General features: G+C 37.6%; 1 long non-coding RNA gene across 13 annotated transcripts; it reads right to left on the reverse strand.

Moving 5' to 3' along the window:
* Positions 1-14,717: 14,717 nt before the first annotated feature.
* On the reverse strand, positions 14,718-76,408 carry LOC129124010 (uncharacterized). Of its 13 annotated transcripts, XR_013183238.1 has the most exons (7): positions 75,994-76,400; positions 46,213-46,317; positions 40,356-40,472; positions 28,754-28,877; positions 16,487-19,127; positions 15,754-15,827; positions 14,718-15,671 (listed from the first exon to the last, which is right to left on the reverse strand). It is a non-coding gene; the product is annotated as an uncharacterized LOC129124010 (long non-coding RNA). The 13 variants fall into 13 exon arrangements; XR_013183230.1 differs by having other exon boundaries at positions 14,718-18,135; positions 18,224-19,127; positions 75,994-76,408; XR_013183236.1 differs by having other exon boundaries at positions 14,718-16,578; positions 18,025-19,127; positions 75,994-76,408.
* Positions 76,409-144,179: the final 67,771 nt, after the last annotated feature.

The raw sequence follows: 144,179 nt of genomic DNA on the forward strand, positions 1-144,179 counted from the left end.
CCTCTTTCCCTGACAACCTCACACCCCTGAAAAGTGAACTGTAAGCTACATTAACCAAGATGGACATTCCAGTCTGGGCTTCTGAAGCCAGTCCATGCTCTCTTCTGTCTTCTGCTGTGCTGATTTAGTTGTTCTGTGCTCATATGTACTATCATTTGGCAATTTCATATCAAATGTATTCAGATAGAATGTTGAATTGGGTATTACACATAAGGAAAAACCCTTTTTCAGAAACAATGATGAAAAGTATTACTAATCTCATTTCCATTTCCGAATTTAGGGTAAAAGGTAACAGCTCTGGAATGGGGTGGGTTTTTTTCCTTTGTAGTGGAGAGCAAGCATCTCATGTCACCAGGTTTCTAGTGCCTGAGCAGTTACCTGGAAGAAAACAAATACTGGATCCTTGGAGCTAAAATAATGGATTTAATTTATCCAGTTTTCCTTGATTGTTTTATTACTACTTGGAATGGTCAAAGGTGACCAAGTCATGTATTCAGTTTTCACTCCTAAAACACTGGAAATCAAAGCTCAGACAGTAACTGAACAAACCAATAGCAAGTTTTCTGTGTTTCACACAGACAGTTGAAATTACACTCCAAAATATTTTTTAATTTGCCTCAATATTTTATTTCATTCTGTATCTAACACAGCAACCCAAGTTGCCTGCAGATATCATCAAGAGGCATGTTTCTATATTGCTTCTTGTGCAAGATAAAAGCTTAGCTCACTCTCATAAGGACCAACTTTTTAAAATTAGCAAACATAGGAAACAAATTCATTTTGAGCAAGGTGCAAGTGAATAAAAATGCTTCTCTGTATCACTTAGTGCCATGCAGCCTCCCCTTAACCTTGGCACATACAGTATAGTTAAAAGATGCTATGTTTTTTGATCAGGCTACTCAGATTTTATGTAGATTCCCTCAGGAAGGAAGAGACTTGCTCCTCAAAATGCCTCGAAATTTTCAGGAAGGAGAGTTGTAATTAGTGAGGAGTGTGATTGAGTGCCATCATTTATAGTGATATCTTCACCTTTCCTGCACATTTTACTTGGACTCTATTATGATTAAATACATTTTTGTGTGTAGAACAAATACCCATAGATTCTGGCAATGCCTCAGTCTGAAGGAAAGTTGGAGCAGTGCAGGAAATGCTTTCTGTGTGGACACTGTCTCCTTTTGCTCGTGTTCCTGTGCTTGTATGTAAAGTTTATAAATCAAACAGACACCTATTTCCCTTTCCTCAGTTGTAGTCCTTGGGTCCCATGAAACAGCTTGTAGAATATAACATTTGGTTTTTCTAAATGGGGAAAGCAGCAGTTGAGCTTACAGGAGTGCAAGGTGTGTAGAGGAAGCAAGAAAGTGCCTCGGGTCTGTCTGAATTTTGCAGCAGGTCCCTGATGTGATGGTTTGTCCCCATCAAACTTTCTCTTCAGTGGTGTGCACAGAAGATGAGCATGGATTCTGTGCCCAGCCTATCAGTTTGGTGTGTGACCTCTGACAACAGCTAATAAAGTCCTAACAAATTTAAAGATGGTCTTTGCAATATAAACACTGCTTAGCAAAAAGCTTTACAATCCTCCAGTTATATACATGCATCAGAGCACAGATGTTAAATAAAGCCAGACCTTTACAGTTCAGTGATTGAATTAATGCATTTGAAAGGAGGAGAGGGGAAATGGTTTCAGGACAAACCAAACCAGATGGAAGAAGGTGGAGCTTAGCTTTCCTATCAGTTTTTTTGGGTGAACTCAAATACATAGTCTGAAGTTAATGTATTAGAGAATAACTTTATATTTTTTAATCTGTATTAAAAGAGAGATTTTTAGATTAACATGTTCAATATATTTCCTTGAAAATACTGAATGAAATTAATCTGAGATCCCAATTTTCCCCCCGTTTTGATTCATTGATGATGCAGTTTAGAAATCACAAAAGGCTTGTTCTATTTTATGGTTAATCCATTATTTTATTGAGAGGGGAAAGGACAGGGGGACAGGGAAGTCCAGTTACACAAAATGTTTGGACTTTATTGCATGTTTAAGTGCTGTTAAAGATTCTTCAAGACAGAGGATCTGAGGGAAGAATGATTTCTAAACCAGAGTTGCACTGAATGTCAGGTCTGTCCATATAAAGCAATACAAAAAATGAACCTGTCACACAGCCTTTTAAAATTTTTCTCCAATGTCTCATTTTTGGGTGTTGAGTTTTTTGGCTCAATATTATTTTAAAAAATTTATTGAGATACCAAATTACTGTCTCTTTCCTACATTGTGTACAGTAGTACTAGATTTGGAAGCATTAATTTTTTATTTCAAATAGAATTTTTTATGAGAAAAGAGCTGCTAAATCTTTCAGATCAGCAGAAATACCCACTGTAATTCTAATTTTGGAGTCTTGGTTATATGATAAAGGCAATATTCACACATACAAGTTGAGGGAGCTATTTTGATCCCAGTCATAAAAAAACCCCTGCACAGACTACTGCTATATCTGAGTGTTTACCCAGAGCATGACGTGTGTGGACAGTTGGAAAGGTTAGTGCCGTGGTTATGTACCGAGTTTTGTACATGGCACTGCAAACAGGGATGTAAAAAACCTACACAGATTGTTTCTAATAGTGGTGAATACTGTGGTTTTGGCTCAACACATTTATGCCTTTCTAGATGAAAGTAGAACATAAGTTTGCTAGAAGCCAGAAGATTTTTTTTATGAACTCTAACAGTCTGGGAAAAAAAGAAGTTGGCTCAAAGAAAAGAGAACTGAGATGAAAAAAATTAACTCCCGGAAAACAGTTTTTGCTGCTTTTAAGAAAATCACAAATGCCTTTATTGTTCTTTTGTTTCTATGTTTTTGCTAAGTTTTGAGGCAGAAAGCAAAAGCAGTCTGACTATGGCTGTCTTAGGACAAAGCAACTTCAAAGCAGTACTTCAGGAGGATGAAAGAATTTAGCCAGGTACTGCTGTGAGTTGCTGTCTAAGGCCTCCTGGATGAGGCCCGTGCTGTTGTGCATATAAAAGCATCACACAGTGAAGAGTTCCTGCAGCATAAGTATAACTTGTGAACGTTTCTTAAAACAGAAGAAATGAGAAATCTTGATTAACCGAAGTGGAGAACAAAAATTGACTATTTGTTTTGATATGGCTGTGCAGGCAACTGCCTGGTGTGACATGGGATCAGCAGCTCTGCATGGACATGGCTGTCTGAGCATGTTGGCAGGAATAGGATGTTCATTCTCAAAAACTCCACCCAGAGACAAAACATTTCAATAAATAAATAGAGCAATGAGAAGTTTAAGGCTTTTTATCCTGGTCTGGCTACAAAAGAACTAACACTGATTTGCCAGAATTCACAATGCATTTCTCAGACATTATTTTCCTTCAAAACAGCCAATTCCTTCAAATTTGACAAGTACCCACAAGGAGGGGAAGAAAACCTGGTAGCTGTAAAAGCAAAATGTATTGCCATTTTTGATCCTTCTAACTCTCAGTTCCTATTGCAATACTAGAAGTAGGAAAGCTTATTTTGAGAGTAAGCTATCAAAGATTCCATGTGCTACATCACTGATGTCTTATCCAGGGAGCAGGGGGAGCAGGACAGGTGCCTCTGGCTCTGTGGAAGGGAATAAGGCCAGTGACATGCCAGGTACTGCCAGTCTCTGGTCTATCTAAACCTACCTTTGAGTGGACTCCAGTCCAGAGTCACAGCAAGGCAATGGGCCCAGGTTGCTAGCTTAAAAGATGAGGGTCTGGAAAAGATGGGTGCCTGGGTTGGAAGGGCTTTTGCTGCAGGGGTAAGCCCAGCTGGCTGTCATTCTGCCATCTTTGTCTAAACCAAGGGGATTAGTGATTGCAAAGGTCTGTTAGCAAACATGGATGTGAGCAGGAAGAGTTCCAACAGCTGCATGCCAGTTGCTGGTGTCCCTCCATGATCCTTTTTCTGAGACATGTATTGGCCTGTTTTCCCCATTCCTGCAAAATAACTCACCTCCTTTTGTTGAATTATATTTTTAATCTATGCTGAGACACCATCTGATGTTTCTGTAGTCTCTCTTATATTTTTTTTCCAAGTTTTTGTTTCACACAACCATTCTAAACCTTTTTTCACTGGAATCTGTCTATGAAGTGCTCTTTTCTCACCTATCAGTGCTACAATTCCTTCATCCTCCTCCCATTTCTACCTGACCTAATCCATGCACATCATGCACCTGTGCCATCGGTGTCCACAGTGCCTGAGCCACTTGAGCATATCCCTGCTGTCCCAAAGCACAGCTGCCTAGGGACCAGCAATGATGCCTGCAGGCTTGACCATGGCACATGTCACTTGTTCCATTCCACTACTGGTCTGCAGTGAGAAAGGGGACATGTACTGTTGTCTACAAGTCTTTCTTCAGTTCTGATATACTTCTGCTCAAGGAGGTTTTCTTTTCTACTGCCAAGTGTCCCGGTGCTGACAGTGTCAATCATATGTGAAACTTTCTAATCTCTCTGCAAACTTTTTCCTGAAAAAATGCCTGAAAGATGTGGTTCCAAGGAAAGATTGAAAAGCTTAGTTGGAGGACTGATGATGCCTGGAAAGAGGAAAAATCTTTTGCAACTTTAAGAAGTGGGACCAGGGTAAGGGGAGTCACATCATTGTTTGTCTGTTGGCTGAAGTTAAATTCCTTGGATTAATATTGGAATAAATGGTCCAACTTTTAAAAATCTCAAGGGATATGAGGAGAATGAGTTGTGTTGAGGATTTGTAAGGACCAGACTGTAAAATTTCCAGTGCAATGGGATAATAGGTCTTGAGAAAAGAGAAGCAATAATGTAGCCTTGCACTAGTAAGGTTCAAGGCAGTTGTCAGTTATTTGCCCTCCAAATAAAAAGCTATTGAGTGGGGTATGAAAGCTTCTGTTCCAAGTCAGGACTATTCAACAAGTTCTCTGAGAACCTGATGTTGTATTTGAGTCTCTTGGCCAGCTTTAGAAATAAGGATAAAATTGGGAAAAGGGAGCTGCAAGTATGTTGGGGAAACATATGTCCCTTCCCCCATCTTTCGTGGACTAATCTTTGGGACAGTCCTATGCAATTAAACATCAGAAATTTGGTACTGCTCCCTTGTGTCATTTTACATTATCAAAATGCTTATATCTTTATATGGGCCCATGAAGATCTAGTAAATGTAATTGTCCCAAACTAATATTGTTTTCATGGTACTTTTTTCTCTTCTTATAAGAAAAATCCTAAGAAATAGTGAGGTGATGTAATGGTTAAAGAGATAGCGTAAGAATTGATACTAGTGCTTGTCCCAATAGGAGAACATTTCACATCTGTTATTTATGATGTGAAGCACCACTGGGGACAGCTTCAGTAACTATGTACATAGTAATACCTTTAATTAGACTAACAGAATAAATATTGCACACAGGATTTAGGGATTTCATAAAAGCTCTACCCCTGATGGAGAGGAAATTGGTGCAACTGGAGAATGATAGCTGTAACCTGGAAAGATCACTATCTCCTAACTTCTTGTGCAGCAAGATTCTTGCAGCACTTTTGGGTAAACTTAAGGTTCCTCTATGACCTTTCAGACAAAACCTGCCTGTGAACTTGGAAAGCTTCAGACTAAAATTTACTTGTCAGTCAAATGACAAATGTCAGATGACCTTCTGCTATTACTATGCTTATATTTAAGATTTTAAAAGATTTAAGATTTTAAAAAACCTCTCCAAATCTCTTAGAAGTACTACAGAGATTAGGTTATTAGAGCAGAAAAATATCTTTACCTGAGACTATGCTGCCTCTCTTCTGGGCTGCACTGCCTGAGGTATAGAGCTGAGGCTTGGGGTATGAGGCTTTGAAGTTAAAGCATAACAGGCTCTTTGTTTTCTCTGTTTTCCTTGCCATAAAGAGCACATAACTGCAGTGACAGAGTGCGGTGAATAGGGGCTTTACATGGCTGCCCAGTGCAACACCTGCTGGCAGCTGAGTGTGACACCCCTGCAAACCTCTACCTGTGGCACAGGAAGGGACACAGAAACCCCTTGTTCGGCCTCGTGTTTTATAATAGTCAGAAATATACATGTGCTGGGTTGCATTTTCCTCCTTGAAGCCAGTTTTTCCATGTGTTTCAGCCAACACAAGACCTGCAAAGAGAAAGAATAATTTTCCAGTTCAGGACTTTGGAAGTAACTATGGCAATGCTACAGTGGAATTGTGTCATCTTCAGCTTGTGGGGCTGCTTTCAATGTTCATAGTGGTCTGCAGGCATAAGTGGACAGGGTGTTTTAATAATCTGTGGCTGTGGATTGTGTCTTGTAGCTTGTGTCTATCTTGAAATAAAAAGCCAATAGTTCAGTCTCCAGATTAAAAAAAAGACTGGATTGTAAAATTAGAACTTTTTGCACAGGTGTGACAAATGAATACTTTCATATGAATGCCTATTAGGGGCAAGGGAACTGAGGTAACAAAAAGTGAATTGCACCTTGTGGATGCAGAATGTCTGCTCAAATAATGGAATAGCAGTAGCCTCTGCTATTGTGGAGAAATAAGTGAAAACACATGAATTACCAGACTGGCTTCAACTTGTGTTCTTATCATTTGCATGCCTTGGTCCATTAACGTTACTGCTTATCTTCTTACAGTACCTCTCTAAATTACTCTGTGGGTTTGGTTGTTTTAGTTTGGTGTGTTGTTGGTTTTTCAGTTGTTTTTTTTTTTAAAGGTCTGTTTGTCCCTTGAAGAATTCTAGGATCTGCTCTTACAAAGTACATGTCTTATAGCCCCTGCCAGATCATCTTCTGACTTATTAAATGTTAATTTCCAAATGCAAGGTTTGAAAAAATGGCAAAGCGATGTATTTTTTACAAATAGATGCCTCTGAGCTATGTTTGATACAAAGTAGTTTTTTAACATTCCAATTTTATGTCAAGAGTTAATAATTTATCTAGAAAAATTCCACATAAAGTGAAAATTAGTGCCCGTATTTTGCTGTTTAAAGTTTTATCTGAAACAGCACTTGTGGCTATTGCCTGAGATGCAGGCTACAACCTTATTAAAAGCTGAGCATCTACTGCAATATTTCATTCTCTATTTAGCTTTATTAGTAGTTGAGAGCTTTCTTGGTGGGAAATGTTTTGTTAACCATAAGAAAAAATTCTAGACACGTATAAATAAAACTTGGTGATGAAAAGTAGGTCAGTCCTTCAGTATGGCTCTTAGCTACATCTTAAAGATTTTTCTCTGCAGTGATTTGCTGATCCAGTTATTCTTAATATCATAATCCTTAAATTTATAATCCTCAGTGATAGTTAATGATTGCTAACATGCATAATTTTCCACATGCAGTGTCATCAGTGGCAGTGATACATTTGGTCACGTGTTTATAAGTGGCTGTCTGTTTCAGAATCTGGTTATTTAAAGTGTATCTAATTTAATTACCAAACAGTGAATACACTGACTGCAAAAGTCACTGACCTAGAATGTTGCCTCTAAGCTTTTGAGCATGGCTGATAGTGGAATGATGTAAAATGACATGAAAGCTGAAGACATAATTGCTCATTGTGAATCTTTTTTTTCAGTAGCTAACATTATTCCAAAGATGAAAAGTGACAGTTATATATTTTTGGCAATGTTTCCCTGTAGGAAAGGAACAGGCAACCTACTTATTTTTTCTACTGTTAGGGCTGACTCAAAATTATATTCATAAGAAGTTTATTTACTGACATTTTAGACTGAATTTTTGAGCAGTCTGTACCCAAGTACTAATTTAGGGCTCTTATAGTCTAGGTACGCAGTCATGAAAAATGAGCTGTTGGAGGTTTAGCCACAGAATATCACAAGATTACTTCAAGGAGAAAATGCTGTGTTTGGGGAGTTTTTAAGAAAATAAAACCCAAAAAACAATGAAGCATTCAAAATTCAGATGTTCTTTCTGAATATCTGGCTCTACAAAACTTAAAAATGCCATCTGGTGACAGCTTTACCTTCTCTCAGATTCCATCAGACTGAGTGTGTGTTGTTCCCATTGCTTGCAAATTTACACTTGTAGCTGATGGGAATTGTACATATGTGAAAGCTTGGAAAGCAGTTACTGAGCAGCCTTATTTCCAAAAGAGCTGATAAAATGTAGCAGCCAACAGTCTTAAAGTGAACACAGAGCCTGAGCTCACATTGCAGTGTTGTGTGCAGGCTCTGTGCTCGCTTTAACAATGGCTCTTACAGCTTCTGATGATGATCAAGGTACATCAGCTGTAGGCAGCTCAGGAACCCACCAATGGCTGGGTGCCATGCAGAGATATGGAGCTCTTTGCTCAGCAAGTGAGAGTTCTTCTCTCTGCCTTACAGCTGCAAGTCCTCCTCTTAGAGGAGATAGTGGTGCCAGCACCTGTGACCTCAACTGCAGGAAGCTGCTAATGTGATCTTACTGATCTGGGATCCAAGTCAAAATTTATTTGTAGACCTTATATATATATAAACACTTGTTATATATTACACTTTATTTGTGGTAGAAAGAAGGCAAAATAATCTGTTTTGAGAATTTCAAATAGTCATTAAAACATGGTCTATTATTTGTAGGCACTTTGATTAAATCAGTTTTTAGTTTCAGTTCATCAAAGGATAGTATATCCTCCTGGCAAATCTGTCATGAGTATACTGAGCTAATCTGATGGTGCCCTCACAGAAAATGAATGAGGTAGAAAGATTTCTGTTTTGGGAAAATATAACTCTGGTGCTCACCTAAGTAGAGAGGAGCCTCTAGTGCTAGATGCTAAGATGGGAAAGGCACACTCCTAAGTTCAAGCAACAAACCCTTCTGCACAGGCATGCATGTCTCAGACTTGGATTACTCCTCAGCAATGCTCCTGAATAATTAGCTATAGACACAGCAATGCCTTAGAATCTCAATGCAAGGTTTAAAGCAGAAATCCTGTTCCCATATAGATAGGCATCTGTGTAAGGAGGAAGGAAACATAATGTTTTGTTTGGTTTTGGTTTGGTTTATTTTTCTCCTGCAAGAATGAAGTGTTTTAAGTGCTTGTCTGCATCCACAAAAGGACAAAAGGCATTGATGGGATGGGTGATGTAGCAATGGAGAGATGAAAGAAGAGGAGGTTTTTTTGTTTGGTTGGTTTTGTTTTTAGAATTCACTCTTAACAGTCAGATTGTGGTATTCAATTTGAGCAGACCTGTGGTTTGGTTATCTCACTCTTGATACATGTCAGCTAGTTCCAGAAGGCACTTGCAGTCAGCACTTAGCAGCATTTGTACATGTACCTGCATTGCCTAAATTGTGCAGAACATAAATCATGTCTGGTGAAGGCTGATACACATTTGAAGTCCATATGTAGCTCTAGGCCAGAGAGGGATGCCAAAAAGCACCCAAAATAAAGAACCTCCTGGGTATTGTGACAGGAGGTATTTTAAAAGATGTGATAATGTTTTACTTGGATTTTTTTTTCTCAAATGTAACCAATGAGTGGCTTACTTTGCTAGTTCTGTGTCAAAATAATGGGAAATGATGGAAGTGCACAATGTGAGGGGAGAGAGAGGAAACAGGCTGCCATTGCTTCAAATATATACACTTGTGCTGTGGGAGCCATCGCCAGCCAAAAATAAGCTGTGAGCTCTTTCCCACCCACATAGCTCGAGCTTTGTGAAGCTGAGGAGACTGTCATGTGGTGGCAAAGGCCAGATTATCATAATGTGGGTGAGATGTTTCTGCCCAAAAATACTCTCCTGCCTGTTGTGTTCTGAAGCTCCTTATTTGTACCTGCAAAGCAGTAATCTGCACCAATGGAGTAGTGAAGTGTCCAAGTGCTGTTTGTGTGGGGCACCCACAGTTTGTCTGTGGGCAGAAATGCTCTCTCTGGAGGTGGAAACGTGTGTTTTTTCAAGTACATGTTATTTTGTTTCTTCTCTTCCTCCTCCCCCAGGAGTGACATCTACCTCTGCGTTTCTTCCCTTAGTGTAGGATGTGTGGGACCATACTTCTTTTACAGTTCTCTTGTGTGTTGGCTTACCAAATCCTCAGCTTGTACAAACTGGCATAATTTCACTGAAACTGTTGACTCCAAAACCAGCAGAGAATCTGAATTCATTAGGTAGCAGACCATGATCCACATGAACTTCTGGAACAATCTCCTGCGATTGTTTTGGGGATGTACAGAGGCATTCCTGGGGAGTCTACAAAGATTTCTTTTAAGATTTGCTGTAGGCCACAGCTGGCTGCTGTCTATAAAGTCATGTCTTTTTTTCTCCTGCTGTCTCCTACAGCTATATCCTGAATGTCTCTCCAAGTTCCTTTAGTTTTGTTATCCCTCTAGCAGTTTGTGGCCTCCCTGAAGTGTGTTCACTGTCCCTGTCTGTGGGAGAGTCTCATTTCATCATGTCTGTCAGTCTGGTAACTAGCAGCATATTGATACTGAGAGAACTGGATGGCATTTAAATGTAAATCTATTGTCATGAACTGAGGCTTACCACGGCTCATTATTTTGATGCAAGCAGAGTAATTAGTGTGGGGTATACTCTATGATAATTAGGAATGTTTTACACATCAGATGGTGATGTTGACTTTTGAGGGCAACCACCTGGACTCAACTCTCGCTAGCTAAAACAAATATTTTTGTATTTCTTTTTGTTTCGGTGTTTCAAAATGCCTGTGGTAAAATACTTTAACTGTTTAATCCCTAAATAATAGATCCATGCAATCAATTAGCTGAATAGTATGATGAGCTGGACAAGCTGCTGGTACCCAGAGGTGACACTGTAGCTGAGATATGCAGTTTACGTGTACTGTCATTTCTCTGGAGTGCAATGAAACTTCCACTATCTTGAAAGCCAGGCACATGTTGCTTTCCAGCTCTCCCTCCTCTTTACCTGACCTGACATTTGAACCTTCTAAACACTGCTATCATAGATTTGTGCTGTCTGGTCCATTTTTCACATTTTTTTCATCATAAAGAGTAGTGTGACATTCCTAGTGGAAAAAAAAAAGGATTAAAAAGACACTCACAAGAAACCCCACCAAACAAAACACAACCCAGAAATTTATATCATCAGGTCTCATTATAATCTCTTTGTGAACTTGTTAGATTAAAGCAGATTTGTTAAAACAAAAAATTTTAGGGCTATGTTGGAAGCAGCTGTATTTCATGAAGTAGAATCAGGAAAGATAAAAATATGTAATGTGGACTGTCTGCAGAACTGGGGGGATTATTGCTGATTTAGGTTGAAATACAGACAGTTTCTGTTCTAACTCCTGGCTTGTGTAGATTAGTTTCTGTACCTGAAGCTTTCCCTAAATTTCTGGTGTTAGTTCATATCCAAATCGAGGAGGAGGAGGGTATTTTCATTTCTAGTGGCAATGCAAAGCAGGCTCATAAGATGTAGAAGCTGGGCATTTCTGTCAGTTTTCATAAGAATTGTATTTGAAAGCTGTGCAATTTGAAGATTTACCCCATTTCCTCCTCAGATCAATAATTGCTAAACTCAAACATAAACCTTCTGTTAAGTGTATTTGTCAGAATATTTGTATCCAGTGTGTGATTACTGGTTGTTATGAAGTGAAGGCTCTACCACAGCCATGGAAATACTGAGCTTGTAAATACCCTTTAGGTGCAGACAGCAGGAACATTTAATCATTATGCTTCTGCTGCCTCCTTTTCAGTTTGTACTCCTAAAATAATGTGGGAGAAAAGCAGTACAATGGAAAGTTTAATTTTTAAAAATTAAATCATGATATGCTTCTGCTTGTATTCTAAATTCATCCCCACTTCTATGTGTTACCATGTAATTTCTGACACTAATTTTCAAAATATTAGTGATTTAGGAAGGGTGGGGGGGAAGTAGGAGCTATATTATGGAAAAGAAAACCCTCTTAAATTCAAAAAATTGGAAGTGGTGCATTTCAAGGGGATAAAATAATCTATTTTAAACTAGGAAAGAACTTGTGGACACTGTATCTATGGAATAATGTCACATAAATTTAAAAGTGTTAACTGTGTGGTGCCGTTACAAATGCTTTTTTTGGCTGAAAAGGATCAGTGATTTCTTGTAAAATAAAGAGACATCAGACTATTTCAGCTAGCCCTGGCTGGGCTCTTTGGAATGTGGTCTAAGTTTCTGGCACTTGCACTTAAGGAGGATGTATGGGAAGAAAAAAAACTAAAGTTCAAACAAAATAATACAAACCTAAATAAAAGAGAAGGCAAGATGTAAAAATTATTCTGTAATGCTTGAAAAAATAATTGGTTACCATTGTAACTCTGCCAAGGAACAAAGATATACGTTAATAGGGAAAATAAAGGTGGTTGGCAAGAAAACCAGGTATTTACATGAGGTAAAAGTCAGGATTGCAGGGGCATTCTTGTTTTTTTTTTTTTTAATTTTCCCAGAAAGACATGGCTGGAGTCTAAAATTGTCTAGATACTGCTTCTATTCAACTATAAATGACTTCTATATTTAACTCTTTAACTTACTGTGTCACTTCACCATCTGTAAAGCAAGAGATGTTAATGCGGTGGTGTCAGCTGTGCCAAAAAGCAAGTCTATCATATTCATCCTGCCATGGTCCTGAATATCTATTTCTACCATAGAAACTCTTTGACTTGTGGTTTTAGAGGTACAACCAAGTGTGTTTCTGTACTTGCTGAGCAGAATTTATAGAATTGATACAGAAGCTGTTGGGTTGGATGTTTTAAATCATCTTATGCCAGAAGCCAGGGAGAAAAAAAGAACTTAGAGGTAATTAAAAATCCCAGCAACTCCAAACCTCATAACAAGCCCTTAGTACCACCTCTGCTGTACTCAAGCACAGTGTTGGGCACGCTGGGGAGCAGCAGCTGATCTCTCATGGATGGGAAGTGCATTCCCTCTCCTCTTCCTCCACTGCGGTAAAAGCAGTGCTCCTATTATGTCAAGGTCCATTGCATTTACTGCAACTTTGATATGCTTGACCTAAAAATATTGCTGTGAGTGAATTATTTACAATGACAATGAGGAGCAATTTTCTAGAATGTTTCTGTGGCCTGTGGGCATTGTACTGAGTACATATGTATGTTATTAACAAAACCCATGAAAATTACCGTGAAACCTTTCCACAGTATATCACAGTTATCATTGCCAAGTTGGGATTGTTCTGTGGCTTTACAGCATAAGGAAACACATGTGCAAGCCAGCATTTCTTGTGGGGAGTGGAAAAATGGAATTGTTTTCCAGTGAATATTAAGTAACTAGTCTGTAGATGTTGATTTCAGGTTGTATGAAGTACTACATATCTGTGCACTAAGGAGACGTTTTTCCATTTCTGTATGAAAACATGGTGTAACTAAAATCACTGATAAATTCCCATGCTAGGCACCATTAAAAAGTCATTCTTCTCTTCAGAAACCTGTAAAAACTTGCAGTCAAGGTGGAAATATTTTATATTTGCAATGAGACTGGACTATCTGTGCCTAGGTCAATGCTGGCTGAGGTTTCTGCATCCTGACTTAGTAGGATGTGAATAGCTCTTCTTCCATTAGTAAGTATATGGAATAAAATGATGCCTGAAATCAGGAGAGATGTGTATTTTGAGGGAAAGTACTGCCTTAAAAAAGGATGTAACGTTCTTTTTCTTGCAGTGGAGTCTGTCCCTCCTCAATGCTAATCATTCAGGCATTATCAGTTAGCAGAGAAAACATATATACAGAAGCCACTCATGTTCCAGGACATTAGCTCTTCCCAGTGTTGAGAAATTCCAGATTCTTCTCTTTCGAGAAGTATTATTTCTGTTAAAGGCACATAACACATCTGTAACAAGCATTAATAAGTGTTTTGCAAAATGAAGAGCTGGTTTTTAAGTTTCAGTAAAGAACTTTGTTTCATAGCAAAAACATACTAGCTATAACTTAATTTGAAATTTTCTCTTACTAGACAGAATGTATACCTCTGAGTCTTCCTTTTAATATGATCTTTATCTCCCTGCAATATGTAAGTCTGTAGTAATTCAAATTCCCATTTTTGTAGAAATGGGTAAACATAAAGATACAGGCTTATCTCTGAACAGCGTTGCTGAGAAATCATTTATCCAAAGCAGCTCTTCCTTTTAATACTTTACTCTTCTGTCTCTGACCAGGATATTCAGTGAGCAACAGAGCATGTGGGTTCTTCTCCAGTAAATATTAGAATGAAAAAAGATAATCTTCCCAAACACCACTTTTAAATAATGTCCAAATAATTTCAGGATTGATATTGCTGGTGAGGTTATGTTTTTTGAGTCTATAAATGTTAGTTTCACAGGTGACAGAGGACTGATCTCTTTCATGATTGAACTGCTAAATGCATTCCTACCATTTAATTAGACTGATAACTGTTCCAGGAGTGGCTATAGATGTATTGTCCCATGATAGCCTTGACACTTTTCTGCTGTTCAGTTCCTACCCAGAGAAACACGGATAAACCAAGCAAGCTTAGTACACAGACTAAAGTGACTAATGTGCTGAGGAAACTTTGTAAATAATCAGACTAAAGTACTGTTTATAAACATTCCCATAATGAGAAGAATGATATGAGTGATATGATGATATGCTGTGAGTTTTCCTGATTTTGTAAGCAATTCCTGCTGCACAGTATTTGAGTTGCACTGAGTCTAAAGGTAGAACTTACCTTGGATGATTGTGTGAAGTGAGAAATGTAGACTGGTCCTTTTGTGTGTCTGATCAGGTTAATAAAGGGTTACAAAGAAATAAGAACACAATTGTGAGCTTATTTACGCTTTATTTTCTTATTGCAAAACTCAGAGTGTGACATAGGTACTCAGTTTACAGCAACTTTAAAATTTAACTGCTTTTCCATTATTATTTCTGGATATACATTTCTTTGTCATTTTGCAGATCTCTAAAAATAGCAAATGCAATAGTATTTATGTTCTTAAAGTCAGTTTAATGTAAAATTAATTAATATTTTTTGATGTAACATTTTTATCCATAACTCTTAAATCCCATTTGTTCCCAGTTGTATTTGTCATGACAAGTATAGAATAAACTTTTGAACTCTTCAACAATGCTTAATTAAATGACAATTAAATATTCTTTTCTCTTATGTCAGAATCCTTAGGAGTGGATATACAGAGCTTCCTATCCTGTTATTTTTTTCTGCACACATACTAAATAAGAATTTTCACATTTTCAATGGTACTGAATCCTGTGAGGACAATACTCCAGAAAAAGGCAGCAAGTTTTTTTTTCTAGTCAGCTAAGTTAAACACATTCAAAACCAAGCAAGCAAAAAGTGGATACCCCCAACTATTTTTCTGATCAGAAAACTGTAGCTTATAACAAGTGTTTGCTTCTCACTATTGCCTTCAGAGCTGCTGCTCCTCTCAACAGCAACTGTACAATGTGGGGCCACAGTTGCATTCATTGTTCAGTGAGCTTGTCCACATAGTTAAACCCACCGACAGCAATGAATGTTGATTGTGACCTTTTTGTAAAGCTTGGCAGGGTGAGGGAGAAACATCATAAGATGGTTAGGTTGCTATCTTCGGTGTTAAGGCCTGAAAGCATGAAGTAAGGAGGAGGATGGTTAGCTGGAGGGTACAATCAACGGTCGATGGTTTTCACTTTAATTCCAAACTCACCGACAGCGTTGAATGTTCACTGAAGCAACCACTACAACAGAACTCCATTGACTTGACTGCATCCTCAAATGTCTGAAAGTAGGGGGGGAAAATCAAAATTCACACAGTGATTTTAATTATACAGATGATGCAACTTGAATCATTTTTCTCTTACCAACACCAACACCCTTCTCTGCAGATCATGTTTCAGTCTTTCTGCAAGGAGCTGGCAGTTTTCCAGACTTCTTTCTATGAAAGGAAAATATGTTTCTCTTATTCAGGCTTTAAAAATAAAGGTTAGAGATTCAGGCACGAGTGGATTAATGTTGTCTGTTATTTCACAAGACTGAACTTCACAGTAAAACAAAACATGAGATCCCATAAATGAACAGAGCTGGCTGAGAGTTTTACAAATTAGTGTTGCCAATTAGAGATTGCTCAATTGAACAAAATTTCTTCTATTGACATGGTTCAATTGGATTAAAACTTGTTGAGGATTGATAAAAATAAATTTTCTTTAAAGAAGGCTTAATTTTTCAAAAAATATCTCAGAGACAGAAGGCCTTTTTTTCCTTACAAATTTTCACACATGCAGAACCTGTTGTGATAGTTTTCAGGAGGAAAAAAGGCGACTGTATATCAAGGCTTGACCTGTATTTATTGTATTTTTTTTTTTGTGTCAGCATGTTGTACGCATTCAGCTGATCATCACACAGTAAAGTCTTTATTCTTAAAAATTTCCACAGTAACACAGCACTTTTTCCTAACCTTCTGAGCTTTCCAACTCAATTGTCCTAATTATTAATAAAAATAAATAATACTTAAAAATTAAGGTTGTAGGTTTTGTGTTGCAGAAGAATTTTAGAGGCCAGATAAGAAGACAAAACATGGTAATCCAGAAATTTTACCTTATTTTCATTTGTGAGCAGAGTTCTTATGCAGGTGTTCTTGAAGCTCAACTTGTCAGATTTCTTTTCTGCTAGGTCCACTCCTAACTGTGCTGAAATTCCATGACAGATTCATTGACTTACATGAATTGTTGTTTGTTTACCTTATCCTTTGGATAACGATGCCCTCTACTCTCTCCCTCTCCCATCCGTTGTTATTTATAAGGCTTTATAAATGTTTGGGTTTTGTCTGTGTTTGTGTTAAGGGAACCCACACTAAAGGACTGGAGTTGATCAGTGTGCTGCCCCAGCCTATTTTCTAAACAAGCACTATGACAAGGACTTGGTCCTAACTGTTTCTTTCAACTAATTGTTCTGTGTGTGGAGGTATTTATTGCATTAGTTGACTCAACTGCATTTTCCATCTAATACAACTAAAAGAAAAAGTCATTAATATAGCCTGCTGGAGAACTAGACCAGAACAGAATCAACTATTTTGGTGGATTAGATGTGTTTTATGAAGGCCACTTTGATTATGAATATAGCTAAATCAAATACATTTTAATGAAATGTAGCAGCCCACCTTCCTTTCCCAATACAGCAGCACAGGATATTTGCTGCCAATATTTAGCTGTGATTATTTTTATTTCTCCATTTGTAGTGAAATTTCCAAGGTTTAATTCCATGAATGTTAGGAGAAGACCTCTGCACACTGGCATGAGTGATGAGAGAATAAGGCTCTCCAACTCAGTCTTACATGCATCTGTTCAACTTTGTTCTAGCCAAATGAATTAACTTTATGATTAAGGGTTGCTCATATTTAAGATCTACCCTATTATAAGCTTGTTTTCTGTTCTCCATTTCTTTCAGTACTCATTCCTGTGCCCTTATTCCCTGCTTCCATCTGTCACTTCATATTTCAGTATGGGGGCTTGCCTGGTTGATATCTGGCAATTAGGATGGGGTGCAGGGGAAGGAGAGGAGCTGTGTAGAGCTTGTGGCTGGGTGGATTGCATCTTGGAAGGAATTACTTTCACAGGTTGTTATTAATGCCTCCCCACCCCCCATAATGGAAATCCTCAGTATTTCCTTGGTCACCTAGCCTGTGAAATGGGCTGAAACTCCTAAGCACAAAAGGTATTTCTGGGTTCCAGCCCTGATTCCTGATGTGTGCAGGTTATGCAGGGTAAATATGCTTTCATCTTCTTTCATCTGGTTTTCATTTTTTTAAAATCCCTTATTGGGCTTAGCTAGCTGTTACAAATGCCAGCTTTATTTTAAATTTTATTTCAGATCTGCAGGCTTATGTGAACATTCAGATTGGATGTATTTTTTTTTTATTTAAGGTTAGTAGGTCATAAATAAACCAAAGCACTTTCCTTGCTTTGAGCAATAGGGTCATGATGTACATGAAATATCGCTTTAAAAAAACTGCAACCTAACGTGAATTGACAGAGGTACATGAGGAAGTAGTTCATCGTGTCGCTGCAAAGGCCATGGGGATTTGGACTGCAAGAGCTGCCTGTCTTAGGAATAGATTAGATATCTTGTCTGATGACCTGTACTTAATTTAAGTGACTGCCTTTGCAAGTCCTTCCAGAGGGCAACTGTGTGAAGTAGAGCATCTCATCTTCAGTCTTCAGTCCTTTTCCTCCTCTTGATGGCCTGACCTAAATTGAAGATATGGTTGTTGTGCTTGCACAAATAGACAATTATTTCAATACTATGTGAGCTGCATCTTCAGTTGTAATTAATTACCTTTCCCATTTTGACCTTGCTACGTGGAATCAAAAGACCAACATTCCAGCTTCATTGTAGTGGTTAATGCTGGGAAGCTGTTATACAATGCACTCATGTTAACAACTGCCTTATGTAAAACAGAGGCAAAAGCTCCCTCTCCCTGTTTGGAAAAGCTGTCAAGTACTACTCTGCCCTGCTTATTGCCCCACCTTTTCCTTTCTTCCTCCTCTCTTGCCCACACAAATGAGATGAGATATGGAAGATGTCAGCCAGATCGCAGTCTGGCTTGCAGGCCGCTTCAAACAGCTGCCTTAGAACTGTTACCACTCTTACTGCTGGTGCAGCAGGGAGATGGCTTAGGAACAAATGCTTAGGTGAATACACAGAACTCAGCCTTGAGGCTCTTCTAGCTTTAGGTACTTTTTCTAATGGTGCATTAAAACAATCTATGTGTACTGCTTAAAAGGCTGTGTTAGCAAATGTTAGCAAATTTATGAGGTAGATAGTTCATGTGGGTTACAGCATCATTTTTCTTTTGCTGACATGGATTTGTTTGTTAGTGGAAGGTGGAGTTAAAACTTTCTGAAGCCAAATATTCGTTTGTATAAAAGGAAGACAACGGAACAGTGTTCATACTGATACTGCAAAGTTATCTCATGGATGCAGTTGTTGGCTACTTCCACCTCCCACTAGCCCTTTCCCACAGTCTGTCAACAGATTTCCAGTTAAACACTTGGGGACAGGAAGAAATGCAATGTGTAGATGTGTTTTTTTAATTGTCTTGCAAAAGTGAATTCCAGTAGCAGCATCTAAAAATGGCAGAGGCACACTTGGGATCAGATTCTCAGCTAGAGTAAACTGAGAAAGCTCCATTGACGTCAGTGGCATCTGGGTTTACACCAGCTGACACCTGGATACTCATCTGGAAAAAAGTGAATTAGAATGATCAGTTATTGGTTCTTATATTTTCAATTTTTTGTGTTGTGTTTGTCATTTTTATTAAACCTTTCTAAAATGACAAATTTTCATGTTGTATTGACATTTTACTTTCAATAAATCAGCAGTAATACTAAATCTCAGTAAGTATTGACACTGCTGTGCTTCCACTGAAAGGAATTAAATCCAGTTGACTGTAGTTATTAGAAATTCAATTTGTTCTTAGATGACTTTGAGTTATATGCTGAAAGCAAAGAATCTGTGCAGCTATCAAGAGGACAAAATGAAAAGTATTTGTTTCTTCTGTGATCTAAAAATCTGCAAGAACAGAATCAAGTAACAATCACTGTAATCTAAGACTCTGTGTTCTACAGACACTAACTGCAGTCGTTTCTGCAGTGTGTTGGAGTGTAGCATCAGCTCCTAATGCAGTAAATCTAAGGCTAGTGTTTTTCAAGAAACCCAACCACACAATCACCATGTTTTCATGTTGCCTTAGACCCATGGAAACATCTCTGTTAACCTCTGTTGGAAAAAAAAGTTTGAGGGAGTATTTCACCATTTACTGGAGTACAGCCATCTCAGGGGAAGAGGAGCAGCTGCATAACATCTTGAAGCACTAGTGCATGCCAGCCTGAGACAGGAGCAAAAAATTGTGATTGCCATGTTTAAATTCTCCATTCTACAAGGCTGCTTTTTTTGTACATTCCTGGTTCTTGCTCATAGAATAAGAGGGTGGAAAAACAGAAAACACCTCGAGGTGAAATATTTTCCACAAAACTGGTTTTTAAACTAAATCAAACTTGTTTGACATGCACAGCCATCACAGAGTCATCTGAAGTTCACTGTCTTATCAGTGTTCTGATGGCCCAGAAACTGTGACCTCTCCAAACATGCTGTTTTGTATGTTTGTAGACTTTGACTAAGTTTTTGAGTAAGTTTGCTGTCCAAAAATTGACTGTGCTCTTGAAATGAAACCCATCAGCTAATATTACATGTTTACAACACAGGCTATGAGGTGGGATACTGATTAGCCAAGCTAATTTAGGAACAGAACAAATGTGAGAAGCAGCAGTGATATTAGTTCAATCAGATATTTGATTGCGCTTCCAGAAATAATTTAATTGCAGAGCTCAAAACTATGTGCTATGCCCATTAGAGTTCTACCTGATTGGTATTTTGTTAAATCTTGATACTAAAGAAACTTCCAAGCCCATATTTAATGTGAAAGTACACACAGTAATATTGGCTTTTTGCTTACTATTTAGATTTATTACATCTCAATCAATATAAATTGTTACTCTTACTTAACAAATCATAGTTACACTCATGTTCTAAACAGACTTTTGTGTCTGCCCATTTGAGCCCAACTGCAATTTATTACTGCATGTTGTTAGTCCTGTTTGACATTGTAAGCACTTTTCCAGCATTCAGGATTCAGGCCCTGGCTCCATGAGATTTGCTTTTTATTTAAAGCCAAGAAATTGGTAAATAAATTCTAATACTGCCTGCAACTTCCCAATCTTATGGATCACAATTCTCTACTCTTGGTTACTGGAACACATTACTATTTATGGAAGATATGCACATATTTCAGTGTCCATAAATCATATGCAAACATCTGTTCTTTAGATCAGTAGATGGAGTATGGTAACTGATTCTTACATTAATAGCCATGAAGTAATGCTCACCTATTGATGCTATACTTAAACTTTAATGTTTTAGCAAATATTTCAGTAATTCAATTTTTCAGACAATATTAATCAAAACAGTAGCAATTGCAAGCATAGTCTGGCATAGAGTTCTGTGTAGCCTGTACCTGAAAAATGCCAAGTGAAAGTTGTAAGATAGAGGGTAAATATTCACAGCAACATGATCAACCTGGCTAAAACACAAATGGTTCTGTTAGTAATTCTCTCTGCACTCACTGCTGCCTTTGAAGAGAATTTCTTTCCTTCCTTCCCTCCCCCTTTTCCTGTGATGGCTTTAAATAGGCACCCTTTTCTTATTTGATGAATCTGGACTGTGTGTAGTGGTCTACATTGTTGTCTTGGTAGTATGATCTATTTCCCACGTGACCCTGCAGGCAAGGCTCTAAGGCCAATAACTGTGAAGCTGTGCTCTGAAAACATATGGTGTGTGTGGAAACCAGGGCTGTGTATGAGGCAAAATGTAAGAGGTGGGAAAGACAATATTGTAGGATAGGATGGGCACAGGATGGAAAGGCAGAGGATAAGAGTTTTCTTATTCTGTCTTCAATCTCAGTGTTAGGGTTTTTGGATCAAGCGATTTCAGTTGTGAAGAGAAGAATCTTCAGCATCTATCCTGTTTAGCATTTATGTCAAGCCTTTATTTGGCTGTCATATATACTGTGGATACATTGGTTGTTTTTCAGCATCTCCTTTGTGTTTGTATTCTTTTTCAGGAGCAGAGACTTGATACTTTGAGACTAGCGATATAAATGTCAGCATAGTTGAATTTTCATAGGAAGAACATATGCATAAAAATGGAGAGCAAAAACATTCTATATTTTTAAAAGTTGAGTCCTACTGTAGTCAGCCATAGGACACGAGACTGTAGTTCTTTTTCTGCAGAAAATGGACTTGCTTTTAAGTTACCTACTAATCTTGGTATAAAACCTCCTAAACTGCTTCAGAATGAATTCAGAACCCCCTTTTAGGATTTCTGGAGTACTTCAGTACCATTTGCATGTTGTCTTTTATGTTCTTCACAGTGAATATGTTAAATAGATAGATACAGAAAAACATGCTTGTGGGCTTTCAAAACCTTTTGTTTAACTTTTGCTCCTGATTTTTTTAATAATTTTCTACTATTTTCTATAAAAGATGCTGTGAGTGTAGGTTTGCTTAAGAGATCCTCCACGTGTCCATCTCGCTGCCGGCGCAGAGTGCGATAGCAATTGGCTTTAATATCCCATCCCCCTCTTCAATCTGTGTTGCCATAGGAATGGTCTGTGAGAATTACCAAATTCAAATAATTATAGTCCTGCTGCACAAAGTTTCTTTTGATCAAGAGCAAGTCATTTGAACCCTGATGTTTAGTGGGTAATACTTACAGCCTCATAAAAGTGTAGTGATGGCTGATATCTCATAGTGCTTTGAACATGTGAAGTGCTATATAAACAATATAGGGCTATTGCACACAACTCAAGCTATTAGCATTTGAGGCACAGTGCCCCAGGCCCTTGGAGGGGAAGTCACGTCTTCACTGGAAAAGAGGCACCTTTTTGAGTTTTGTCTGCTTCCAGATTAGGTATCAGGAGCTCTCAAGGTAGTGTAGAGATATGAAAGGCTTGTTTTTTCAAAAACTGTGTCTACTACTCTGCACTGGATTCTAACAATTAGAACTGTGATTCTAAAAATGTGTGGATGGTAAATCATTGCCTGGTTGCATTATTTCCTTTGCTGTAATTGTATTTTGACATTTCTGCATTTTTTTCCTTTGTGAAAATTCTGTATGCTAATCTATTTCTTACTAGCATCCTCGGTATTCTTCATGTATCATTTGAAACAGATGAGAAATTATGCTTCATCTTTGTTCCCAAAAGCATCACCTTACTTTACAGAATTTAGAGCACAAATGCAGTTTGAGAATGTGTAGAACACTCCATGGGTGTTGGTGTGTACATGTTGGTGAAGCCTTGTTCTTAAGGTAGCAATTCAAGTTAAGAAAATAGGCCAGGGGCATTTGCTACACAGCTGATATTAGAGCCTGTTAGAGCTGAAGGTACTGCTCAGATGGGAACAGTTTTCCCAGGATTAATGGAATTGCCTGATTTGCTTTGTTTTGACTCTTTTCCACATTTTGCACACTCTGATAAACAAGGGCTTCTGCTTAGGACCCACAAGAGGCACCTCTCCTTGCAATCACTACAACACAAACTCTGGGGCAGTAAAAAGGCTCATGACTATCTTCAGGGAGAAGAGGAAATTCCTTGAAGTCTTTTTATGCCAGTCATTGCTCCAGTTTAAAAACAAAGCAATTCTTGGTCCAGAGTTGGCAAAATGTTCTTTTTGCTTTTTGATGGCGTAACTTCTTTTCACCAGTAGAGACTATTCTAAAGGATTGCATTTTTCTGTTTGCTTGTTGTGTGGCTTTTTTAATGTCTCAGGCTAAGCTCTTAGGCATGTTAAATGATGTAAACAAGTTTTGGATTTTTGTTACTGTTATCTAGGAGCAGCCATTCAAAACAAATATGCTATTGACTCAACTCTAAAAAGCTCTGAACACAGAATAAGCTCAGACTTTGAAGGACTGGGCACACAGTTTAAATATTTAGCATAGCAAAACCCATTGCAGTACAATTACTTGTACAGGATCCAATGATTTACAGCACAAATGTGAAGCATAATCCCATGTATTCAGGGAGCAAATGCCTAGTCAGTTTACTGGTGGCTCTTTTGTCAAGACCGACACACACAAACGCAAAATACCTTTTACTGCTCTGACAGAGGCTTTTTAAAGTAATACATATTCTTCTAAAGAAATAAATAGATACAAATTACAGAACTGTTTTAAGGCCTTATCTTTATTATTGAAAAATGGCATAGCCTTTAATGGTTTGTAATCTGCCTGTGTTTTTGTGGCTTTCTCAACATCCTCCTCCTTGTCCTTGTTGAGCTCATCTACCCTTTGAAAAGCTTTTTGCTCCAGTGACCACTTTAAACTTTCTGTTGACAAAATAAAGCTGGACTCCTAATTTATTTTTCCAACAGAAGGTGTGAGTTGAAAGTGGTCATTGGCCCAAAAACCTATCGTGAAGACAGAGTTGATTTTAGTGGGAAGGGGGAGTGATGTCTGGTTTCCTTTTCTCTGTCCTTCAATTCCCACCTCCCAGAGTCCCAACCTCACAGCAGCAAGGTTTCCCTTTTTTGCAGCCTTTTGCTACAGCAAGGAAAGGTAGGCCAGGAAATTGTATTTGAGTCCTCATCTCAAATTGGTTTGTGAATCCAAATTCTGTCTTTTAAAACTGTGGGAAGACTGACTGGGAGATTGGCCATGAAGTAAATGAGTGAATGGGATAAGGAAAAGCCTGTACAGCCAACTAAGTTAAGACATTAAACAATTCTCTTTGCTTCATGTGCACTTGTGTAGCTTAAAAATACATGCAAGCATACCTGCAGATAGAATAATGTGAAAAAAGAAAGGGAAATATCTCTTTGTTTTGGAGATTTAAACAGATCAGTACATCTGTAGCACCCAGAAGCCTCAAACATTATCAAAATGCATTTTTCAGCCACAGGGTCTTGCTTTTCTGCAGTACCCAACACATTTAAATACAAATTCTGAAATGAATTAGTAGGTTCAGGAGTAAGTGGATGGCAATTTACACAGTCAGGACTTAGTGTAAAAGTCTCAAGAGATCCCCTATCACCATGGTGGTAACCACTCCTAATCACAAATCATGATCTGAACAATCATAGGTGATACTGGCTATTCTGAGGAGTTTTGTTTCTGCATCAATACCTCCCTGGATTTATAAACCATTCTTGTGTCAGTGCCTGCCTCTTTTCTTGCTAAAGGTAATCAGGGAGCTTGAGGCTCACAGATTACATTTTCTGTGCTGTTCAAAGGTGTTCTATTTGTATTTTTATTTAGAAATATCTGGATGAAATTCCATTTGGAGGGAAGTTCTATCCCTTAAGCCCTATACTCTGAACACCTAAAGCAGAGACATTGTGCTGGCTCTTAGCAGATAGGGTGAATTTCATTCTTACTGAATACGACCCAGGTGCTAAAAAGCTATAGCTGAAAGTGCTGGGTTAAAAGCACAAGTCAGCTAGGTGCATAAATATTACATGGCTGTATCTTTAATGGGTTCCTGTCATAGACTTGCTTTTGTTTAAAGATTTCCATAACCCTGCTGATTTATTGCATCTTTTCTAGAAGTATGCTGTTAGCAGGAAACTCAGTTGAAGTACTTTCAATCATGTTGGAGGATCATTATACTTTCACTTGAATAACTAATTAGTTGCAAGAAATTAACCACTGCTGTTTAGCACAAAAACACTTTCAAGAAGGGCTTTCATTTTTGTTGTGGAAAATGACCTCAGGCACTTGAGGAGGTGGGGCAGAAAGAAGAAATAATGATCCTGCTGTCTTTTAATATAACTTTTGTTTTCAATTCCACCCAATAACTAGCAGGCAGCATAGCTGTCTGAATAAGGAACTGCACTTGGACTTTGGATAAATGTGTTCTGATCTTTCTGATCCCGTGGATCTGGCAGCTGAGCTCAACCTATTGACTGAGACCGGTTTAAGGTTCTAAAAGCTGTCACTGAAGGCTTGGGAGATGGAGTACAAGACTGAGGAGGAAATAAATTAGTGAATAGGATGGAAGGAAGAATAGAATATAGGCAAAGAAAGGTACAACTAGTCTCATGTTTCTGAAACTTAATTTTCTTATTGTGAAATGTAGATTATAAATTTTTTTTCTTGGCACAGGAAGGTCCCTGTCTTGAGGTCAGTATTGTTGTCATGTGGTGTTCACAGCACTCCTAATCTAATGTCAAACACAATGAGGTGAGGAAGGGGAACAAACAGCTCAAATACTTAGTGATTCACTGTACTTCTGTGGTAAAAACTGGGAGGAATTTGAAGACAAATGATTTCTGAGATCTAGATTCTTCTCTAACAAAATTCATTTAACAAGCCAATAAAAGTAGCAGGTCCTAGACACTTTTATGTCTATAACTACAATTTTGCCTGTTATGGGAGAAATATATATATAAAATTGATCTTAATTTATCAAATAAAAGCATGATAGGATGCACTTAGAAATCAGTTACCTTCTTTCAGTCTTCTCCTCTGTCTAGTAGGGGAATTCTTCAGATATTTGATAAAAACAAGAAATATTGGCCAATAAGGTGAGGACAAGGGTGAAAGGGGGAGTTTATTGGTATTTTTTGCTCTCCTTCCTTTTCTCTAAGCACACTTGCAAGATTAGAAAGTTGTCTTTGATATGTGTATCTGAGATGTGATATGAAAATGCTGGGAATTATTCAGTGCCAAAAGGGAGTGGGCTGCTCATGACAAACTCCACCTGAATATAAAATATAAAGGTTCCTGTAATGCTTTTAGCACTTTAACTGTCTCCTCTGTTCTTTGCATTCTTTTCCATCTTGAAGCAGCTATTTTGGGTATTTTAATGTCAGGATTAAAATCTCATTCATCTCTTTATGATTGTATTGAATTACCTGCTTAATGTGCCTTCTGAAAATATTTACATAAATGTAGTACATTCTGGTGGCTATGGGTTTTGTTTTTGTTTTGTTTTGGGGTTTTTTGTGTGGTGGGGGTTTTTTTGGTTTGTTTTTTTTTTTTTGACTAAATTTGCAACCTTTTGGTGCATGAGAATGCAGGAGTCAGAGGTTTGCATATGTGCATATCAGGAAATCTAACTTTTTGCTTTCTAGAGAATTCCCTACCAGGCTTTTTAAAACAATACATTACTCTGAAATGGCATGCAGAGAATTTCAAAAGGACCAAGGGATTTAAAAATTCTCCTTCCCTGACGCTCAGGGGAATTGCTTCTTGATAATCCCAGTGCTTTTCTTCTGTGCATCACTGAAGATTGAAATCTGAGTGTAGGAATGTCACAGAAATCTGTTCAATTCCTTGCAGTTGGTCTCTCAGGTGAACAGAATGCAATAGCCCAAGAGACTTCAGTTCTAGACATGGTGAGAGTGTGGTGCAAACACCAAAGCTTGTGGGTTCAATCCCCTATGGGTTGTTCACTCAAGTGGGACTTGCTGATCCTTATGAGTCCCTTCCCATCCAGAATATTCTGAGATATAAAAACTCATTCTTTGTAGTAATCACAGTTGAGTAACATAGAACTCAATATAAGCCCATTAAGAGACATCCAAGTCAGATGTTAATGACAGATGTCTCAATTTCCCTTTCCCCTCTATGAGCATGTTCTCTGCTTTCCTCTCGTTATCTCATTTTGCTTTGCTTGCTCTTTCATTTTGATCTGTTACTGTTCAATGAGTATAAAATGTCTTCAAATAACGGGTGCTGACTTTGAGGGTAGTTTCAAATTTTGGTTCAGACTTCTGCCTGTGGTTCTCATTGGGCGCATTTGAGTTCTTAGATCTAAATCTTTTGAGTTCTTAGATCTAAAATTCCTTTCCACTTGGATACTCTTATTCATGCCATACCAAATACTTTTTAATCTTCAGTCATCCCATGTCCCCATCTCATGAAAAATATATGGTCCTTCTTAATCTTGTATAACCAAAAGTATTGGAAAATGTGGAATCTAAAAACCCAGCATATCTAGGGAGAAGAAAACATAAGACTCTTCTTAGAATAAAAAACCTTTGAAATACATTAAAACACATAGGCAGCTATGCCTGTCTTGCATTTACACTTCAGTTATTCAATGATACCACAAAATCAGAGCTGATCATGAATGAATTGACAGCAGAATAGCTCTAGACCTCTTTACTGAGAAACTGCCTTGAATACATTACAACCCTGAGGGAGAGAAATATTACTTTAAGTGGATTATAGGAAAAAGCATGTAACTATGTTCCATTTTTTCTGTCTAGGAGGCTCCTCTGTGTTACTTGTGTGTAAATGTAGCTAATTTTCTATTTTCAGTGGCTGTGGTCACATGCAGTTGAAAAGACGAAGTGAGAAAGTGGGTTGGGCTTGTAATGCATTTGAGAATCCTTGCTTTTATTGGGCCTATGCCAAGTAAACCAAATGTGTAGGGATTAGCTCCTAAAGGACATTGCAGGTGATTTCAGGCAAATGGAAAGAAAGTTACACTGTGGGAATTGGAGAAAAGTTCTGAATTGGAGAGACTGTGCTCGCTGGTCTGGTATAGTCCAAAAAGATTTTTTTTTTCTTTTTCCTCCTTTTTCTCTGCATTTCCTCCTCTACTGAGGATATAAGCCAACCTTATTTGTCTTCCTTTCTAGTTTACCAAAGTGTGAGTCTGTAAACATGTCCTCATGCTGACAAGTAAATGTTTTTCTGCAAAATTTTACAGAGCGCAAGCATCCAAAGGCTGTATATCTCATCAGTTAATGAATTATGATGTTCAGCACAAAACATGTCTGCTTTTCTCAAATGGTCAGCAGTTCTCCATGCAGAGCTGGTGGTGGGGGATTGAAGTTTTCAGCATTCAGAACCCCTTAAGTGCAGGGAATGATTATAAATACACTGTCTTATAGTTACAAATAATCACTGGAATTTTGCAGTTCCTGAGTGGAATTAGGAATAGTTCCACTGGTCAAAACAAATCTGTTCTTTTCAGATTGTACCATATCTCATGAAAATGAGCAATTAATAGTCTTGCTTGCATTATGGCTTCTTTTTGTCTAATACGTTTATATATATTATGGATATTTGGCAGAGTTGCATAGTCAGAAGCTGAATGATGAACAGAGTCTGCATTCTCTTGGCTTTGGTATTCTGCCCAGGATTTTTACCTCACAATCTGTATTTGGAGGTGAAAAAAAAAAAAAGTAGATCTTAAGCCCCAAAACTACTTTATTTCTTATTCTTTCTTGTGCTGTCTTGAGTATTTGGATAGCACTAGTATCAATTATTCAATCTGTGTCTTTGAAAAGCACCTACCAGGCTGCCAGATTCCTGTTGCAGAGAAGCTAGATGGTGCCAGAAATCAGTCACTCTGCTAAATATTGCTGCTGGCTCCACTCCCCGTCTCTCAGAGTCGGTAGAAGTCTAATCTACTGTTCTCCTGTGAAAAGATGGCAGGATGTAAAAATGCCATGTGAAGTTGCTGTTATGTAACAAATGTTTTGCCATCCTGCATGGTTGAGGAGTTAAACTGGTCTCTGGTCTTAAAGTGTGGGTATCTTCTGTTACATGGAATGCTTTTATGTTCAGCTGATGTGGTATTTGTCATTTAGTTCTTCACTTGCCAGACCTTTAGCTCTGTGAATTTAGAAATTCCGCTGTTTTATAGAACTGGTTTGCTTGCAGTCAAGCCTAAGCAAGGCAGATATCACACTGCCTTGCACACACACAGAACACCACCCAGCAAGAGTTCCTATAAAGCAGTTCAGCTACCCCCAGAATTCAACACCCAGATGATGCTTATGCATGGTTGCCATGCTGAAAATTAAAATGGTGTAATATTAAAATTATCTTGTAAAAAGGAATGCTGATGGCAAATGTGCAAACAAATTTGTTCATAATTTGTATCTTTGCGGCATTTCCAGTTTTTATAGAATCCAGGGACCTTTCTAAAAATGCTAAGAGCCATTTGCTTGTATAAGAAGAAATAAAATTAATTTTTCAATCACACTTAAGATATGCAGATAGTTTTTAGTAGGCATTTAAAACAATCATAACAAAATTAGCCTACTGTAAGACTGATCAAGCTGCTGTATTTCTGTTAAATGTGCTCCACGGCTGGGTCAGGTGCTTAATTAGCATGCAGTACCAAAATAAAATATCTGAATGCTTAAAACAGCCCATTCAATGCTTGTCTCACCATGGAGGAGCCCAAAGCCACTGGCCACAAAGATATCAAAGATATCTGTCACACTCCTTCTCTGTTGGTTGGGCCAGGCTGGAGCTGAGCCCCCTCTGCAGAGGTGCCCCACTGGCCTCACTTCAGCATGTCCAGCACAGCAGGCTGACACTGTGTGCAGCTCCCTTCCCCTCTGCTTTCTGCTCCTCTGAGCAGGCATCAGAGCAAATCCTAAACATGAGGGAAAACGGTGTCTCCATTACCAGGTGTGGTGTATTCTCTATTGCCAAGTCAGTGTTTGAATTGCTCTTTGCTTCTTGAGGAGACATTTGTGAGCACCCCTCAATCACAGTATCTTGTTATAGCTGGGGGTGTGTTTAGGTTTGAAGTCCAAGGTCTGTGCCCTGGGTGGGTATGTGATTTCTTCAGAGAGAGGCAGTACAAGTGCCTGCTCCTTTGTCAGTTGGCAGAGAAGTGTTTTCAGGGCCAAATTCCAGGAGAGAATTTCTGGCCATATTGTTATAAGGCCAGCAAAAGTTTAAAGGCTGCAGTTCTGGGCCTGTGGCTCTATTAGTCCCCCAAATAGTTTAGGAGGATTTTGTTCAACCTGCTGGCTTCTGAGAGTGTTTTTCTGTGTGCAGTTCTTTAGGCAGCTCTATGTATCCCCTAGATATAAATCTCAGTGGATATTTTGGGTATGGATGCTTGGAAGAAAACTGCGGTGTTTAGCTGATCTGTGGGTTCAGACCTTTGGTTGCTCTATTTCCAGGACTCTTCCCCTTTGCCTTCTAATTAGGAAATGTCTGCAATGACTGTGGGTTGGCACCCCTTGTCCTTAACTAGGAAGCTAATGTATTCTTTGCTGGGTGTTGTGCTTTCCTCATAGGTCTGAGTTGATATTGCTCCTTCTGCTGAAATGACAGCTCCTGGGTGAGGTGTGACACTGCACAGCCAAGAAATCTGCATGCAAGGATGTGTTTGCTCCAGCTCCATGGTTTTCCAGGAAGAGGTTCAGCAGGTAAACCAGAGCCCCAAAATCTGTTTCCATTATCAAAAAGCTTAGCTTTAACTGCTAATTCTGGAAATATAAAGGCATGAGCCCAGTATTTATGCATATGACTTTGATAGCTGAAAATGTTAGCAAATGAATTTGAGGGTCTGAAAGGAGTTTTAGAATTCAAATTAACTTTTTGCTAAATCTTACACTGAAAGTTAAACCTGAGAATATAAACGAAAATAATATTTATATGTAGCAAACTGTAGGGTTTATTAATCTGTCAACAAGACAGACAAAACCAGAAGGCTTGTTGAATCTTATAAGTTCTTTTATAGAGATAGAATGTTGGAAAACAGCTCTGAGAGAAATTTCTTGTTTAAAGATTATTAATATGGGGAATTACTGGTGGGAGCAACTTGTAAACTTTAAGACAGTTTTTCTCCTTTTAGAGCCTTTATTTTGGATGCTATAATTTACCTTCAGTGTAAGAGAGTTTTAGCCTTTCCTATCTGCAAAGCTGAACCTTAAAAAGTGCACTTTTCTTCTCTCTGTGTATGTCAACTTGAGTTGGCCTAATTAAAGGAGCACTTTGCTTTTCAGGTGGGGATTTCTTAAGGTATTTTCCTTGTAAATTGACTTTGAAAGACGTGAACTGAGTTTTGAGCTTCCTTACTCATGTTTGACTGCTTTATTACTGAAAACTTTATGCTGATTTTTGTTTATAGTTCAGAAGATTAGGTAATTGAAATTAATTTCGTTACTCTTCACTAGATGCCTTTTGGGCATACTTGGAAAAACTACTTGTACAAATGTGCTATAGTATGAATCTTGCTGACTTTCATTTGATTTTGCATTTGTTACTTTGAGACAAGGAGAACAAAGGTTGCTTATGTAAAATGAGAGCACAGAAACATGGCAAACATGCCTATTCTTGTGAGAGGTGTGGTGTGTAATAGCTTATGATGAGGTGCTTATATGAGGTAATAACTTATGCAGAGTTATTATGACTAAAAAGATGCTGCCTAATACACAGGTCTTGTGGAACTACTGCATCTACTGCTTCTGATTGTATTTTCCCCCTTTCCTTTCCTGCTTCTCCCACCACTGCACCACCATTCTGCATTTTCCCTTCTTGGGGGAAGGAGTTTGTAGGGGAAAACTGGGGCTGCCAACAGAAGTGTGCTTCCAGCTGGACTCTGAAGATAAAACTCAAAAATATGTTGCAGAAATGCCCTGGAAAAAGGGAAATAATAGCCTTGGGAGCTCTCTCTGTTGTGAACTGTGGCAGCTGGGCAATTGCATTGCAAGGGGTTATGTGTCTGTGGCTTATGACTAGTTGGTAATTATAAACTGAAGATAATTCAGTGCACTATTCATATAATTTTTTTGTTAAAATTTTCATGGATGTTCACTCGTGATTCTATTTAGGTTTGGCATTTTCATCATACTACATTTACATAGTTTCCTGCTTTTCTTATATTTGGGAAAATTTATAATCAGAAAGATTTTCCTATATTAGGTATTTTTTCAGGACCAGAATGCAAGTATAGATGTTTCTGTGGGTTTGGAAAGTCTTTTTTCTTTTGGAGTTGGATTTGGTTTCTTTACTCTTCAGGTATTCTCTCCATATTTCTTCAACTCAAACATAGGCACTTAATAATGAAAGCTGATAATGTTTCATCTGCCAGGTATGTGATTGAAAATGTTTGTCCAACCTGCAGCTTAAAAAGAGATGTCTGGATGAACAGCAAAACAGAATTATGCGAATTCACGTTCCCTCCAGAAGATATCTAATAATCTGATTAAAAAAGTAATTAATTATTGAACTGATATGCAAACTCTTTCTACTGTAGTAGCTTAAATTTTACTCAAATTTAATCGATTTTCATATCATTAAATCTATAACAGTATTTAAAAATCATAGGTATGGTAGGCCTGCTGCAGGTTTCTCTACAACCCTGTGGATTTGAGTGGTGGTGAGCAGTGAAAAGTGTGGACAGGAGGAACAGTTTCTACCTCCTTGTGTCCCCATCGGTCCCATCACATGTCCCTGAACATAGGTGGTTACTCCTTGACTCTGCAAGGAAATGATTAAACATGTGCAGCTGGATTTTTGTCTGTAGCAATTAAGCATTCCAGACAGTCAGGCTATCATTGTATGCAAGTTGGAATTAGAAGACGTGGTTGAAAGAGTTTATCTGGAGAAACCAGGGAAATGGCTGAAAAATTTGTAACTCATGAATACACAGAAATATTTTATCAGGAAATTCAAGTTGGTCACCAGGAACATGACTGAATGGTCTGAATAAAAGAGGGTCTTTGAAACACAGTATAATAGATTTCTCTGATGGTCAAGAGTGGAAAAGGATTTTTACAGTGTCAAATATTTTTGTTTGTTTGTTGGACTTCACAGAGCAAAAACTTTCTATGTAGTTTAGAGGAAAACAAAAGTATTTGTATTGCTTTTTGTAAAGGCTTATTTGTATCAGCATGCCACCAATAATATCTGCTAGAAAATATACTGACCTAAATATTTAATTTTGTGTTTTTCTATACAAGCATTGAAGAACACATGCATTGGAAATTTAATACACCCATTTCTTTGTGATACATCCTAAATGTTATAATAAAATGGTGTTTCCCTTCAATTTAAAAGGAAAAAGATATGAAAACATATAACAACGTGTAAAATGGAATGCATTCAACCATTAATATCCCTGAAAAGCTTGGAAACATATAGTCTAACATGGAGCTTGTGATTTGTAAGAGGGAATGCAGAGGGTACTGTTCATTTTCACTTTGGTTTGTGTTCAAATGCAGTCTCCTTCCTATTATCAGTGAATTTCCTGTTGCCTCATCAATAGGACATATCAGTAAGTTTAAAAATGGACCTGATATCCCAATTTGGAGCACGGGGCAGAGTAAAAGGTATTCTAATTTTCCCAAGTTCCTTCATTCTATACCTGAAACACAGGTTACAGCCAGCTGATTTTGAGTAGGAATGAAATGTTTGCCAGGCAATACCACATCTTTTGAAAAGATGTCTGAAGAGAATATCTGGTATTTTAACCCTTATTTAAAGGTCAGAGATCATGTTTACTGAATCAACTAAAGGAGGCAAGCTCTATGCAGAAGACCTCCAGTTTTTGAGAATTCAAACTATGTATCTTTTAATAGGTTCTTTTGGGGGGATTGATACATTCAAAACATAATATAAACAGTGAGCTGTTCCAGGGCTACCTCTGGGCTAAAAAGTACGTCTTCAAAGCAGGTTTGAAAAGGGCCTGATGTTACTTCACTTTCCTCTCAGTGAAGTTAAATGGAAATGTCTGTGCTGAGTTTAGGAAAGGATGATTACCTCTGTGCAAGGAGGATTTTCTGTGTGAATTGTCAGAACAAACCATCAGTACTTGGAATGAATCTCGTCTAGGCTGACTTCACCAACTCCTTAAGAGCCTTTGAGGTAGTTGTAGTGAATGACATGAATTGAAAAGAAATCATATATAATTGGGGCATTGATAAGTATGGTCAGATTCAAAAACTGAAAGTATCTGCAAAGGATCATCCATATCAAGATTTGGTGATCGTGCCAAGTCACCTAATACACCATTATCTAATGATCTGTGTAATTGAGTGCATTTAGCAGAAGTTACCATGGGTAGTATCTGACATACCACAGCTGTTTCTTTTCACAAAGGAGAACGCATGTCACGAAGAATACTTAAATGTTACAGCTAAAATGTATATTTCTTTCAATTCAGTCATTGGCTAATATAAGGTCCTATGTACATTTTTTATCACATAAATATATAAAATCTTCCCTTGTATTATTACTGACATGTGAGGGGAAGCTGGTGTCCTCTGTCTTGCTGATACTTCACATTTGGACAAGTCACCCAGCACAGGGTAAGGCCAGGTTTTCCTCAGGTTTGAGTAGCACACTGGACTAGTGAGGGACTGAGGTCCCTTCAAACCTCACTTATGTCCAGAGTGTCTCTGTATCTGAATGATTCTGAGCTTTCTGTTCTAAAGGTCAGGAATAGCAAATATATCCTTTTGATTATTGACACTTGAAAAAAAACACAAACATTTGGGATCTTCCTGTATATGCTTGAATTTCTCCAATGCCTACAGTGGGGTGGCCTTTTGCTGTTGTTTGACTGAAAAATGATGAGTGAAAAACTGGGTGGAATTTTGTTATGCTTCCATAGTCCTCTGTCCAATGCCAAATCATTGTAACTTGGGATGATATTGAAAATGGAGTGTAGGAGGAGACAAATCACATCACATTGAGGGGGGAAACAAAGAAATAAAGAAGCTACATTGCTAAGATATTAAAAGTTTTCTCATTTAGAAAAAAGTAAAATAATTTCAAGATTTTGAAAGAAAGTTGTAGGCTGCTTTGTCTTCCCTTGCTCAGCAGAAACAATTGTAAAAGTTTAGTTGACCTGTTAAACATATTCAATCGCCCTAGATGTTCTTGGCAAGTTTAGAACATGCACAAAAGTTTTCATGAATTCCTGATATTTATCTTTTCTGAATTGAGACTATGCCTTTAATGAGCAAAAATCAATGCTGGTTTGCATATGACATTAAAAATAAGCCAATACAGAATAAAATTAGCTGGCTAACTTAGTATTGTGCATTTTTTTCTTAATGTGAATACTTTGAGAATCTGAGTGCTTGAAATGATGAATTACGCACGCAGAAAGTAGGAAATAATGGAATCTTGAAGATTGTTCCATATATAAATATTTAATCTTAATGTAGATGGCTACAATGGGCTTATAGCCCATTTGAGGGCTACAAGCAGCAGGCCAGCTTATAGGTGCAGATGTCTCCCCACACACCCCTCAGGAGTTTTGTGACCTTGAAATAGCTTGCTTGAAGCTTTTGAGATTGAAAAAAGTTTTAAATGCTGGCTAAAATTCTGGATTTGGTACCCAGCTCTTCAGTAACTTGCTATGACCAGTTTAGCTTTTTATTAGTATAAGTTAGAAAAAGAAGTGTTTCAGATTTAGTCATGCAATTGTTTAGAAATGTCAATATATTTTCTTTTAAGGTTCTGTCAAAGAATAAGTTGTTATTTAATCAATATTTGTCATTGTGAATAACTGTATGTAAAGGTCAATACATACAGTATTTTGCTTCTGGGAAACAGTATTTCAGCAAATATGAAATACTTCACTGGAAGTAAATACAAAAAATACCTAATACTCAAAATAACCCAAAAGAAATGAGAAAATCCCTCCTGATATAGTTTAGAAATTAGTTTGCTTTGAAGCATATTATTTCTGACTCCCTAGCCATATCCTGTATTTTTAAATTCTCCATGATTTTTTTTAATCTGCCTCTGTACTATTTGTACTTCTAAAAATTTCATTGCTGTAAACAGGAGACTTGGATATGTGATGAATGAAGTGTTGCAGCTGCCTGAGTAAGAAATTTTTGTGGAGCTAAAGATAGACTTGTCTCTTGTATCTATCCTTTTGCAGAGAAAGAGGGTGATTGAAGAGAAGTAGAGTATATGAAAGCACAGCTAAAACACAGACACACTGACATTATAATGCAGTGTCTCATCGGGTGATGTGGTGTTTTGACTACATGGCTGCAGCAGGTCTATAATTTAAATGCCATTAATGGCACACAAAACAATAGTGTGGAGACAGGAATACTGTAAAATCTCTGGGTCTGTACTTAAAATGCAGATGAAATAACCCTTTGAACTTGTAATGCCAAATGTTGTCCAAAGTTACCATTCTTCCATGAGGAAAGCAGTTTGTTTTTGTGGTGTTTTATGTCTTCTTCTCCTAGCACAGACATTTTCTGTTTAGATTGCTTGGCTTATGTCACTGCAAAAATCCCAGGCAAAGGGGGGCTGGTTCTATTTTGCCTCACTCATGTCCTGTTCACACATTCGGTACAGAATTCACCATTGTCAATAGTCGTGACTGTGTTTTCTTTGTGCTCGTTGTCTTTTGAATATGCTTCTTTATCCTTTTCCTAAAGTCACACACAGCACTAGTTTCACCAGAAGCTCTTGGTGCTCAGCTGTAACAGAGTTACACATAGTCCTGTGACTGAACCCTGGCTATAATATCTCATTTGTTTCCACTTGGCTTTTGTAATGTTTTCTACCACTTAAACTTCTTGTCCTTTCGCTTGCTCTCTTTTTTCCTTTTTCTTTCATGCCCCCATTTAAAATTATATCTGACTTAGTTTTTCTTATTGAATTTAACTGTGTGTAAGCACATGTTTCTGTACCCTCACAGATGTCAAACATTTAATGCACCTTGGTGTAATGTTTGCTCTAATTATTTGCCAAATTGGAGTGAGTCTTTCCAGAAACAGTTCCTGATCTTTGAAAACCTTGCAAAATGTATACAATATCTTAATTGTGAAGCTTTTTTCAGAGCATATTTCAAAGGAGGAGAAGAAATGCTGTGTAAGTAAAACTTGTTTAAAGTGCTCCACCACTTCTAACAGGAGACTGTTACAATAGTTGCATTATTTCTTTATCCTGATCAAATGTCTTTGTAAAATCTCACTGAGGCTTTTTCCCCCTTTTAAACTGGTTCACTGTGTGTAGGTCTGGTACTATACCATGTAAATACTTAGCTGCTTCTAATTTTGGCTAAGTGGATGAACTCTTGTCAAAATATTCATGCAGTGTTAACAAAACTTAAAGCCAATTTATACTCCATGAACTAAAACAAAATATTTAAAGTTGTTAAAGGCATAGGTATGGAGTTTCAGCAAAGTGGTTTCTCTTTATAGTACAAGTCTCAAATTTGAATGTGGGTAGTTAGGTATGCCTTTCTTTTCTCACTTAAAAACAAATAATACATAATATTCAAAGCATATGGAGTAGACATGGATCTACTTAATACTGAAGGTAAATAGAATTGAAGAAGAATAATTAATTCTTATTAATTTTGTATTAATTTAGCAACTTTGCATCTTAGCAGAAGTAATTTATTGGGCATTTTCTTTATCTAGTGTGTCTCAAGTGTATAGAAACAGGGTCTTTCAAGTCTGTGATCATCAAAATGGCTTTCTACAAAACCTATGCATTCAGAGAACAACTCAGGTTCTTCCAAAATATTCATGTGCAATATGTGCAAAGAAGGTATCTTATGAATGTTTTGATCTCGGAAGGAATCTTGATCAGAACAGTCAATAAAATACAAAATGGTATGATTGGCCAACTGAAAGCAAATGTCTTTGTTTATTTCTTTCTCAGTGTAGTGGGTTCAGTGCTGGCCCAGCCTGCTTGGTTTTTCCCTTAACCAAAAACCAAGTCACTTCAAACCACTACACTCAATAATATTAATAAATAAAGATTTTATGTAGGCCACTATTCCTGGCTACTGAGATCAGTACTTTTCAATTTTGTCTGAAGTGAAGCTAATAATTTGTCTTGCACTTTTTGGCACAAACTCTGAGGAGTAACATGAAACCAAACCAGAACCTGAGAGAAGTGACAGATAACATTTACCCAAACTTGGTTTTAGTTAGATCAGAGTATGAGTTAGTGAAATAACTCTCCTTAGTGGCAGGTTTGGTAAAATCAGTCTTAGTTATCACACTGTTTTCCTACTTACGAAATAATTTCTGAAATGAAAGGGAACTATTCACACTCAATGGGATTTAAATATAGAGTGAATCTGCACAATTTCTCCGTGTCAGAAAAACACACTATGCACTTTGACAAATTTTCCCTTATACCTTGTACACAAGTAATTTCTTCAATACCAGGATGGTTGTTAGTTTTCTGTGATCAGCCCCAAGTATATTTTATAACCTGAGCACAGTTCATTTCCTGATGTAGCAGTGCAGTCCCAGCTGCCCTCACAAGAACAGAATTCCAGATGTTCCTGTTTTTGCTCTATGGAGCAGTGCTGTAATTGTTGGACAGCAAGGATACAATTTGGCTCTCTGATAATGCTGTATCTGTAGAAATAATTTCACTGTGGCTGTAGGAATGTGTGTATACATTAGGAAGGAAATTCTATTATGGATTTCAGTCTTTAAATGCATTCATATGGCCCAGGTGATGGCAAGAACCACTTGGATTTGAGAATATAATTATGACATTTTAAGTGTCATGTAAGGAAGGAATTAGCCATTATCTAAAGCAGCGTACATGGTAAAACAGCCAGTGATTTGAACCTGTCATTCATTCAATAATTCACATTGGAAAAGGCATGTGAGATCATTGTGTCCAACAGCAAACCTACCACTGCCAGGTCTATACTTAAGTCTTGTCCCAGAGCACCATGTGTGCGTGTCTTTTAAGTACCTCCAGGGATGGTGACTTCATCACTTCTCTGGGAACCCTTTTCCAATGCTTGACAGGCTTTTTGGTGGAGAATTTTTTCCTAATATCAAATCTAAATGGCCCCTGGTGCAACTTGAGGCCATTTTCTCTTATCCTATCACTCGTTACTTGGGGAAAAAGGACACTTGATACTCAGATATGCTCTGCTGCAGCCTCCTGTAAGGTACTTATAGAGAGTGATAAATTCTCCCCTGAGCCTCCAGACTTCATAACCCCAGTTTCCTCAGTTTCTCCTGAATGAGCTTGGGCTCTAGACCCTTCAGTTTAATCGTGTGAGTTCTTGCTCTAGTCATGATTACAGTTTGTATCTATCTAAGAGTTTCTGGATGTTCAGCTTTCGTATTTCTCCTGCTGTTTCATGGAGCTGTTTTTATAGGACACTAAATGCTTAATAAAGCTTGGAGTCAGTAAAAACAAAGCATGTGAGAACACCTTTAGTTGTGGTTGTTCCCATAGTTTTGGTATTATTTCAGAATATGTCCTTCTATGGTCAAATGTGCATCTATTCAAATTTCTTGAATGTATTCATGACTGGGTTGGGGGCTGGTCCCAGGTTCCTTCCATACTTAATAGCTCCATTAAATACTGTGAATATTCTGGTTGTGGATTATTCCATTTTAAATCATCTCTACAGATGATTTAAATGCCTTAGTGATCAGTTGGTTAGGGCAGAAATCCTGTCATGTACCAACTATACTTGTGACAGAAAAGATCAAATGTGAATTTTTTTCTGTTCTGAAACTCTCTGTGGCCATTTCTATTTTCCAAATTGGCTTAGGCTGAAAGTGACTTTTTTTAGCAAAATTTAGCAAGACAGATTCTTGATTTCATGTGATGATACTGATGTTTTATTGTAATAGAAATTTGTAATCAAGATTATAGAAACTGTTAACAGTATGCAGGTCTGCCTTCAGGATAAGAAAAATGGTGATGATTCCTGGAATCCTACTTTGTGGGAGAAAGATTGGAGGGGCTAACAACATGAGCTTAGGAGTGTGGAGAAAAGGATCTTCTCTCCCTTCTGGGCATGTAGAGTTGAACATTCAGTTTGCTTTGTGGTCTAGGTTTATTACTAAACTCTTGAGCAGGCCTGGAGGCATTTCCTAAATGAGACTGCAGCTACACGGCTTTTAAACTCAATTAGCCCTCTCTCCTGTGCTCTGCATGCCCTGCCAGTTCTAATGGACTCGGCTCTGTGAGAAAGGGAAGGTGAGGGGGTCTGCAGAACCAGCCCCCTTCTTCCCCCAGACTGGGGGGAATTCCCACATCTTATTGTGGCCCTTGGACAGCAGCAATTTAAAGGCTCTCCAGAATATTCAAATGTTAATTTTGCCTAATGAGGAAGGCTGGGGAAAAAATGGGTAGTCATTCAACAGCAAAGAAATAAGTTAGCTTCTACTACCTGATGTGAGACTCCTTCAGGGTGGAAGGAACACCAAACTGGGCTGGACTTTGTCATATCAACAGAATAGGTTGGCCCAGTGTCTTTCTTCCACAGTGATCTTCTGAGTCTTGTGGTCTGCAAAATGCAAACATGAGAGAAAGCAATCCTATCACAACTAATGGCAAAAGAAATGTCTTGAGAAAATTGCTATTTCCAGGAATACAGATTAGAGTGTATTAAATAGAGGGGTAGAAATTATATATTACCATTTTAAAAAGTAACAAAAATAAAGACAAAACACCTAATGACTACCTTATGGAAAATCCCATTTGTTAGTCTACAGGCACAAGAAAATACTTGACCTGTTTTGAGCAGCAGTGTTTTTATAACATGCTTTTGTTGGATAGAAATCTTTTTTTTCCTTCTCTGTTTGATCTAAAAGTCCAACTGTGTTAATTTAAAAAATTAATGTAATGCATTAAGCTTGTAATATGATTAAAAGTATTACCAGAACTTTATAGAAGTTTTTTTTGTTTTTCTAATTCTGTTAGTTTTTCCCTGCAATTGCAGTTCTATGCAAAACTGTAACTACATCTGGTTGAAAACTGAATATTATTTTTTTTCCTCTGTGGGGAAAATGCAGGAGGTTTTGATGAAATACATATTTTAATGGAAATTTTTCTGGGAAGGCCTTTTGTGTGAGAAAAGGAAAAAAAGCCCCCTTGCTGCCCTAGAAGGGTTGATGGCCTGGTGTTTTGGTGTGCATCCAGAATGTCAGAGCTCTGTTGTCTTTGGAGAAGGGCTTGGAAACCTGGGTTTCTGATATTTTCTGTGCAAGTCTTGATGATCAGATTATCTGTCTGGAAAGTGATCATGCTGCCTAAGTTTTCTCCTCCTCTTTCTTTTACGATAAGCTCCTTTTCCCAAAAGAAAATTAAAATAACTTAGACATACTTCCCTTTAGTCTAATAATAAAATTGCAAAAATCTTTTTATCACTCTGAGAAAGGAATATTATTTTCTGATCAGTCTTAACAGTAATGCATAGATCCATTGTTCATGTTGTCCAGGAATGAGAAAAGTATAATAAGGATATAGTTTGCTCTCAGTAATGAAATTGAAGCAACTGTGTGTAAGGAGGATGCTGTGGCTGAAGAGCTCTGGAGCCATGGAAAATTCTTGTGTTGATTCTACTGAGTATTGCAAAGAAACACCTTGCTGTCTGTGCACTTGTAGGTGTACTTATTTTACTTTTTGTGGAAAACTAGAGCTAATGTTTAAAATGTGAGAGCTTCTTTAAAAAATTCAAAACCAAACAGAAGTAAACAAGTTTGAGGGGGAAAAAAACCCTCTTCATAAAGCCACAGTGACTCTCTTTGGAAGATGTGTCTGATGTGTCTGTGTCAGTCTGATGTGTCTAGATCTCTTTTCCATTCATACAGAAACATGAAAAAAATCTTAGCTGCTCTGACTTACATCATCTCTTTTGAAGTACAAATGCTAATTGAAATCAGTCAAATATCTGTCTAAAAGCATGTGTGCTAAGATACTCCAGATTGTTTTTTTAATGTACTTGAATACTGATAGATCTGATTTTCTCTAAAGCTTCTATCAGTGGGGGAAGAAAGGTGATCCTTGGATCATGCTCCCTTGATCCTCGCTTTCATTACTTCATGTTTTAATGTTTACCACTTAAATGTGGTTTTGAATGTGCTTCTGAATCACTATTTTGCAAAAAGAAGCAGACACTGCAGTCCATCTCCAGCTGATTTCCCACCTTGCCTAAAGATTGGTGCTTTTCTCCATTATTCTTTAGAAAAGATATTTTAAAATTAGCTTCTGCTTTCCAGATAAGCTGCTCTTCACTTTTAATTCAAGGGAACAAGAGGTAACCATTGGTGTATGTTTGATCTCTTTGAAATATTTCAGTCTGCGATGTCGTTCGTTCAGATGTTTGTTGGATGGACTTGAAAGTATGCTTTGGTTGCTGTTTAGAAAAATCTAGTGCCCTGTAGGTGCAATACATAATAAAAAGAAGTAATGCTCAAGACCTATTGTGTGTGGATTGCTGCAAACTGCTTTTTCCCTTACTGCTTTTAGCTTGCTGACCTGCAGAAAAGGTTGTCTCCATGTTTTCTTCCTGTTATTGATGTGAAATTCTTCATTTCAAGTACTTTTTCATTTTGCTTTGACCTGTTTTTATAGTTTTTAGTGCTGCCTGTTTAACATGTGTGCAGCAAACTGCTGCACTACTGAGTTCCTGCAGATGTTGGGAGCCAGTATGGCTTTTATAACTGCCTCTATAATGTTCAGTCATGGAAGCCTTGATTTAGGAAGAAGAGACCCAGTTCAATCGTAGATGTCTTAAAATGTCCTGACCTATACCTGGAAAAAACAGTATGGCATTTTCTTGTCTGTGTGCTGAGCTGTCTGGGATAGTTTACTTTTGTGGCTTTAAACGCGTTAGGTAAAGTTTGGAGTCATCCAGTAATTGCATGTTCCAAGTTCCTTTTTGCATCTACAGCAATCCTGTTAATGTTACCTCTTTAAAATTCTTTGTTAGTAAATATTATCAGATAAAAGGTTTTTGTACTCTGTATTTCTGCTCTGAAAAAGTCCATGAAATGAATGCAGTCTTACCAGGTAAGTGACTTCTGAGTTTAGGTTTACTGGGGGTTTTAGCAGGTTGTTAACAACTACAGTTATGGCATTTTTAACCTTCTGATTTGGGGGGAATTTTGTTTATCAGATCACCTCTGTTTTCCTGATTACCCTGTGTATAAACCTGCCCTAAAAGAGAGCCATCTCTGGCTAAATTTTGTTTATTATGAGTTCAAAAACCTGGAAATCTGAAAATTATTTTAGCAAGAGCCGTCCACTGTTGAAACAGTGGCCAGGACAGTACTATTTTTCATCTGTATTTTGATATATTAATTTCATTTATTTAACAAATGATAGTTTTCATTATTTTCAGGACAAATTTCAGAAAGACAAACCTTAAACAAAGCCATATCAGTGCATTTTTCTGAGAGCAAAGTCAGACATCAGGACTGTGTCACAGCCTGTGTGCTTGTGCCTGCAGGGGGGAGTTAAACTGTGGGGGGGTAACCACACATGAGTGTGCTAGGCAATGTTTGCAGGACATAACATCTTTCTTTGTATGTTTCAGCTGGGTTTTATCTCCCTCCTCTGGAAAAAAGTGTTTTCTGTGATGTACCCTAGACCTTTCTCATTACTCCCATCTCTACCATCATATCCTACGTATAAATGCAAGATTTTTCTTTCTTTTTATGGCAGTTTCTAAATAATGCTGCCAAGTTTGTCAAGTCATATATTGTTTGTCAAGTAACCAACATTGTACACAGCAGTTTTTTAGGAAGGGGGATAGAGAGGGAGATTAAATCAGCACTACTTGTCAAGAGTTGCATTGAGGTGTTTTCCAGGGGAAAGAATTTTACAGTAAAGCCAGGACCCATTGGTCCTATTCTCTGTGCTGGTTCACAGATTGTTTTTGCCCCTTCCTTAAGTCCCACCAAAAATCTTGGCTGCAGGCACCTCCAGTTTGGGGTGGGGAGGAGATTAAAATAGAAAGATTTAGTATTCACTCTTTAAAGCTGATATTCTAGCTCTTTTCCTTGCTAAGGTAGAATGAAACCATAAACTACTGGTAAATGTCAACTAACCGCTAGACTTGAAAGAACCAGCAGCTGCTTTCTGCTTATGAAGCAGAGAAACTGTGTGGGAGGAGATGTAAAGAACCTCCTCAAATACCCACTATAACAGAGGGGCGGGGGAGAGACTGTACTGAATATGGGGTTTAACCTTTAGAATTCTTCTTCTGTTTTCTCATGCTCTTAGACTTGTATGAAAATGCAAAATGGCAATTGATTTGTTTCAGGTAAAAGCATCAGACAAAGGCCCCATGCCACCTAAAACTAATTGCTGATAAAAAATGGAGTGCTCAGCCTGCCTGTATCAATTTTGTGTCTGTTAAAGATTTATGGTATGAATCTCATAAACAGTTTTCAAATGTATTTAATGAATAATTGTTTGCAAAGGGCTTGAGTGTGCTTTAAATCAGATGTAACGTTTCAATGTAGCAATATTATTAACAGCATCATTAGTGTAGTACTGAGATGGCAACACTTAAAAATTCATCCACCACACATCTGAAATGATGAGTTTGTCTTGAATACAAATAAACATAGAGGAAATAGATTGGGAGGTATTCATTCATGATGTATAAAATGAGATCAAAAATAGCCACAGGTTTATGTTAATATAAATTGAGACAAATTCTAGCTTAGCAACACTGACCTAAAAGCTGTCTAAACAAAGCAACTAATGTTTATTCTGCTTCTAAAAGGAAGTCATATCTGCTGTTGAGAAAAGAAAAAGGGTTGTTCTGGGATGGTTTTTGGGGTCTTTAAGTAACTTATTTATAGATCCTTCACCACTTTCTGATATGGAAAAAATATGCATAGCCTCATTAGCTCATGGCAAAAACTATTTTTAGCCCTTTTAAGACTATTTGTGAAAACAGACCAGAAAATGTAGAAAGAAAAAAGGTTGGATTGTTAGGGGGTTTTTCCCCTGAAAATAGTCAATTACAAGACATTTATTAAATGTATCTGGAAAGTGTGGTGGCAACCTGGCTTTTCTAAATGGAGACCTTTCTGTAGCTAAATGCTGACTGTACTGGGCAGATGAAACAGCTCTCAAGGAATGATCAATATTGTTCAGTATGAGAAGACTTTTTTTTCATATGAGAGTTGTTCGTATAAAAACAAAGAATAGAACTTCAACTCTGTTATTTCACCTGCTCTTCTGTTAAACATGTCCATTTCTGTTTGCTGACTACTCCCACTATGGAGCACTTGTCCACAGTCCTGGGAATTACTACTAACTCCCTAAGATGGGGGTGGGAAACTAGAACTGGTGAACAAGGGCTGGAAGGGTACCAGCTGGAGGATATTTGTGACAGATCAGAATAACAGGAAGAGAGTAAAAAAGAAATGGTCAGCACTTTTGGCTTTTTAAAAGTGGGGTGCAAATGACTTGCTGTTATGTTTTTGCAATGTCTTGTTTCCAGACTGCTGGCTTAGTCAGCCAAATCTTTAATTTGCCCAGTTTATAACAGCTGCTTTGGCTGCTACCACAGAAAGAGAAATTATAATTTCCAAGCCTTCATTTCATCCCTCTTACCTATAATCCTCAAGTTCCAATCTGTCTGACCACTTGACTAGGCTTTTTAATTAACAGATCTTCTTGGGGGCCCTTAAATGTGTTTTGCATATACAGGAGCACTAAACAGACTTGGAAACTCTTGATGAGATGAAAAACATCCTGCTGGGAATATAAAATGGCACATAATGCCTAGAATAATGATTTCCATAATTGAAATTTTCATGTGCTGTATTAAAAGGCATCATTTACCTGGGGTCCTGTTCTTTTGAAAAGAAAATGGTTTAGTTTCAAGAACTTCTCTGTTTAACTCTATCTCTTCAAGGTTCTCTTTATTCCTCAGAAGAAGGCTTATGGGCTCAGCAAAAAAGGCACAAAGCTGAGGATGAAAACTAGCATTTGAATATTTTTGTGCAGTCAGTGATTCAGATGTACTTACTTGATTTGCTCAAATGAGGCAGGTGGTGTTGTTCTGTAATGATCTTTACTTTGTACCTGAGACCACTGATCATTTTGGCTGAGGTGGCGCATTGTTAATGACGTGTTAATAAACAGCATAATTTGGGAAGACAGGCTCCTCGATGGAAGGTAATAGCCCTCCCTGCTGCCAGTATCTTAATGTAATCGAAGAAAACATCTTGTTTTAATAATTTACTAATTGAATGGCACAGCAACTTGGGTCTGGGATGTACCTTGGAGACCCGATCACGTGTTTCATCAACTTCTGGGGAACCGACACAGATGATGCTGGTCAAATTGCCCTCAGCTCTCTTCATTGCTGCTCTGTGGTGATTTGTCTAGAAGGTAAAGAAATAAAGAATTTTGTTTGATACCTCAGGATATGTCCAATAGATCAGCCAATAATTGATCTTGACATTCCCCTAGGAAAAATTGCTAGTGTCACTGTAAAGGTCTTAGTGGTTTTGTAGAATCTATACTTTTTCTTCAGATAAAATAAGTTTTACTTCAAGCCAGCTCTAAGTGCAATTAGATTATTCAGAATATTGAGACGTGACACAATACTGTCATTAGTCCTTATATTTTCAATAGTTTAAGCATCCTAAAAAGTTACATCAGTGGTGTTTTTTCCATGCTGTTTGGACTTGCTGTTCATGTAGGATCATATGATACAATAAAAAATTGCCAGAAAATGAGCTCCAAGATTATTTTGCAGTACTACAGATAAGTGTTGGCAAGATCAGTTTCTGAAAAATCAAATACTAGACCTGTGTATGTTGGTTTTTATCTCTTACAGAAAATTAATCCTGCTTAACTACTGAAATGCAGGTCTAGGTAACAGTCTGATCTTTACTGCTAACATGCATCAATCCTAACGAAACCGGCACCACTCCTGCAGTTTTTTAGTAGCTCTGAATATTATTCCAATCTCAGCCTGTGGTATTCAAAAGCACATGAGGAACTACATAAATGCTTCCCCCGTCACTGAAGTGCAGTAGGTTAGGTGATGGGATTCTCAAAGCCTTCTAAATTCTTGGCATTCAGGAAAGAAAATGCCAGGGCTCAAGTAACAAATATCTGAGTTGCTTCTCAAAGCCACTTTATTAAATTGGACTCTTTTAAACAGGTTTAGTACTGAGTACAGTATATTAGATCTAAAAATATTTTTTTTCAAATCTATACTTTTTAGTGGTCTAATGGTTACTTTTTGAAGAACTTGTGGCCTTGCAAAATACTGTAATTACATAGCATGTTCTCAAAAAACCTGGTGTCTAGTATTAACCATCTTGTGGTTTCATGGAAGACATTTTGAGAATTTCGGATCCATCTTGTTCAGCTACGCCTCCTCTATTATGGTTAATGGGGGGACATGCACATTTGAATTCTTTGAATAGCTTTAAAAAGTCTCACATTTTTTATTTGTCTATTTTATAGGACATGAAAAAGCCCCATCACCCCTCAGGGCATTAAAGCACAGTGCTTTAATTACACAATGCCCATTAATGCTAATAAATTTCATGCTAAGGACCTATGCTGTACCAGTGCCAAGGAAAACATAAGTCTCCTTCCTTTTCAAGCCCAGTGCCACACACTGCCTGGACGTGAGGCCATTAAAATGAGCTCTGTGGCAGCGACAGACATTAGACACAGATGCAAGATTTCATGTTGACTTTCAGCAGCTTCTATAGGTTGAAATAATGTTAACATTTGTTTTTCAAGTCATCTTTAAAAGTATTTAGATAGGAATAGTGTTAGGTGAGTGACAGAACATGTGTGAAATCAAGCGATAATATTTTTCACTGCTGCGCTCTTTCTATAATCTGAGTTTTCTTTGTGAAGATTACTTTGTAATGATACTCTGAAGAATGAGTTTACCAGCTGTATAAGATAAAGCATGTTTGTAGCTGTTTGTAAATCTTATTTCATTCTCTGCTGTTTCTGTTACCTAAGTCATTAACTGCAGTCCTTTTTTTTTTTTTCATATAGCTCTTCTCTCAGCATTTCTAGAATCTGACCTCAGAACTAAATCTCTTTTTATCTTGGAATATTCCTGGAAATCAGGCAGTCATATTATTCTTGATTTATGTGTACAAGGACAGCAGTTCTACTTTCAGGGTGGATGGGGTAGAAGAAGAGTTTGGGATTCAGTTTGTGAAAATTTGAAGTGAGGGGAAAGTGGCAGTAGGTGTATCTGACTTGGAGATGCAGACTTATTTTTCATCTCTGCAGTAAGACAACATCTAGGATCTCTCTGTAGTAACAAAATGAAAATGGTGGTTTGGTCTGGTTGAGAACGGAGACTAAATGGACACAGCTATGCATTTAGGAGGGGCTGAGTGATGGTTGGATGGTAAAATGCATTAAAAAACCCCAAAATAATTTAGATACTAACTGGCTATGAAGTGTTAGAATATGCCTAGACTTACCAAGTGAGAGGATAGTGGGATCAACCAAAGGAATGTAAAGAAATTTTATGAAAAAAAAAGTGGATTTGTAACTAAAATGGGCAGTGTTCAAGTTTTCTGATGTTCCTGGTACTTCACCTCAGGTATAATGTGGAGAATAGGGCTGGGTTTTGGTTTGAGTTTTTTTTAATAAATAGTTCTGGACTATCCCCAATCCTTTTGTAACAATCAGTGTTGATATTCTGAAGGGGCTTCATTAGTTAGTCAAAGGATTACCAGCCCTTTCTTTCTTAAGTCTTTTGGCAGAGCAGTCTTCACGAGCAGACAGAAGGGGAAGAGAGGCAGCACCTGGGTTCAGACTCAGAAATGTGCCACATCCTCATGGGCTGAAGGAAGGGCAACATGAGGGTGAACCCAGCAGAGAGCTGAGCTCTCTGCCCATGACTCTTCCTGCAAGGCAAAGGGCCCTTGAGGGGCTTTTTAGAGTGCTCTCAGCAGTTGTTTATCCTCAGTCACAAACCTGTCGATTCAGGGCATTATTCACATTTCTAGAATGTTTATTATATATCATTTTCTATGTTCTGTTTATACTGCATTAATGTTCTGCTGCAAGACTTCGGAAGACTTTGGCTGAATTTGAGTGCCTCTGTAGAAGCAGCCTCCCATAAGCCAAAGTATATTACAAATGGAGAGTTTGTAAGAAGGCTACATGATGATGAGCACTAATTATCAGAGCTGGGACCATTTTGAAAACCTTTCTGATGACTAAAAACTCCAATTTACACTTCTACTTCCTAAACTGCCCATCTGGTGGGAGGTTGTGTTATTTTTAACACTAGCCTCTTTTGCCACTGAGTCCTGAAGGACTGGAATCACATTTTAAATAATATTTAATCTTATATGCTGTTGTGAATGTCCTTTCTTATTTTTAAATTAGTGACAATCTTGAGTTGTCCCGAATCTTCCTCACCATAAATTGGACTTTCCCCCAATTTTGACTAGTTTCAAGAAGAAATCCTATTGTTGCTTTTTCTCCTGCTCTGCTTGACTGCATTCACCTCGCTCTCCTGCTCAGAGGCAGACCTGTTCCAGCTCAGTGAGGAATGCCACTCATGAAAGTAGTAAACTTGTTATGAAAAGCTCGAAAACTTGGATGTGCCTACGTGCCAGGCTTTTAAACTCATTACATCTTTATTAACAACACCCTGGGTGAAGCATCTTTTAGTAGTAAACATAGTTGAACAGATTTGAGCTAAAAAGCTGGATTTACTTTGTTTTGGTTGTGTACTACAGCATTATCAGATCATTTAGAGCAACAGCGGTGAACTCTTACTTTGAATTGTGTTAAACTGAAGGTTCTCCATGACTGAAAATGTTTTTTCTGACTTGATGGGAGCTTTTCCTCTCCTACCCCCTGTAGCACTTAGCAGTTTAAAAAGAGCCGTGCCTCAAATAGCATTTGTTGAGCTTACTCAATAAGCATATATAATTTCCCTTTTTCTTGAAACATTCATTCCTGCTCTGCTTTTGAGATTACATGTGTGCCAGTGTGCTATTCTTCTCCCTAGCAGTTTCTACATGAAATCTACTTTCCCTGAAAAAATGGAATCTTTGTGTCTTTGTCTCCTCACTAGCTTTCAGGCATGTTTTGGCAGGGGCTCTGACTGTCGAGGCACTGGAGAGGAGGGGCCTTGCACTCATTTGTCAGCTTTTCTTGCATCTGTAATTTTTGCCCACTCAGCAGTAGTGGAGGGGCTTAAAAAAGGGGGGAGAACTTGCAGTTGTTGAAAGTCAAACTCCTGAAATAATTGCCAGACTGTAACAGTTTGGGAAAGAGGTGTGTGTGAGAGAACAACAAATACTTTGGCTAAAACCAGCTTTAGCTTTAAGGTTTTAGCAGCTCTCCATTTCATGTAATTGCATGCCTTTTCCCCATAGATCTTTACAGGCAATGGTACTGTGTTTTTATAGATTTGCTCATTATGAGTTGATAAACTGGCTTTTCTTAATGATGATGAAAATAATTTTGCTGGTGTTCAAGACTTGGTTATTTCTGACCAACCAACAGTTTAATTTAAAATGCTTAAGTCTTCTCCAACTTCTGTCCTAATCCTTTCCTGCAATCTTCCTTCACAAGCTGGGTGCTTTCATCTCCTCATGTAATGTAACTGAACAGAAATTAGTTAATTTTTTATTATTAGAAGACAGATCCCTTCATAGTAAGGAAAGCATTTTTCCTCTTCAGCTTTTTATGGAATATTAAAGTTGATCTCTCCTCCTCGTTTCAGTAGGCTATTTAAGCTCAGGGCTCATACTGTGAGCTGTTAATTAATCAGTGTGACAGATGAAGAAAGTATCCAACTATGAAAGGAAACCTTACTTCAGTGACTAACAATAAGGATGTGAGCCCGAGTGATTTAAAGGATTTTTTTTTGTGAACGTGTGATAAGGAGCCTTAAGCTGTTTGAGGTAACGATGGGGGTTTTTTTGCTCAGATTGTGTCACTGCACAAACATTAAAGGGCTCATCAATATTTTGTCTTGAAAAGTCCAGACAGGAGTTAAAAGAGCCTCTCCTACAGTTTGAAGAGATCCTGTTTCCCATAATTAATAACAGGAAGCAAGTAAATAAGGCTTTACTGACAAATGAAACAGCAACATGTACCCAGAAACATTAGCTCCTGGCTGAGAAATGTAACTGGGGTCTGTTGGTTTTAGTGTACAGGAACAGATCACTCTGGAGGCACAGTAGAGCTTTGCTCATGTCTAATTCAGTTATGTGATAGCAGACTGAAGTCAAAAAGTAATGATATGCATTGTAATTATTGAGAGTGATTTGTGACCTTTGTTTACATCCGTGTTACAGTCCAAGAACTTTTCCTCTGTCATTATTTGAAATTCTTTGAACTCAAAAGGAGATTTTCATGTTTATGTAAAAGCTACCAGAAGGCATTTCAGACATTTCCTGGAACAAACTGTATATATGTATTTTAGGAAGATAAGAAATGAAAGGAAACTGAGGAAAAGCTTTCCATTTTCTTCCTTTTTGAAGACTGCATTTTCCCTTCAAATGTACCTTTTCAGAAAGTAGTTGGAAACCCTTCTCTCCCCCTCCCAATTCCTCTCGTTAAAATCAGTTAAACAACAAAAGGGGAGTTAGACCCTCATTTCTTCTGTAGGAGTGTAAAACCAGAGCAGTGCTATTTATCTGACTGAGCTGTTAAGTACATTTCAGTAACTCCACATTGCACAGACAAAAATTCAGCCTTGCCCTTGCCTGCCATACTTCTGATTTCTTTGGTTTTTTGGGTTACCCTGGAGGGGGAGGTTGGAGGTGCAGGAAAAGGAGGAGGTTTCTGTCTGTGTGGCTGGGGGATTGGTTGTTTTCCTAGGGAGCAGCAGTGACTGAATGCAATATTCAGAAGTACTGGGAAGCACACTTAACTCTGTGTTTGTGCTGGACCTTAAGTCTGGGCTTGTTGAATTATGGGTTCATCGTCTGGCACGCTGACTATATGATACAACTGTGTAATACAGACTGTTTGTCATCTTGTCTGACCTTGAAAAGAGAAGAAAAGTGAATTTGTTTCACTGATTCTTAGATACACTGGACAGTAAATTCCTGCTTTAGCTATTTCATTTCCCCCTGTAGGTGAGCTGTTGGGCTTTCAGCTAAAAATGACAAGATAGGACAAAATAAGCTTGTTTGTAGAGCTGATGTTTTTTCCTTTTCTGTATATTTTAGAGGATTAACAGCCGTTGCTCCACAGAAGCATGGTGATGAATACTAAATAGTCCACCATAAGGCATTTTGGAAGGAATTCAGTAAATTCAAAGACACCCCAACATTGTATCCCGTAACTTTTTCCACTGACTGTAGCTTGTACTATGAAAACAACAGACTATATCCCAAAAGAGGACCATGCTGTTTACAATACCTTGTCAGGTTAAAATGTTTCCTGGCAGTTATTCTTTTTTTTATTGACTGATTAAGTGAGATATTTGAGCACGTGCATGTAACCTTAAGCATAGACTTCTCCCATTTTCCTCAATGAGTTTCTATATTTTCACAGTTCATAATTGGACTTCTGTTATCTTCTAAATGCCTTTCCCTCCCCTGCTAAGTACTGAGTTCTGTCCCTTTGAATCATGCATGCCAATATCTAGCTAGACTTACAGCTTTTAAATGAGACAACCTGTGGAATGTGGTGCTACTTGACACAAGTGCTTGGCTTCTTACTGAAAATAAATAGCTCAGATGTCCCTTCAAATGCCTATTGTAACAGGGAAAAGTCGAGACAACTGTTGAAGGTGCACTTTCAGGTACCTATAAGGTATTTTATCAAGTTTTATCCCTAGCTCAGAGCTGTAATAACTCATGAGCGCCCAATGAAATTTATTATGGAAATGGCATTTTCTTTGCCATGAAAAAGTTACCCTACACAGCAAAGCTGTGAATAAAATTGCATTACTTTTTCATTTATTTTGGACGTTTGAAAATCATGTGTCTAGATCTATTATGTGCAGCATATAGGATTAGAAATTTTTCTAATTAAAAAGAAAACAATATACAAGTCTCTTTAATACCAAACGAGTATCTTCAATGTCATGTCCCAGAAAATACTCTTATATTGAGCCTGATCTTTGTATTCAGTTTTTGATGCGGTTTTGCATAAAAAGGGTGGAAATTTCCATGTTTAGGGCGCTTCCTTTAGAAAGAAAGGTGATCCATCAGTGAACAGTTTGAATTCTTTGAATTGTCAGATTATGTATTACCAGTGCTGTGTGCACTGGTACATGTAGGTTGTTTAAATGCATATTTCAGAGAGATTAATGACTATAATAAATACTAGACCAATGTAGGGTAAGATTCCTGATATAGCCTCAGTTTAATCTAAAAGGTGCTGATATGAAAAGCTACAGTTCTAATAGGATTAGGTATTGGTAGCAACATTTTGTTATCTTTAGTCTTATAGTACATAATTTCAACTGGAACTCTTGATAACTAGCAGTTTCCAGGTTATTATCTAGATTTCCTGTTTACTTTATGTGGTATTGTAAGGATCCTCTTGTGCCCTTTTCCAAAAGAATGAAGACTCTCTTTAATAGGGCATTATCTAAACCATACTCAAAGTTGCCAGGTTCAAAGTAACTGCAAGTACCCTGATTATACCTCACTTTTTAATACAATAATTTTTTGTCCTCTAGGATTTTTAATTACTTTTAGCATACTTTCTGTTGTGTGTGTGCTTGTAATTGGACCTGGTTCATCCATTCTTCATATTTCCTACTTTAAAGGTAAAGATTTATTTCTGATTCAGCAGAAGGCTCCTTATAAGAAACCTAACTAGAAGATAGTACAGGAAAATGAATTTTCGTTCAACTTCAAATGTAAAAGTTTTTAATTACATTCCATACCATTATTTAAATATGTTAAGAATATATTTTTATGGTGCTTCATATTTACTGTAGGAAGTCTTTGAAAATCCCTTTAAATCATAGAAGTTGGGAAGCTCTGTTTATTTCTTTTGAGCAATAGACTTACTTTGGCATGCAATTTAAAGAAGAGATTCCTATTCATCCTCCTTTTAAATTAAATAATGATTGTATGGGTGAAAATGCTGTAAATTACTGTGAAGGTGTTAAAGTAGAAGCGAGCAGATGGATTAAGGCTTAAAGAATTTGCCCCAAAGTTCCTTTCAGCATGCCTGCTATTGGCTGCCTCTTGGTAAGTTTGGCCTACTGTGTGCAAAAGCTCTCCAGGCTGTCAGGGAGCAGAACAGAAGTGAGATAGAAAAACTGTTCTGAACTGCCATCAGGTAATAAAATCCATGGGTAGCCAATAGGATATGTGAGTTCAGGCATTCAATTTTCAGAGGTTTTCACTTTAGAGATCAATTAAAAAAGAGATTTAGGCTTTCAGTTTCTTCTTTTTAAAACAAGGAACAGAAGATACCTGCTAACATTAGAAAACACCTTTGAAAGGGGCAGACAGTTACTGCTGCATTATTTCAGTGATGCTGTACAGTGAGAGGCCTCCTGGCTCTCCCAAGTCTGTCTTTGATGCATCCTACAAGGGGTTCAGAGGGAGAGGAAATGCCCTGAGAATCTTCACTGTGCTCTCACTATTGTGACATCAGTATTGAGATTCCAATACTTCACCTGCAGATTCTGGAAGTTAAAACTTTTGCTTTGCAGAACAGCAACTGCAAAAAAAAATCCTTTAATGCTCTCTTTAACCATTAGAAACTCAAATGCACCACTGTTATCAGAGGAAGAAATAGTAGAGTTGCATCTTTTTTTGGCAGCAGAGAAGTAAGGGAATACCTGCAGCTATTATTTCTTGATGTCCTAGTTTAAGTTCAGACTCACTAAATCAATGTGCCTCATATTCTCACTCCTTTCAACACAGCTACCTGTATTTTTTGAAAAACTAGGAGATAGAAATATGAGAGGATGAAACAGGTTTTTTATTTGTTTACCTAAATGTTCTTGTGAAGGATTTTTTAGCTATCATGAACTGCACCTTTCCAGAAGCATAATTTCTCCCAGGTGACCTAAATATAATGTGACCAGTTAAATAAATGTATTTTTGGGTTTTTTATAGTGAAGTATACAGGGATGTAGAACAAAAGAGAGTGATACTTTCCACTTCCACTGCCTTTCCCCTGAAAGGAGGTAATTTTCTATTATCATAAAGAACAAGTACTATTCTCTTTTTTAAGTATCCAGTGCTTTTTCTTTTTTACTTTTTTAAAGTTCTCATTTTTTACTAGACTGTATTATTGACATAGGTGTAGTAGAAGCCTTCATTTATGGTGCAGGAAGGGAGTTCTGTTAAACAACTTTTACCCTTTTTTTTTTTTTTTGCCAGGCTCTGTAAAGTAGTTCCTCTTTGAAGTCATTATAGGAAGAGGGACAGAGATGGCAAACTTGTTTCAAAGGTATATAATATGCCAAATAATATTCTGGTGTATGCAGTAAGTCTTGTTTTTTTGAAGTAGTATGTCATACAATCCTTCATTTTACTAATTAAATGAGCATCTATAGACATTTACATTTAAATGCTTCTTGCCTTCAAGTTAGGGCAGGTTGTACTTGTCAAAGCTTCTTCTCCATCTTGTTTCACTTTCAGAGTTTCAATCTCCTCCTCACCTGCAGTGAGGCCGTGGCTGGGACACTCTGGGGGTGGTTCTGGCTGGCTGAAACAATTTGGCCTTTTTTTTGTTCCTCACCACAAGCTGCACTGGCAAAGGCAGCAAGAGCAGCGCGTGGCCTGGGCAGTGCTGCTGCTGTGCAGATACTACAGCCTGGCCAGTGGTGTTGGCTCATTGAAGAGGTTTCAACAGTACATTTTAATTCTTTTCAGCTAGGGGGAAAACTTTTAGATTGCTCTCTATCCAGCAAAAACATTTTGCCTCATGATGCTGAGTTCTGACATTGCAGAGGAGTGCCTTGACTCTGCATTTTGAATGCTTCTAGACAAAATTTCTCTCTGCAAAGACAAGGCATAGCTGGTAAACTGAGACCTCCTTTGTGTTCCTTTTGTTACTCTTTTTGATTGACTGTTAAAACTATTTTCCCTCTTAATCTCTAAACGATGCAGAATTGCATATTAATTTCTTTAAAAATGAAGTGTTACACAGATCCTTCTGCCTTAAAATGTGTGGAGAACCTTTTGTAAGAATTCATGTAAGGAAAAAATTGACAGCCTAAAGTAACAGGATGATTTGAAGTATATAAAGCAGTGTGCATTAAGGTTTTAGTGGTGTTTGGCTTTGTTTTTTGGAGAGGTTTTTGTGGGGATTATTGTTGTTTTTAATCTGGAGATCTCTAACCTTGATGACACTCCATTGAAAAAAATTTTAGTCATCCTCCACCTTCTAATCCCAAGCATGCTGCCATGTACTTGTCTTCCACTTGATAAAGGAAGATACATATTTATTAAATATTTGTGTGTCTCTCTTTTAATCATATAAACCTTTCTAATTGAATGGTATTGTGTCTTTGTAAAGAAATAACTACATCTTTTGTTGGATAGTATTTTTTTTTATGATACTGCAATAAACAAACCAGCATTTTAACTTGGGAGGCAACTTCCTGGTGTTAGAAACCAACAAAAGCAAGTCCAGCACATGATTCACAATGAGAAATTTCTCTTAAGGGATTTGCCCTAAATTTGATGGTAGCTCTAAGTACTTTAAGGTTTTGAATTTTATTTTTTAATTATTCTGCAACTCAAACAGACAAATCTTTACAGACCCTCTGAAACATTCCCCCCTCCTTTTAAAAATTTCTTTTAAAGTGTATACCTTGCCCTCTTCATAGCTTTAAAATAGAAGATGAAGGCTGTGGTAAAAAGCTCTTCTGCTGAATTCCTGTGGAACATGCAGTTTTCTCCATGAGAAGTCCTCTGTAATCAGTACCAAATACCACACTAGTATGGCTTGGAAAATGGAAGCCTGCGGGAACTTTGATAAAGGCTGAAGATGTTTCTCAGAAAGAGAAGCATCTCTTTAACATTCTCATCTAGAATACCATGATGAAGGTTTTGAAGGCCCAGCAGAAGGGTGTCAGGGACCCTCTGTCAGATGCACATTTGCTTAGATGTGGTCATAAAGGAAAGGAAAGGTCTTTATCTTCTCTGGCTTGTTGCAGATATCTCCTATTTCGTGATGGTGGTATCTTCTGGCAGCAGAATTATTTTTAAAACAGAGCTGAATCTCATTTATTTTCCTCTTCCCCCTCAAACTGTACTAATCAAAGTCCAAAAGCCATCCTTGCCCTCCCCTGAATAAATTTGCATAACTCATAGCAATTGCAATACTCTATTAAAACACCTGAAAAGTAGCTTTGGATCTGGGATTGTGATGAATATACTTTATCTGGGGGACTGATCTTAGGGCATTGTTATGTTTTATTAGGTGGTTTTACTCGATATTTAATTGGAAAAGTTGGGATAAGTAGATGCACTTGTCCAAAACTGCCTGAAAACTTTTTATTAGAAATTATTTAGGTTGGTACTGTTGCACATAAGATTGCTTGCAGATTTCCTCACAAATTTTGTATTTAGTTCTATCTTGAGCTGTTAATTATGCCAAACAACTTTGAGGTACTTCTGGCCCACTACATTAAGCACTAAATAACTTAGTGGGAGGCCACGTTGTTGTGCTTGTTTGAGGGTAAGATAAAGCAGGATTACTCAGTATGTTGAATGCATGTGACCACTGAATGCTAGGTTGCTAATTTATACCAAGTCCTTCACATAAAGAAATGAATCACTGTATACCATTCATTGCTATTTTTTTTTAACTGGGAAACTGATAAATATTTCATGACCACAGGTAAGCAGAAAACTCACTTTTTCCAGCCCACAAAACTTTGAGTTCAAAACTAGTCCTGTTCTACTTTGAATTTCAGTGAAATTTAGGAAGAATGAAGAGATCTGTCTCAAATAGTGAATTTACTGCTAAATGTGAAACAGCTATTTTGGAGTCAGTGTGTCTGTTTTTTGACTATAAATTCCCTTCTAATCCCTGGAAATGTTTTCTGAAGGAGTTTTCTTTTAAAATGGTACCACTCCACATGAAGTTTAACTTTATGAATCACCATCCTCCAGCTTGACAGAAAAGCCGATATTCAAAGACTGCAGTACTTGTGAATAAGGAGTCAAACATGAAGTGAAATCTTCTTACGTTTTTGGTGAAAAGTGGCACTTGATCCTTGAGGCAAAGAAATTCACTTCAACCTACATGACACATCACATTGCGAGCAAGTGCACTGGCAGGGCTATAAGATGAAATGCCATTTTCTGTTAAGTTAAAAGTAGGACACGTTTTTTCCATTTCTGAGAGTTCTATCACTTCATATAGTTGCTTTTGGAAATGAAAAATGGCAACAGCCCTGTACTGGAGTGGCCTATGAATTACAGAAAAGCAGCTTATGCTGAGTAGTGTGGCACAAGAAGATGCCAGGCATTTCATGGGGAGAAAATGCAGCACAGTCATGTGGAGATTACAGAGCCCACAAAATTTAGTTATGCTAACTCTCTTTTCCTTAAATCAAGATGAGAATGAATAAAATATAATTAGTTATGTTTTTTAGCAGGCTTATAGATGTTCAGTTTATTTGCAGAACACGTGCAGTAAGTACAGAGAGCAAAGAGATAATATGGGGGATTTTAGGTTTGTTAACTTCAGTATCCTGATCTAAATTACTGCTGTTTGAGGGTGATATATAACACTGTGTATCATATACCATACAGAACTACCTGGATTTCTCTGTTACTCTCTAGCAGTGTCCAAAAGATGGTCTGCTTTGGTTTACAGTAGGATGAATAAAGGGAATAATCCTAACACAGCTTCTCACAGCTTGGGAATCAGGGAATAAACAAAGAGGAGTTTCTCATATTACATCATTCTGAATCTGGAACAGGAGCCCAGATGAACCTGGGTGTCCTGCTGGCTTCACCAGTAGCTTGGTTTTCCCTTAAGGAAGCTTATAAAAATGTTTCAATCTGCACTAATAGGTTTTGTTTAATTGTCATTCTGGCATTTATGTAGGAGTTGTGTTCTATGTATGGAGAAAAGAAACTATAAGACCATAAAGGTGATGGAATGAATGAAGAGAATTTTATTCTTTGCACCATAGTTTGATAAATTGCCTTGTTTTAAGATTTTTGTTGTTGTTTTAACAGCTTTGATGCAATTTTATTTTCAAGAGTTTGAATCAGTGGCAAAAGAATGACAAAGACTTAAAAACAAGAAATAAACTGCAGTGAGGACTGTAACCCTATCTCACAAAAGCTTTTGCTTATAATAATAAAGACTGGAGTTGTAATTAGCTTTTTTGGAGTGTTTTTCACTCCAGCTGCATTAGACAATACTCTGACTTGTAGTTAATACATACGGACATATCTACTTATTTTCCTTTGCATTGCAGCATGTGTACTTCCCTAATTGGCAGCTTGCCATTTATATGTGGAAAACAAGATTGAGTTAACAAGAGGGAGAGAGAGAGTGAGATATCAAATATCTGCAGTGCACAAATTTCTGAGCTAGATTACTGAAAGGAGAGGAAATTTAAATTGGAATTTAGTTATTTGGATCACAGTGCACTTAGATCTTCTGTAAGGCTAAACATGAGTAACAAATAATCAAACTCAGATCATAGAACTCAGACTGCCACTGTGAGATTTCACTTTAGGAGCACTCATCACTTTCATTTAATGTGGAATCTAAGTGATATCCCAAAATAAAGGGTAGATTCAATAAACCCACTCGAGTTTTCACTTAATACTGAAACTTAGGTCAAACTGCTAAGATACTGTTCTCCCCTAAAGGAGGATGGGACTGTGAAGGCATTTTGCTTTAGTTTTTGGAGTTAAACATCATAGGTAGGGACAAAATGATGGAATACAATGATCTAGGAAATAAATGCTCCTTATGCCATACAAGAACTAAAAATTAGCATTAATATCCCACACATTTTTGTAAATTAGAGAATTGATGTAACAACAAGAGCTCTATCAGGTATTGTATCACTGCCATTTTAAATGGATGTACTGCTAATCTAATTGAGGATCACTTGGCACCAATTTCATATGATCTAGCTAGGCCAGCACAGTCTATCTTGAAGTAAAGCATTAAAATCAATTTTATCTCCCTGGGAAAGTCTTGCTATGTCTTCAAATTTCTCTTGCTATGTCTTAAGTGAAATTGATCTTGAGTAGAACCAGCTGTAATTCTGGATCCTGTCTGAGAAGTCAAACTTTCCACTAGTACAAAATACTTACATAGAACCAACAAGTTTTAATGAACTTCCTAAATTCTAGAAGACAGAATTTTAGTTCTTTATAAGCATGGATCTTACGTGTTTTAAGACATTCACAGCTTAAGGGCACAGAACTAAAATAAATTTTTAAAATGCTTTCAGAAAGACTTGATTTAGGACTTTGGTTTCCTTAAATTCCTTTTGTCAGCATCCCTTTTTCTCTTCAGTGTTTGACAAGTGCGTGCAGTAATTCAGGTGTTGCAGATGGATTACAAACTGAAAAGTATTGTGTGTTTTGTGCCTGCCAACCTAAGGAACTGAATGAATAGGTTTTGAGTATTCAAAAGCAATGCCTTTCTAGACAGAGTACTTGAATTAGACAAACAGACTCTGAAGACTTTCTGACACAGGCTGTCTGCTATAGCTTGCATAAATCTGTGCTGAATGAATACTCAACCAGAATTACTTGAAAAGAGTCGATAGAAGTACTGCCAAATGACACAAACAATTCTCTTAGTTCTGTAAAACTGAGGTGGTCACCAGTGAACATTGTCACTACTGTATTAAGGATTTAGTTATTAGAGGTGATAGAACAGTGGAACACAGGTAAAATCACCAAAGTTTGCCATCTCTATTCCAATCTTGCATTTTATAGCTCTCATCCTGAATTTAGGGAATTCAGTAGCTTCCCTGATGCAATCAGCTAGCAGTGACTCTGTTCAATGCATATAATCCACTGTCTTAACAGTCTGTATGATCTCCACAGATTTTAAAAGAATTTACAACTAATGGAGCTAGCCTTCAACCCAGCTTTGCTGAGAGCTTATCCAGTTTGTCACACAGGAATTCATTCAATTCCATAAATTGAGCACATCTTCTCTTTCTTTGCCCTTTCTGTTTATTAAATATAGTAGTCCCTATCCTCTAGGCAGGTTTTGTCAGCTGAAATGCCACAGGTAAAACAGGTAAAGAAATTTTCCAGACAACACAAAGTGATTGTTTAAGCACCAACTGTACCCTCTTAAATACTTTTGATTTAGGTGTTTCTGTGAAAATCCTGATGTCTTGTGACCCGCACATCTAACTAACTTCAACTTTTAGATTAGATCCACACATCTAATCTAACTTTTGAGCTGGCTGGTAAAATGGTGATACTAAATAAGACATACGTATCAACAGAGTTTGGAAAAAGTTGGGTGGTGTAATTGCCTTTATCAATCTTCACAGAATGGTCTTCTCTCATCAGCACATCTATAATGTCTTGTTACACAACTCTAACTCTGAACTCACAGTCTTGAGGATAAACTAGTCACTTTTCATGATCCAGTTCCAGACATATAAAGCATGTTTGCCCTGCTTCATTCCACTAAAAAGATGTTTTCCTCCACAAAATCTATATTTTCCTCATCTTCTCACCCTTGCAGGTAAAACCAGTCACTTTCCCAAGTGCTCTAATGAAGCAGTATCATTTTATTAGGTGGCTTAAAGGACAGCTAGGAAATATTTAAATATCTGCTTACACTTGTTTATATAATTCTCTTTTAGTCTGAAATAAGTTTTTATTAAGTTTTCATAATAAGCCACTTATTGAACATTTGTTCCTACTAGGCATCCTTTAAGAAATACAAAAAAATGTATTAGGATCAGTGTTACAGACACTGAGTCAATTATCCTTATGAAAAAATAACGTGAAAGAACTGTTTGTATAAGAAACGTTATTAAATGAAAATTGGATTTAATTCAAGAGTATTTAGAGAAATGAGATGTTCTTTCAGTATCGCTGAGATAAAGTAGTGCTGGTCTGTTGAGGAAAGCACTTAGACTTAAAGCACTTTGTTTTGGAGACTTTTTTGGATTTTGCTAATGTCAGTGAAAGGTAGAGTTACCAGCTCTGGGAGGCAAAAGTGCCCAACCTCCCATTTGCCTCAGCAAACTTCTGCTTTTGTTTTCAATCAATCTGGAAGTAATTTGAGTATGAAAATACTGAGTATTCTCATGAAAAATCTGTTTTTATGCTGTTTTTAAGTGTCATGTTTAGGAAAAGCTAGGTATTCTGGTAGGTAACAACAGGAATGGCACTATATGAGGGAGACATTGTCTCCTTGTCTTTCTTAGAGCGGGATAAAATGTGAGACTTCTGAGGCTGTGGGAAATGACTTTTGCATACATGAAATGTTTTGACTTTTAACTAAAAGATTGAGTTCTACAGTGCCACCATCTTTTAAAGATTAAATCCACATGGCACTATATGGAATACAATATCCATTGTTCATAGTTCTTGAATGACTTGGAATCATGTGTTAACATGATGAAACCAGATGGGATGTTCAAACATTAAACTCCATTCAGTGGTAGCCAGATGTCTTTCCAGGAGAATGGGGGAGGGATCCTCCAAATAGAAATTTCAGAAAAGATAGCAACTGTCAAATTTTGAGCAATTTATTCAAGTGATAAATGTGTGTTATATTTGTGATTCAGTAATTGCTTATCTTTTCTTAGGAAAGTTTGATCTCTCCTCTTTGCTCCTGTCTTCAGATAAGGATGCATCACCTGATCCATAATGTTTATTCTCCCCTGGCCCTGCTTTCCCCCTTAAATGAGGAAATAAAATAACTTGGCAAGTAAGCTGGGAGATACAGCATTTGCTTTTGTGGCTTAGCTAACATCTTACAAACAAAAAATTTGGAAAAAAAGAGAGCAGCAGAGAAAAAAGTTGGTAAGTCAAAAGCAAACTGCAGAATGTAGTACTAAATTTTAAAAAAGTTCATCAAATGGTTAGGAGCCACTCAAGAGAGTTTGTGTCTCTAGATTAGATTAACAAATGTTTCTATTTATGAGCCAGCTATATCTGCAGCTAGATTTGCAGAAAATTCATGGATATCTCCTTGTGTCTTAAAAACAAACCAAAACAAAACCTCTTCAGTTGTGCTACCTTTGACCCTTAGAAAAATTCCACTACAGTGAGCTTGCAGGCGTGTGGAGAGACTGTAAATATGTTTAGACAGGTGGTACAGTCTGAGGCCTTCTTTAAGGAAATGGAAAACAATACAGAAGTTCTTCATTTGGAAATATTCTTGTATAATGAAGCATGCCCAGTGTCTTTCAGTGCAGAATGCCTTTTCCAGTGAATCTCACTGCTTGTCATGAAATAAAGTACAAGTTTTCAAACAGAACAATTGAGAAGCAGTCTCCCCCACGTTTTTCTTTAATGCTATCTTAACATCACTTATTTTACATTTGTGCAGTAAAAGAAATGACAGCCAATTTAAGTTTCTAAATTTAAAGCTACTGGATGACAAATCTTTGGCAAGGAGGGGTGCACGATTCCAGTCTTTGTTATGCTTGCTGCCTCCTGTTGTAGAGAGCTAAGGAAAAAAAAGAGCAGGAAGCTCATTAAGATCTTGTAGCCAAAGGCCACAAACCCCTCTCCCATAAAAGTCTCAAATTTTCTTGACTGTCTCCTCTTCCTTTGCAACATCCAAAACACGCAGTGAATCCTGAGGGCAACCAGCAGGAAATCATTGCTGTCTGTTCTGTGTAAATCCCAAAGAAGGAAAGAAAAGGACAGGATATAGCCACTACATGGTGAGTTACTCATCAGAGAAACATTGGAGGAGGACAGAGGAGAGACCTTTTCTCAATACAATAAAAAGTTGGGATTCAGCCAAGTCCCACTGGTCCTTTCAATGGCCTTGATGTTCTCACAACCTGTGCAGGCAAGGCATCATTCTCCTTTCTCCAGGAGTGTGTTGGGAACACAATGGAGCGCTACCCCACTGCAGCCTGCTGGGATGAGGCTAGAGGTGATTCTTCTGCTGGCTGCTACAAAGCTACAAGTGTGTTGCCATCTCCTCAGAGAAAAAAATGCAGTTGTGCATCTAAAAAGTAGATTCATGAACCTGATACATGTTCACTGCTGGTCCCTGTTGCCTTTGAACTATTTCTTAAAGTTCAGGATTTTTTCCTGTGGTATAAATTTAAACCGGTATCTCAGCAAAAACCATCTTGATTCCTCCTCGAAAAGGACAGGAACTTCATCAGCTTTTTAAGTAACTTAGGTTTCACTTCCTTCATTAGCAGGACGATAGATTTTTATTTTTTTTCCATGGAAAAGACCTTAAGTTACCCCAAATTTAATACTGAGCCTGAAAAACTCAGCTAGAATACGAATATGGAAAGAATAGTCCTGATGAATGATTTGCTAAATGAAGTTGTGTAAAATTTATTCCCTGAATATAAGTACAAAACTGGCATACGATAGTGGTTAGAGGGATATTTTCTCCTCTTTAGAAAAAAATCAAAAAACAACCAACCAAAAAAAAATCCATGTGTTTTGTGGATTTGACTATAAAATAAAGCAGTAGAACTTGATAATTATAATACAACTAAAAAATAAGTTTGCCAGTGAGATGAGGAAAGAGGAAGCTTGGCCTTACAAACAAAATGTCAGATGAATCCCACAGATTGAAATACCAATATCCTAAAGTCGACTTAGCGAAATTTCATGAGACTGCTGCTTGCTTTACTGTACTATTTTGTGTTTTGAGGAAATAACAAAAACTAATCAGATTGCAACCCAGTTTTTTGAGGTTTCCATAATAATGAAAACGTAGATTTGAAATCCTGATCTTTCCTGTGTCAGTTTTGTGAAAGTATTTCTGTATCTTCAAACTGCTCCATTAAAAGGCACTATTTTACTTGCATTTATGCTTTCAAGTAAAATTTTTAAAACTCTCATCATATGTAGAGTAACATTGTATATTTATGTAACTAGTTCCAATTTTTATATCTTCACATTTTGCTGTTTGCAGAGGAGTACAGCAATTCAGGGCAGAGTTGTTTAGAGAAGCAGATTGGATGGGGGTAGAAGAGATGGGTAAGAAGCTGCTAATCAGCAAATGGATTTCACAAGAGGAATCTGTCTCTAGTTTTAGAATTTTGTGAACTGATGCTTTGAAGCAAACCTGAGCTCTGGTCCTGACATGAAGAGAATCTGGAAAGAAGGATGATTCTCTTCCTTGTCTCTGATATATGAGGAAATCATTTACTTGAAGAAAACTGGAGGATTTTTTAAGTATTATGCAAGACTGAACTATTACATAAGAATTACAGAAGGAGACACCTGGTTGTTTGGCGGTTTTTTGTTATGGCTTTTTTCAACTGACATGAAAAAAAATTACAATGGAGCACAATTCAGAGATGTTTTGCTTTAATTTCCTTTCTTCAGGTAAAATGTGTAGTGAAGGCACTAGGAATGATTGTAAGTTAGAGGATGAGGGAAACGTCTTCACAGGAAAAAGAAGATTCAGTGGGCAATGTTTTGTATTTCAGGTGCACGTATTGCACGTAGGAGAGACTGATAATTCATAAGAGTAAGTGAACTGAAGCACAAGAATAGTATCCTATTTCTGCCATGCTACCTTTTTTTTGGCAGATTTAGTTTTCTATCTGACAATTGTAACAAATCAGTTTAGAATTTACGGACAATAAGACTGAGTCTCTTCTGAAAGCCATGATTTTGATGTTCCAAAATAGCAGAAAATGAATTTATATTTTTGGTAATGTAGCTTTTATTTACTTAAATTAGAATCTTGATTCATTTCAGTTTTATTCATTTTTATACTTGTAAACCATCGTAATGTCAGTTATTTGCAAATATTGCAAAACCTTCATCTTAGGTTGTAGTCCTGAAAAAAAAAATTGAAAATAGCTCCCTGAAGCAAGATAAATGAAACCACTTTTCCAGACAGAGGATTCTGATGTTCTGGGAGTGAAGGACCCAAATGGCTGCTTGCACTGATATACAGCAGACTCAAAAGTGATGATCTTGACAAGATAGTAGGTGAAAACTGTGAGAATTTACTTCATTCTGTTTATTTCAAGTCCAACTCTTCAGTGCTCGGTATTTTCTTTACAGAAACAATGTCTGTTTTCAGTCTGCAGAAGTAGTTGAATTCTCAGCTGTGCAAAAAATACAATTATGACAAGTACACTTGACCTTCAGTGAAATTAAGGAGAGTACCACCTGCACTAAATATGTCTTGTAAACAGTGTTGGGAGCAAAGGGATACAGTCTGACTAGAAATCAAATCCAGTTACATGGCTTGCTGCAGTAATAACTTTTCAGGTTTTTAAAGTTTTGACTTCTAGTTGTACCTACTCTTAAACAAGGAGTGCTGATGAGTTGTTAGCAGCTGCACTGTGAACAGGAGCACTCTTTGTGCTGAGATAGATAAAGCTGCCCAGCTCTAGAAATAGTCTGTCATTCAATAAACAACCTTCCCTACACACACCCCCCCTCATTATTCCCTTGTAGTTGCAGTGTTAGAAATTAAACTGAAAAACATAAGAACACTGTTTCAGGACACACTTCCAGAATATTTTGACCCCTTGACCTGCGCCTGCTCCTGGAATAAACTACTATATTAAGATCCATATTTTGTTTTAAAGAAAATTCTCCCCCAAAATCAGACCCTGTCAAATTATCTAGGTAATAAAGATGGCCTAAGCTAATTTTTATTTAGCAATGTCATAGGAAAACACTGAAATAGTCTTTTAGAGAGGTTCAGTGTCCTGTAACCAGTACAGCTGCTCAGTGTATCTGAAAGGTAATGCAGTAAAATAAATGTTTTAGTCTAGATGCAAACACATCTCTGTCATAGCAATTCCCTAAATATAAACCCTCACCTGAGCTCTTTTTTATGTGACTCTCACCTTGAAGTAATGCTGTGCATAGAAGAGGTGTTATCCTGGGTTATTCTGGCTAGACCAGTAGGGTTTTCCATAAAGCCTACCTGCTGCTATTCACCTCTTTTTAACCAGTCCTTTTCCTCCTTTCTTTTCCCTCAATGTAATGAACATTTGTCAGCATGGCTCAGTGAGGAAGCAATGTGTGGAAGTCAGTCAGCTATTTAAAAGTTTGAAATTTATAAATCATAATTTTTAATTTTTGGGGGCATAGTTAGCTGGTGTGGATCACAAAGTGCAGGAGCCACGACTGGACAGTCTTGGATTTGCAGTAAACTTTATGCCACTGGAGAAGGGTGAATTTTAGTACCTGGTATTACACATTTAGTACCTGGTAAGCAACACAATATCTCTAGTAGTCTTGAAGATGATGGTACCCAGATTACACTTTCTCCTCAGAAAAGTTAAATTGTAGACCTCAAAAATCTTAGCAGCTATCTACTAAACATAAAGCCTAGAGAAATAATTATGCATGTATTTTTATGTTAGCTTCATTACTGAAAACTGTGGCATTTATAGATTTATAGTACTCTTGATTTTTAAAGTAAAAACTAAAATTGTACAGACCTTATGTAGTTTAGCTCTTTTTATCATTAGTTTCTAAAACTGTTGTTTTTCTTTAAAATTTATATCACTCCAAATCTAATTAATAACTCTACAAGAAATCAATTTTTTTTCCTGAGGAAAATGAGCTGTATTGCCTTTACTATTTTGTAGCAATGGGTTTTGTTTTTGCCTTCCATTTCCATAGCAAAGAGAATTAATTTAAGAGAGATCAATAGCATTGCCAGCATATGTTGCACACTCCTGGTATAATTCACAGTGCTGGCGAGCATGAGATGAGTTTATATTTAATTTTTTATCTTTTTGTAGAGAATTATGTAAATCAAATACCCTTACAAAGAAGCTTTTGTTTTTATTAATTTAATGCAATAATACTAATAAGGGGAAATGTGTAAAACAAATCATTGTGTGTACTTAGGATAAAAAATGCGCTAACTCTTGGTATTGGGTGGGCGTAATGAATGTGTAAAGTGCTCTGTGCACTTTGCAGCGTGTGAAACCTGCAAAAACTTCCAATAATGTTAAAGCACTTGCAAAAATGTTGCACCTGGAGCAGGGAGGAGTGAAGAGGGCAAAGGTCAGCATTAGGCATTAAGATACTGACTAAACAGACTTTACACTCGGTGAAAAGTCCAGACAACCCCTGCAGTGTCATCTTACAACTCTGGTTTTCTTCTTTTCAGGACATAGTAATCCATAAATACACTCAAGTCACCAGCAGCTTAGCTCTTCCCCCGCTTCTCCCCCTTTTTAACTCTCCTTTCATTTATAATTCTTACATAAAGATCTGAATTTTTAACCCTTTCCAAGGCTTTTAATCAACCTTGGGAACTGCTTTTCTTCACTGTTGTCATTTGCTAGACTTATCTTTTTAAATCCTTTTCTTTGCAAATTTTTCTCTTAGAAAAATGGTTTCAAATAAGCTGAAAAAAATAATGCTTGAAAATAGTAGTACAAATTCAGTGTATGGATAAGACATTCTGGGAAATTATCAGAATTTTACTTCTAAAAAAAGGCAGTTATTAAACTCTGTAAATTCCTTAAAAGCAGTCTTTGTTTCTGAAGCTTATTAACCAGACGCTCTATGTAAAATATCTCATGGGATGTGGTGTAAATTTTTTTCTGCAACTGCTTCTGAGCTTATTTGTTTGGATAGATGAAACTAGTTTCAGCTGGGATGCTGCAAGAGAAGAATCATCTTGTTTGCCATTGTTGTTTTTTTCAATCAAACAAACAGAGAAAACCTCATCAATTTCCTAAACTGGAAAAATGCAGAGGTAAAACAAAGAGGTGTTTGTACTTTTATTATACAATTAAGTCTTTCAGTTTTGCATCTATTACACTTAGCAGATGAAAGCATGAGACCAAACTGATTTTAATCATTTTATCTGATCCCATTATCCACATCCCATGGCTTAAGAGACTGGATAGACTTCTAATATAGTCTGGAGCCTCAACAGTAAAAATAGGCTGGTGAAATACAGCCCATCAGTTGCATGTAACCGTGCACATTTTGCTCACTTCCTCTCCTTGTTCTGAGCACTACACGAGGCTGGACTTCCACACAGGATATTTTCCTCTCACCCTCTTTTCACTTCCCTACCCTTTCTGTAAACCTGCTGAGATGTTCAGCAGCTCTGTCACATTGTCTTTTTCATTAATTTTTGCATCTTGTGAGCAGCACTGGTGCAAGATAGCTGAAAGTCTGAGTGCTCCTTTCATACCATATATGAATATTGATTAGTAACAACATTAATAAGAAAATGTTTCATGGTTTTTTTGTTTTGCACAGAGATCCCTCATATTTCCCTGGGGAGAGAAAGCAAAGTTTTAGTTCCATGTGTGTGACATGGTCATTACTCAGTCACAAAATGGTGGCCTCAAAAGGTCTCCTGTCAAGTCTCTTGGCCAGTGCAGGCTCACTGATTCCTGTTCCTGTGCAGTGATTTTTAGGGCTGCTGATGAAGAGCTTCTAGCTTGGTCTGTTCAGTGGTGGGACTCAAAGCACCATCGATAGAAACAGAAAAGTGAACGTGGCAGCACAGTTTAACAGGGGCAGAACCCAGCAGAGGTGTTGACTTTTCAGGGCAGTGTGCTCTGTAGAAATTTCAGGCCTGTTTCAGCACGATGCTTTGAGCACATGCTGAGCTTCGAGGCGGTTCTCTAGGTGGCCTTCAGGCTTTGTAAGTAAGAACACGCTCGATGCCATTCCAGGGTCAGCTCCTTGGTGCAGAACACCAGGGGCAGGATGTGTCTGGGGCCAAGGACTGAACCCTGGCCATGCAGTGCAGCATTTCACCTGCTCTGTCTCACTGGCACCTTGGGGCAGTTTGTTAAATAAGCCATTACTGGAGCTTTTTAGTGGTAGGCCTTGCATGAGTGTTGAATCTAGAGCATCCTTACAAATGGAGCAGTATCTTCCATTTATCCTATATTCTGATATTTTGTTGCAAGTTAGTAAAAAATAAGAAATGAAAGTTCAAGCACATGAAGAACTTTTACGAAATTAAGCTAGAACTGAATGACATTGATCTCTTGAGAAAGAGGCTTTGTATCTTGTCTTTTTGTATCTTTCTTGTAGAAATACCACACCAAAACCAGTCTCACTTAATTACGAAAACAAAAAACCATTGTTCAGTCTAGTATTTTTTTGTTGTTTTCAAGCATCTGAGGTCTCTCCTGAATCCTTTTCTGTGGTATCTCATTGCTGACCTTGTAATTATAATCACACATTCAAAACTTAAATTCTGATAATGTGACATAGATGAGAAGCCAGGCAGTTAAATGACTTGCCCAGGGCTATGAAACATCTTGCTGGAGAGCTGAAATCAGACCTTTTACCATGTCTGCCTGGCCAGACCCAAGGTCTGTGCTTTGTTTTATGTTCTCAGGCATGTTTCTTCATGCAAATGTTATTTGGACTGCATGCTTGACAAATAGCAAAGGCCATGCTGCCCACTGAATTTTCTCCTGAGTTGTTTTTCACCTTAAGTTTAAAAATTATATGGGTTTTAGTGAAACTGTTCTTTTCTTCAGATTATTCAGTGAAGCCATTTTCATAACTCTTTTTCAGAACTTATATTCTACAGGTGTTGTTTATTGATTTAAGCTTATAGTGACAATATGAAACTACCAACCATTCAAGCATAATGTTAAACTAAACTGTGACTAGAGTGAATTTGTATAAAATAGTACAGCCATAAGTCTGTTGCTACTTAGTTTAACCAACCAAAGTTGCTCAATATTGCTCTCAATTAGTCTTTTTCCCCACCCCCTTTTCTTCTGAAGGATTCCTTTTACCTGCTTACCTTATCCATGGGCCACGTAAACACATAGGTAGGACTTTGTGCATCCTTTGCATACTCTACTTGTTAAATCTCAAATACTGTTATAGTGCTCCACACACATCTCACTAAATGCAAATAAAATAGTAGGTAAGGCTGCAATGATGTCCTCTGGGTGTGTATTTCTGTAGGTAATGTTTGTGTGTGATACACACAGTTTTTACAGTCTGTACCTCACATGTAGATCACACAGACACAATTGAGGCTGATCACAACCAATGTGTTGGTCAGCAGGTGGTTGTGGGACGTGTGTGGGTAAAATCTATGTAGGTAAATTTGAAATATTTGAAGGTTACAGATGTTTTAAGGGTCAATATTTTGGACAGTGGAAATATACATTTTTCAGACTCTTCTAAAATGTGCTTTTCAAAAAATTCTTAAAGTGCCATATCCTTCAAATCTTCCTTTATTAGGAAAGGTAAAGCAGTTCATGCTTTAATTCACCCACACCTTTCAGTCTTTCTGGTCATTCTTTCCTTGAGTTTGTTTTGGGAGGTTTGTTTCCAGTTTTATAGGGTTTTGTTTTGTTTTAATATTTGGCCATTAAATGATGTCTAGTACTTGCTTGGCTGGTGTCAGACATACATCTTCCTTGTTACATGCATTTCTAAAAGAGGAACTCACTATGAATTTTGCCTGAATGTTAAAAGATTTGCTGCTGTACAAATAATATAAATGAAATATACTTAATTATTTTAGCTCATACTAGAAAAGATTCAGGACAAAGGAGAGATTGATGCAGTGTGCCTTACAATGGTCCCACTGATTTCTCTACTGGCCTTTCCTCTGCACATGGTCAATTAGAATTGAAAATCCTGTGCTGATTTCATTCGCTGGAATTTTTAAGCAGGTCAGGAAGAAAGATGTTATTGAAAGGAAAAGTCTCATCTAAATAAGAAAAGAACACGTGGCCATCTGGTCTAACTGTACCATGCTGAAAGTAGTTTTGACTTTGCTCTAGTTTGAGCTTTGCAACAGTTTGCTAAAATATCAAACAGAAATATGTATACATTAAAACAGTCTGTGTTTTTTATCTACAAAAATGCAATGTGCAGTTCTCTTCCTCTCTGTAATGCATGAGCTCCTTTGACCCTGTTACCTTATTGAAACTGTCTATGTTTCTGGTAGGTTCTCAAGTTACCTCAGCTCTGTAGAGGTATAAGTGAAACACCAATCTTTTGCAAGTTTTGGATGCAATTCTCAGCACTTTATTCCTAGGACTAAAAGTCACACCTCTGCTAGAACTAGGAAAGGCTCAAACAAGCCAATGCAACAGGAAGCATGGGGGGAAGAGGGGAGAGGACAGTTTAAGAAAGGAAATCACTTGAAAAAAAGGAAAGAACTTGAAGTTTGAGTGAGTAGCACCGTGGAATTTGCACAACCAAATGTAGGCCACAGGCTAAGAGACAAGCTGTAATTCATATCAAATTTTTAAGGAATGGAGTCATAAATATGCATGAGATCCCATGATTGCATTATTTCAGCATCAACTTAAGTTAAAGTTAAAAAATTTAAAGATGACACTAAAAAAAAAGAGAGTTCAGCAATTTTCACACAAGGTAAATAAATTCTTGTTGTAAAAAACTAAAACACACAGCTCCAAATTTCAGGTATGTGGATAACAACAGGAGAAGATAATTCTATTTTTAAAGCAACACTGGCCCAGGTATCTCCTCCCTACTCTAGGCAGAGCTTTTGTACCCAGCACTCACAAAACCCAAGAGACCTTACTGGGAGAAAGGGAGAGTGTTGAACTAAACATCCAGGCAAGGACCCTGTATTCATATTCTCCAGCTTAATGCTTATCTATTATGTGATTAGACATTACTTCTACACTGACAAACAATGCATAAATTGCCAGTTGAAACACCCTTCTAAGACAAGATAGTGTGTAAATCACTTCTGAAGTTTAGAGAAATTGATTTGCATAGGATTTCAGCCTTTAGGAAAGGATAAAAATATGATTGCCTTGTCATAACCTTAAGAAAATGAAAGTGAGCACTTCATAATTTAGCTGCAGACATTATTTCAAAACACATTTTTTGAAACAAGTGACAAATTTTGTTTTAAAACACAATATGCCAGGAAAAGTAGAAGGGAAATTATCACCTTAATATTACTGAACATGTCTACATATAATTCACAAATGTATACTCCTCATGTATGACCATTGTGTAGAGTTTGCTTGTATATTTCATATAAGCAGTGTAAATTGTTCCTTTAGAAAAGCATTTAATCCCTTATTTACAAAAAAATAAAATGCAGGAATACAAATTTGACCACAGCTCTTGATTAATTCACTTAATTTTCCTGACATCTCTATTCAGGAATTTTTACTATGCAGTGGATATTGCTGCCACTACATGCAATCTTTTGTTTGCATGTCTCCACTGCTATTTGGAAAGGAAGTTTTTTTAAGATAAAATTTATGGGATACTTATGCTGGGTTCCTTTTCTCATCGTGTTTCTAAGCAATATTAGAGGGAAAAAAAAGCTAAAAAATTTCTTATATTTCCATTAGGATACCTGTTAGAGTGATTAAAATATAGTTTAAGCATTTCCAGGGAGTAAATTAACAACATTGTACATGTGTGCATGTGGTTGTGTGTTTTAAAATGTATTTTCTTTTAGGTCTTTTTCATACAAAGTTCACATTGAAAAGCAAATATTATTCATCATGTTTATCACACCATAATTCATATCACAAGACAATGAAATTCCAAAGAATTTAGAAAATAGGTCGATCTGCACAGCATACGTTTAAAAATTAAATAGAATACAGACTTTGAATCTGCCTTTCCCCTGTATGTCTCTGCTAACCCCACCCATAGCCACACCAAATGGAGAGTAACTATTTTGGGGAGTGCTGCATTCCCCAGCCCAACTTTGTGGCACGGTGGCCCTGGGCCACTCGGCGTTTCCCTGGGCTGGGGCAGCAGGAAGGCCAGGGCTTGCAGGGCCAGCTCCGTCCCTGCCACGCTCCCCTTCTTCGCTTTGAAGGCAACCTCTTCACAAAGCGTTTTGCTACTGCCTCATTTAAAACTATCATAAAACTGTCTCAGAGCTCCTGCTAATCTCTTTAAACACAAGTATTTTGTAAGATTTCTGCTTGATGGGCATTCAGGAGCGGGTATCTGTACAGTAGCTACTTGCCTTTATGTAATATATCATATGCACATACAAAATCATTACACATATTTGAGCTACACAGCAATTATGTAAGTGATGCATGAACTTAACATAAAATACTGCATTGACTGTAAACCCAGAGTAGAAATCACAGTAAAACGGGAAACACTGGATGTCCCTAGTTACACTGTGTTGGAAAGTGTGTGTGCCTGTGCATATGTTTTGTGCAATAATGTGTATATATGTTTACAAAGTTTCTTATTTTGTATTTTTTTTTTTTTTTGCAAATCACAACAAAGTTGAAACTGAGCCTGGCCGACATAAGGAGGGAAGGCTTGTGTTTGTCTTTAATCTTTCCTGCAGCACGGTTCAGACTTCTGTCTGATCTGCACATAGCAGAGCAAGGGGCTTGCCGTGCATTGCGTGCAGGCTCCTTGATTGTGGAAGGGAGGAAAAAAAAAAAAAAAATCTGGCTGGAATCCAGACAGGCGAGCGCAGTGCTCTGTTGATCATTGTGTCTAGCCTTCAGGTGTCTCAGCTCACAGTGGGCGGCGGTTGGGGGAGGGGGAGATAACAGGAGGGCAGACAAAGAATATAACACTGTATTTACCAAAAAAAAAAAAAAAAAAAAAAAAAAATTCATATGTGGGAGATTCACGTCAAATCCTTTTTTTAAAAAATGCTTCTTTTAACGTTCCTTTCCCTGCAGTGGGAGCAAGCAAACATCTGTCCAGGAAGATTTATTTAAGCCATAATTAGTAGCGTCTGGAGTCTTTCAACAATTTCTCCTTATTGCACTTAATTTTATTTTTTTTTAAAAGAAGTCTGCTCATCTTTCACTTAGAAACTGTTTTCACTTCATGCATTATTAGAGATCCAGCCCAGCCAGGACCGAGTCAGATTTCTATTGTCTTTGCTTTTTCCCTTCTGATCGTAGTTTTCAGAATCTAACTTTTGGTAGGGAAGGGGGGTGGGAAGGATCGTGCAGGCAGGGGGGAAAGACCTTTTTAAAGGTCTTAGAAGCATGTGGGGGGAAGAAAAAGAGCAAAAATACAAATCAGTGCTGTTTATTATACGGTTATTCGTTTGGGTTGAATTTCTTTTCCGAGGAAGAAGAAGAAAAAAAGCGCTGCTTTGTCTGTTGCTTCTGTTTGAGAACTCTCATAAATCTTGCCCAGAAAGCAACTTGGGCTTAAGGAGATCTGGCCAGTAAAGCTCTGGGAAACAATTTCAATGTCTCCTGCTATGGATATTCTCTTCTTTCTGCCCCCTTCGTCCCCGCTCCCCCTCCACCCCGACCTTCTGACGTTATACCGTAAAGAGACCCACACCCTTTCCCACCCCATCAGGAATCTGAGTGAATGCAAACTGCAATCTAGAGGTAAAGTTGCTTATCAAAAAGCCTCTCCTCGTGCTGAGTGAGCCCAGATATTGCACACTAGTTGTGTGTTTTCAGTCCAGCCATAACCCTTTCCTAACACTCCCCCCGATGCCTTGCTTCTCCCCCTCCCCCCGTGGAAGGGGTGGGATGGGAACCTTGCTCGACTTCATTGTTCCAAATGTAAGAGCTATTTGCCCCAAAGTGTCTTCGCTGTCTTTCATAGCTAATTATAATAACTGTCAGATGTCTGCAAAGTCTGGGCTGCCCTTGCTGGCGGAGTTAAAGTTTGCCTTTATGTTTTCCCCTTGGGGACAGATCAGGCCTGATTAGACACAGAGTACAAATAAAAGTGAACAACATACGTGTGTAGGGCTTTTTGTCTTTGTTTTTCTTTATGAACAAAGCAGCACGCTGGCTATGTCAGGAAGCAGTGTGTCATGCAGCGTGCATGCAGGCACTGCCCTGGAGGATAACTCGCTTTTGCCTTTTTTTTTTTTTCCCCTCTTTCTTTTATTGAAGCATGCAAGAAATATTTCTGAATTTGAATAACACTTTACATACTTGTTCATCTTATAAGAAAAGTAATCCCTGATTTAGGGCACGTAGCATTTTCACATTTTTAAGAGATTTGCTTTTCTGGGTGAAAATAAAAATAAATAGAGCCTGTACTCACAGTTTTGTTGTGCTGTGCAGGTCGCTGTCTCCTTCTGCAGCGACAAGGAGGGTTGGAGAATGTCAAGGGTGCAGAATCCCAGATAATTCAGGAGAAATGTACAAATGAGCTTCCTGAAGTCGCCTGGAAGTCAGCTACTTGTGCTCAGACATCCCATTGCTGCTCTGCACGCTATACTATCTGCAGTTCTGAATTGAACTAAATACTGCCCATGTGAAAGACAGGGGAAACACAGTCATGTGGGACACACAAATCCACTCTATTGGCTCTGAAGGCACAACTTCAGCATTCTTGCATTTCCACCATTGGTTAACAGTTCGAGCTGAAAGAGTCTAGGTCCTCCTAGTGAGTCCGTTTTCCCTTTATGTTGGAAGAATGACTGTAGGATTTTACAGTGACAGGATTAGTTAAGAAAGGGACTGAAGTCATCCCTTTGACTGAAGCTGGTGGGTGGGGATTGGAAGCTGTGCTTTTCTCAAGTCGACGTTTTTCCTTTTTCTGCCTGCATTCTCAGCGTCAGGAAATGCTTGCAGTTAACTTGGGCAGCAGAGAGAAACTGAAGTGACTTTTTTGGGTTCGGGGTTAGGGACCTGGTTTTTAGAGTAACACAGAGTTACAGATAGTACAATGATTTTCATGGGAATAACTAATCTGGTTTACTAACTGGTTATTTTTCCCTTTTCAGATTTTTTTTTTTAAGCTCAGAAAGGGCTATATCAATATTGTTTATCCTGAACTTTTGCATCACATAAGCCAGATAAATGAATCCAGCAGTTTGAAAGCCTAGACTGGTAATTTGACAACAGAAGAAAGATTTTACAGAACTATTGGATCTCTGGGAAATATTATGATATGGTAATAGTAATATTTTGAAAGAAGCAACAAATTCCAGAAAAACTGTAATTGCTGATATTTGAGACTAATGAAGATATAAAGACTAAGTAGGAGGGAAGAAGATTGACTATTCCCTATTTTGGTATTCTGTCATTTGTCTAATTTAGTTATGCCAGCATGAGCAGTAATTCGAAATGGTATTCAGTCATGTGTGACATAGTTCTCCAATTAACCCTTATTAAAAGGACCTTTCCCAAATCCCATATGCATGTTTTCCTAAAACTACAGAAAACAGAGGTATGACAGATTTACAGGGATTGTGTCCATCTTCCTCTCTGGGCAGAGATTTATTTCCTCCCTCATGTTTCCAGTGCTATGTCGAGTGTAGTTCTAAACACACCCAGCGTGTGACTCCTGTTGGTGGACTGTTGAACTTGGGGCCCAATTTAGCAGTTGAAGTGCTTAAATATGCTTGGAAATTTCCCAGAATAATTAATCTGGAATAGTAAATTCATTATATGTCTGTGGTGTATGCGAGGCCAAGCCCAGACTGCTCTGCTGGCAATCATTGTGTGTGTGAGATCCTATTTAGCAGCTTATGCCTGGCCCTGGCTGTCAGGGCATCTTTTTGCTTCTTCCAGTCAGGCTTGTTCAGTCCACCTTAACCCAATGCTTCTCCCTCCGCAGAGTTCACCCTCTTAAGCTATTTATAGACTTTTATCATCACCTCACTGACCACCCTTGTCATCACGTAGCTGAACACCATATTCCAGGTGTAGCTGTGTAAGATATGGGAACATTCCTCCATATCCTGTGACCTGGTATGGCTGCAGCAAATCAATATGTGTTTGCTTGATATGCGAGCAGGAAAAATGCATCTCTTAAAAATAAACTGATACACCTGACAAACAGAATTTTAAAGAAGATGAAGACAGTAAATATTCTACTCTGAGTTAAGAAGGCCTTGTAAAGACCTTCTTTGCTTCCAAGTGCTAAGAAGATGCAGGGGTTTTTTTTCAGCAGGCTCACTTATAAATACTGTTTAGTAACAATATATAAAAGGTGGTTTGGTGGGCGTTGTTGTTTGGCTTTTTAATCTTCATGAAGAAAGATAGTTGTCTGGTTTGGATAAAATAAGGCTACAGCAGTAGCATCAAAACTTTCTTTCCACCCTTCAAAAATGTTTTCAGCTCTACTAGGCTTTCCACATCTGGACTCCAGAACACTGAGGGAAGAGAACTGAAAACCCTGGGAGACATTTTCTTTTTTTCACTGTGCTGGTGGTCTTCATAATTTTGGTTGCTTTTTTTTTGTTGTTGTTTAATTCAATTAAAGAGGGAAGAAATACTAATAAAAGAAAAATTACTCTAGAGAGCAGTAAACTCTTTGGTTTTAAGACCAATACATGGTCTTGTCTGAAATACATCTTTTTCATGAATGTCAGTTTCTGATTTTAAAATGCTGAAAAGCTCTTTATGGAGAGGGAATAAACATCTGGGTTCATTTATTATTGTTTAGCTTTTTCCTCAAATAACTCAAGAGTGGATTTCAGGAAAATCTAGGGACTCTGGAGCAGTGATTATTTACCTGCATTTCTTGAACCATGAATGAGAGACCTAGATGATAGAAGCAGACATTTTTGTGACTCACAGTATTTTGGAGACCAGAATAATACTTTGCATCATTGTTGCTTCTAGAGAGAGAAGTGCATCTTTATATGTATTTGTGCATCTAAATGGACATTTTTTTCTCCCTGTCATGTCCATTGAAAAGAAAACAAAGATTTAGGCTACATCATATTCACTCTCCTTGAATAACAAACTGCTTCTTTTGCTGCTATTGTTGGTAAAGATGAATTCATAATTGTAATAGTCAAAGAATAAGAGCATCATTAAATTATCACTGTGTGGAAAATAACGTTGCTTTGCTGGTTCTGTCACTGTGATAAAGTTTAACACATGAGATAAGATGCTGCATAAACTGGGCTGTCAGAGTCTGGAGATCCTACTGCTCTGTGACCCTCTGTTACTCCATCCTTGAACACCACAGGTCTCTGTTTCTGGGTTTGGGTTAGGGTTTTGTGGTTTTGCAGCTTTTCCCCCCTGTCTAGCAAAGATTGAGGGACTCTTAACTCCTGTCTAATAGACATCCTGTTCCTAAGAATTTTTACACTTCCCTAGCCAGGAACACTAGGAAAGAAAAGACATGACTGAAGTTAAAAATTATAGTTACCAAAGGAGCATTTTCAATATTTGGAAGCATTGGAGAGCAGATGGTTGGTGTGAGGGCGAGGAAAAGTAGGATGGCCTTGAACATCTTGTACAGGGTGCATTCACAAATAACTTTTAAAAACAGCTATTGGTTTTTTTTAATGTGGAAATATAAGCTCAGTGTCTACTTGGGAGGAGGAGCAGATTTGCCCCTTGGCTTCTTCTTAGATGCAGTCCTATTATGTGTATGATGCAGATTTCATGTTGCCCAGCATTTTTAAGCCTTTCCAATTTTTTTCGGCAGAAAGTAATTGAACTTCATAGATTGTGTATTTGCTTACAACTTTGCCAGAGAGTTTTTGCTGTTCTATACACCTTTGCTTTTTATAATTCAGCAGTAGGTGGTATTTGCTAAAGTTTCAAGCTTATATTAGTCACTGCTTGTAAAATCCCTTGAGATTGGTAGTGCAGGAGCAAAGAAGAAATCAGACAAAAAAATATCTCAGGAGATACTGGAGAAGCCAGGAAAAGGCAGAGAAGAAGAAAAAGTAATTGAAAATCTTTGAGAGCAAGTGGATGAAGGACAACCAAAAACCATTTCATGGAGAGAAATTACCAGAGCCCAGAAACATGCACATGCAGTATGTGCACATATTCTAAAATGGTTCTGTACACAAGTTCAGAACAACCCAAAGCTAACACGAGGAGTTTTTCAAATGTGTCTGGTACAAAAGGGTTGTGAGCAAAGGTTTGTTCTCATCTCCTGCACCAGGAGGGGTGAAAACAGCTGAAATGTTGTCTGAGCAAATAAACTTTGCTGTATATGACCTAGTTGAGCAGGCTGCAATATCTACCATTGCCACAAAAAAAAGAGTTTAGCTGTTAATATTGTAATGGATTTTGTGAGGCTTTGAGGGGGGGGTGGGGGTGGGGGTGTATGTTTTGCTTTTGTTTTTTCCAACTGAGTCTTATTCCTTGGTCTCCTCTATTTCTGTTGGAGAAGTGAATGAAACCACATGAGATTCTGGGAAGATTTTTCAACAGTCAGAGAGGAAGTTGGTATTCCCCCACTAGTGAAAGTCAGAATGACTTACTCCTCTTTCATCTGCAGGTCTTCCGCCTGCTTAGGCACAGCTTTTGGTGGGTAGCTTAGATAATATGGCTGTAATTTAACCACTATAAAAAAGTGATCTTGATATCTTGATCTATGCACTGGAATTCATGCATATGTTGAGCTTGTAGTTGTTGTGCATTTATAAACCTGATTTTGGTTACAGGACTGTTAGAGAGGAATTCAGATCTCATTCAGGTGAACTTAATACAATAGGAAAAAAGCCAGAATTATTAACTAATTGATCCTAAAATTTTTACTAATTTATTCAAGTGAAAATTAAAATAATGTGGTTAGAATTGTATTTGTAAAAGTAAAATTCTAGATAAAACGAAATGTTATTTAAACAGTAGGTTAGTGACTGCAGTATACCTTAGATCAAATTGAGTGACATGAGTCTTTTAAAGCTTGCCTACAAATGGGCTCACCGTAGAATGAAGCTATCCAGAAAGACTTGATCAATAAAGCTATAACCATCCATGCTTTTGGTCACGTAAACCTTAAAATGAAAGTTTAGGCAAGCAGTTTCTGTATCATATCTGTGTATTCCAGAAAGTCTGGTCTTTTCTTTTGAATAATGCTTTTTTTCTTTCCTGGGTAATTTCCTTACTTTTCAAAAATTCTTCCATTTCTATCCCTTTTCTTTAATCATTTGTTCTCTTACATCCTTTCAGAATAAACAATTTATTTTCCCTAAAAGATACTTGGCTGATACTCAGCTGGCTCAGTTTTTATCCTAAAAAATGAAGGCTTTATAAGGACAGTCAGACTTGGTGACCATAACAGGAATTTTTCCCACAGACTACTCTTACAAGTTTATGTAGCTTTTTCTGGTTTCAGATCCAAGTTGTTTCATCCCTAATTAACCCACAGTAATATATCTACATATATATTTTATAAATTATTTGTCAAACTGTCCTTTCCTTATAGTTGTCTGTAACTGGCACTTTGTATTTTAATTTTCTTGTAAAGTAACATTGGTTTCAAAATCTAGAATTTATCATATTATGTGCAATCCAGTATTTGGTGAAGAATGATAGTATTTAGCAGTTCATGTTTCAAATGTAGAAGTCTTTTCATTGAAAAAATCCTACATGGTCCAATTTTGAATATTTTTTATTGAATCTATTATTCCCTGGGATAAATCATCTCTCTCTTCACAGAGAAAATAGATGAATGTTTAAGTATTTCAAACTATATGAATTCACTAAATTAAATAATGTATTCCCTGCACTGTCCCACCCCTAGAGCACTAGCTGCACAGTACTGCAGTGTTCTAGGTGAGATTAAAGCATCACTAGGACACAAGCCTATAGCAGTTGCAACATCTTTTTCAGTAAAAATATATTAAAGCAAAATATATATTCCCAATTTTTCAAAGTAATATAGTGTTTGTGGACCAGTATAATAAATCTTGGAGATTTTTCTTCTTCTTTGTCAATAATTTTGATGTAATGAGATTTCCCATTTTTAATTTGTAGCTCTTGCCTGGTATCTCAGCCTACAGATTTAGATAGTAGATAATTTTCCCCATTTCTGTTCCAGTTTTGGGTGGTCTTAAACCAGGACAGTTTCAAAAGGATTTGTTTCTTTAAACCATCTGCCTTCCACATTTTACTCCTTAATGAAATAATTTATTTTGTTGTTTGTTTAAAGATGTTAATACTGCATAAAAGCAACAACGATACCATAATTTTCCTTACAAGAAGCCAGACCTGTTACTTTAAGGAAGTGCATTTTTCCTCTGGTAGCTTATGAAAATTTAAATTAAAAGGATTTAATAATTTAAGCAGCATAGTTTAGTGACTGAGTGTTGAAGAACAGAGGAGTTTGAGATTGCTGGCAAAACACAAGGCATTTCAGAGAATATAGTTCAGTACTGCCTTCAGGCACTGATCCTTACGAGGTGCATGCAGGGTACAGATGCTTTCAGAAATAGATTATTGTATAGTTGAACAGAACTGCTACTCCAGGAATGACATTTTATCTTAAATTATATATTTGGTATTGATTAATGAATTTCTTATACTCTACAGAGCAAAGAATTCATTTTACCAGGAGGGTTTTGATCTCGGTTAATGAACAAGGTGTTGACAGAGGGGACGAAAGTGGCAGGGCAGAGGGAGCAAGACAATGCAAACTGCACTTGTTCAAATATTTCCAGTTGCAAAAGTATGTTTGCATATTTGTCTGATGCTTGTAGGGGAATAAAATTCTACCCTGAGCCCTTCTGCATGTCATCCTACTTAAAATAATCTCTATTATGTTTTTTACCCTTTTTTTTTTAATAGAGCCATCATGATGATATCTAAATATCCTACTACTCTGTCCCTCGCTCTGTATCATTTGTTCCTTCCCATTGTTTAATTATGGACCTCATTTATGGTATTATCACAGTGTAAACTGGAGGTTTCTTGCTTGAGGGACCTTGACTGAGATCCTGACCTTAGTGAAATCAAGGAGAAGAGTGGGTTTCAGTGTCTTAAGTGGCACCAGGATTTCACCCTGACTTTATTCAGGACACCTCTGGACAAAGGGAACAAGTAAGAATGAAGTGCTTGAGTATTAAGCCAATTATCTCTTCTAATTGGAACATGTATAGGGAACTCTTAAACTGAAGAAAGGGTGAAATCTGCTGAATAAATTATTCCCAGTAACTAGTGCACCCAGCTCTAGTCCTGACAGAGATAAAGCTGCAGTGGCATCAAAGTGTCTGCTCTTAGAGGGTGTTGCTCTGACACAGATGTCAAATGACAAATCAACATGAGGGGAGCACATGAGTCTTATTCCCTGCCTTGCTCAGCTGGAGAGATTACAAAGGGGGTGGTCAAATAAGCTCCAACAATGCTCTTATAACCTCCTTTAGCTGTAAAAGATAAATAAAACTGACCAGGAGGTGACTTCTGTAATTCCTTAAATCTGCTTTGCAGATACTACAAAGTGGAGACTGCAAATAGCTTGGGACCATTTTCCACAGCATGGAGGGAGGCAGGGAAATCAGTGAGAACTTGTGGCCAGCCCCTCCAAGACTGAAAAGACACCTGAAAATTAAAACCAGTTCTTTTTGTCTGGTGAAGTAGGTGTTGCTAAAAAGGAGTTTAGCTCTGGTTCATTTCCCCAGTATTGAATTAACCTCCATATCTTTTGCTGGGCTGTGGTGAGATATCTCTGAGACTAAGTAACAGTGATGGAAATACTGAAGATATTAATAAAAAGTGATTGAAACCCTATGCTGGGGACAGTATTCTGACTATCCATATTCTTGAAAAATGCCATAAAAATCATAATTTTGTTCGGGCTTCTTTTACACTGGTGAGTGGCATAGGTACTCAGCCTGTTTCCCCTAAAATTGAGTTCTTAATGAGGAAAAATCAAAAGTATTGGAGAAAAAGTGGTTTGAGTGTTTCCTGAGGACAGGCGTGTAGGGAAGGGCCTCATTCATAATATTCATAGTTCTTGTAGAACCCTGGTAGAACAGTCTGAGCGTGTGCTGCAGGAACAGAGCAGTCTACGTGCAGAACCTGCCGTGGCAGCTGGGGCACATGGAGTCAGGCAGCAGCTCCAGCTCTGCAGCCTCAGAGAGGAAATCAGAGAATTCAGATTTCTCTCTATCTATCAAGATGTCATTCATGCATATTAAATGGCATAACACTGATAAAGTCTAATTTTAGCTGAAATAGTCTTTGCAACACCAGATTTTACTTCAGGTAATAAAACAGAATGTTATTAAAAAAGAAAATATTTTTTCTCTCATTTCTTCAAAAGGACAGGAAAAAACCCCAAAACTAAAACCAAAACCCGATTACTTCTGCTTGCCTTTTCTCCCTCCTTCTCAGAGAAAGCACTGCCTTTATAGTCTTTGTCCTAAATGTAGCATCTCAATCCATAATTTAAAAACAGTGTAATTTTGTATCAAATTTTTGGTATTTTTAATTCTCCTCTACTTAAACTTCCCAATGAATCTGAAATGCAGTTTGTAGACCTTTAAAACAGTGAAAATCTTTGGTTTTTTGCAGTGATGGATTTTCCCAGAGTAAAGAGGATAATTAATGTATCTTGGTTAAATTTCTGTAACTTTAATTCCAGTAAATTTCTAAAATTTCTACCAACTGGTATCTTTGACAAAAGTAGAATTATTCTAAAGATTAATTTTATCATAGTGTTAAAAACTGTACATCATAGGCAAACAATCCATGTAGAAATATGTGCTTGTTCCTTTGAGAGAGGTGAATAGATAAACTGTCCAAGGTACAGGGAAATAGAGCATGGATAATGCGGGTTTGAGATATTCTGTTGCTTAAGTGATGCATTAAATCAATATTCTGCAAAGCTTTTTCTTGTTAAGTTATTTACTTGGCTGCTGTCACAATTCACCATTTAGGTCATCATCTTTTTAAAAAATATATTTTCTTGTGGCCTAATTTAACTTCATCTAAATACTCCAATTCCTCAAGTAATAAAACTGCTTCAAATGCTGAAACTAGAACTGTTTTAATGCAAATATTTACACTCACGTTCCTTACTTGGTTAATATGTTAAGGAAAGAATAGAATTTCAATTGAATTGCTAGTTTATCTGCATGGAAATCTATTACTACAAATTAATATCACAACGAATAAAAAGTGGTCTTAATAATTTAATACAAAGGGAAAATTCTTTAATCAAGTTCTGAAAAGAGACTCATGAAAAGAAAGACAAGTGTTCTTTCTTCAACTATCCTCACTTTAACATAATATATGCATAAATGAAATGTCAGAAGTTGCTTCATTTCAACAGTCAAAACCATTCAGAAATGATCCTGGAGATAGGCAGTGCCTTGTTGTAACAGGAGCTGAAGGAATGCGCTCGGTGAGGGCACCTCAGGGAAACCCTCAGCCCTCACAGGGCTCAGGGAGAGCTGCACAGCTTCAGCACCCTGCAGGGATTTCGTTTGTCAATAAAAAAATAAAAATACACACATCCTGGATTGTCAATCACCTCTGCTGTGCTGGGGTTCTACTGAGCACCAGATAACAAAATCATTTTAGACCATGCAACCCATCCAGTAATTTTTTCCCCTTAATCAAGATTCAAAAGGATAAGATCACTCGCTCCCCTTTGTAAACTGTGCTAATGGTCTCTCATCTGTACAGTGCTGTCTGTGAGATGCTGTTTATGTAAAGGGGAATAAGTGACAGGGTCTACAGAGGCATGGCTAAGTCTGCACTTCAGTTTAGATGGTTTTGTACTTTTTAAAAGAATTTTTGATGAAACTAAAATTATACTGTGGTTGTGATTTTCTTTTTTCTTTCTGAGCAGTTGCCTTTAATTTTAAACTAGGCTAAGACACAGTGTTACCAAAGAGAATTTACTCATCCTTTTTAGGGTATTTTAAAAATACTAGTTGTTCAAATGGTGATGAAAACTGTCAAGTAAATGCAGGGCATTTATTTGTGTGCAGGAAAGTGCAAAGATTGTGATAGATTTTTAAAGAAATTATAAGTACTGAAACTTGTAGAAGAGAGTTTGGGAATGTCTGCATTCCTTACCTCTCACAGGGGATAATTCAGCTTGATCTGGAGAGATTAGAAAAAGATAGAGCAGATTCATTAGTTATGAGAGGAAGTGCCTTTTCATACAACGTGTCATAAAATTGTGGTGCTCACTGTCAGGATTACTAAGGTTAAACCTGTCTTAATTGCTGTATGAATATCAAATGGTTTGATTCCCTTGCATTTTTTTTTTTCATAGTCTCTGCCAATCCCATCAAGTTTTTCTTATCTGTTTCTACAAGCACCTATCTTTTCTCATGCACCTTTTCCAGTTTGTGGAACTAAATGCAAAACAAAACATCTACTGTCTTGCCACTGCTCTTCTTCAAATTGCAGAACCTTTTTAGGAACATACACAAATCAGGCAGCACAGTTGTATTTCAGAGAGGGAAGTTAAAATTTTCTGGAGGTATTAATTTGAAAAGCAGGCAGCTACTTTTCAAATTAATAAGGGAATGAAGAACTACTTATATAAATATATGTATATATATATAAACACTGAATAAACAAAAGTGGCAAGATCATCTTCAATTGTTTTCCCCATCAATAAGGATTAGTTTAATACCTTTTATAATCTTTTAGTTTATTAACATGAAGTATGACTATCAAAAGCAGTGGAACCCCATGTCCTGTCCAGATAAATGGTCTAAACTGCATGAAGCAACAGTGTGTGTAATAAGAGCACCTGTAGAGTAGAAAAATGCATGCAAACTGAATCTCATGCCAAACCTCCTTTTAGTGTGTTCTTTATTGGCCTAAGAGGGCCAGAGCATGCTATCACTGGCATGGAACAAAATTACAGAATACCTGAACTGATGAGAACAAGAAGTTCCGATGAACAAAAAATTCACCAAATCCAAAAATGTAAAGTACTGACCCCCTTTGACCTCAGCAAGTTGTTAATTAGCAGAGGATTAACACCCTTTTCATGTGGTGGCAATCACTAGAAAATAATGTGCATGCATCAAAGAACTTTGGGGCCTTCTAACAAAAGATTAAACACAAAAATTCTGTGGATTATGAAAGTGGAGTCTGAAAGGGTCGCTACACTGTCCAGTTTGCAATTTTGAACATATTATTGATACCTTAGAAAGTAAAAAAATATTTTGGGAAGAAGAAGACTTAAAACGGATTTTTATACAATATTTTATACAGAAAAATTATTTCTATTGCATTAATTTCTTAATTTTGTGTCCTTAAAGATTTAAAGCAAGAGTTACTAGAGAAAAATCTTGACACGTTTTAAAATATTGCCAGTTGAGGTAGACAAAAAGGGATTTTATTTTTTAATTAATTTTTCAAAAGGGCTTTAGAAAGTTTAATTCCCATTATAAATTACTATTGACATCAAGTTTTTCAGTAGTCTACATAAAGCCACGACCTAGGATGAGTACTGTAGAGCAAGTGAACAAAGCCAGAACTTTTTCTATAAGATAAAGCTTCTCTCTAAAAGTTGGTTACTTCTTAATCCTGAAAATATGGCTAATATTGTGAATGCACCTGCTGCAAAATAGAACTGCCTTCCTTTCAAGATGCACCAATAGTTCATAATTTACTTCTGTCATAGATTTTTAACTTTTGTTCTAAGTGGGGCCCCTGAGGCCTCGCAGGTGTTGGGGTGTCCCCTGTGCCAGTTTGCAGGTCACCGACAGGGCACAGAGGGAGGGCTGTGTCCCTGCTGGGTTCTCTGCACCACTGCCTGTGCAGCAGTGAAGTGCACACCTCAGTCAAGTGGAGAGTGTGAGGACGCTGAAACCTTGTAAATTTAGCCAAGAATTGTTTGGCTCTCACTCCTCTTAGAATTGCCAGCATTGGAAACTTCTGCAAGTCAGCTGTCCATTGGGGAAATTTATGCACAGCCCTGACTCCATGCAAGCTTGTGATTTTACAGCAGGAAGCAGTGGGCTGGATAAGCACCTTCCTCTTGTCATAAAGACCCTCTCTAATTTCAATATCCAGACAAATATCTGGGTCACTAAACAAATGAAACTCTTGGTTTATCTAATCACTTGTGGGTAGTGAGTTCTGCAGAATAGTTTTGTTGTGAAAGTGTATCTCTTCCTTTGTAACCTGAAGAGAGTATCTTTGTAACTTCTTTTAGCAAAACTAGAATTTTGGCTTTTATAGGGTGATAAATGCCTGTTAGACAACTTTTGTTGGTTGTGTTTACTTCACCCATGTCTAGTTTCATCTTATTCAAGTCCCTTTCTTTTGTTCTTTCCACATTAGGGATTTGGCATATTTGATGCTTCACGATGGACAGGTTGTGGAGTGAATTGTATCACGAGAAGCAGTAATAATGATTCCACCTGCCATTTTTAGAGGTGTGTTCATAGTTGCACTCATCACAAGTGATGCCTGGAGAGACTTCCTAGAAAGAGGCAAGACAGAGTTAAAGGATAAAGGCAGGTTTTTATTGAAAGGCCTTCATAGGATACACCTTGGGCAGTGCAGGAGTCTCACAAAGACTACATGCAAGATGGATGACAGTCACAAGTTTTTTAGACAGAAGTTTGGTCTATTTGCATATCAGAGGTTAATTGTCCAATTACAGCTTCAGGTAATGCAATCACATTCCCCTCAGTTTGCTGCCCCCAATTCACTTTCTTTTTTTTGAGTTCACATTTTTTGGGGCCTGAGACAGTAACGTGTCCTTGAGTATCAGGCCTAGAGAAAAATTGTTTTGTCTGAACAAAAGGGGAGAACAGTAGCTGACAGGCCATGGAGTTTTAGAGTTACACCCAAAAGGAGTACTGTTTTGAAAAATATAAAAGCTAAAACTTAAGGCATCACAAGGACCCCATGCTTTGACTTGTACTTAAGGTCAGTCTCACAGGGCAGACAACTGAGAAAAACACCTTTCAGATAGATCTTTCAGAAGTTTCTGAAAGATCATAAACAGGAAGCTTTGCAACTTATAAACTCATTTCTTAACAGAGGCATAATTGAAGCATAAAGGCCTTCTCTCTATTGTGAATTTGATCTCCTAATACTTGTAATAGATTCTGTATCTCCAAGGGGATTTTTCATTCTTAATTATACTCTGATGCTGACTGGGACAAGTTCTCTTTGTATGTTTGGGTTGTGTCGCTCACCTGTTCAACTAGTGAATAAACTGGAGCCTCCTGTGAGTGCATAAGTCTGCCAAAATGTACTATATTGACCAGTTACTTCCCTGATTTTTGAAACTGATTCAGCTTCAAACTTTCTATGTTAATAGTTAAAAATAAAATGGAAAGATCCAAACTTCTTAAGAGGAAATTAGCATAATGGTCTCTAATCATATCTAACTGTATATGATGCAAGCTATTGGTAGCCTAGATAATGAATATATAAATAGGCACTAATTTAACTCTTCTTATTTCAGGTAAGTAGGAAGTTAATTCAGAAAGGGATCATATATCTCAATGAAAAACATGATTGTGTTTGATTCTTTATTACGCTTACTTCAGGATTCTGATTAAATAGTGCCTGTCAGTTATGTCTCTAACTAATAGATAATTCTTGGAGGGCCAGACTTAAATTGTGCTTCCAGAAAAGTTCACAGAAGCAACTTTGACATTTGCTTTCTGCAAGTATTCATGCCAGCAGAGTTGATTATTTGAATACAGTTGGAAAGCAAGCAAATTCAAATATCTATTCATAAAAGGTGTACCTCTCTCAGATTTAGGAGCCAAGAGTACAGAGCTATATTGTCTTGGATTTTAAGCTGCACAGCTGGAACTGTTTCCAGCAAAATCTGTATTGGTTTATACAGCATTAAAATTCCCTCTTTTTTTTATCTAAGACAATGGTTCTGTAAATACCTGGAATCATTCAATCCCTGCCTCACTGAAAGGCAGCACTGCCCTTTCCAATAGAAATAAGTAACTGCGGATGGGAGAGGTGGGACTTTTCCTTTCCTTTTGCTGGTATCATTTTAGAGTGGTGTAAATCAACCATGAACTTCACCTTAGAGTAGGATAGAAAAGGAAAAAACATAACCAGGTATATTCTATTTAATATGATTTCCTACCACTTAAAATTAGATAAAATAATTTCTTCAGAGTTCTATTACTTTCAAGACTTCTCACTCTTCAAAGGTCACAGGCAGCATGACGAAACCTAGACTTTTGCTGACAATAACTACAACTCATGAGTACTCTCTAAAAATACTCTTAACTGATGTATGAATTTTTAAGATCCACATTCTTGGAACTAAGCCTGTATTTCAGTACTTACTGTTTGTGTACAATCCCTTCTGTTAGCATACACAAACACAGTTTGCAGCAATAACTAAAATCCATGTGAGGAAAGGACCAGTTAGAATTACTTACAATAAAGATGGTGGCCACAAATTTACTCATAGGTTCCACTGGCTTCCCTTTTTCCTTGAGCACTGGATCAGATATGTAGGATACGCTGTGTGCTGAGGGGAGGTGAAACGCTTTCCATGTCCAATAGGAATAAAAGTGTTTACATGTGCATGGTTAATGAGTCTATGAAATCCTGAGCCTCTCTTCTAAAACAGTCCTGCAGAATTCAGTATTGAAGTGACTGTGAAATGTGGGCTCAGTTCAGTTATGAGACTGTGAATCAGTCCAAGGTTTCTTTCTTGAAGGCGCAGGCTTTCACAATTTTGCACTCTCTTTTCCTGTAGAGGAGTGGGAGGGGAGTGAAGGAGCCCATTTCCTTGTTTTTCAGAAGTTGAGTCATGGAAAGCTGAATGGATCAACAGAAATTAAAGTGTGGGGAAGATGTTGATGCATAATAACCCTACTCTTCTACTGCTCCTGCTAATTCCAGACTTACCTGCTGCTTATCACATGGTGGGAACTATTGTTGTTATTATTTTCCTTAATGCTGTTCATGTTCAAAGTTAGATTAGCACTGTGCATCCCATTTATCACAAACTCTGTATGGAAAAGCCATATGGTGATCAAGGCTGGGAATTATGCCCCAAGTTTCACACTAAATGCACTTATATGGTCTTATGGCTACTTACACTTGGTGCCCATCTGTTAGGATGGCAGGGGGCCCACTGCTAAGTTGGCCAGACAATTGCCCTTGAGAATAGTTGCCAGACAATGTTTGAGCTTCTGTGGGCAACACAGCAATGGAAAAACCACCAGCTCTGCTGAAACTGCCTCCTTATACCAACAATGGCACCTGACACAGTTATAGCTTCTACTTAGAAAATGTATGAAGAAAAATGTGGAAATGATGATTTCTGTCCCCTGCAGAGATACAGGTTAAGATGCAATGAGCAAATGTAAAAATCATCCAGGGAACTGTTTCAAGTCAGAGTGCAGTAAACTACAATTACATATGTACAGTATGCAGGAGATTTCCCATCAAGTAGGAAACTACAAAACAGACTGATGTAACACATCTGTGGCAAAACTAAAGATGGGAGTTCTAAAAATACTTCAGGGATTTAGCACTCAACATCAGAGAGAGAAGATCCTATGACTCAAGTTGGTATTCACCATGTAGGAGGTGGGATGATCCTTGCTATTTCAAACAACCAAACATATTTTGCTTCATACTAAAGCTGAGGAATGAAAGTATTATTTTGGGGAGAGAAGAATCCTTAAATCTTTGCAATTGAAAACAAATTTAGATTTTGAAGACAGTTCATGAAAGTAAAGGTAGGAAGAGAAAAAGTAAGGAATAACGGTATGAATGGTATAGCAAATGCATTTTGGAGAGTATAAAGGTAGAGGTTAAGCTAAGAAAAGAGAAAGTAGGAATTAGGCAGCATCACGAAGGTATCAGAAGCAGGGAGAAGTGAAAAAAAGCAGGTGGGTTTGTTTATATCAATTTTTAAAAGTACATTGTACACAAAGTCTTTGGTTTAGACTTGGAATTGACTACATTGAAGATAAAAGCAGTCATGACTTCAGGAAGGAGAGGGAAAACATAAGCAGGAAAAAGCATTTAGTCTAAGAAAGAAAAATAAGCTTTCATGTGTAGGGGAGCTTGGAAAAAAAACCCCAAGAAATTAAAAGCAGGTGTTAGCAATTGAAGTTCATCTCTTCCATTGACTGTGTTTAAGGCCTTAGAAGCTCTGAAGCCTTGGTTCCTGAACAGTGTTACTGAGAAAAAAAAATAAAAAATCTGCTCCTCTTAAGTTGTTTCTGGGTCTGGGCAGCTCTCTTGTCTCTAGAAGGTCTACTCTGTCAGAATGTCATCTTTGCCTATACAGATGGTGATCTCTTCAGTAACACTGCCTTCTGTACCTGTAACTTTTCTAGGGGCTTTAAATTCTCATTTGAAAAATCAAATTAAGCAGATTTTGTGTTACTGAAAAATAGCAAGATCTTGAAATTAAGACTTCTCACAGGAGTCTAAGAGTTTTAATAGAGATTTTATTGGAAAAGATTTGTGTCCAAATGGAAAAACTAATTAAGATCACAATTTGGTGGTCAGAATAATTGCTTATGATGGAGAAAGTTGCATGCCAGGTCTTGAACCTGATTCATTCTGGGAAATATTGATTTCCTTCATGCCAGACAAGTGCACTGGTCTCTGAATTTTCTGGAGGAAATGGTCACCTTTTCCTTATCTTGTTTTCACCTTGTCGGGGATAGCTGGAACCCAACATTTTTAAAAAACCCGTAACTTCCAATGTCGCAGGCTAAAGAGGGCACGCTCTGTGAAGAGGAAATGAATCTAGACTGTCACAGACTCTGGGCCGCACAAGGATCTAGCAGGTGAAACTGGCTGCAGATCCATTGCCAAATCTCCCATTGGAGTTGTGAGAGGAAGGTTTAATTTCTGCTGTGCAGGGGTTACTAACCAGGTCACCTTTTCAGTCTGAAAGGGACACCATTCTCTGTTGAAACGAGCTGGCCAAGGAAATGCTTGAAAGAGAATTCCTCTTAGTGAATCATCTCACTTTTCTTCCATTTCTAACGTTTATTTAATAAATTTGTATTTTCTAAAGTAATCATGGCAGATACAGTTGTGTGTTCCAGGAGATTAGGTTAAACATGCTATATGAAAATGGAATCACTGAAGTAAAACAGTGGTTTTCCTTAGAATCATATTTTTGTAAGACACCTTCACTCTGTAAATAATTTCGGTTTCTTTGTGTTGGCTTTATGGCACTTTGTAGCAATCATAGGATTAAGAGGTTTAATCTGTAATCTTTAATATGTGTTTTGGCTGTGTAACATTCATAGATTCGCATTGGAAGTTTTCAGATGTGAATAGAAATGTGAATTTAATTTTGAGCTTGGCCCAACATCTAAGATTAACCCATGATAACCCAGTTACATAGTTCATTCTGGACCTGAACTCTAGCAAAAAACTTGTCTTTTACGTCTCCCTGAAATAAGTGAAACAAAGCACCTATTAGTAACCAGATGTAATTGAAGCAAAATACTTTCAGTTTTAACAGATGGGCCTTTCAAAACCAACCATATGAAACTAGTTTATTTTGAGTGTTTTGTTCCTGGAGGGACAGCATTTTATTTAGTCATCATAGCTCTCATTTGCATATTGTGTCTCATTTGTTTCATGACCACATTAATTAGAAGAAAAGACTATCTTGCTGTAGATGACATTTCAGTTCCTGAATGAACAGGGACATGAGCTTCAGGCAAGTTGCATTAATTTCATCTGTATAGAAATTAATAACAAGTGTACTTCAAACTTTCCCTTCAAAAATAATAATTTGAATATTTATGCATAGGAAAAGGCCATTCCTGACCCTTGGCCAAGAGATTACTTTGTTGGTTTTTCCCCAACAAAATATTTTATGTTGACAAGCCATTACATGAGTGATTTTTTTCAACAGAAACAGAGCACACAGTTCTTACAAAGCCTTGATCACAAATTTGTTTCATAGAGGTTTGATTATGACCTGAGAGGCTACTCTTGATCTTAGAAATGAAATGTCCAATGTTCATTTCTACAAAAAGTTCTAGGCAGAAATAGCATAGTCCCTAATAAAAATCCCAAGTGTTGGGTTGTGGGTTATGTACTGGTCAAAGGCAAACAATAACAGGAGGAATATTGATGGAGTTAATAGGTATTTGAAATGAGAAGAGACTATACCAAAGTTAGTCCAGGATATTCCTTTTGAAACTGCTTCCAAAACTACCTGGATAAATGTCTCAAAGTGAGGATTCCCCGATGAACTCCCTCTTACAGTGGCTACACTGAAAAAGTGCACTATTATAGGGACATGTGCACTTCAATGCCATCCTTGAAGAGGGAATTCTGATGGGTAGTGCAAAAGTAGAAAAAATCTGTTCAGAACAAGAAATTTCATCATGTGTATCTCATTTCTGGAATGTGAACTTTAAAATCTCAGAAGTTTTATTAGGTATTATTGATAAGCAAAGCACGTTCAGAGGGCATAGCTTGAACAAGAAACCTCAAGTAGTCTGTAAAGCTGTGTTGACAGAAATATTTTTTTAAGATATTGCAATCTCATGCTTTCCATTGGAGGAAAAAACTCCTTTTCTCCCTCCACCTTTCATGAAGTGCTTCATATTTGCAGCCTGCATACCTTTTAAGGTCAAGGAAAACTAAAGTTGTCCTTTTATCTCTGGCTTTCCAATTATTTGCCTGCACTTAGAGCTAAACATCCTACTCTAAACTTTACAAGTTTGTTCATTCTTATGCACTTTAAATTTTAAAAAATCTTATCTTTAAAGTCAATTTAATCAGGGCTTATAAATATATTTTGTTTAGAAGATATTTTTAATAACAGTTCTGATTTTGGCAGGGGGAAATTTTATAGCATCTCCATGTTTTGATTTTATTCACAATATCTTATTTCTTCCCTTCACTTCCATAGGTATTTAAGGAATTTAACTATATTCCTACAATGATATCTTTCTCAGAACCATCTCAGAAAAGGCAGATTTAATTTTGACTTTGAATTTTCATTAATATTCTTTTTTTTTCATGTCTTCTCCTTCAAGCTTATTTTCCTAGTAGTTCTAGTCCCATTTCCAGCTCAACCTGAATGCTTTGAATTTCAGATGGATTGCAAACGACCTCCTAGACTTTCAGAGCAAATGACTTGAGTCACAGAGGAAAGGACAGTAGCTTTTTACACTCCTTGGTGTACCTTCTCCTTACCTTAATCTGAAGACAAAATGTCTTAAATTTGATTATGATAATAATAATTTAAAAAGCTATAGCTCCTTTCATGTCCATTGCAACAGTAATTTCTCTAAATGAACAACATAAAGAATCACCTAAAATAGTACAGATGGGTTTATTTGGCAATAATGGTCCATCTTTTGCACTTGATTTTACCTGTACAGTCAGCAGTAAGGGTGCCAGGTTATGGCAGCTCAAACAAGGGCAAAGCATGATTTGTGACTTGAAATATTTCCTGGGCAGTGCAAAGGAAAGCCTCAGACACTGGCAGCCACCTACTTAGCACTGAAGTCACTGACACTTCCTCTGCTTCTGCAACAGTTGCATGAATTCCATTCATTGACCTATATGTATTTATTTTGTCTCATTCCAGATTTCTCAATACATTTCTTGCAAATCATTGAACAGCTTACAAATCCAGTCTAGTAAAACAATTGTATCAGGTTTTGCACCTAGTCTGTCTGGGTCCCTATTTAATCTTAGAAAATGAGCTGTATTGCAGAAGCCATTATGTTGTTAATGCAAGCAAATGATGTTTAAGGGAGATGGGGTACCCCAGCAAATCTCCTTTTATTCTGCAGCTCTTTTCTTACTTGAGTTTTGTTAATTTTTGAGTGCTGCTCATGAAGCCAGGAAAGCAGTAAAGTCTTTGAAAAGCATGAAATAAATTCTGTTCAGTGAGTGGGTAATTGTTCAAGGTCATCTGTTCGTTGTCTTTGTCTTGATTGTTTGAATTAGTAGCTAATAATGGGGCTGAACCGTGAATGAATTATTATCCATAGGGCATATTTTGGGGAGTGTCAGGAAATATTACAGGGTAATTAAGGTTATCCAATAGCAAGGCTGTGTTACCAGCAGATGTCTAGTAATTACTATGTTTAAAAAGTGTGGGGATTAAACTAAGATTATAGCTTTTATATTGACTGCCTTTACAAGTCAGACTTGGAATTTATTCAGTTTATTCTGCTGCCCTTTTTCTTTTGTTCTGATTCTGTCACTTAAATTCCAACTTAAACACAGGCCTTTCCTGCTGAATTAAAATAAACATCAGCAGATGGTATGCAGTACATGTGTATACAAAATAGCAGTGTGGTTATTGAGGACTACAAAGATAACTGCATTGATAAATACTGCTACTATTTATTTGTTAACAAGTTCTGATTCCATTCTAGGGCTTGAACATTATGTCTCTCAGGTCCTAAAACAGTGCAAAGATTCCTTTCTCTTAATATTTTTCAATACTGTAACAGTATTTAATATGACAGGAGAGCTCAATTGTTCATTTAAATTTCATTTGTTGAGTTGGATATCTTCATGCAAAACCAAAAGTCCTGAGTTCAAAGTTTTGTTGTTATTACTGACCCTAAGCTGGCTTAGTGCTACCGGAGGCCAGGGAAGGGGAAGCATTTGTTTAGTCCCCGATCCAGCAAATTTGATTTTAGCAGATGGGCTGAAGGGAGATAATGTAATGGACAAGTATCTGTGGCATCTGGAATGTCTGGATTTAGCACAGTTGACTGGCACTGGGGTGGGGAGGGCAGCGTGGAAGCTGTCTGTGCACACCAAGCCTCAGAGGGAATGAGAAACCTCTCAGGAGAAAAGGGCGATGACTAGGAAAAAAATGTCAGGGCATTGAGTGTTTATAGCCATAAAAAAGGAAAAGTAGGAGGTTTGAAAAATGGCGGAGAGCTGCAAAATTAACATGACAGGAAAAGGAAATGTGGACAACAGTGAGTAAAGGTTTTGAGCGAGTGTTTATGTGGTATTTGGGACCTTTTCAAAGAGGAACTCACTGGCAGATTGGATTTTTCCTTAGCCATAATTTAAAAACAAAGTTGAAATAAAAAGTTCACTTTGCAAATTGTATGTAACACCCCAAAGACTAAACACCTTTGATTCTGGCCTACCAAGCCTTTGCATAATTTTTTCATCTGACTAGCATTAAGCAAGGTAAGCTTTTTACTTATTAATTTTGCATGCTGCTGGCAGTGCAAGAGGGGATTACACAGGAGCACTATAGATTTGGAAGTCTGGCTCCCGTGTTAGTGATTTTTGTTGGTGTGGGGCTACCAGCAGGTGAATCAGCCCATGGCAAACGCTGTTGGTTGTTGCAGACCAAGCCCCTGCTCACTCTGCCTGTAGCTATCTTATGCCAGAGATACCCATTGGTGCACAAGCTGTAATTTCAGAAATTATTATAACCACACTAGAAGGAATCCACTAATATTTCGTTGTCAGCTTCTTTGGCTTTTAAGTTAAGCACGGCAAATGTTACATGTTTATGGCATAGGGTTGTGCTGATTCAAAAATGCTGATTATGTACGTGCATGCGTGAGCAAAGAAAAATAAGCAACAGTAACCTGACATGTCAATGTGGGAAAGTGGCTTGCTGTAGACACAGCACTAGGATGAAACTTAGTCATGAACTGTCTAGGATGTCCAATGCACATTAATTGTCTTAATTGCATGTGGGATCTCATGAAAGTCAAAGGCATTTTTCATATCTAAAATTAAGGGCCATGTGAAGTTTTTTACTTGGCTAAAAAACATTCTTACAGAGTTCTCGCTTGAAGAAATTAAAAATGAAAGCTAATACAGTTCAGAATCAAATAAAAAATCTTCTGATATTTAAAAAGTTACTATAATCCAAATGGATTTTCTTTGATATAAATTTTCAAAAAACCCCAAAATTAGGACTTTTCACTTATTAACCCCTACTGGAATTAATGTTTGACTGGTGTAGAGGAAAAGCTGAGAACATGGAAGGGGAAGGACAGGGAAGGGCAGAAACAACTAGCAAAATATTTGAGATTTCTCATTGAGATAAATGATACATTTGAGGTAAAGATAGAGGTGAAATATGAAGTGTCTCTGAATGTTTCTGCTTGTGATTATTCTGAGTTCAAGTCCATACTCATCCATGCACATTATAATGGGATTTTCATCTGTTTAGGTTTCCTGACTTTTTAAAGTGCAGACTCCTCATCAAATCAATTAAGAACTTCAATACCTATTAGTCCCTTCAGTGAAATACTGCAATGCCTCTTGTTTGTATTCCAAGTCATTGATATCCATATGTTAACATGATAAATGGTAAAATCTGATGCAAAATGCTCCAAGCCTTGTGGAAGACATCCATATTTCTTGGTTGTCTGGTTACTACCATACAAATGTCTGAGCCTGAGCCTGTTTAAACTTAATGAGAGTACTTTTATGACCTCATTGTACTTTGGGTGCAGATAGAAAACTATATAACTATTTTCTTTGGTCAGATAGAAAACGATATAACTATTTTCTTTGGTTTTTTAAATTCTATTTTATTAGCAAGTTATTAGTTTTATTTAAAGAAAGTAGGATTAAAAATTTTTTGGTGGAATTAGTTAAAATACAGCAGTAGGGAAAAAGAAAGTTCAAACACCTAATCATACCTTTTGATCTGATTGTAAATTAACAAATAAGTAAAAGCACTGCTGCTTTTATAGCATTTTGTATAGCTGAGAAAGGAGCTTAATGGAAAAGCTGCATTTTACCCTAAAGCTTTTCTTTTACTTTGTAAGGAAAAGAAACACCAATGATCAAGTTTCCCTATGCTGAGTTCACTGTTGCAGCAGTAATGCTTTTACTGAAATCTCAACCTACCAAACATAAGCAACAGCAGTAAGCACACAGGGCACTGCATTTACTCCCTCCAGTGTGCTAATAATGACCTTGGGTACCTCAGAGAAGAAAAGCAGACTCTGCAACTTTGTGAGGCTCTTTATACAAGAAAGAGGATAAAATCAGAGCGTTCATTAATAATGAAGGAATAGCCAATGTAGTGATGATCTGTCATGTGTGAGAGCTGGACAAACCCAGTAAAGGTGGAAAATACAGTACTAGTCATGGTCTGACTTTAGGATATTTGCAGGTTTCCTTAACCTTAATCAACATGTGGCAAAGCCAGACTTTTGCTTACTTAAACAGAGAATCTTCTGCACTCAGATTAATGTTCAACAATCTTCAACATTTGTAAGAAAAAAAAAAAAAAACAACGTTCCTGATGTGGGAGAACTTGTTAGAGACCTCAGAAAGTGACCAAAACACTAAAGCAACAGTAAAAGTTGGTTGAGCCAATGAGGTACATTAGGGACTGTGCAGAACATCCCTGGTTTAAATGTATGCTAGATTTTACTGGCATGTGCCATTTTGCTTTTCACATTGATGCTGTTAGGCTAAAGTAGATTGTAGAGAGGTTTTTAACCATTATTATCCATCTTTTCCAAAATGAAAATAAAGGGTACAGAAGAGTATATACAGAGTCAATATTTCACTGTATGATTTAAAGTAGAAGAGTAATCATTGGTGTAGTCCCACCACATTTGAGTCTCAAGAGCAGTGAAAGGTTGCTATAAAACAGATGTAAAATAATGAAGTTAAGAAATTAAAGAATTCTAGTAAACAAAAAAGGACGTTTTCGTTTTCTTTTTTCAGCATTGGTTAGATTTAAGAAATGGGAGAACTTTGAACAGCCTGTGTTTTTATTTTAACCTCAGAACAAACATGTAAAAGCTGTAATTTTGGGTGGATGATTACTAATGACTTTCTTTGATTTAAACCTTAGATATTTCTAAAATTATCTCAACAGACATAAAATTAACGGTGTATGGAAATGAGTGAAACAAAATTGCTCACATATAAGCAGCTAAACATGTGCTGGCATGAGTGGAGTTACAGAGATAGGGAAGTTGCGCTGGAGCCCTCGATTTGCTGTGCCAAGGTTTTTAGGATTGTATAAAATGTCTTTTCTGTCTGCAGTCTGGGCTAGTGGAAGGAGTCCCTGCCCATGGCAGGGGGGTTGAAATTAGATGGTATTTAAGGTCCCTCCCAACCCACAGCCTTCTATGATTCTTGGTTTCCACACCAACCCCGTGGCGTGGGCCAGCGCCTATCCCAGTCTTAAACCCAGACATTTACAGCTTGAAACTATTCATAATCAAAATGAAGTTTTAATAAAGGTTAGTTTGCAAATCAAATAAAATATTCTATTATCATTTGATCTAGGCCTATTATTTATTAAAAGGTTTTAGTTAGGCCACTCAAGTAAGACTCCCATTTTTCAGAGTTTCATTCTTAATATCATTGCATGGAATTTGTGGCTGTAACTCTGGCTCTGAGAACCATGCTAAGAGTACAGCATGTGTGGTAGTTCCTCATCTAAAACATGAACTCCGAGGTAAAACATGGTGTGAAAGCCTGTAACTTTAACTGGTTTTAATTTCAACACCTTTCAGATTATTACAGCTTAAATCTGAAGTATATTAAGCATTTTTGTGGACATTTGTTTTCTATCAATCAAGAATGCATGCTCCAACATCAAATCTTAAAAGTAGGGGAAAGAATTTCCTGTAATTTCTTCAGATCCCTTTTCTACTTTTGTAAATATCTTTAAAAATATTCCACCTAAAGGTTGCTCTCTTTTTTTACTTCAAATATAACTAGTTTTAGATGGAAGAAGAAATAGTTTGATGTTTATTTTAGATCTGCAATTCTCTCATCTGGCTCTGGACTTCATGAGCAGTATGGCTGGTGTTTATTTTTAACATGTTAAATCAGAAAGGAAATAAAAATGGTCATTTCTTGAAACATGATTTGCTGAACTCTTAAAAAGAAAAGGGTAATTTAGAAGGGTATCCTGTGACAGGAAATGACAAGCTGCCTTCACCCTGGTATATTGATTTAGGAAGGGAGATGCTTGCACAGAAAAAGCAATACTTGTTCAAGTCACTGGACAGTCTGAGGATTTGAGGAGGAGGCGGGGAGGGGCTGAGGCTTTACACTAAAAAGCCTGGAGTCATCAGACTTTAAAATAGCATATGTGGCCTTTTTCAGTGAAAATAGAGAGTAATGTGGCTATAAAAAGCAAAGTAAACTACTAGTTGACTGCCTCTTTTATGCCATACACATCTCTGAAGGTTAAATTTGTTATTTTAGAAAAACATAGGGTAGGTTTGAAAAGAAAACCCAGGTTGTTTGGCTTCAGTTTTTTATTATGTGAAATCAAAATTCATCTCACACTGAAGAAGCAAAAATGCTCGCCTTTAATGTTGTGTTAATGAACACAACTGTGCCATCTTTTAAAATTCCTTCAATAACATTATCTAGTGTTTAATACTTAAGCATAGTTTGTAGGCATAAATTTGACTGTCATATTAACTTGCAACTATAAAAAGGAAATTCACAGGTTCACAAGAGTGTGAAGAACTAAATGTCCATACTGCAAACATTTCCAGTTTTTAAACTTTACCTTATGCTTTCTAAAAAATGCTGGGTTTTTTTAATATTAATGTATTTCAGATATGAGAAATATGCAAATCACTAGTGACCTTTTGATTTTATAGGGTTATTGAAAGAAATTGAAAGAAAAAAGAAAGATTTGAAGAGAAAAATGAAAGTACGTATCCTATTCTCAATGAGATGCCTACCTGTAATGTAGGCAAGTCTCATAAAAATTAGAGACATCTCTGGGTTGCCTGAAATAGCAATGCTTAAAATATGGTTGTCTCATTTTGTTAACCTTTTTTTAAATTTTCTCTTCCTTTATCCATGTAACACCTAACATGATGAGGATCTTTTTTTTTTTCTTTCTGTTTTAGCAGCAGTGGAGCTCAGATCTGTAAAGACAGAAATATGAAAATATTAGTGTACAATAAAAATCAGATTTGGAAATGGGCAAAAATACAAGAAACCTTTAAAAATCTAATTTTATTCATCCAATGTTGAAAACACACTGCTTGCTCTATTTTATCACAGCCCAAATCTACGAAGTTGTTCAGAAGTCTCAGGACTTCAGCTCTTTAAAAGCCTCTCTTCTCTCACTGACTGGTCTGGAAACTGTCCATCTTTACAAGGACTATTCTTTGGCTTCTTTAGACATTTCACCTCTTTGGCTCTCAAATCACCTTTGACAATTAGAATTAGTAACTCATGTCCTTTATAAGCTACACAATGCAATCACCCTTGATTTCATTTAGAACATTCATTTTGTTTAAAACTTCAACTGTTTGAGACCTCATTTTGTAGATGCGAATTCTTTTTACAGTTAAAATCATTAATGATTATAGCTGTTCCAGGCAAAATATCTGTATCAAATCTTTCCCTTTCTATGCCTCTACAACCCTTCTTAAATACATTGAAAATGACATTTGCAGGGATTCATGTTCCTTATCTTTTTTTCTACCACAGCTTATCTGCCACCCTCCTTTCTTCTATAGGTTATCCTCCATGCTGAAAGTGTTTTCTAATGCTCAGAAAATCACTTACTAAAATATAAGGTTTATTTGGGGAACATAGGAGCTGTTGGACAGCAATATCTTGTCTGTCTGAATTCTTTTCATCTACATAATTTTCTGGCTACTCTTAATGTTGCCTTTTCTTCCTTCCTAAAAAAGCTTGTTTTTATATCTCTGGCCCTTTTTTAAATATCTATATACACATACAAATGAATTTATAGAAGAACTGACAACTTGTAATGATTTAATGAACGCACACTGTTAAAAGGCAACTGAGTCAGAGCCGTGGTATAAAACATTTGGGTGATCTTGCACTTTTAACTTTGGGGAGTTGAGTAACTAATCAGTTCATTCACAAATTAGAATGTTGGGGTTTTTTTTCAAAGTATGGTCATAATTTGTTCTATTATTCAGTTTCCTATTTCAAAGAAGCAATAAAATTTTCAGAAAAGCTTGTTGAAGTGAGTGTAAAATTGCTTGCAAAACACGTTTACCTGAGGAAAGTAGCTGGAACAGGAGCACAATGATACAAACATGCAGGGAAGAGAAATGTTACTTCTTTTGGAGGCTGTTGCACTGAGAAGTTCCTCCCTGCTAAGATTACATTGTGAGCTGATGTTTGGATATTGGTTCAATGCAATGTGATAACCTGAACAGTTCATGTCTGAAGGAAGTTCATACATCTGTTAATTAGTTTAAAATATCTGCCTCAGGGCATGAAATCAATTAGGCTGAACATCTAATACAGCAAACTGGTAAATAAACATACAGGTGTTCCAGCCAGCATGCAGATTAATAATAAATATTTTTTTATTATTGAAAGCCTATTTTGTCATTGACACAAGGTAGAGGGGAAGCAGGGCTGAGGGGTTTTCCCACCGGTGACAAGCGGGGAGGGTTGCCCAGTCTGTGTTCCCAGAGTGGGAGGTGCTGAGCCTAAAGTGAAAATATCCCTGAATATTTTCAGGGACTGGTGGTGGGAGTGAAGAGGCAGCAGTCCTTGAGCTGGGCAGACAAAACAGGAGAAAGAGGGATGAGCTGGCCACAAATAGAATTGTGTTGATTATTTCATATGGGCTGTGTCTAATGACATGGAATCACTGTGCCTTGCTGAGTAGGCCAGGCCAATATGAGAGCATAATCCAGCATTCAAAAGATGATGATGTTCATCATCTCCTCCATCTGTGCCTGTGTATTTTCACAAAAATGAAACAGAATATCTTATTTTCTCATGTAAGTGATATGTGATGGCCTTTTTCTGTCTTTTTCCTCTATTATTTAAAAATCAGGGGCAAGAAATTTTTAGAGATCTGTGAGCTAATAAACCTCAGGTTGTTGCAAGCCAGAAGAGTACAATAGAAAAGTGTGACTATTTGATACTAATGTACTTCACTAGCATTTGTTGATAACCAGTGCTGCAAGCAAGCCTGAGACCACAACACACTGACACCACTCCTCCAGCAGGGTCACTTGACCTGCTCATAAACAGACCTGTCCCACTCAGACTAAAAGGAGATGGCTGGTATGGTAGGGAAATTGTTTTCTCCAGCTTAATACTTAAGGAATCTTCCAGGTCAGAACATTTAGCCAGGCACTGTTCCATGTCTAGAGGGCTGGGAAGAGTGAAATTTTGCAATAGCTGAAAAAGAGGACAAGAAGCTGGGTCTCCTATGGAATTTCTTACAGTGAAACAGAAAACTAAAGATGGAAGAAAAAGATGAAGCAATGGAGGAAAAAAGCCAAAACCACTACCACCACCACCAAAACCTAGTACACTTTCCATATTTCAGTAAAGAATGTGGAAAGGTTTCTACCTTTCCAGGGGTCATTCCTCTTGGAGCACTCTGTAACAAGGCACTGTGTACTGCAACGCCTTTTTTTTTTTTCCCTGTCCCTTTTGTTTCGGAATCTTTTGGGCGGCCCATCAGTCTCTGCCTTTATGGTTTCATGTACTTAAAGAGGTCTCACTAAACTAAACAGCCCATAGTACTAGAGCACTAGAAGTTTTTCTTTGAACCTGCCAAGTGTTGAAGTGCCACATTGTGGGCAGGGTGACAGACTGTTCTGAAAGCAGAAAGTCTGCCAAGAAGGCGAAGAAGGAGGCAGCTGCCTGGCTATAGCAAAGGAAGGTCAGGGGGATGTGGGATGCAGTCAGGAGGATATGGAGTGACAGAAAGGTACCCAAGCACAGCTGATTTGTTTAGTGTCCCATGGAGGAGCCTCTGTTGAGGCTGAATAACAAGAGAGCACAACTTGGGTTTTGCCAGACAAGGTGAGATCTGTGGTTCACCAAATGTTACACAAAAAAATGATGAATCATAGATGATGGTGTATTTTGACATTTTCCCACCTATAAGTACTATTTTTACCTTGCAAAACACAAACTTTGTTGTATTCTGAAACTAGAGGGTCCTTTTTTCTTCATTATTTTTTTACAGATTTGATAGACTCTCCCTCAAGACCCTGTAAGATGATATTAGCCAATAGTGCTAACATCAAAGGTTCTTTATTGAATATGATCAAGGAACCTCTAATGTCAATACAAGGGGCGTTTGTTTTGCAGCTGGTTGGCAGCCAGCCAGTTGCTGTGCAGTTATGAAGCTCCTTAATGCTGAAGTGGCTTTAAAAGTGTGGTGAAAAAGACTGATGGAAGGCCTACAACTCTAGACTGCGCAGGAAAGGGATTGCTTGCATATTACAAAGGTAATATGTTTTAGTTTATGTTTAAAAGGGGTGGAAAGGAAAGGAAAAATGAATGTAAAAAAGCAACTCTGTATTTTTTCAGCTGTGTATGCCAACCTGGCAACCAGTGCAAATTATTGAAATGTTACCAGTGACCCCTTTTCTCATCAAAGATGAATAAATTAAGTGAGGTAGAAAATTTAACATTAAATATACAGTAGAATAGCAGAAACTCTTGTGACCCTCCTTGCTAGGAATTTTGTGCCTCTGGATTTCAGTTCTTGTGGTGGCAGGCAGAAACACGAGATGCTTCAGCCCTGACTTGATTCACAGAGTGAGCCTGAAAGTGGCAGCTGCCCATGTGAATGACCAAGGGTTGAATTTGTCCACTGTAAATTGTGCATTCCAAGGAAGCTTAACAGCCTATTATTTTGGAATTTGTCACATTTATATCCTAGGCTTGTGAGATCCAGCAGCACACCTTGTTTATGGATGATTCTTTGAGTACCATTTGGATAAATCACCCTAAAACTGCAGTGATGTTGTCAGGCATCTTATAGTGGTGTTGGAGGTGTGGAGCTGGCTGAAGGCTGTTTTGATGAGATAGCTGAAAGACAAGCTAAAGTTTTGTCTCTGCTGTGAGATTTTGGAGCAGTGCTGCAGGAGTCAATGTATCATCCATCTATATAAAGATCAGATACAGATGGTGGCATAGAGTAGCTGCAATATGGACAGATTATTTTTACTCAGTTGTCTGTGAATGGATTCTATTCAAGTTACTGTGTTGTCTCCTTGGATTGTGTATGTTAATTTTTTACATTGAAAAACATGTGTATCTCTGTCTCTGCTAATGCTCTGTCACCTATACAAAAGAAAGTGTGTGAATAGTAAAACTCAGTCTTCACCCTGCTTTCCCAGCCCAAGACCAAAAATCCCACAAGTTAAGACTTTAAGCTACCCTGAAGTGAATGAAATAAGACTCCATTGGTTTGGCACATTATCAGCTGATGCTATTGTTGCCCATGAAAGCAGTGATGAATTTTGAATACCACAGAGCATGGGAGCAGCGAGTGGGGCCTGAAAGGAGCCTCAGTCAGTGAAAGCTCCTCAGCTTGCTGCACTTGCTGACACACAAGTGAGCAAAGTTTGGTTTATAATCCTCATGCTTTTATACTAATGTTGGTTACAAAATCTAAACTCTGTCTTAACGTTGCAGAATGGGTTTGCACAGAGTCTGAAGTGCAGGGTGGAAGCTGTGACCCACAGCACATTGTGGTGAGCTGGGCACAGGACAGGGACCTTCGCCTCAGCGCGTGTTTTATCGTGGAGGGAGGGAAGCAAAGTGTGATCGCTGGCAAGCTGGAGTTTGGTGTTCACACTGACAAATACATGCATGGCTATGGATGAGAAATTTCCAAACAATCTCTTAGGGTTGCATAAAAATAAACGATCAAATGCTTACAGTCTGATAAGGGCACATATTTACTTCTGATTTAGAACAAGCATGTTGGAATCTGATTCTTGTTTTGTTAGAAATTAAATTAAAAAAGGACCATGCAAACCACTAAAATTAGAAATAGCTCAACACTGAGCTACTTCTAATTTTAGTAGTTTGCATGGTCCTTTTTTAAAAAATGAAACTAAAATGTATAAGATGGCTGTTTCTTTATAAGGCTATTTGCATGCAGAGTTTAATTAAGATGTGGTAATTTTAAGATTTTTTTACAAGAAAAATAGTCTTTGAAGTCTTTTATAATTGGTGAATATACTCATTAAATGAGAAAGATTATGAAATAAAATTTCTAATTAAACCAAAATGTTTAAATATGTTCTTAGTGTCTAAATTAAAATTTTGACTTGAATTTAGGCCATATCCATAGCTTTAGTTGATGTAAAAAAGTATAAAACTGGCAAAAATTAAGTAACTGCTTTTTTGAGAATAGGAAATGCAGAAAGATCATCTTTTTGCAATAGAAAAATTTTGTACATGTTCTACATTTGAATGTTTGCTTCAAATCTCATTCGAATTTCTTACATTAAAAAAAAAAGAGATGTTTTATGAATTAGAAAAGTGAAAAGAAAACATAAACCATAGGATGAACATGCCTGATATTTCAATTCAAACATTAAGTAGCTGCACAGCATTGACATCAAACTAAAAAAACCTATAGTTATGTATTGGCAGTGGAAGTAAAGCTATTTTCACTAAGTTCTATAAAAACATTGCTGATAATCCTCTTCTAATTTTTACTTGATAAAAAAATCAGTGAAAAAATAGAAACCTAGGATTTCAGAATTTTCGTTTGAGGTACTCTCCTAAATAAGTAGAGGAAATAAAAATAGTCACCTACTTATGTATTGTCTTTGTTGCATCTTTTTGTGAGTGGTTCTTGATACTGTTCCTTTCTTTTTCCCTCCTACACTAAGTTCAGTCTTTTGTCTCTTTCTAACTCTCCCAAATCAGCATCCCAAACACCTTTGTGAACTGCTGTAGCAGTCAAGTAAGCCCAAATGGTTCTTATCCTTACACCACAAAAAGCTTTCTAATATTAGAATTTACTGTGAATTCCCCCTTAGATTTTAACTGTTCACCTAACTTTTGATATTGTCCTATTTCTTTACAAATTCCATTTTTTATTTTTCCTGTACTCCTGTAATAGGGAACCTCTAACAAAAATGGAATTAATGCATTTGAATGCATGTTCTAGCCACACAAATTGAATTTTCAGCACCTCATTCTCAGGTTAAGACCTATTACTTCAAAACTTTGGATATATTTTATATAAAAGCCCAAATGTGAATTATCACACTTATTAATATTAGCAACATAAAACAGTGTTATCAATCTTACTATTAATGCATTAGTAATGTTTTTTGGTGGAGGGAGAGGAGATGCTGGCTGTTGTGTTTGTGCAGTGGCACAGCCATCCCAAAATCAAGGATTGCTAATAAACACAAATTGATTAGAGTGCCCCTTTCCCCCTCTGGGTCTGTCAGAGCCACAGAGACCAACCTTGAGATTGCCCCTGGCTGCCACACAAACCATAGCTGAGGCCCTGGCTGGGCACGGGTTTAGTGCCAGAGCACTGGGCTTTTTGGATGGAGCTTCCTGGATGATTCTCTGTGAAACCTCTACGTTCATTTTGCTGTTTTGTTCATGAATACCTCAGAGCTAACCTTTCTGGTAAAAATTATTTTCTTTTTAATCTAAATTTAATCTACTCCACTCTGTTATTAATTTGACTGAGTGGAATCCTGTGGTTGTGAACAGCCTTCTATTTTCAGCTGGGTGGGGAAAAAAAAGGTTTTAAAATATGTCTTTTAATGTTTGTTTTCCCTTTGATTGCAGACAGTGTCCTTACACTCAATAAATACTTCTGTAGCACTTTTCAACTTTAGTCCTTGCAGGCTATCTACTTAACATTCTCTCAGTGATGTTAACGTGTGCTTTATGAGGTCAGAGGATATCAGCAATGACTTTATATGATATCCTTTTTTAGCTTTAGCTATTGATTAACTGATTTTATAAATGCATTTCTGTGACACTTTGTCATCAGTATCTTCATGATTTGATTTTAAAAAAAAACCACTTCTCTTTTTTCAGGGGTGGGGGTGGCAACCTTTAGCATTCTGTGTGGAAACTGATTTGTATTTTCATTAGAGACAGGTCTAAAAACAGGTGGCAGTTTAGAATTTTTGAATCATGTAATCATCTTTTACCCCAAAGGAAGTTTGGGAATATTCCATGAAATAATGGTCTATATGACCAGTTACCAGACTGCATTGTGTACAAGTTCTGCTGCTGCAGCTGTCCTTGTTTTCTTTCTTACAAATAGCTAAACCAGAGAAAGTGTACAATATTTATAATAATTTAGAGTATATGTCACTATTAATACACACTGATTTTCTAGGCTGTTCTGATACTCTCAGTATCTTTTAGATAGTATCTCAGTACTATCTAAAGAAACACCAGTTAGTTAAATATTTTACTGCGATTTTGAATAATTGTGTAGCTGAATAATTACCGTAATAGAGTTAAAATATATTGTTGTTAATGCAGTGTGAGTTTAAGTTGTCAATTCAGTTGATTGCCAGAGTCCTCTGGAAAATGAAACAAACATTAAATTTCCCAGAAAAGTCAGCAGATAGTGGCTCTTGGAAAAAGATGTGTTTTGTAGGTTTCAGGAAATACTTTTTAAACTTTCTTGTAATTCAAAGAACATGGGATTATTCAGAAAAAAATGGACCGTATATAACTGTATTAACTCTTCATCTTATACTGTATGGAAAAAGAACACTTTTTTTTTCCTTATTGTAAAGTTTTCAGTAAAGACCACTGTAATCTTAGCATGGGAGAGGGTATATACTGAAATTTTTGGTCCCATCTGCTGCCTCCACACAGTCAGGACTGCTTTCTTCCTCTAGACAAGAATTGTACACCTAATTTTAAGTTCTTTCAGATACTATCTCCTTCAGCAGCCTGGTGTGCAGGTATTTGTAAACCTTTTCCCAGATGAGTATTTTTTTGTCCTCTTTTTTTTTTTTTTCCTCTTTTTCTTTTTTCTTTTTCTGGCAAGGTGGAAGTGGTGAGGGACCGTTAGAGCAGTGGTTTAGAAGGTAGGTGTCTGTGGGTATTGATGGGAAACAGTCGTTAGAGGAAAGCTGCATCGCCACACAGGAAGAAGCACAAAACTCTTGAAAGCATTTTCTCCAGCTGCTGCGGAAGAACAATTTAGACAGTAGAACTTGAAAGCCACAGATCTTATACCTCATTTCTAGCTGAGAGAGTCCCTTCCAGAAAAAGGACTGATTAGCTGCAGTCTTTTAAAAGCTCCCTCTCAAAGGCTCAGCACTTTCACAGAAAAGATGGATTTAGCAGTAGGAAAACAATAAATTGCAAATGTGTAATCAAATTTATATAGGATGGCCTTCAAACTTTGCAATGAAAAACACAAGCTATGAAAGAAAATAGTGAATATCTTATTTTTGAAACAGAGTGTGGCCCCATAATTTATTACAAACCTGCTTGCCAATAAATAGTAGCTAATGAGACTTTTGAAAAATTGCATTTAAAACCATTTCTGAATGTAATTAATTTTCTGCCCCCACCCCCCCCACCCCTCCCAAGTCACACAATTTCTTTATTCTTTCAGCTATTTTGCATTAAGGGCTGAGCAAAATTTCCCTGTGACTTGGAGTCATTCAGTTATCTGCAGGAGCTGTGAACTGAGAGCTTGGTTCCTCCTTCTTGCCCCACTTTCCTTAGACTGTCCCAAAACTAGACAGAGACAGACTATTTTTCCCAAATAAATGTCCAGCGTTCTGCCATCAAGTAACTTCATCACTTATTTCTCATGACATATTGTTGGTAGCTATTCCACTTCTAAAGGATTGCCCACTAGCACCCTTGGAATAAATATTTATCAACTTTTCTTTGAAGTATGTATTTGGAGACAAAGCAGACCAGCATGAGCTTTAAGCCAGTATTTTTCTTTCAAGTGAGATTTAAGGCAAGCAATATTATAGTTTATAAGAGTAGTACATGATTCACTTAACTGATGGCACATTTTATAGTCCCGCTTCTGTTACTGACCTGTTACATCACCATAGGCAAGATATTTCATCTCTGCTTTTGTCCTTTCCAAGGCAAGGGTGGTCAATATTTTTTTTTAAGCTGTACATTTTGAAGCAACATTTAGTAAATTCTATCTTGTGTAGTGAATGTGTGTTCATGTGTGATGTCACATCTTGCAGCTGTACCTTTTGTCATAATTTTAGGAATTTAGGGATTTTTTGCAACACCTTAGAGTGACATTTAGCTAGGGAAAGCAGCCTGTCCCCGCCCAAACTCCAAGAAGAAGCCATGGCCCATTGCTCTCAGAGACACCCAAACCCAGGTGTCTCAAGCACACAGGAGCTTCTCCTCCTCAGTGACAGAAAACCTGATCTGCACTTGAGGTGGCATGTTTTTAGACACATTCTGAAGCCAAAAAATGTCCCAAAAACATTTTCCAAAAACTAACTATCCTCTAAGCCTGTAGCAGTCTCTAATAGTCAAGCATTTTTTCATGCTCCCTCCATGGTGCAAACCTCATGTTTCTCTATGTGCTATGTATTTGCATAACTTAATTTAGAATAGCTTGGTTTGAGCTGCTTGTGATATCCTGCATTGATAAACATTTGTCATTTAAGAAGTACACATTTTATCTAGGAGCAATCTGCATCATTTCATATGCTAAAGGATGAAGAAGAAAGTAGAGATGTGATAGTTCACACATATTGAGAGGCATAAACTGGCAAATTGTGCTACAGGGAGAAGCTGGGGGTCCTAACTGAGAAAGGGAAACCTAATGATGGCAGACAGGATTATTTTGATCATCTTTGGTGTTCAGGATATGAAGGTTGTAATAGACAGGAAAGTTCCTCTCTGTAAGTATAGGTAACTTCATTTGCAAAATAATCTGTGCTTCTACTGTAGATTTCTTTGGTCATTCCTACCTACAGTCATAGGAAATGAGGCACATGTGGGTTTTAGATGATATTGTTTTGGCATCTTTCTTGAGAAGGGGGAGACCATGGTACAGTTGTTTAGAAAAAGGCTCCTGAATGGCAATAGTGATCCAGAAAGCTTTGTCATGGCTAGACAGATCTAAGCACATGTATGTCAGCTGAAGAAAAGGACCCAGGATAAGGTAGAACACTGAATAGTCTGCAGTTCTTTATTGTGTTTAGCCTCTGCAAGAATAATATTAGAAAAAGCAACTTTTCTACAGTGCAGACAACCCCAGAACTATAAAAATACATAGATGATGATGCATTTGGTATGCATTAGCTTGACTTTAATGTTGTGACCCAGAAACACTCTTTCTCATACTGACAATCTGTTTTTTATGTGAAGGAGGAAAGTAATGGGACTAGTATATACCTAGCATAGTGCAGATGTTGCTATTTGATACCAAGAACCAAATTGACTATGCTGTCTTTACTGGAAATCCTAGTTAATGTTTTGCTTGTGTTAATATTTCCATGTGCTGATCCTCTTGGGCAACACCTCAAAGTACTTGTGTTTCATTGCTAAAAAATTTTAGTCTCGTTGAAAATCATTGGGATTTGAATTTTTGAGGTTGGTTGTTATGTTTTGTTTCAAGTTTCACCAATTGCTACATCAGAGCAATACATAAAACAAGGGATTTAACTTCTTTGGGCAGATATCCAAAAGGTATGTGGTCTGAAATGTGGGAAGCAAGACTTGACTCTCTTCTCTGCCAGAGATACCAATGCCATTTTGAACAAGCCTTTTAATATTTCTGTTCCTCACATCTCCAGTAAGGAAAGGAAAATTGTGGTAGTTCTCTGCTTGGAAATACCACCCTTCAGAGGCCACTGTATTTGTGCTTGTATGTCAAATATCTTTGGTTGCCTTGTTTTCCAAACAATCTGTTCCTGCATTCTGAACCAGTATTGTAAATTTGCAGAAGAGAGTTCTGCTGAAGACTGCGTCTTGGTGGGTTCATCAGGTGCTAATTCTGTTCTGAAAGGGTCATCTGAGAAATATTTTAAAGGCAATGAAATTCTGTATCATTATCATTTTAACTCTTCTAATTCAACCCCCAAACAAAAATGAGTGGGGTGGGATGGGAGGTGATGCTCTTCAATGTCTGTGTACTTCATACATGAGTACAGTGACACACTGGAGATGGATATTCTTATATGAGCAGATGGTATCTGTCCATAGCTCAGGCAGCCTGTGAAAGCCAAAAAGCTTCTGAAAATCTTCCAAAAATAATGACTTGTTCCCCAAGACAAACTCACTCAGGATGCAGTTACCAGACAGAACTCAACATTCTGTATTAAGAGAAGCTGTTTGAGCAGAGGCAGTTATTACATGCCATGACATTTTGAAAATGAAATTGATGGATTCTTCTCACGGCTGGAGCAGACACTAATGGAAACTCCTGTGAGAGTGCTGAGAGCATTTGAAGGAGCCGCTGGAGAGCTGACTGCTGAAACAGCACAGCTCCACACCACAGCTCCTGCTCTGGGGCTGCTGGTGCATGACTCCTCCCCACCACCCATAAAGTCATCCAATGAGGAATCTTATTTGTTGCCAAAACATTTAAGGAAAAAAAAAAAAAGATGATGCATGCTATTTAAGCCCCCTTTTTTTTATGGTTTAGAGCGAACTTATGGAAGTTTGCTTTCAAATCCCCTTCTTTGAAAAACTGGTGGAAATTTAGTGTCAAGGGAGTAACAAGATTAAGTGACCACAGATATTTGAAGGGTTGGGGAACACTCATATTCCTTTGGCTGACACTTTTTCTATAAATTCCCTTTGAAACATTGCTCAAGGGTGTAGGCAGACAAAATTTTAGTTGTTAAAGCAAGCAGAAGAGAGTTGCATACTCTTGTTGTCCTTTGCCTCTGCTAACTCATTGAGCCCAACTTAAAGTAAAATTCAGATACTTGTCTGCTGGAATTTCAAATAAACCATCTGGCTAAGCAATGTGATAATTAAGTGTCTTGAATTCCATCCCACTAAATTGTCATTTAAAACAACAATGACAACACTTTAGTAGTTGAAGCTTTTTTAATATATTTTTTTTAATTCTATGCAGATCATATTTCAATCGCAAAGCCTGGGTAGCTGGGCTATCAGACAGACTCTTCATTTTGAAATGCTGACACACATTAGTTAAAATCTCACAGATACTATAAGGGACTGATTAATTACTCATTAAACAAAACCAAAACAAACCGGAAAACCCCCCAATACTAAACATAAAAACTTCAACGGGCCTTCTTTGGAAAGTACTCTTGGTTTTGCACAAGTATTTATTATTCCTTAATTTCACTGAATGGATAGAAAGAGTTTTCTTGTATTGTTTGCAAACTGCTCATAAACGCTGTGCAGTTAAATTTGTTTTGTGGTTATTCCCTGTTGACACTTAGATCTATTTGAAAATACATGGCTAAAATTATGAATTTTCCAGTACAAATGGTGACATTTGGAAGAATTTAATGTATTTTAATGCTATATAAATATTGTGGAGTAATAAAGCTATAGAGCACTGACCAAGCATTGGGCAGCTCTGAGCTAGAAGATAAGAACACAGGGCTGAAGGCAATTTCACCAAAGTTTCCTCTTTACACAGACCCCTCTGAACACAGTACAAGCTGTTCCTCACAGTACCCCCCGATGGAGCAGTTGGAGAGTTGTTGAGTGACTGAAAAGTGCTGGCTTACGCTAATAATTCTAATAAACTTGGTGAGGAAACTTGTGATAAAGTGTCACTGGAAAAAATAATATCTTTACAGTCTCTATTGATTTTTGCGATTGGCACAGTGAAAAGTATAAATATTTTTATTTTCTGTGGGTAGACAGACATAGGGTAAGAATAGGTATGAAAATCTCATATATTTCATTCTTCAGCTGTAGTAAAGTACCGAAGGAACAGATAGATTCTACAGAGTAAATTTATAACAAATCTTTTTCTAGGGAAGAGTCAAATGTTTAAATCTTCCACATCATAATTGAATGCCCAAACCAAAGGTGTCTATAGAAACAACTTCTTCTGTAGCCCAATAAATTTCTGAGGTCAAGAGACTAAGTAGCTCACTGCTTGGCTCTCAACAAATGGGAGCCATGATCTCACTTGGCATTGGATAAAATGAGGGAGCAGCAGGCTGCCAGAAAAATAGCAGCAATTCTTACTGGTGCTGTGACTGCAGCTCTTAACAAACGTAGATGAGACAGTGTCTCAGAAGTGAGATGGAACCAAATGAGGACACATTATTAGGAAAAACACGTTACAATTTACAGTCTAGTCCTGAACTGAATAATTATCATATGGTGCTAATACCCATTTCACTCTTCTGTGAAGCAGGTCTGGGATTTAACATCTTGAGATTGGCTTAATCTAAAACATATGTGTTTTCTTTTATTTCACATATGTGTTCTGCATTTCCCTTTTTCCAAGAGCTAGGATCAGCATGATAATATGCTGTGATGAGAGAAATACAGAGAGAATTGTTGTGATATAGCCACAGAAACAATATGGGATCTACAAGGAAATGCGTATGTTCTCCTTTATGGGTTTATTTTGTGGTGCAGATGGTGTTTCTATTAAGATTAGAAAGAAAAGTTTCCCCTGTTGGTCATGCTACGTGTGTGTATATGTCCAATCCCCAAAAAAAGCTTTAGTAACTTAACTGAACATTTACTAAAACTTGGAGCAAAGGTTGAAGCATCCTGAAATGATAAACCCTAAACATGTGTGTGTCTTCTACCATGGGAATACTGTAGAAGAGGATTCTGTCACAAAGCTTGGGATCACTTAGATTTTTGTGGGTCTTTGTGTCTGGATCTGTTTAAATCTAGCATTATAAGACAAAGGACTGAAATAGTTTTTTTTTTTTTAAAGAAAAGGATGATTTATAGCATTAGTTTATCAAAGTGGAATAAAAAAATATATATAACTTGAAAAGCATTTCATGGAAATATGTCATTTCCTTTCAGTACTAAAATATAAGTCTATCCCATAATATATTCTTTTGTTATGTAGGGCTGCACTAGAATATACTACAAAATAAATTAATTCCCTGTCATACCAATGTGGTATATGCAATTCTTGCAGAATTGTTTGTCCAACACAATTTTCTTTCTAGTCAGAAACCCCCTAACTGTCACGCTGAAACTGTCTTTTCTGGCAAAAGAAGCTCCCTTGATCAGTGCTGCATACCCACAAGGGATTTTCTTTTGTCTTCTTTGGTCATAAGGTTGCCTTACTGTGTGAAACTAGTTCAGTATGGTAAATGAAGTCTCAGCTGAAAACTCATTATACATCATTATGTAGCACGGTGCCTCTCCCCAATGTGTTGTTTCCTTTTGCTAGAACTTCTGCTTTTAAATAAGTGAATATGGAAAGTACATTTGAACTATAAATAGTCTGTAAAGGAAAATCCAGAAAAGATACTTGCTATCTTTTCTAAAAGGAATCAAACATCTTTTATGTATTTGAACCATTGCATTTGCATGGAAACTCCTCTTTACCCTCATGAGAATTCTAGGGAATTTATTGGATGTATTTGAGCATGCTCACTGGTGTTAGGAAGTAATGACAGAGGTTATCTAAATGAAACCTCCTATTTAATCTAACCTACAGCTTTCTTTAGTCTTCAAAAGACTGCAAACATAAAATTCTCTTTTATTATAACATGCATGTAACAAGTCGGGGAAGAGCCTTAAATTCTGCTGTATAATTAATATTGAACACGGAGTCTCTGTGCTGATACTCTAAATGGAAAGAGTTGGAAAAGAAAATGAATCATCCTGGTATCATCCTGCACACATTGAGTGGAGGAAAAGTTTCAGTACCTGGTTATAGGCAGACACTTAGGTGGTCACCTGCTGTGCTGCCCGAGGGCTGAGCCTTGATGCTGAGCATTGACCAAACACAGTGAGGCAGAGAGGCCACAAAATAAACCATGCAGCCACACCTTCACCAGAGTGTGAACATATATAATGGGAGAAATGTGCAGCAGTGCCAGCTCTTCTCTTTCTTTATTTTCTGGGTTTTACAGGGTGTCATTTCAGGGGACTGAGTCTTACTTGTGTAGATCAAGCTAGAAAAGTCTAGCCTAGATTGGCCTCAAGACCATTATTTTCTGAAGCTTTTCTGCATCTAAAAATGGCAATCCTTATGCAGCCAGCACTGCAGTGCAGCATGGCCTCTGCTGAAAGAATAGTACATAAGGTGTACATTGTTTACCAGCAGTATACAGTGATTAATTTGTTTGGTCTGAGATGATACCCTGAAGTGGCATTTACCAAATAAAAGCGATTTGCATTTTGGTCTTAGACTGTTACTGCTTGTTACAAAGAATGGATTCTTTGCAGCACAGTCTCTAAATCTACATTCAGAGACCTTATAGAAACATTCTTCAGATACAGAAATTCACAATTAATCTTTTGTCGTAGTGCTACCCAAATTGAATTTCTTTGGCCACTGTGTTGCATAAAGTATGAACATAAAGTTTTATTATTCACTGGACAAATGTTTGAATTTTATTGAGCAAGTGGATTTTCCAGTGCAGAAATGCATGTTCTAAAGATGGACCAAAATGTATGGATTTGTGTACAAAGGGAGTGGGTAGCAAGGAAAGTTCAGTATCATTTCTTCTGGCTGACTATTAAAATGTACAAGCCTAATTTTTTTTGCCATTGTATTGTCATTTGAGTTGAAAACATTTAATGATGGATGGCTAAGCTTGTGCTATTGTATATACAAACATGTTTGTCAATTTCTTTGTTCTCTGAAATGAACCAAACAGGAAACTGCATGTCAGGTCCTTTGATGATTGCTCTTCTTATCACAAGTAGGAAAGTCTGCATTCAAGTCAGTATTTTTTCCATCACCTGTATTCAAATTCTACGTCCAAACCACCCTACATTTTAGAAAGAAGTCAGCCTAAATCTATCCCATACAAATATTTCATTTATGTTGTTATGAGAAAAGCAACAAAATTAGTCTTAGTTATTCTGAGTTAAAACAGTGTTTTAGCAAAAGGAAACAGTTCCAGACAAAAACATAAACATTCTTTAATATCCATATGGTTTATCTTTCTGAGAAGCTAGGGAAAGCTTGATTCCTTACATCCATTTACAAATATTTAAAAGCCTTCTAGCTTCTAAACTTTTCAAACTTAAAAGCCTTTTTAACTTTTCAACTATTCAAAACTTAAATTGCAGGCAACTGCCTTGGCAACAAATGAATCATTTATGTGATGGGATTCCATGTTCAAATTCTGCACTTCTGCAAATTATAAGTGTGATGTTAGGAAATAAAGGTCTTCCTTTTAAAGAGGTTGTTTCACATTGGATAATAAGGCATTTTAACAATTGTTTTTAAGCCATCTGTTAAAATAGAATGAGTTGTTTCAGGGTTGGTGTTTTATAAGCCTGATTTTGCTTCACCCTTATCTCTGAAGAGAACTGCTGTGCAGGAGAAAAAAGTGGATCTATAGAAGGTACTGCCAAGAGAAAACAAAAACCAAGAACAAGAAAGAAATCATTAAAAAATTGAGAACATATATTTTTCTTGTAAAGAGAGTGGGTTCACTATTTCCAAGTTCAAAACTCAAGCAAGAGAAGGACCAACTGGGCTGTCAGACTGACAGTTGTGTAACAAGCAGTGAATCCAGGCTGGCCCGGGGGACATCATCTGCTCCTCCTCTCAGAGACTGCCCAGCACTTCTAATACCCTGTAACAAGCTTAAACCCACAATAAAAGATCTGTGGTCACAATGACAGTGTGCCACAGGAAGAAGGCAGGAGACTCAGCAGCTGCATTGCTCTCACAGGCCATGGCAGTGGCAGGGACTCACTGAGTGAAATTTCCAGGTGAGCCTCAGGTGCGAGGCTGGGTGTGAGTGAGAGGGGAGTCCCACAGCCCCACTTGTGCCAGGCAGTGATCCCTGTGGGGAAATGCCTTCCTGGCTGCAATCTGGCGATCTCTAAGTGCCTGAGCCAAGCACCACACAAACTTCAGGGATTTTTATATCAGCCAAAGGGTTCTGTTCCTATTTCTAGCTACAGCTACTTTTCTTCAGAAAAATACCCCAGGAGTTAGCTCATGTGTCACCTTGGGGAAAGTGCTGGGGGAGAATAGGTGATGGAAAGAAAAGCTGCTAGGTCCTGCAGCAATCAGTGAGAGTGCTGGAGCAAGGGGGAATACAAGCTTAATACAAAGGTCCTTTTGAACCATTTTGTCACCACCCTCACAGGATATACTAACAAACTCTGTGGTTTTAGAAAAATGTGTTCTGTCTGCAGAGAGGTGCCTCTTGCTCCATACCCCTCCCCACCAAGCAGTTAGGTCAGACATACAAGGCTCTCTGGATTTTGGTTGCTGTGGCCATAAAGTATGGCACTAGAAAGAGAAGTAGGAAGGGGATTTTCTATGTTTTGCTGAACATCAAAGCCAATCCACATCTAACATCAGCAGCTGGCTTCTGTTATGGTTGAATGAAACAAAAAACAGAATTCAAGAACACTTGTATCATTAGGACAGTCTCTCCATTAAACACTTCCCAAAATATTCATGTAATAAAAAGCTAAAAATAAATGTTAACTGCAAATTTGAGATATTTAAGTATTAAGTATTTTGCTTTGTGCATATTTCTGAGAGAGGCCTGTTTTGGAATAAATAATGCTTGACCAAATCAGTTTTAAGGTGGTTGTAAATCATGCATATGTTAGTATTGGCTTGTTTTAATTGATACTTCATGAAACTAGTATGTATTAGCCTGGCTTTGGTCTTTCTAAGGTGCTCTGAACTTTAAGAAAACAGATGATCAGGTCATATACTAGGCCTTTATTAGCAACACCTTTGTAGCATTAATACTGAAGTTGAGAACCTTTTTATACCTGACACTTTGCATTCCTATTTTTCTGTTATTACCTTAACACGTGGTAACGAGACTGTGACAGAGCCACCCAGCCAGGCTCTCTGCACACAGAAAACAACAGCCTACTAGGTTTTATGCCTTTCTCACCAAAACACAAAAGTTTGATGCCTCTTTGATTGTTAAATCAAACCCTGTTTATTAAGCAGCGTGTGTTTGATAGGTGTCTGTCTCCAGATGCCTGGTTCTCATTACTTTAGATATTTAACTTGAATGATCGGTCAATTCCCATGAATGATTTAAAGAATTTGATATAAGCTGAAATAAGTTAAATGACTAATTTTAAGCATAGATAATTGAGTGACCCACTTCCTTTCTGCTTAAGATGTTCAAAGAGGCTTAGTTTCAGTTTCTGATGGATGTGTTGCTGTTTTATCCAACTCTCTTAATCCCAACCTTATATAAACCCCACAGTGGTATTTCTTAGCAGAGACAGAGATGGGAGTTTTTGTGTGTACACTCAGAGGGTGAATGTCATTTGGCAGCCTGAAAACTTTGAGTCAGACTTAGTAGTATTGTTCTATGGGCCTGACAGGGGTACAGCATCCTGTGGAGGGGTGCAGAGGAAACATTTCTTGTGCACTGTGTGCCAGAGGGTGATGGAGCTGCTGGATAAAGCACCTGCTCTGTTACCCCAGTCCATTCAGGCCTGGCTTTCAGTGTGGCAGTTCCCAGGCCTTAATCTGCTCACTTCCCAAATGAATTCCTGTAGAATTCAGTGGGTTTCCATTCAGACAGGAATGTTTTTATCACTATCTTAAAGAATTACCCTTTCAGTGGTGCTGAAAAAGAACAGTGGTACTGTGATCCTTGTCTTCAGTAACGTTATGTCCTCTCCACACTAGCTCACAAATTATGTAAGCCCAGGACCCCAGAAGGTCAGCTCTGAATCCATTCTTTTCCCAGTGTGAGAAGCTCTCTCCGTGGATTTCAGCTCCACCCCCTCTAGAATTAAAGGCCAAATGCTAAGGTTTGAGAGGGACTGGGCTTGTACAACTGGAGTTGGGTGATGTATAATAGTCTGTGACTGCTTTCCAGTTCTAAAGATAGTGATTCTTGAGCTTTGATGGAAATAATTCTGGAGCACAGCTATAACTAGCATCAATCCAGTGTGGCTCAGTGCATTTTAAAGGATTGCCTTATTGGAAGCTGTGCCATCCAGTATGTGGCTTACTCAAACAAGCTTTTCTACAAACACCAGAGTGCAACTTTATGGACCCTGTCAGTCCAATGGATTTACATTCCACATCATTAAACTCCTTCTGCCCTTATTTTTTGTTTTCTTTCACTTTCCCTGCTTCTTACTCCCTGGTCCCTTTGCTATGCTGCCAGGTGTCCCCACACCTCTTCGCCTTGCCGGACTGAAAATAATTCTGCAGAATTATTAGTATATTTGGTAACTATGAGTGTAATGGAAATGATACTATAGGTTTTGATCTCTAAAAATTCAATGCAAATACCAAACAAACTGAAATATACTACAATTTTTGTCAGATTTTCAATTGCCTTTTCCCCACAATCTTTGAGGTGGTTGCAGTGCATCCAGATCTTAAATCATAGCAGCTCTGAGTAAATGAATCAGAGTTGTGAAAACTGAGAATCTTGGAAAATCAAGCAGCAAATAGTTTGCTGCAGCACCTAAGAGCAATGGCTGATTTAGAGAAAATGTCTGTCTGCTTCCTGGGGGTGGTATTAAAGCACTTAACTTCTCCTCCTTTATTGGAAGGACTGAAGAAGCTTTGATATAAAAGTGCTGGTACTTTTTCACCCTCAGTAAACTTTTACAAAGCTTTTGTGAGTTTTAATATAGCCATAAAGCAATGGAAGTTTATACCATATCCTAAGTTTGTATACTGTATCTCAGGTTCAAGTGATATTCTGGAAGCCCTCAAGCTTTTTCAGAAAATTGACTTGGTTTCCTGTGCATGAGCACTTTTCCAATCTGCTTTACAGTAAACTTTTTGATTGCTGAAATTTTTTGTCCACCATGACTAAAATAATGTAAGGGTTTTTTTTCTTTCTTGTCTAAGCCAATTCATTTCATGTTTGAACCAAGATGCCATTTTTTTCCAAAGGCTGTAGATGCTAGCAATGTCAGTTAGGACTGTAGGAACAGCAAAAACAAGATCAGTTAAATAATACCAGAAATAAATTTGGTCATAGACTTTTACAACAACAACAAAAAAAGACATTATCTTTATATGGAAAGGTTCTTCACTACCACTGTGTTAATAAATCGGTTTATTCTTGTTTTCTTTCTTTCCCCATTAAGGCCTTGTGATTATAATTTTATTCTCTAACACCTAAATTTAGTTCTGAATCAAGTACAGTAGCTCAATAGAACACCACACATTAAGATCCACATTGAATTTCACATGACAGGCTTTACATTTGCTGAAGGCTTGGGGGCTGTGGTTTTAACAGTCATCTCACATTTTGGTTGAACACAGTTTGATGCACGTCTATGAAATTTGTGCTTTGCTCACACAGGGGATGATTCAAGTCTACAGCTGTCGCAAACAGTATGTAGGACCTAATTCATGAATAAGCTGTCAGTTACTATAACCCCAAAATAAAAACAAATTACAATCACAAGAGGAAATTGGTATGAAACATGCGTGGAACAAAAAATCAATCCCATTAGTATTTAATTTGGACACAGATTCACCTTAAAAAATTAGTGTACCTACCTCTGCCTCAGCTTGTGTAATTGCAATTGGATCTTTGTAAAGCACACCTCACTTATGAATCTAGAATTCAGAACACTTGAATAGTATTATTTAACCTTAAAATATGTTAATTCATTTACAGTGCTGTTAAAATAGCTTTAATGGTAAAAGCAATGCAGTCACCTAATCGTGCTGTTGTCCTTGTATTTGTCAGCAATCTGCATCTAAGACAAATACTAAAAAATACCATGTGAGGAAGTTACCTTTTCATAGCTAAGATCAGGGTTCCTGAAGAACTTAAGAAACCCAGCAGTCCTTTCTGGAAGTGTCTGATGTTGTCTCCTAAGGCTGGGATAGAAGCACCCAACACAGAATGTATTTAGCAGCAGGTTTAATTATGTCACTCTTCTGTGGGCAGGACTCTTCCCATTTGGCCATAATAGAGTGTTATTCATTTATTTACAGAAATTTACTGATGTAACGTTTCAGACAGTCAAGTGACATTTCTAGTCTTATTCCAAGTGTGAAAATAAGCATGAAGTGCCAATTTATGGAAGTGCTGATGCACTGAAGTATTTTGAAAGCTATTATTTGATCCCATTGTGTGTTTTAATACCCAGATAGTAGTAAAATATATGTATTACTCAGATAAATATGAACCAGAGTTAAATATATATGTGTGATATATAACTAATATATATAACTAATATATATATAATAACTAATTATATTTATATTATATATAACTAATATATATATAATTCATATATATATATAACTAGTATATATAACTAATTAAGCTAGTACTTGGTGAATAGTAAAAACTTATAATGATTTGACACCAAAAAGATGTTGTACAAGAGTAGACAGCCACTATTTTTACTGAAGTAAGGAAACTTCAGAAAATATCACAAGAAACCTACTTATTTAGTAGTAGTACCTATGATTTTTGATTTTTTTAGCTCTCTTATTGGAAATTTTGTCCCCTAAAAGACCATTTCCATTCATCTCATCTTGTATCTTCAATTTCACTTGGGCTTCTCTGGCATAGTACTTTTGGCTGTGTGAATGTCATTAGGCTTTACTTCCAAAACTTATTTTCTAATCTAGATTCAGGGCATCAACATGAATGCAATTCCCCTGTTTTTCTTCTGTGTCACCTGAATAACCATCTCCACCCTTAGCCCATTCTTTGAGAAGAAACTTTTCCTTAAAGCCTCTTCAGCCAGAGCTTCAGAGGTACAAAGGTGGCTCCTCATCATAGGAGCTGGCCTTCCTCTCTCATGCTCAGAGCTTGTTTGACAGCCCAGTGGGACTGAGGGTGTGTGTGGTGACACATGTGCCTAGGCTGCTGCAGGCTCACATCTCAGGGGACGTGTGTGCCCCAGTTTATACCAGCTGTTGGGTAAGAACAGTTAAATACTAATCTGATCATTATTAGCACAACGTAAGACTTACAGTGCAAGATAGTCTGGCTGGTAGAAGCAGGTGCAGTTCATAATCATCAATTTTTTTGTCTGGGAAAGCTCTGTCTGTAGCCATTCCTGAATGTCACGTTGTGCAGGATTATTGTGTGGCACAGTTATTTAAAATCATAAATTACTGCATTTTAAATGAAACTAAATCTGAACAAGCCTGGAAACAAATATTTCCATGTGAACTACCTGTAACCACATGATAGCAGCATAGTTTTCGTTGAAGACCAAAAGCATGCAACCTGTGTGCCTTGAAACATACATGCAACAAGAACTTTGGAAAATGGAATATCATTGCTACAAACAAGGCCCAGGAATTGTTTGAGGTAATTAAAGCTGCACCGCACAATAGTTAATTCGTGTATGTAACTTCACTTCCAGTTCAACTGTCTCTGTGTACAGATCCCTCAAGTGCTCTTATCTAGTTTTCTCAAGCTTGTTCTGGCAAGTTTGAATAGTGGTGGTTTGTTCAGAAGCAGTCAGTCCTTCTGACAATGCAAAGAATTAATCTTTTGTCAGTGCATACCATGTCCAACAAAGACACCATTCTGTACAGCCCGATTCCGTGGCTGTTTTTCAGCAAGGCTGATGACTGCATTTCCAAATTGTGAAAATTTAACACTGCTGGCATGGCTGGAGATTTATTTTTTCTCATGTGCTCAGTGACAAATAAGCTCACAGTTTAAATTGTTGCTATTTTAGAGGAGCTCATTTTTTAATTATAGTTGTTGGATTTTAAGACTACGTGCCTTACTTTACGGATATACATAGTCATACTTGGTTTTATTTGGCATTTAGGGGAAATGTCATACCATTTTCTGAAATGTCTTGAAATATTTAAAAAACACTTCTGGCCATAGTTTGTTCTTAATTCTCAAAACCTTTAATTTATATTTTTGTATTCAAAGAGAGAATCTCAGGGAAGTCACAGTTGATTATAATAATAGCTATCAAGCTTTATTTTGGTTTATTTTATTTTAATCAGCGTTAGCATAATACCTATTTACTTTTTTAAAGTTACACAGATTGTTATTTTATATCTAAATAGAAATTGTAGCTTTTGATTCTTTATATTCCTACTTTCATAATGATATGTGTTCCTACATCAGAAATTGACTGTACTTTAATTTTATTATGAAGCCTTGGGTGGTTTTACTTACAGATATATGAAATATTCTCTGTCCCTGGAAGTCTCCAACGCTTGTGAAAGATCTCGCTGTAGCTCATGAAAGACTATTACCTATAAAATCTTATTATGGGCTGTAAAGAAGTATAACTTGAAGAGATATGAAATATACTGTGAAACTTTAATTACATATAATCTGTGTCAGATATAGGCTGACACAGACCAAGCTTTATTAATAATTTGCAGATGAAAACCACCAAGGAACCTGAATAGAAAGATGGACTCCTAAAGTTGTGACTGTAGGTATAGAGGGGATTCCAGACAGAGAATTATAAGCTTCTAGTAAGGATAGCACTTTTAGTTTCATTTATTCTAGGTTGTTTTTTTGGTTTGGGGTTGTTTGTTTGTTTGTTTAAATGAGATTTGTTTGGGATTCTGAGGATGCATCTGTGTTCACATTCCCTTGAAATATGCCTCCACTTTGTACTGGTGTCAGTGTTTCAGCAGTGTCTGCAATGAGCTGATGTTGAAAGATGCACCAGGAGTGTTTGGTTTCCCTTCCCACTTAGTCCTAGAAAAGACCATTGTGGCTCTCAATGCCTGCACCCTGTGCATGTCTCTAAGAGAGAGTGTGCTATAGGTACCTTTCCACCAGCAAAGATTTAATCACCTCAAACATCATCTTTGCTCTGTTACTGCAGTTGTTGTCCCCAGAGTGATCTACTTGATATCAGTCCTCAAGTGCTAAGCATTATATTTCTTCTATTGTATTCCAGAATTGGCTTGAAAAATTAAAATTATGTTGGAATGTCCCGAAATCTTTTCAGTGTATCAGAAAATGGTAACAACAAAAATTGGTGCAGATTTTGTGAGCAGCATAATCTACAAGTTTCTTTAGTTATAGTATCACTATTTCAGTTGATCAAGTGGATTTGAAGCTAATTCTTCCCTCTGATGAATGGACAAAATGTCTCAGAGCTATCACTTCCACAATCTGTCTCTTAAAACTTTGAATGTAACCTTCACAACTAAGGGAATCAGAAGCTTCAGGTCTTTAGCTGAAGTTTCAGGTCTGGTTTACCAAAAGATTTTCTATGAACTAGCTTAATTTAAACTTCTTCCCAAGAGAAATTTCTGCCAAAACTTTCATTTTTCTCTTCTATGAAGTTGCATGCAAACTCAAGAGGGTCCTTGTAAGATTAGTGACCTCTTGGTGAGTCCAGATAGAGTACAAAAGTTATCAGTCATCTTATCAAAGGTATCAGTCTCACAGTTGCATTTCTGTGCTTTCTTATAAAGACTCTGCCATGGCCCAGTGCTATGGAGATTGGTGTGAGGGCTTCTAGAGGCTTTGAACAAAGATGAACTTTTTTCTTCAGGCAAACAATTACTGGGATTAATCCTGGAATTTGATTGTATTTTCTAACTCTGATCAACACTCTATTTAGACTAAACTGAACTGTTTTATCTACCTTGCCCCCCTGATTTATTGGGTTGCACAACCACTAATGGGAAAGTTACATTTGGGAGATGATGGAATTACTCACCTACCTATAAGGCTGTTTGCAGTGGTTGCAAGGTTTTAGATCTTTTTATTTGAATTGCAGTTTATATGGACTCTGACAAAGCATAAAAAGTGTGAACATGGGCATTTATCTAAATATGTTTAATACTCTTGTGCAATGAGCACATCATATGGCCATCCTTTTAGCTTAAGTGACCATTGCAAATTCCTCAATCCTATATTCTATTCCTCACTTAAAAAGGCATCTGTCATTTTCATCTCACTACAAAATCAATCTTTCTCAATCTCTTTTCTATCCTGTAAGCATGGTTCATAGGTGTTGACTGGCTAAGGAATGGCATGTGGCAGAATATATGATGTTTCAGTTAAATAATGTGACCCTGGTAATTATCTTCAAGAGCAGTCTAAACTCTAGAGTGTGTAGATGCTAACATTTCATCTTGGTTTCCTATTTGTTTCTTTCATTTTTTTTAGCACTTAATTGATTCTTGCATTTTCTTTTAGGAAGGAACTTAGTGAAATTTGTTTGCAAGAAGCCAGCTGTTTCTAATATAGAAACTATTTTCTTAATGGAACAGAAATTTCACTATGAAAATGCAGACTCTTTCTTTGTGGTTGTGGCTAAGACATTTGATTTCAATAAGACAAACTTCACAGTTATTTTTCTAATGCAGGGTTATTCCTGGTCATATTTTTAATTGCAGGGTTTCTAGTAGACAATTTATGTAGGCTGCTATGTTTTGTTCCTCCATTTAGAATGGCAAATGTAAGAACAGGTACTTGAAGGAAGTCTCTAGCCAAGGATAAGATAAAACTATTGTTATTTAGGTCTTTTATTCTGTGATAAAGTTTTAATCCATTCCAGAAAGACTTAGCTGTCTCTTAAAGAAGCAGTTGTTCATGTGAATGGGTCTGTTTCTGATGATATCTGGGCTCTCTGTGAGATACAAGCAAATAGAAAAAAATTCTTGCCATGCCTATTTGAAGACCAAGAGCTGTGGCAGAGGGCTGTCCTGTTCTTTGGCATTCTCAGTGGCCTCTTCACAGGCTCAGTCACCAAAGGAGGAAGGCAGGGAGCTGTTTCAGTTTGAACAGGTCCTCCTGTTAGATGAGGACCAGGTTAATAACTTAAACTCGTTCTACTGAACCAAGAAAGTGAGGAAACATACTCTGAGACAGAGATGATGGCTATGTGGAGTGTTAGCAAGACAGCCAAAACACTGATTCAAAAAGACAGGGGCTTCTTTTGAGACTTTACCTGACCATCTACTGAGAGATGCATGGCCAGTACCTCCTGTCTGTGTTTGGATGTGCTGCAGGGCAGGGAGGAGCTCTGATGTACAGCCAGGGCACATTTTGGCTCCTGTGCAACTGCACTGCAAACCCAACTGCTCATTCACCATAGATAACTCTGGAAAATTTTCAATTTACACTGCATTTAGTATGGGAATTGCCTGAGAAATAACACCAAAGAACCACTGAGTGTGTGCAGGCAGAGGATTTAGCTTCAAGGTCTTAATAGGGCTGTACATACAAAAATCCTCCTGAAAGTGCACAGGAATTTTCCTTCCTCCAGTGGCTGCAGAAATAACCTCCTGTCACCAGCCCATCTACCAGCAGGGAAGCTTCTGTATGTTCACACTTCAGATCCTCCTCCTGCTCTGCCTGCCTATTTTGACTTCTATAAGGCAGTGGTATCAAGGTGATAAGTGATGTTTCCAGTCAAGCAACCACCCTGAGGATATCAGCCCTCCCTAAAACACCCTCTCTGGCAACTGTCCCCAGCCATTCTGGCACAGCAACAAGGGCTGGATCCAACCTGAGCCCACATGCCTTCTGTCTCCCTGCCACTGGAGATAAACCCTCAGGAGTCTCTCTGCACATCCCCTCATGTTTTGTCTGATTTCATTCCTACACCTGCTGATATTTTTGTCAGATTAATGGAGTTTTTAATAAGCTTCGTGAAAGCTCCATCCAATATTGCAGTAGAAATCAGGGATAAAGGAGATATTTCTGTTGTGGCTATGCATAACTTTTCTATTCTCTTTCTGATTTTAAAATTTATTTACTCTTAAAAGGCTTTAATTTTGACTTAGAGGGATCAAACTTACCTTCTCCTTCAAATTGAGAGGCGAGATAGCCTATTCATGGCTCTGGTTTTGGGGAATCTTGGTACTTGATTGCAGTCCACAACTGACTACACAAGGGCAGAGCACAGAAGGAGGGATGGCTTTCACCAGTTAATCTGTTGGCAGCTTGGGTGCACGTTTGCTTATACTTTAATAAAACATATCTTTCCTCAAGGCAGGTCATGTTAAAGGTTGGAAACAATACAGATTTTTGACAGAAAATTCCATTTTTTGAAGTTTCATACAGAAAACTGTATTGGAAATTTTAGATGGGTGGATTCTCTGGCTATTATTTATCTGTGTTTGGTTCAAAGATTGTCATGGGTGAGAATGTTGGTATTTAGGAAGATGATGTTGACAGTACCACTGTGGTATCTGGTGACTTTGTCTGTGCTTGGGGAATGCAAATTCCATGGATAGAATTCATGGAATTTGATTCCTGTTCTGTTTTATCCATTTTTATTACACGCTGCCATCACACAAAATACTGTACTGCTGCATTTTGTTCAGACATCAGAGTCATGGGAACTTTGCAGCTTCACTTCTGGTTTGTGTGTTGTTCATCAAATTTGTAGCTTCGAGACCCTGTTATAAATATATCAGCCCAATTTTGCAACAAACTTTTAAGTACCTTCTATGTGATTTTGTTACCCTTTAGTGAATATGGCAAATTACATCCAAAGGCATCAAGAATGAATACAACAATTTAAATGCAAAGGCCCTGAAGAGCTCCTAGCTGGTGCTGATGGTACAAAGCTCACAGCATTGGTACTCAACATAAAGAAGAGTCCTGGGGTGTAATAAGGAACTGCAGGCCATGTTTGGGGGTGGCAGATAGTCAATCATTTGAAATGAAAGGTGTTTACTTACAGAGAAGGAGAAGAAAGGTCAGACTTCTGCTACACTCCTAGTTTCTATGGATTTTATACATACTTATAGAGCACAGAATGACAGAATCAGCTAGGCTGGGAAAGACCTTTGAGGCCATGGAGCCCAACCTGTGACCCCACACCAGACCATGGCACTGAGTGCCACATCCTAAGTCTATCCTTACACACCACCAGGGACAGTGACCCCACCAACTCCCTGGTAGCCTTTTTGAACACCCAAGAACCCTTTCCATAAAAAAACTTCTTCCCAATGTCCAACCTAAATGCTATATTGGATCTATCAGGATGATATCAAAGATGGCAGAAAATAAGGAGTAAAAAAAAAAAATTAGTCTGCAACTGCAGCATTTAAAACGGGCTTGAAATACAGTTAGTGCTGAAAAGGTGGCATTTCCAGAAGATACAAAGATTAAATGCTTTTCTTTATAAAGCCTCTTGCTGAGTGTCAGCTGCAATCTGGTTTCTCCAATGGAAACATTTTAGTACAAACCATAATTATTTTCTTTGTCAGACAAATTAATTTGTATTTTACTGAAATGTATTTCTTTGGAATGCCACTGTTCAGTTATATGTGGACAATAGGAAATATTTATTCAACACCTTAGAATGAAAAGCTTGTTAATGTGAATGTGGTTATTAATAGATGCCTCATGTATTACACACTAAAATTATAGAACTTATTTTTCAGAAAAATAAGGCAAGATTGAAAAAAGTCATTCCCTTTCATGCTAAATCTACTTAATAATTATTTTTTTATTATTATTCCTATAGCCCCTCAAGCAAATCAGTCTTGGATTCTGTCTGATGTGCATTTGTTTGTATTTAAGACATTAACTTGTCTAAGAAGTGAATATGATAAAGGATCATATTTCAAAACTATGAATGTATTCCAGCTTTGTGAATCAAAGACCTTCTGACAGAGCTTTTACTTGTCAAAATAAAATATGTATTTTAACATTTCTATCCGCATACTCCGATGTATATCCTCATCCAACCCATATTTAAAATGTCAATTGCCTAACCCAAATTGAGAACATCCATATCTGAAAAGACTTTGTCTACATGTTTGGAATTATGTCATTTTTACTTCAAAAATGCATAACTTAAAAAGAAGACTTTACAGTTTCATTTTAATGTTGATATTAAAAACCACAAATATTTTTTAAATGCTTCACTAATTGTTTTATTTTAATTGGAGCAAATTTTATTGCTCTGTCACAAGTCCATGTTTTTTCTATTAGCATTGTACTCTCCTGTTTAGGGTTCTGTAGGAGCACATTGTACACATAAATTTAACAGGGTGATCACAGTTCACAGGGAGCCACACATCTATGTCATGGTGGTTTTCAAAGATTTTATGAAACAGTATATGACTGCAGATATTCTTAGTTCCAGAAGATTGTTTTAACCAAAGGACTATTATTATCTTGAAATAGCCTATTTCAGGCTCTCAGGAGTCTCTTCAACTACTGACTTTGGAGGAGATTTATCCCTTCTGTTCTGGTGTCTCTTTCTTCAGAAGTCCAGAGACACAAACACAGCAAACCAAGCAGGAAATCACAGGAGAAAACTCAGAGCATTTTCAGTTAAATACCAATGGCATGTTAGTATTCACTTCAGCCAGCTTGCAAATCTCACTGATTTTCCAGAAAGAAGAGTATAGGCAAAATTTGCAACAACAGCACTGTGCAGGACTCTTTCAGGTAGAGGAAAAGTCCTTAAAATCCTAAATACCTTGCTGGCGCTTGAATAGAGATCACAGCATTTCTTCTCTGCGTGAAACTCATCTTTCTTACCAACCTGAGAGTGTACTTCTTGTTTGTCAAAACGGCAGCAGCCGGGCCAGCTCCGTGTATCGTGGCAAAGCCCAAAGAAGGGGGAGAGGGGCTCCCCTGGCAGCGGCCGCGGCTCGGGTGCTGCCCTGCCCGGGGCCCTGGAGCTGCGCTGGGCCGCGGCCAGGGCAGAGCGCTCGGAGGGCGGTGCTGGCGGGGGCACCGCGCCGCTCCGACGGGGTTATCTGTCAGCATAACACGTTTTGTTTGTTTGCCAAAGAATATATCTGATCAAAGATCTCGGGGCTTATCTGTCTCAATGTTTTTGTCATTGATTATACAATGTCTGTGTTTTCTAGGTCACTTACGTATTATGCTTATATATGAGCATGTCAAAGAAATGTATTCGCTAATGTATGTTTAATGTGAATGCATCTGAACTCTTATTCAAACAATGAATGTTTCCTACTCTTTAATATCTTCCACTCAACTCCTTTTGGAAATTAACATATTTTTTATATATATATTATCCATAATCCCAAATATTATCAGCAGATATAATAGGTTTAAAAAACCGTAACATTTACAGTTGAGCCTTATAGTCTGATGCATGTTTTTCACTAATTAACCCATTTTAGTTGTTTTGTATCCCAAGACGCTCTGTATTCATCATTTATATGCTCTATTTAACTCTTTTCAGGCAGAAGACAATATGAATATATACAAGCAAACTCCTGCATATGTTACCCTAGTGAATTGTTCATTCTTTGATGAATGTGCTAGCTGGAAAGTGATTATTGTAGCTGAATAGAAAATTCTTGTTCTCTTGTTTAAAAAAGAAAAAAAAGAAAAGAAAAAGAGGCTTTTTTTCCAGGACATGGTGTTCCTAAAAGAGACAGACTGACTCTATTTGAAATAAAAAATATGTATACCAAAATTGTCAACTTTTTTATTAAAAAGAGGTTTTCAAAATTGTCATAAGGCTAATATATAATAACACTGGAATACTGTAACTGTATTCTGCAGCACTCCTAAACAACAGACCCCGCACAAACACTGATGTTGCCTCTCTATTTTCTCCACAGAATCTCTGAATGTATTTACGTATTTGGAAACCTGTTTTACCAAAAATATTTGAATCTGAAATGTGTGATTCATATCCCAGCAAACTGACATGGTAAGTGGATGCTATTTCTTTTGCATAATTCAGTAACTTTAAAGGGAATTTTAAAATTGGAATTATCTGAATGTTTTAAACAAACAGAGTGTTCCTATAGGAATTTTTCTTTTCACACCTGGAAAGCAAAATGCCACTGACCTTAAGAACTGTAATGCAGTACTAACCATCTCTGGAAACCAATGTTTGTTCCAATTGTTCCTTGAGTGAATAACATTTTTAATAATCAAGAGCCTTGAATGTCTTGTTGTGGTGTACACGTCCTTAAAACAGATTTGGAAATCTCAGCTTGCCTATGTAATAACACAGTTTCACCTTGGATGAAACACATTATTGAGGATAATGTAATGTCCCAACCTTTAGCTTTTCTTTTTATTGAGATGATTATCTGTGGTTGTTTCTTTGGACATGGGTCTCTTGTGACTAGACAGACAAACTGAGATCTCTCAGTACTTAAAGTCAGGTAAGTCAGAAACAGGGCCAAGGAAGAATTCATGGTGCTTGGAAACCACATATTATATGCTATAACATTTTGAAAAATATTTTTTAAAAGTCTAAAGTCATGCAAGAGTAAACTCCATTCCATAATGTGTCACAAATATCTGTACCATCCCCTCAGAGTACAGAACACGTGCTGGCTGCTTTTTGTTTTGTTCATGAGATGTTACAGTTCCACAGTGGTTGTTGGTCTGATGGACATTTCCTGAAGTCATTAGTAATAAATTTAGAGCAAATACATGTGCAGGATGATTGTTTTGAGTATTGAGAACTTTAAAATGGACATAATTAAATCAAATAAATATTAAAATTTGGTTTGTGATTTTCTTTCTTTTTTTTTTAACTATAGACTGTTTTAGATAGAAACTGTGGTCACTCTCACTCTTTTCTTAGTCTGTATGAGGTAAAAATATCATTGTTATATAGTTTATTGCATTGAAAACATGAATTATAATTAGATTGTTGTTTCCATCAAAACCTATCCTAAAGCTCCTGTTAGAAACAACTAGACAGATTTACATCACTAAAAGGGCAGCACAAGAAATCAAGTAAAATATAATTTAGTGCCTATCAGCAGATGAGTAAAACCTCCTCACCAAACCACCCTCACTCAAAGAACAGAAATTAAAATCCCAAATCAAGCACAGACAGGATACTTCAAAAGACAAATTTGAGACTGGTTAGAAAAGGGAGTGAGAAAAATTTCTGTTTGGAGCAAGTAATTATCTTTTAGGATTTTACCCCACATTGTATGAATACATTGGTACCCAATTTAGCTTGCAGCACCAATCTTTCATTCAGAACTAAACTCTTTCTGTTCCTGTACATGAATGACATGTTCTGAGGCATCATCCTGCAGTTTCAGTCTTTCTATTATATTGTTTTACAATTTGACATTAATTTTTGTCATTTAGAAATCATCAATGTCTCAATACTTATGTCTGCTTATTTATAGGAAGTTTTTCTCTCTAATATATCAGAATAATCTGCAGTTTGAATTTTAATGTACAAAATCTGTAATGATGGTAGTTCTTTGGGAGAATTCCGCTTCAAATTAGAAATAGGTCATTTATTCAAGAAGTCACAGAAGTAGGAGTAATTCTTTCCTCCTTTGGCATGTCTCCTTTTTTCCTTTCATGCATTTCATATGACCAAAGTCCATTTTTTTCCAGCACTCAGTTTTTACCAGTACGTTAGAACAGTTTTGTCTTGTTGAGATTTGTTTGGTACTCGTGTTTTATTGCAATTGCCAGTTTGGGGTAGTCCATAGAGTTTTGTATTTTATTTTCTATTGAAATGTTTGCCATGTTCTGATGATCTCTGTCAGGGAAAACAGGAAAACAACCAAAAAAAAGGAGAGCTGATGTCCTTATGTTAGAATCACTGCAAGGAGACCAAAGATCAGAGAGACAGACACTGGAGGAAGAGTTATTCAGAAGTGATTTGTGAGCAAACATAAGAGCTGCCTTCCTTCCTGGTTAATATTGGCCATTAAATGTGTGAAAGTCAAGTCTTCCATTTGCCTGGGAGAGCTCAAAGGCATTTGTAAAAGGGACCATAATTCCTAAAGGAGATCCATCATACAGATCAATAGCTTGGGTGAATTTTGACTGTTTAAAGTTCAGCACAGCATTTCAGGCTGGATGATCCCAAATAGGGATTTACCAGCTTAGCATTTATCAACATTCAAGTTTAAAAATTTGGGCTTTGTGCAAAGTTAATTATATATTGCACTATGTTATAAAACTCGAATATTTTTGTTGTATTTTAACTGATCCAAAAGGGAAAATATATTGGACATGGACAGATCAAATTATTTTGCCTGGGGAAGCATCCTCACAGTTTGATTTTTGAGAGTTACAATGGGCTAGGTGCAGTGAATACAACAGTGGTGGAAGACAGATGAAAAGGACAGGCTGTTCCCCAGTGTTCCATAAGATTTCCTTCCTTGGCCTCACTGTGTACAGGAGATTTGAGCCTTATGTAAAACTGGCTCTTATGCAAGGTCTTTGACACTTCTGTGTGCACTGAGTCACTGGAGAAGGCTGCAGGTATCCCTCTGCTTTTTAATTTTTTTTTAGTCAAAATATTCAGAGCTTAACAACTGAATTCCAAAGAAGCAGCAACTGCTGAGAGCATCTTTATTTCACACAGAGCATTCAGCATCTTTAAGAACTGATGGTTTCCTAGATGGATTTGGCATTGTCCGCTTGCTTTCACTGTTATTTTCTGAGTGTTTCATCTACATTTTTCCTCTAGTTGTCATTGGTGTCAAAAGAGAAATAAGACAACTGATTCAAAGGTCAGAGACATCATTTCAGATTTGATGAGTCAGTGACAATAGAGCTCAGAGAAGTAGCCCTTGGCAAGTTTAGAAGCAGTGACAGTTTTGATGGTGAAATAGTTCTGGGCAGCTGGGAAGGCGGCTTCTTTCCACATAGGAAGATAAATAATGAACCAATACTTCTATTGGTGAGATATGCATAAGATTTATTTAGGGACAAGTTTGGTCCTTAGTTTTCACAACCTGAAAAGTGATGAAGGTTTGAATATTCCAGCTGCTCCTATGGTGATCACCAGCTGCTGGTAGGAACTGATCTGCTGGGATGGAATCTCACCCCTTTACTGATACAAAAGGATAGAGCTTTCCCAACCATATCCCTTCTTTTGCCCAAATATATTTTTAGTTCAAGAGGTCCTGTGCAATTGGGAGACAAGCTGCCTCTTACCTGGCACCAAGAATGGAATTTTTTTTTCCGTGAAGTGAGGAAGAAACTAGGGTAATAGTGAAATGTAAACTTATATTAATAAATGCAGTAAATTTATGCTGAGACCAGTTTTATTTGCCCTTCTTCTCCAACTGGAGGTATATTTTAAAATGAAAGTAATGAGCTGGGTTAAATCACACAAATTTTCTTATGTTGTGGGTCCTCAGCTGGCAAAAGTATGTGCACTGCTCCACATCCTGGAAAAAAATAGAGGAAGAATGAACATAAAAACACATTTCTCACGGGGGAAACCGCTCACTCTGTAACCTCTGTGTTTTGGTGTGCAATAGACTTTCACCAAGTATGTCCACATCAAGTTTCTTTCCTGTTGACTCAAATGTAGAGTCTAAACCAGAGACAGAATCTTTGATAATATTAATAAAACTTTCCTGCTTTATGCTTTGATTCTTGCCTAGACTAGGAAGCTGGTCACAGAAAAAGTAGGTCACTGAAATAATTACTGTACTGAAAATAATATAGCCTGACAGTTCTGGGGTTGAGCTACTGTGTGTCCATGGGGCTGCAGCAGGTTTGGAGTATGTGTATTACCATGAAGATGTGTAAGTCTCTAGTATTTAACTTTAACGGGGTACTTGTGTCTAATCTTCTACAAGAGGTGCTTTCTTGTCAGCTGGGTGACATCTCTTTTCCTTTTCAAAGCTACCTGCCAACTAGGTTAAAAAAAAAGTGAGATCATCTATAATTGATCTTGCAAGTACTGCATTTTTATTTTACCAGAGTGTGCATATCTATTTCCTTTCTGGTGTTTGCTGCTGTTGTCCAGATTTGTCCAGTCATTTAGTACTTGTGTCCTCTGATTCTTGCACAAGCTTTAAAACTGGATTATTTCTTGTAGTAACACTGCAATTCACTTATATACCAGATGTTTACATTGAATGGAGAAAAAAATAAAAGGTGATGGATGTCTGAAAATGTATCCAAAGGACAGCTGAAGGTCAGGCTGGACAGTCTTTATGTTGCATTAATTTTCTACCATTGCCTTGTCTTACATACAGGGTGTATCATAGGAGAAATATTTGACTGTGGGGGATATGTTTTCCTGCAATTGTGATGATTTTGTGACACACAATTTCTGTGTCAAATATGTGCCATAATAAAAAAAAAAATTGTAGCTCAAAGGAATGTTACTAGTAAACATACTCCTTTCTAAAGCCTTCTAGTAAAGATACATAAATCAACAGAAGAAAAAGGGTCTACAAAAGATAGGAATGAGCTCCAAACCATAGGTTTTACTGAGGAAAATATTAGGAAAATAAAATATGATTGTAGTCTTAGAGACAATAATACTGCTTTTTATGTTTCACAACTCTATTTTTAGACAGCCAAAAGCTCTGGTGTGTTAAAAAGCTATTCCTCATGAATTATACATTTGTTCTTTTTCATTTGGCTACAGTGACTTTGTCATATGAGTCCTGAAGATGCTGAAGATGTATGTATGTATGGTATGCTGAAATTTTCTGTTGGCAGTATGCACAGTTGTCTGTTCGAGCTTTTTGACTTGCTTTGTATATTTATATGTTAACTAGATTATACACTTCTTTGTGACAGTGATTTTTTTTTTAATCTGTATTTTCAGATAGATTTAGTGCATTCCTTCTGCCTGGACTTTTTTGGGTTTTTCTTAATTAAGAGTTCAGGAAGGTAGGAATAATCTTTTTAAAATTTTTCCTTTGATTTTTAAGGACTGGTAGGACAAAAGTGTTCTTCAATTAGCTTCCTGGCTGTCCTTGAGCCTTACAGAGAAAGAAGAGACACCATGGAGTTTGTTGTCAGCGTTGGGCTAAACCTGTTGACCAGATTGTGTTGTAACATATTTTAGGCAGCCATCTTAACTCCCAATTTCATGAAAAAGAATACAGCCTGCTTATGTCTGCTGGAAAGAATTCATTTCCCACTTGGTGTTTTATTCCTGAGATTGTGTTACCAATGCTGCCCATCCTTGTCCTGCTATGAAGATGTGCACTCAGCTGTTCACCAGAGCGAGGACCTCATCCTGCCAGCCACAGCCCCCTCCCCAAACTGTCCTGCATGCTAAGGAGATGTGTGGTGTACTAAAAAACAAAGAGGAGAGGCAAGTAACCTCCAAAGCTGCTCATCTATTTCTCATTATGGTGTATTTAACTGGTGGCATAATTGGCTTTGAAAGGATGGCTTTGCAGCAGCCAGTAACATAATCTAGGTTGTGGGCTTCAGTTTGTGTTTTACCAGGGATGATTTGTGTCACATCTGTCAGTAATTTAGTTTCTCTGTCTTCTCTATCTGCCCTATTTCACTAAAATATTCTGGAGGTAAATAGATCATCCTCTAGCATTCAGAGTCCACCTCGTGGAATTCAGATAAGGATCTATCAGAGATCAATGAATTACATAAAATGATGTTTCCTGCCATTGAGAAAACAAGTGAACATACTTGTTTCTCATTTTCCAGAAGAACATTTACTTTAGTGTTGAAGGAAAGGCACTATCTCACTCTAAGTTCTTCCCCAACCTCAGCTTCCTTTTTTCCTCAGCTATTTCCATCTTTTCAGATGCCAAAGATTCCTTTTCACAGTCACTTGTCATCTGTAACCCTGAGTATTTTGCCTCTGCCTTTCTCGGCCCTGGCAAAGCTACAGATTAGAAATAAAGTCAATTCTCTTGCTTTCCAAGTTCAGTTAATTCTCACAATTTCTATTTTACCAGATCAAAAAAGGTGAAGCCCCTCTCAGATGGGGATTGTCTGATTTAGTGGTTTGGATTTGGGTTTGGCGTATTTCATTTGGTTTTGGTTTTTTTCCTAATTTGATTGTGAGTTTTGTTGGTTTGTTTTGTTGGTTTGAAATTGTGGTAACGGTGCTTTGACATTAATTTAAATTGTGAGCTTGAATGAATAATATTCAAGAAAATGAGTAAATACAAGTTAACAGTCACATGGATGGGGAAATTTTACCCATGTTACAGTACTTCTGGTTTCTTCTGTCAAAACACCTATCTCTGATTTATTGCAATTTTAAACACACAGGAGTTGTAAATTGCTATTACTTTGACATCTTTTTCTTAGCCTCTTTCTTCTTTATTTCAGTGGCCATTTAAAGTAACTAGTCATTTTTTTTTCTGAACCATACTTTTGTTTGGACTCATATTTGCCATATTGCTAAAATCTAGAATTTCTTTGGGTCCTGCATGAGCTTTAGAAGGAAAAGGAGCTGAAGTGGAGGGCAGCTGTTTCCCTGCTGCTGGGATGTGAACAGCAGGACTGGCTGGGGGGCTGCAGGTTCCCCCACCTCAGGACAGGGAACTCATGTGTAGGAGTTATATAAATATATATATATAACGACATTATATATCACAGGGGCAGGTGAGGCTCTATTCCTCCTCTTGGCCCCAAGCACCAGGGAGCTGAGCCTGAGGTGCAAAATCAAGTGTAATATTGCCAATACAGCTTTCACCTGCATGTGAACCCCTACAGGGTGTACCCCAGAGTCTGTGGGAAGGGGAAAAGGACTTTGCACCTTCCACTGGCCTCAGGGATCCCTAAGGACCACTAAAATTACTGCTACTCTTAGTAGAAAGAAACTTTATGCATTTTTTATACAGCAGGAGAAGAATGTAAAAGGACAAATGACTCAAGGAGATGGGTAGAAATTCTTGCAGATTCTTGCTTTACTGAACAATTTAAAATTATATATTGCATTAGGAAACCATGACCTTCATCTATCTTTATTTTCTTTGTAATAAACTGAGGACAATTTTAATATGTGTTCAGTTACTCATAGCAGTTTTAAAATGACAGAAGTTCTGTAATTAAAAAAGTGATAATAGAGCAAACGATAATGATATTTTAGAAGGTACTTGTGGCAGCCCCCTGGTAGGCTACAGCTTGTCTAAATACAGAAACTAACAGAAGAGGTTTCCATGTTCCATGTCAATGACATTATTGCACTGCTGATTTCATAAAAACAAACCACAATTGTACCTCTTTCAAATCCTCAGCACAAATGGCTTGTGTTTATACTAAGGAGTTCAAATTACAACTTCTTGTTTTGTTTTTTAAAATGATGTTACCTTTTTTCATTTTTTCAGACATGCTTATGCAGTAGAATTTCACCTAAACTGAAATTTTGAGTGATGATTGTTTTAAACATGTACCAGAGCTCAATTTTTTACTTGATACACCATGGAGGTGTCCTTTTTTGTATGGCAAAAAGGAAAAAATGTACAAAAATAATCTGAATATGTCTTTATCTTACATTGGGAAACTGACCTGCAAAGCCTCCTAAATTGTGACAGGGTTATGATGATGTAAAACTAAATTATTTTCTTTATGTACTTCATTTTGAAATACTTAAAGTGTTCAACTCAAAAAGCTGACTCAAAAAATGTTCAGTCCTCTGTTGTATCTTATCAGTAATTTGATTGTGTTAGAAGTGAAATCTAGGTGGTATTTGGACAGTGCTAAGTTAATTCAATAAATTAACTAGAAAGTATTTCTATAAAGTGGGGAAGACACAACTTTGGAGACCAAAAACTTATGAATGTTACTATATACTTCTGACATTTCATTTTTATCTCAGTGTCTATGATTTTGTTTTCTTCCAAGTCCTAGGCTTGACACCATGAATAACTTTGTATGTATTTATAGGATATTTTTAGCCAAAACAGAAGATGCTGGACCTCTTTTCCACCACAAATTTGCACAAGTAGAGGGTCACATGCCTGCCACAGCAGTGTTCAAGCAGCACTACCAGAAAACTCTCACCAAAACCCAAAGTATGCTCCAGGGCCATCCCTGAATTTGTCAAGTGTTGTTTGCACCATTCGGGCTGCAGATCAGGGGTCAGCAGGGAGGAACCTGTCCCTGGGAAAGGGCCGGGAGAGAAGGGCAGGTGAGGCCGAGAGCAGGGAGGAACCTGTCCCTGGGAAAGGGACGGGAGGGAAGGGCAGGTGAGGCCGAGAGCAAGGAGGAACCTGTGCCTGGGAAAGGGCCGGGAGGGAAGGGCAGGTGAGGCCTAGAGGAGGGAGGGCGGCGGCACAGGCGCGCTCCGCGGTGCTGCAGTGCGGGGCGGTGGCGATGGTGACACTACGGCGATGGTGACACTGATCCCTCCTGATGGGCTGGCCGGGCTGCCCTCCCCCACCTCGGTGATGTGCGAGGCTGTCTGAGAGCAGCCCTGGAGGAGAAAGGAAACGCTGAGGGCTCTGTTCCCCCGCGGTCGGGTTTCAGGCACCCGTACAGTCAGAGAAAGGCTGTGAGGGCCGTGCCGGGTTCCTGCAGCTGTGCCCACCCAGCCCGCGGGCAGGGTCAGCGCTGTGCTGCGGCTGTCTGTCTGTCTGTCAGTCTGTCTGTCCGTGTGCAGTGAGGAGGCTGCAGCGGGCAGGAGATGCGTGCAGGACCGCAGCAGGAACCCGCCGGCCGGGGCCTGACGGAGCGGGGCAGGGCTGAGGGTGCTGCTGCTGGCCCGGCCCAGCCATGCCCGGTGCGGCCGAGGCCAGCCCGGCAGCCACCCCCGCACAGCTCCGGCTGCGGGGCACCGGCGGCAGGGCTGGGCGGCTGCCGTGAACCAACACCACAGGCATTAACTCTAGAAGGCCTTTCTTGTCTTCAACAAGCAAACAAAACAATAACGCAGCAAAATTCTCTTTTCCCCTCCTCCACCTTTTTTTTTTTTTTTTTAACTTGGGGAAAGATGTCACAGAAAGTTTCAGACCTCTAGAGGTAGTTTTTGACTGTCAGCTTTACAATACCAGCAGAATGCATTGGATACTTCTTCTAAATAAAAATGAGGACAGAACACTAGCTATGTTCTAGGCATAGGATTTTAAAATTAACTTTAAAAAAACCCCAAGTTTGGCTGAATTGATCATGTTTTCATTTCTCTTTGCTATGGAGAGACCTGAAAATAATTATTTTATTATTAATGTAAAGAATGCAGTAAATACTGTGAAAAGGCAATGCTGTGTAGCTTCCCTAAGAATTTTAGGATACAGGCTTGACCAAAGTGTCACTGTAGGTTTTTTGCATGTCCTGTGCCAGTCTGTTCTGGCGAGTTTGTATTGCTCTTGCCAGCAGGGTTTGGAAGGGAGTAAATCCATCTTACAGAGGTGAAGTTGAAGGAAATGCCCTTCAAGCCTCCATGCAATCAACCCAGGACTTTTGCATGGTGCAAATTGAATTGCTCTTAACCCTGCAATATGCAGGGACTGTGCAAAAAATGCCTGTCTGTTATGACAATCAAAAATCCCAAACTTGAAAAGCAGTTTTGCAGTTGGACTTTTCAAAGTAACCCAGAAAGTTTCAGACACTATCTGGAAAACTCCTTGAAAGTGTTCCTAACTAAAGCTGGGTTGGGGTTTTTGGGAAGGGGTTTTTTTTAAGTGTGGGTTTGGGGTTTTTTTGTGTTTCTTTTTTGTTTTGTTTTGATGTCTTCTTTTAAAGAAAAAAAAAAAGTTGATATCATTAAAAGCAAAGCCATTAGGAACTGGGTCAGTTATTTGGATAGCATCACTTAAGTGATGTCCCAAGTGCATTGAAGCAGTATTTTTTTTTCCTAATAGACTTTCTGGAAAATAAATGCAGAAGTCACAGAAGGAGATAAAGCTTTTTTTTTTATTGCAAAAAAAGAAGAGAAATTAGGAGGATGATTCACAAAAAGTCTGAATATAGATTTTTAAGACCATAATAAATATAAAACTGCAGGATTCATTGACCAAGATACAAGGACATGGTTCCCTCTCATTTTATAAACATGTTATCTGTAATGCCAGAATGATTATTAGCTGAAAGTCAATGTTCTTTCCTTGACCACAGATTGGATTAATGGTTGTTCTGGAATGATCAGTGCTTTGCATTCTGGCACATACTGAGAACAGCAGAATTTCCTAACATTTAAATAAAACTGAGCTGCAGAAATGCAATACTCAGAACAGACAGGTTAGATGGATGTTTGCTACAGCATTTGTTGTTCTGTCCATCTGCTTGAAAATTATCAGCTATATTAAATTTACAGCAGACATCTCTTATTCTCATTCTGTGCTGGCTTGCTGGCAATGTGGAAATAATTTATAGAAGTATAGGTAGCATCTCTTGTAATAAAATTATTGCTCATCTACTACTACCTTAGGGAAAACCATGAAAATTGAGGGCTTAGAAATAAACTAAGTAAATAAAAAGTGAATAAAAGACTAGGTATGAAGGTATGAGTTGCATAAGATGCATACAAGTTTATTTATACTGAAGAAAAGACTCAGATTTAGTCCTCACTGTTGTAAGCAATAAGTGAAAATATGACAACACTTGAAATAATGAATTCTCTGTACAGGACTATATTATTTTACCGCATTAACAAAGAAAAACCAAACAAACACAAACCCAAAAAACCAAGGCACTATGACATAAGATTGTGGCATGCAAATGAAGAGAGAAATGGGGACTGGAAATAGGGGATTATCTTTGATATCTGAGGGATTTTTAAATGTTTCTTAGTTAGTTTTTCCAAAAAAAAACCTGAAATCCCTTACTTCTGAAACCCATGAAGTGAGTACAGATGCATTGTCTCTTAAGCAGTTTTAAATAATGATATTAATAATATAAATGAGTGACTCTGAGACGAGAAGAGGACAAAAAGCCAAACATTTCTTTCCTCTTTCTTCCATCACTTTCCTGGAAGGCATTACATCAGCTTTCCTTCCTCACGCTCTCAGTTCGGTGCCTCTGCTGGCAGCAGGCAGCCTGAACGTGCCGTGTCTGGGAGGAGGGCGGCCGCGGCAGAGGCACGGGGCTCCGTGTGTGACCCGGCCACCCCGCTGCCGGCTGAGGTGACACAGAGCAGGGTGTGTCCCCGTGTCCCCATGGCATCGGCCCCTCTGCCCCGTGGGGCTGCTGGGCAGCGGGAGTGGCCGCTTCTCTGCAGAGCCCCCAGGACACCGTGTGGAGGCCAGTGCAGAAATAGCCTTGGTTCTGTACAAGCAGGCAGACAGAGCCAGGTGAGAACTGCTGAGAGAGAATGTGGTGCTTTTTGGAGGGAAGGAAGAGTCTAAGGAGAGTTAAAAGTGATTGTTAAGGCAAAGTAAAATGGGAAGGAGTTTGATAGTACACGGAGAATTGTTTATTGCAACTTGCTAATTCAAGTTGATATTTAAATACCTTAGAATTGCTGAAGGAGTTAAAAAATCATAATGGACAGGGAAGCCAAGCCTGTACAATTGCATGAAAACCCAGTTACACCAACAAGAAGCTGCTCTCAAATGCCAAGCCTGCAATAGCCTAATTTGAAATGCTGGTTAGAAGCTGTGGGGCTGTGGTTTGCATGCTGACTATCTGGGTGTCAGTGATTTTTTTTCTTATTCTGTGCTGTGATAGCACCTAATAAATGGATTATTTTCTTAGCAATCTTTAAGTTTGGTTATTGGGATGCTGGAGGCGGACGGTTCTTGCAGGAAATCTGTCAGCCCCAGAATTTGTTTCCCTGTTGGTTTGTCAGAGCTATTCTTTTGACCTTCAAGGTGCAGAACAGGGTTCATCTATTCACTCAAGCTTTTGCCTGAGGAGAGGAGACTGAGGGAAATCAAGCCTGTTCTTGGATCACAGTCTATTTGGCTTGACGTTGTCAGTAAGTGTTATATATCACTGTAAATGTTTACTTAGCCTGTTGGTGAAGCACACTTTATAAGATGAAGGATATATAAAAGCAGTGTGGATATGTGTAAAGAGGGAGACAGTTAAATGGCACTAGGGCAGAACAAAGAAAGGAAAGAAATTAAATGCGTTGGGGTGGATTACAGTGAAATATATCTGCACTGAGGTGGACATTGGCAATTATTTTGTATGATTTTTGGAGGCTAAAATGCGTCTGCTAAAACAGAAACCTCTAGGTTTTCATTAAATTTTGTTCTGCATCGGGATGAAAATCTGTATTTTGATTTAAAATATAACACTGAAAGTTGCACGGTAGGAGTGA

This window comes from Agelaius phoeniceus, chromosome 8 (assembly GCF_051311805.1).
Source record: "Agelaius phoeniceus isolate bAgePho1 chromosome 8, bAgePho1.hap1, whole genome shotgun sequence".
Classification (NCBI taxonomy): Eukaryota; Metazoa; Chordata; class Aves; order Passeriformes; family Icteridae; genus Agelaius; species Agelaius phoeniceus.